Source organism: Phyllobates terribilis, unplaced genomic scaffold, assembly GCF_046119375.1.
Source record: "Phyllobates terribilis strain yellow unplaced genomic scaffold, ASM4611937v1 Scaffold_61__1_contigs__length_8056638, whole genome shotgun sequence".
Classification (NCBI taxonomy): Eukaryota; Metazoa; Chordata; class Amphibia; order Anura; family Dendrobatidae; genus Phyllobates; species Phyllobates terribilis.
In genome coordinates this window covers 3,567,042-3,711,220 of record NW_027362821.1, presented here as the reverse complement: position 1 = coordinate 3,711,220, position 144,179 = coordinate 3,567,042, and the positions used below count along the sequence as shown (strand labels likewise).

At 46.6% G+C, this 144,179-nt stretch overlaps 3 protein-coding genes, 1 long non-coding RNA gene and 1 pseudogene across 5 annotated transcripts; 1 reads left to right on the top strand and 4 right to left on the bottom strand.

Moving 5' to 3' along the window:
• Positions 1–5,729: 5,729 nt before the first annotated feature.
• Positions 5,730–14,543, bottom strand: LOC141192413 (vacuolar protein sorting-associated protein 37A-like; annotated as a pseudogene).
• Positions 14,544–45,368: 30,825 nt separating this feature from the next.
• Positions 45,369–47,797, bottom strand: LOC141192412 (uncharacterized). Its single transcript, XM_073661926.1, has 3 exons — positions 47,683–47,797; positions 47,394–47,484; positions 45,369–47,026 (listed from the first exon to the last, which is right to left on the bottom strand). The coding sequence occupies exons 1-3, from the start codon at positions 47,758–47,760 to the stop codon at positions 45,369–45,371; spliced, it is 1,827 nt and encodes a 608-aa protein (XP_073518027.1). The 5' UTR covers positions 47,761–47,797.
• Positions 47,798–47,845: 48 nt separating this feature from the next.
• LOC141192411 (oocyte zinc finger protein XlCOF7.2-like) lies at positions 47,846–48,239 on the bottom strand. The gene is made up of 2 exons (XM_073661925.1): positions 48,070–48,239; positions 47,846–47,986 (listed from the first exon to the last, which is right to left on the bottom strand). The coding sequence occupies exons 1-2, from the start codon at positions 48,199–48,201 to the stop codon at positions 47,846–47,848; spliced, it is 273 nt and encodes a 90-aa protein (XP_073518026.1). The 5' UTR covers positions 48,202–48,239.
• Positions 48,240–48,405: 166 nt separating this feature from the next.
• LOC141192464 (uncharacterized) lies at positions 48,406–73,764 on the bottom strand. The gene is made up of 3 exons (XR_012265880.1): positions 73,692–73,764; positions 71,567–71,702; positions 48,406–48,528 (listed from the first exon to the last, which is right to left on the bottom strand). It is a non-coding gene; the product is annotated as an uncharacterized lncRNA (long non-coding RNA).
• Positions 73,747–141,125, top strand: LOC141192463 (uncharacterized). 2 transcript variants are annotated; one of them, XM_073662000.1, is made up of 8 exons: positions 73,765–73,825; positions 114,937–115,045; positions 126,691–126,836; positions 126,966–127,145; positions 127,228–127,351; positions 127,435–127,532; positions 127,731–127,821; positions 138,896–141,125. In XM_073662000.1, the coding sequence occupies exons 3-8, from the start codon at positions 126,759–126,761 to the stop codon at positions 140,065–140,067; spliced, it is 1,743 nt and encodes a 580-aa protein (XP_073518101.1). In that variant the 5' UTR covers positions 73,765–73,825; positions 114,937–115,045; positions 126,691–126,758; the 3' UTR covers positions 140,068–141,125. The 2 variants fall into 2 exon arrangements, with proteins under 2 accessions (XP_073518100.1, XP_073518101.1); XM_073661999.1 differs by lacking the exon at positions 114,937–115,045 and having other exon boundaries at positions 73,747–73,825.
• Positions 141,126–144,179: the final 3,054 nt, after the last annotated feature.

Sequence of the window (144,179 nt, the reverse complement as noted above, 5' to 3'; positions counted from 1 at the left end):
GGTTTGAGTGCTGAACACTTGACGGTCCCACGGTTGGCAAGTTGGAACTGTGAGATTCACTACGTGCACCACTGGTGTTTTGTGGAAAAGCACATGTAAGATTCTGCAACAGTCTCTGCTGATACTCCTGCATGCGTGCATCCCTTTCTATGGCAGGAATAATTTCTGCAAATTTACTTTTGTACCGGGGATCTAACAGTGTGGCAACCCAGTAGTCAGGATTATTTCTAATTCTCACAATTCGAGGGTCATGTTGCAGGTAGTGCAGCAAGAAGGCACTCATGTGTGTTGCGCATCCAGGAGCACCAAGTCCCTGTTGTGTTGGTGGCGAGGTAACAATCATGCTTCCTTCCTCTGTCCTCTCCCCCCAACCTCGCACAACAGAAATGTGATCAAGGTCTCCCTCATCTGATGAGTCTTCCATCAGTTCGTCCTCCACTTCTTCCTGGGCTCCTGCACCTTCCTCACTAGTTTGGCTGCTACCATGCGCCCTGGTAAAACCATCTCCCCCACCCTCACATGCCTGCCGCCTTGGTGCTGCCGACCGTCTGGACCTTGCAGATGTTAGCCCTTCCACATACAACTCCTCCTCCTCTACTTCCTCCACCTCCTCTTGTGCCACCACCTGACTCTGAATTCTGTTTAACATGTGCTCCAGCATGTAAATCACCGGAATAGTCATGCTGATAATGGCATCGTCAGCACTAAACATCTTCGTCGCCATTTCAAAACTGTGCAGAAGGGTGCATAGGTCCCTGATCTGAGACCACTCCTCCAGCGTGATTTGCCCCACCTCTGGATCTTGTTGGCCCAGGCTATACGTCAGAACGTATTGCACCAGGGCTTGTCGGTGCTGCCACAGTCGCTGCAACATGTGCAGAGTTGAATTCCACCGGGTAGGCACATCGCATTTTAGCCAGTGAAGTGGCAGGCCCAACGACTTCTGTAGAGATGTAAGTCGCTGAGCTGCGGGATGCGAACGGCGGAAGTGAGCACACAGCGACCGTGCCCTCTGCAGAAGGCCATCTAGTCTGGGATAGTGGGCTAAAAATTGCTGGACAACCAGGTTCAACACGTGAGCCATACAAGGCACGTGTGTGACATTGCCCCGGCGAAGGGCCGCACCGAGGTTTGCAGCATTGTCGCACACGGCCTTCCCTGGTTTCAGGTCCAGTGGAGACAACCATTCATGAAATTGGTTCTCCAGAGCTGACCACAACTCCTCAGCTGTGTGACTCACATTTCCCAGACATTTCAAAGTATAAACCGCCTGATGACGTTGAGCCCTACTGCCAGCATAGTAAGGAGGTGTGCAGGATCCCTTCTGCGCAGTTAGAAAGCTTGTGGCATGACCAGACAGGCTTTGGGTGCAGGTGGAAGACCGAGAGGAGGTTGAGGAGGCAGAAGCAGTGGAGGAACTTTGACATAAAGAGGATTGACGCACAACTCGTGGGGACGGCAAGACTTGGACAACAGCCCCTTGTCCTGCTGTCACCATAGTTACCCAGTGCCCAGTCAGCGACATGTAACGCCCCTGTCCATGCCTACTCGTCCAAGTGTCTGTGGTGAAATGCACCCTGTCACACACAGAGTTTCTCAAAGAAGCGGTGATGTTGTGTGCGACATGCTGGTGGAGCGCAGGCACACCTTTCTTTGAGAAGTAGTGCCGACTGGGCATCTGGTACTGGGGCACTGCGACGGACATAAGGTCTCGAAAATCCTCTGTGTCCACCAGGCGGAAAGGCAGCATTTCTGTAGCCAAGAGCTTGCAGATGGTGAAATTCAACCTCTTAGTTTTCTCATGGCAAGGAGGAAATGGTCTTTTACTTGTCCACATCTGAGGGACCGAGGGCTGGCTATTGTGCTTAGACGGGGTTGATAAGGGTGTCCCCGGCAAACTGCCGGTCTGTGAGGAAGATGCAGGCGGACATGTTAGGTTGCCTTGATCCAAAGGTGGTGCTATCGATGTTGGACAGCGCTCAACACCAGCTGGTGTTACCACCTCCAAAGAAAATGATGACCTGCCAATCACGCTGGCTGTTGCAGGTAAAGAGGTGGCAGGTCTGCGCCCCAAAACAGGTGTGACTGCTGTCCCCCCAGTCACAGAGGATGAAGAGGCCGCGGATGCACAAGATATGGCAGACGGTGGTTAGCCCGGCCGGCTAGGCCGCATTGTAGCACACTGAGCTTCCCACTGCAACTTATGCTTCATGTCCATGTGCCGGTTCATGCATGAAGTACTCAAACTAAGTATTTTTTGGCCTCTACTTAGCTTTTGCTGACAAATGTTACAGATAACACGAGTTGGGTCATCTTTATCGATCTGAAAAAATGCCCAGGCTATGCAAGGCTTAGCACCCATGCGACCTGAAGAGCCACCACGACTTGTGGTGAGAGACAGAGTTGTGTTTGAGGATGCAGTTGTTGACGTGCTTCCAGTACTACGTCTCTGTCCAGGAAGGCGCAACCTGACCTCGTCGTCACTAGCATCTTCCTCCACCTCCTCTGCTGACCTCATCTCTTGGCTGACTGTGGGTTGACAGTAAGTGGGATCTCCAATCTCATCATCATCACCCTGTGCGTTATCACACCCGTCGTCCTCAGAGCCAACCTGTTCCTGCCCTGACAAAAAACTAAAGTTGTCGCTCCAATCAGGTATTTGAGTCTCATCATCGTCTTCCTCATTGTCTCCACCAACAGGAGTTACAGTTTGGGAATGAGGGTCTACATTATGGTCAGAACCTTCTGCGTCTGGTCCTGGATCCGACTCATAAAGATTCTGGGCATCAGTGCAGATCATTTCCTCGTCTGGATTCACAGAAGCGCTGGAGTCGACCTCTGATTCCCAGGCTATAGTATGAGTAAACAGCTCTGCAGACTCAACCATCTGTTCTACCTCATACTCAGACGGGCAGCTGGAGATTTGGGAGCTGTGAGGAAGCAAGTGCGATTGGGGTGACACCTCTGAGGACTGGAGTATTTGTGATGTTGAAGTTGATGTGGAGGAGAGCCCACTTAAAGGAGCACTTGATATCCGTTGAAGCACCTGCTGTTTTTGTGCCTCATCTGGAATTTGTAGCGATTGGCGTGGCCGTAAGAAAGGGATCTTATCACATTGTCCGCTAAAAGAAGTAGACATTTTAGTTTGGCTGGAAGATGGTCTTTCTTCTGCAGATGTTACTGTTTCTTTAACACCTACCCCACGGACACAACCTTTTTTCCCCTTCCCAACACGCCTATTCCCCTTTCCACCAGCAGCAGGCCTTTTTCCACTCATTTTGGTTGTTAACTAATTCACAACTCTGGAGTTGTTTGCACAAAAAAACAATGGATGGTAACCGAGCAGAGCTGAGTGGCCAAACTGTGGTATTAGGCCAAAACTATTGGCTGGGTTAGATGCAGAAAAAAATTATATTCAATTTGCAACCTGATGGAGGTCAGTATAGATGGACTAATAGAACAAGTCCCACACACAGCTAGAAGCCCAAATATTTTTTCAGAGGCAGATGCAGAAAAAAATTGTATTCAGTTTGCAACCTGATGGAGGTCAGTATAGATGGACTAATAGAACAAGTCCTACACACAGCTAGAAGCCCAATATTTTTTCAGAGGTAGATGCAGAAAAAAAATATATTCAGTTTGCAACCTGATGGAGGTCAGTATAGATGGACTAATAGAGAAAGTCCCACACACTGCTAGAAGGCCAAATATTTTTTCAGAGCTAGATGCAGATATAAATTATTTTTAATTTGCAACCTGATGGAGGTCAGTATAGATGGACTAATAGAGAAAGTCCCACACACTGCTAGAAGGCCAAATATTTTTTCAGAGGTAGATGCAGAAAAAAATTATATTCAGTTTGCAACCTGATGGAGGTCAGTATAGATGGACTAATAGAGAAAGTCCCACACACTGCTAGAAGGCCAAATATTTTTTCAGAGCTAGATGCAGATAAAAATTATTTTGAATTTGCAACCTGATGGAGGTCAGTATAGATGGACTAATAGATCAAGTCCTGCACACTGCTAGAAGGCCAAATATTTTTTCAGAGCTAGATGCAGAAAAAAATGATATTCAGTTTGCAACCTGATGGAGGTCAGTATAGATGGACTAATAGAATGATGCTATGCCCAAAAGATTTTACTTCACTAGGTGCAGTAAAAAAATGGTATTCTATACACAGGTGGTATATCTTGCAACACAGATAGGCTACTCCACTGACTAACACACTCTGCAATAGGCCAAAAAGGATTAGCTTTGCTAGATTCAGACAAATGCTGTGAAAAAAACTTGCACAGCACTGGCACAGACCTGCCTGGCAAAAACTGATAGGAACTGATGTAACCTAGTCCTGAAAAGGACTCCAATTACAATTAGTCTTTACTCCCACAACCTATCTATTTAAGAGCACAGACCTGCCTGATAAAAGTCGTAGGAAATGCTGTAACCTAGTCCTTAAAAGGACTGCAATCACAACTATTCCCTACTCCCAAGCTATCTGTAGATTTGTGCGAAAATTGGCTTGAAATTAACAAGGTATAGCGCACACAGCAACAGCGGTGCCGTCTAACACGCAGCTGCAGCAGTGAGAAAATGGTGGCGACGGGGAAAATGGCTGGGTCTTATAGGGCAAGGACATGTGACATACACTGCCAATGACACATGCCCTTGCTTGTGTGAAAAAAAGCACTTCGCTCCGTGTGTGCGCTGCTGATAGGCTGACAGATTGCACCTCCCCACTGCAAATGCGGGAAAGAGAAAAAAAAATGGAGATCTTCATTATTCCTGCAGAGATCCATCCCCCGCCCCTCCCCCCACCCCGCTGTACACTCAAACTGCGTATTAACATTAATTTTCATCATTACTGAGAAAAAATCCAGTTATGATTTTGGTGCACGAACAGTTATCGAACATAACCTCGAACAGCCGAATTTTTCTCAAATTGTTCGTGTTCGCCGAACGGCTCGAACACCGCCCAAAACAGCTCGAATTTGAGATTGGCGAACAGTTCGAGTAGAACAACGCTCATCTCTAAAAACAACCATTTATTGAAAAGTTTTTAAAACTGACGCACTTCAGACTCTGCGCTCTTAATCCTAGTATGGCGTAGTTCTCCAGCGCTAGGTCGTGGTTAAATAATGAAGGTATAGGATATGATGTAGACAGATCATTAGTTCTCTGAACTGAATATATAGACATTTGTTTCTCAAATCAATTATTTATTTCGTTAATATCCATTAAATCAGTTCCAGCATGCATGCCATCTGGTTCTCTGATCTTTAATGTGAGGAGCCATGAAGCCTCTATGTTTTCTACTACGTGATCCATCGCCTCCTCTCTTGGGTGGAGGAACTTTCTCAGCCGCATTAACCCCGAGGCTTCTGACATCACCATTGTGCTGATGTGGAGAGGCACCGGATACCCTATACCTTCATTATTTCCCCCCACCTAGCGCTGGAGAGCTAGAACATACTAGGAGAACACATGGTGTGAAGCGCGGCAGTCGTGCATGCCTCGGAGAAATGCTTTTTTTATTAGATGAATTCTTTGTAACATTTTTTTCAATAAATGGTTTTTACAATGATTTTCTTCGGGCCTGGTGCTGGGTGCACCCCTCTTGCAGCCATTTTGCCCTGCTGGGGGGAGTATGCACAATCAGCAGGGGAGCTGGATTAACCTCTTCTTTCCTCTCTAGGAGGACATACAATGTGGAGGCCATGGCTTCCCGCTCATCGGTACAAGCCGTGTCCGCTGCTCCACCAGATCCAGACCGCAGATAACATTCGCTCTATGGATCCAAGGCTGACCAGCCCAGATACTGAACCATTAATGGCAGCAATTCCCTGTATACAGACATATCTTAGGGAACTGCTATTCATGCAATTCCCCAGTATAAGGTGCACCACTATTAAACCAATACCACAGCACTTACTCTTCTCTTTTCCATGAACAGAGTTAAAAAATCATCTATTTCTGTTTTTCCCTCAAGGAAATTTTGGGCAAAATTGTCAGAGTCCTCTTCAGCTTGGTGGGCAGCGACCTTTAACCTGGCCTGTAGTGCGCTGAGACTGCAGCTCTGCGAGGGGGGAAGGAGCAGGACGTTACACCTCATCCCATATGGCACAGGGAGTCACCTATTTTACTAGCGGCAGTAGGTTTCCCCAGCAAATGGGGCTCATTTACAGATCGTCCATTGCAGCCAATCATAATGCAGCTTTCATTCCTCAAACTGTTCCTAAAAAATGAAAGCCAAGCTCTGGTTGGCTGCTGTGAAAGCATCTGGTCATGTACCATTCACATGCTATAACCTCACAGTACTAATCATCAGGATTAAATACAAGTCTGGACAATTGGACCTATCGTCTGTCTAGTAGAAAAGATCAGCTGATATAAAAATGTGTATTATATGGAAAACTGGGCGAGATGATGCTGAAAACATTGTATAGGACTATAGTGGCAATCTGGGAACATGTAGCGACTAGTGATGAGCGAGCGTGCTCGTTTAACCCTTTAAACGAGCACACTCGGGTACTCGCTGAGTAGTTTCGTCGTGTTCAGCATTTCTGTTGCAGCCGGGGCGGCTGCATGTATCGCGGCTGTTACACAGCTGTGACACATGCAGGGATTGCCTGTTTGTTAGCCAGTCTCTGCATGTGTCACAGCTGTGTAACAGCCGCGACACATGCAGCTGCTGCGGCTGCAACCGATATGCACAGCACGCCGAAACTACTTGGCGAGTACCCGAGCGTGCTCGTTTAAAGGGTTAAACCAGCACGCTCGCTCATCACTAGTAGCGACATCATACATATACTAATATTCCAATATTCAGCCAATTCTTGCATGGCCCCCTTACAGTGCACGCCGTTCATATCCCCCCGCACTGTAAACCTTTCAGAACGTTCCCTTTGTTCTACTGAACAATAATGTCATTTGTGGCTTCAGCGGCTTTCTGCAGATTAGAAGTCCAGTTTCCACAGGACACATAAAGGGCTTTTATTACCCTTTAACTTATCAAAGAGATCTACTGACAGCACAGTTCTGCAATTAAAGGGAATGTGTCATCAGAAAATGACCAGGACTTTATGTTAAAGGTAACCTGTCAGCTCCCCCGAGATCACAAACCGTCACCATGTATTTATTTCTCACTTTATACCCGTCCTAACAAACCCCTTTTAGTGGCTTTCTGATTTCTGCATTTGGCGAAAATCTATTTTATAATTGTGGTGGCAATTTGCTAATTAGAGGGTGACTAGTGGTGGGGCGCGTTGCAATGCCCCCACAAATATTCACCTACTTATTATCACGGCCGCAGTTATAAAAATGTTAGAAATCAGTAAGCCACTATTAATGGGCTCTTTACACAGGGTACAAAAAGATGAATAAATCCATGGTGGCGCTTCGGGAGGCATGAGAAAGCTGACAGCTTCTCTTTACATGTTATTTTTAACTACTGAGTTTTTTTTCGATTTTCCATAACACAATCTAGATAAAAAAAAAATGCAAACTGGCCATTAATCCTAATACTAGACTCAAACTTCTTATTGTGTTCACAAGGCTTTGCATCAGTCTCATGATCATCACAGACAGGATAATAATGAAAGGTAACAATCAATATAGAATAGAATCCACCATTCACAAGAGGTGATATCACTGTCCCGCAGGCGCCATCTTCTCCAGCCCCGTATCCGCCACATTACCTCGCTCAGCTCATGCTGTCTTTGCTGGTTTTCATTTGAGTCAGAAGCTCATACTGGAAGAGAAGAAAAGCACAAGGAAATGAGGATGAATTCACGCCTGCCGCATTTGCTGCAGCTTTTACGGCCAGATCAGAGCAGGTTTATAAGGTAAGTGGATGAGACTTTACAAATCTCATCCGCAAACTGTAAAGATTGCCCATATAGAAAAATGAGAACGCCAAAGATGTTCCAAATCCCGGCATGTCATTGTGGGGTGAAAATACAGCAGATTATCAATGTGAATTTCACCAACTTCAATATAGCAAGGGTGAGATCGTCAGAATTCCTCAGCACAATCCACAAATGAACCAAACCTGCCGTAAAGACTGCGCCTGCCATGTCAGCCCCATCCACAGTGGCTTACCTTATCTAATAATGCTTGTCGCTTTGACTCCAGAATTGGCTCAATTTGAAGATTCTTTTCTGGATTAAAAAAAATAAAAAAAATTTCTATATTAATATACACATACAGAGGATGAAATAAGTATTGAACATGTCACCAATTGTCTAAGTAAATATATTACTAAAGGTGCTATTGACATGAAATTCTCACCAGATGTCGGTAACAACCCATCCAGTCCACACAGGCAAAGAAATCAAATCATAGATGTCCATGAATTATGTGTAATAATGAGAAATGACACAGGAAAAAGGTACTGAACACATGAAGAGAGAGAGAGGCAAAAAGCCATGGAAAGTCATGACACCAGCTGAAATCTATCAGTAATTAGAAACCCATCCTGCCACTTAGTGAAAAATAATATTAAGTGGTTCAACTGATGGCCTATAAAAAGGTGTCTCGCTAGCAAGATGCCACACAAGAAACATCTCATGATGGGTAAAACCAGTGAGCGGTCTCAAGACCTCCGCAACCTAATTGTTGCAAAACATACTGATGGTTTTGGTTACAGAAGAATTTCTAAATTACTGAAGGCTCCAGTGAGCACTGCTGGGGCCATAATCCAGAAATGTAAAGAACATAATTTCATAATAAACCGGCCACGACCAGGTGCTCCCCGTAAGATTTCAAACAGAGGAGTGAAATTAATTATCAAAAGAGTTGTCCATGACCAAGGACCACCTGTGGAGAGTTACAGAAAGACCAGGAATCAGCAATTGTTTCAAAGAAAACGATAAGTGATGCACTCAACCTCCATGGTCTGTATGCACGCTTAGCACGCAAGACTCCATTGCTGAACAAAAAGCATGTTGACGCGTGTTTAACGTTTGCTCAACAATATTTAGACAAGCCTGTGAAATACTGGGAGAATATAGTCTGGTCAGATGAGACCAAAATTGAACTCTTTGGATGTCATAATACACACCATGTTTGGAGGCCAAAAGACACTGCATATCACCCCCAAAACACCATACTAACAGTGAAGTTTGGAGGTGGGAACATCATGGTGTTGGGCTGTTTTTCAGCATAGGGCAATCTTCATATTAATGAAGGAAGGAGGAATGGATAAATGTACGAGACATTCTTGATAAAAATCGGCTGCAATCTACCAGGATGATGATGAAACAAGGGTGGACATTTCAGCAAGACAATGATCCCAAACACACAGCCAAGGAAACGCTCAATTGTTTTCAGAGAGAGATAATTAAAGCTGCTAAAATGGCCCACCCAATCACCTGACCTGAATCCAACAGAATATTTATAGAAGGAACTGAAGCTCAGAGTTCATAGAAGGAGCCCAAGGGATCTTCAGGATTTGTAGCGTGTTTGTGTGGAAGAATGGGACAAAATCACACCTGAGCAATGCATGCGACTAGTTTCTCCATACAGGATGAATCTTGAAGCTGTCATCACCAACAAAGGCTTGTGTACAAAGTATTAAATACATTTCAGTAAGCATAGTCAATACTTTTTCCCCGTGTAATTTCTCATTATTACACATAACTTAATTTATGGACATCTATTGTTTGATTTCTTTGCCTATGTGGATTGGATGGTCTGTTACTGATATCTGGGGAGAATTTCATGCCTATAGCACCTTTAGTAACATAGTTACTTAGAAAATTGGTGAAGTGTGAGTATTTCACCCGCTGTGTATATCCAGTGGGGAAAATAAGTATTTGATACACTGCCGATTTTGCAAGTTTTCCCACCTACAAAGAATGGAGAGGTCTGTATTTTTTTTTTTTATCGTAGGTATACTTCAACTGTGAGAGACAGAAGAAGAATCCAGAAAATCACATTGTATGATTTTTACATAATTAACTAGCATTTTATTGATTGAAATAAGTATGTGATACAATAGAAAAACAGAACGTAATATTTGGTACAGAAACCTTTGTTTGCAATTACAGAGGTCAGAAGTTTCCTGTAGTTCTTGACCAAGTTTGCACACACAGCAGCAGGGACTTTGGCCCACTCCTCCATACAGATCTTCTCCAGATTTTCAGGTTTCGGGGCTGTCGCTGGGCAACATTGGAGTTTCAGCTCCCTCTAAAGATTTTCTACTGGGTTTAGGTCTGGAGACTGATTAGGCTACTCCAGGACCTTGAAATGCTTCTAACAGAGACATTCTTTAGTTTCCTTGGCTATGTGTTTCGGGTCATTGTCATGGTGGAAGACCCAGGCACGTCCCATCTTCAATGCTCTTACTGAGGGATAGAAGTTGTTGGACAAAATCTCGCGATACATGACCCCATCCATCCTCCCTTCAATATGGTGCAGTCATCCTGTCCCCTTTGCAGAAAAGCACCCCCAAAGTATGACATTTTCCCCACCATGCTTAACGGTTGGGACAGTGTTCTTGGGGTTGTACTCATCCTCCTTCTTTCTCACGGCGAGTGGAGTTGATACCAAAAAGTTCTATTTTGGTCTCATCTGACCACAAGACCTTCTCCCATGCCAGATGGTCATTGGCAAACTTGAAATGGGGCTGGACATGTGCTGTTGTTTGAGACTGTGGTCCCAGCTCTCTTCAGGTTATTGACCAGGTCTTCCTGTGTAGTGATGGGCTGAATCATGCTTACCCCACAAGGCGAGATCTTGCATGGAGCCTTACACCGAGGAGAATTGACAGTCATCTTGTGTTTCTTCCATTTTCTAATAATTGTGCCAACAGTTGTTGACTTCTCACCAAGCTCCTTGTCTACTGCCTTGTAGCCCATGCCAGCCTTGTGCAGGTCTACAATTTTGTCCCTGGTGTCCTTAGACAGCTCTTTGATCTTGGCCATGGTGGAGAGTTTGGAGTGTGATTGATTGAGCATGTGGACAGGTGTCTTTTATACAGGTTTATATGGTGCAATTAATAAAAAGTAATGAGTGCAGAGTAGGAGGGCTTCTTAAAGAAACACTAACAGGTCTGTAAGAGCCAGAATTCTTGCTGGTTGGTAGGAAATCAAATACTAATTCCATGCAATAAAATGCAATTTAATGATTTGAAAATCAAACAATGTGGTTTTCTGGTTTTTATTTTTAGATTCTGTATCTCACAGTTGAAGTGGATATACGATAAAAATTACAGACCACTCCATTCTATGTAGGTGGGAAAACTTGCAAAATCGGCAGTGTATCAAATACTATTTTTACCACCATGTATATGTATGTGTGTGTATATACACTACCCACAAAAAGTTAGGAATATTTGGCTTTTGGGTGAAATTTCAGGATGAACCTAAAATGCCCTCTAACCTTTTCAGGTGAACTTAATGTGACCTTCTCTAAACTTTTGAATGCACATGTCCAACTGTTCAGTGTTTCAGTACTTTTTGCACAACTTGCTGTTCTCTAACAAGGAGCTTAATGGCAAAATTCACATCAGGTGTTTGATCCATGTATCGCCCAATAAAATTTGGGGTTCAATTAGAATTGGTATTAAACAGCCCCTACTACTTGAATAACAACATTAATCCTGTCATTGTCCCTCTGCATTCACAACACAGGCCTAATTTCATCTTCATGGCTCACAAGGCTCCAGCTCATTGAGGTTGCATCATTAGGGAATGGCTGCTGGAGACAGGGTAACCTCAAATGGAGTGGCCTGCATTTTCTCCAGACCTGAATCCCATAGAAAACCTATGGGATGAGCTGAGTCGCTGTGTAGAGGCTCGTAACTCTGTACCCCAGAACCTCAATGACCTGAGAACTGCCCTTTCCAGGGCTGTGGTGTCAGTAAGCCAAACTTCCGACTCCCGACTCTGACTCCACAGCCCTGGTCACTACTGAGCGTGTACATAAAGTGCAGCACAGATTCATCTGAACTAAAAGCCGAGATCCTTAGATCAGGAACAGAACAGACATTTATAGGACATTTCAGAACTTTCACAAATTCTTATGGAAACATTTACAGCACATCCTGTATTGTACTGCTGTACCCAATTTATTATATATTTTAGGAGTCGGAGTGGGTCCATTTTATACCGACTCCACCAAAATAGACACCGACTCAGACTCCACAGCCCTGCACCCTCCAAGAAGAGTGGGATGCCATGCCTCAGAAGACAATAACTCCACTTGTGAACAGCAGGAGAATTCATTGTCGAGCTGTAATTGATGCTGCTCAAGGCCACATGACAAGTTATTGAGACATTGACATTTTTTGTTGGGGTATACCCACCACTGTTGTTGGCATTTGTTTCAATAAATGGTTTGAGATGAGGAAATCACCGTTACATGCTTCTACTTAAACGCCCTACTTGTATTACAATATATTACTGTAGAGAGAACTTTTTACATTTTCCATACATTTCACCAGAAAGCCACATATCCCTAACTTTTTGTTGTCAGTGTAGATATACAGGTGCTTCTCACAAAATTAGAATATCATCAAAAAGTTACCGTAATTTATTTCAGTTCTTCAATACAAAAAGTGAAACTCATATATTACATAGAGTCATTACAAACACAGTGATCTATTTCAAGTGTTTATTTCTGATAATGTTGATGATTATGGCTACAGCCAATGAAAACACAAAAGTCATTATCTCAGTAAATTAGAATATTTTATAACAGCTTAAAAAATTATTTTAAAATCCGAAATGTTGTCCTACTGAAATGTATGTTCAGTAAATGCACTCAATACTTGCTCGGGCTCCTTTTGCATCAATTACTGCATCAATGCGGCGTGGCATGGAGGCGATCAGCCTGTGGCACTGCTGAGGTATTATGGAAGCCCAGGTTGCTTTGATAGCAGCCTTCAGCTCCTCTGCATTGTTGGGTCTGGTGTCTCTCATCTTCCTCTTGACAATACCCTATAGATTCTCTATGGGGTTGAGGTCAGGCGAGTTTACTGGCCAATCAAGCACAGTGATACTATTGTTTTTAAACCAGGTATTGGTACTTTTGGCAGTGTGGACAGGTGCCAAGTCCTGCTGGAGAATGAAATTTCCATCTCCAAAAAGCTTGTTAGCAGAGGGAAGCATGAAGTGCTCTAAAATGTCCTGGTAGACGGCTGCGCTGACTTTGGTCTTGATAAAACACAGTGGACCTACACCAGCAGATGACATGGCTCTCCAAGCCATCACTGATTGTGGAAACTTCACACTAGACCTCAAGCAGCTTGGATTATGTGCCTCTGCACTCTTCCTCCAGACTCTGGGACCTTGATTCCCAAATTAAAATTGGAACTTTGGGACCTTGTGGAGTGTGTCAATGACTGCCTTCTGGACATCTGTCAAGTCAGCAGTCTTCCCCATGACTGTGGAGCCTACTGAAACAGATTAAGGGGCCTTTTTAAACACGTAGGAAGCCTTTGCAGGTGTTTTTTTCTTAATTATTCTAATTTACTGAGACAATGACTGTTGTGTTTTCATTGGCTGTAAGTCACAATCATCAACATTAGCAGAAACAACCACATGAAATAGATCACTCTGTTTGTAATGACTCTGTATAATATATGAGTTTCACTTTTTGTATTGAAGAACTCAAATTAATTAACTTTTGGATGATATTCTAATTTTATGAGACGCACATATATATATATATATATATATATATATATATATACAGTACAGACCAAAAGTTTGGACACACCTTCTCATTTAAAGATTTTTCTGTATTTTCATGACTTTGAAAATTGTACATTCACACTGAAGGCATCAAAACTATGAATTAACACTATGAAAACCGTATTCAACTACCATCCACCAAATCTTACTTGCCAGCTCCTCGATATTTTTCACTAGCTCCTCTTTATCAGATATAATCTGTTTTAGTTGTGGAAGATTTACAAACTGCTCCAGAAGAACATCCTCTTGCTCCATCATATCGGTGAGCTGTGACACGCTGAAGTAGAAAAAAAGAGAAACATGCGTCCAAGACTTTCATGGAAAAGTTACAACAGGGTACAGAGAAGCTAGTGTGCAGAATAAGCCCCCACAGACTTATCTATAGGGGTGGCCCTGGGGAATACTAGGATGGATGTCATTTTATCATTAGAACTAATATAGAATTCAGAAATTTTTTTTTGACAAATAAAAATTAAACTTTTTTTTTTTTTTATTTTAGTTGTAAAAATACAAACCTCAAATCTGACAGCTCAGGAAACGTTTCAGGGAGATCAGGCATCTTATATGTAAAGCCGTTCACACCCACCTAAGAAATATATACAGGTACTGGTGAGAGACTACAGAAACAGAAATGTTCGGTGCCTAGGTTACCGGCCACTGCTGCTGTCTATCAGTGGTGGCCAGTCTCCTAGGCAAGGAAAGCAGTTTGCTATACAGCTTGCAAGTGCAGCTCTGAAGTTGGCCGGATCCCTGGATTCAGTACCTCTGTGCTCCTCCGACGCTGCAAAGTCAAAGCGGTCTCTGCCGACAGCAGAGGAAAGTGCATAGTTCAGACCAGCGGCGCGACCATGCCGCTGGTTGAAACTGTCCATCTTCAGGAGAGCACTGCCCCCAGCAAGGAGGTAGCCAGCAAGACAGAGGAGCAGTGTGCTCCTGATGAAACAAGATTAGACAAGCTCTTAAAGGGGTTTTCTGATCCGACATGACACTGACTGCAGACTTGTGAAGAGATGCAGATGTGTTATGTGCAGCATGAGACGGGGCATTATCATGCATGAAATGATCTCGATGGTCCAGATGGATGGAGTGGAGGATGGCTGGTTGATGGACACCCCATGCAAACACGGCTACGGCGCTAACAAGGAGGAGGTGGAGTAATGTTTTGGGCTGGAATCATGGGGAGAGGGATTGTCGGCCCTTTTAGGATCCCTGAAGGGGTAAAGATGAACTCCATAATGTATGTTGAGTTTCTCAAACAGCACTTCCTTCCATGGTTCAAGAAGAAGAACCGTGCATTCCGCAGCAAGATCATTTTCATGCATGATAATGCCCCGTCTCATGCTGCACATAACACATCTGCATCTCTGGCTGCTATGGGCATAAAAGGGGACAAACTTATGGTGTGGCCCCCATGCTCCCCTGACCTCAACCCCATTGAGAACCTCTGGAGCTTCATCAAAAGGAGTGTCTATGATGGCGGGAGGCAGCTCACATCTAAGCAACAGCTCTGGGAGGGTATTCTGTCCTCATGCAAAACAATTGAAGCAGAAACCATCCAAAACCTGACAAATTCAATGGACGAGAGAGTTCAGAAGCTCCTTTCGAACAAGCGGTCCTATGTTCAAATGTAACATCACCTAGAATAAAGTTTTGAGCTGAAAACTATTTGATTTCAGTTTGTAATAACCAGCTAATGCTTATAATTTCAAAAATGACCATTTTTTTGTTCTTTATTAAAATGAAAAGGTTGAAAACTCTGCTGTGCATAATAATTTGGAACATGCAATTTGAGTGCAGTTTGAGTTTTTTATTTTTTTTTAAATATACTGTTATCATAGGCAGTTTGTACAAAAACCTTTCAATTGTACTCTAATAGTTATTTGACTGGAAAATTACAATGACTGCAATTCATATAGGTAATTTGGGAAAATCTGAGAATATATTATTTGCATAATAATTTGGAACACAGTGTATACAGACCACAAAGTATGGCAGTATCAGCGATCAAGCAGACAAGGGCTGGAGAGAGCAGGAGAGACGCTAGAAAGACGCTCAAGAGAGAGAGAGCAGGAGAGACGCTCGAGAGAGAGAGAGAGCAGGAGAGACGCTCGAGAGAGAGAGCAGGAGAGACGCTCGAGAGAGAGAGAGAGCAGGAGAGACGCTCGAGAGAGAGAGCAAGAGAGACGCGAGAGAGAGAGCAGGAGAGACGCGAGAGAGAGAGAGCAGGAGAGACGCTCGAGAGAGAGCAGGAGAGACGCTCGAGAGAGAGAGCAGGAGAGACGCTCGAGAGAGAGAGAGCAGGAGAGACGCTCGAGAGAGAGAGAGAGCAGGAGAGACGCTCGAGAGAGAGAGAGCAGGAGAGACTCTTGAGAGAGAGAGAGCAGGAGAGACGCTCGAGAGAGAGAGCAGGAGAGACGCTCGAGAGAGAGAGAGCAGGAGAGACGCTCGAGAGAGAGAGAGCAGGAGAGAGGCTCGAGAGAGAGAGCAGGAGAGAGGCTCGAGAGAGAGCAGGAGAGACGCTCGAGAGAGAGAGAGAGCAGGAGAGACGCTCGAGAGAGAGAGAGCAAGAGAGACGCTCGAGAGAGAGAGCAGGAGAGACGCTCGAGAGAGAGAGCAGGAGAGACGCTCGAGAGAGAGCAGGAGAGACGCTTGAGAGAGAGAGCAGGAGAGATGCTCGAGAGAGAGAGCAGGAGAGACGCTCGAGAGAGAGAGCAGGAGAGACGCTCGAGAGAGAGAGCGGGAGAGACGCTCGAGAGAGAGCAGGAGAGACGCTAGAGAGAGAGAGAGCAGGAGAGATGCTCGAGAGAGAGAGAGAGCAGGAGAGACGCTCGAGAGAGAGAGAGCAGGAGAGATGCTTGAGAGAGAGAGCAGGAGAGACGCTCGAGAGAGAGAGCAGGAGAGACGCTCGAGAGAGAGAGAGCAGGAGAGACGCTCGAGAGAGAGAGCAGGAGACATGCTCGAGAGAGAGAGAGCAGGAGAGACGCTCGAGAGAGAGAGAGCAGGAGAGACGCTCGAGAGAGAGAGCAGGAGAGACGCTCGAGAGAGAGAGAGCAGGAGAGACGCTCGAGAGAGAGAGAGCAGGAGAGACGCTCGAGAGAGAGCAGGTGAGACGCTCGAGAGAGACAGCGGGAGAGACGCTCGATTGAGAGAGAGCAGGAGAGACGCTAGAGAGAGAGAGAGCAGGAGAGATGCTCGAGAGAGAGAGAGCAGGAGAGACGCTCGAGAGAGAGAGCAGGAGAGACGCTCGAGAGAGAGAGAGCAGGAGAGAGGCTCGAGAGAGAGAGAGCAGGAGAGACGCTCGAGAGAGAGCAGGAGAGACGCTCGAGAGAGAGAGAGCAGGAGAGACGCTCGAGAGAGAGAGCAGGAGAGACGCTCGAGAGAGAGAGCAGGAGAGACACTAGAGAGAGAGAGAAGCTCGAGATAGAGAGCAGGAGAGAAGCTCGAGAGAGAGAGCAGGAGAGAAGCTCGAGAGAGAGAGCAGGAGAGACGCTCGAGAGAGAGAGCAGGAGAGACGCTCGAGAGAGAGAGCAGGAGAGACGCTCGAGAGAGAGAGACGCTAGAGAGAGAGAGACGCTCGAGAGAGAGAGCAGGAGAGATGCTCGAAAGAGAGCAGGAGAGACGCTAGAGAGAGAGAGCAGGAGAGACGCTCGAGAGAGAGCAGGAGAGACGCTCGAGAGAGAGAGCAGGAGAGACGCTCGAGAGAGAGAGCAGGAGAGACGCTCGAGAGAGAGCAGGAGAGACGCTCGAGAGAGAGAGAACAGGAGAGACACTCGAGAGAGAGAGCAGGAGAGACTCTCGAGAGAGAGAGAGCAGGAGAGACGCTCGAGGGAAAGAGCAGGAGAGAAGCTAGAGAGAGAGAGCAGGAGAGACGCTCGAGAGAGAGAGCAGGAGAGACGCTCGAGAGAGAGAGCAGGAGAGATACTCGAGAGAGAGAGCAGGAGAGACGCTCGAGAGAGAGAGCAGGAGAGACGCTCGATAGAAAGCTGGAGCAACTGTCAATCACTTCATCACTATATGACTCAGTAATGATGCCTATAGCATATTACTCAGGGTGACAACATGGCAGGTCACAGAGTTTCCTGTTTCATGATCTAGATTTGCTAAATTGGAGACATATCATGATACAGAGCCCATGTCCATGACTTATGTCAGCTCCAAAATGAAATATGTATTGAAAAAAATTTAAAAAAATAATATATATACACACACATATACATACACTGCTCAAAAAAATAAAGGGAACACTCAAATAACACATCCTAGATCTGAATGAATGAAATATTCTCATTGAATACTTTGTTCTGTACAAAGCTGAATGTGCTGACAACAAAATCACATAAAAATCATCAATGGAAATCAAATTTATTAACTAATGGAGGCCTGGATTTGGAGCCACCCCCAAAATTAAAGTGGTAAAACACACTACAGGCTGATCCAACTTTGATGTAATGTCCTTAAAACAAGTCAAAATGAGGCTCAGTATTGTGTGTGTGGCCACCACGTCCCTGTGTGACCTCCCTACAACGCCTGGGCATGCTCCTGATGAGGTTCCGGATGGTCTCCTGTGCGATCTCCTCCCAGACCTGGACTAAAGCATCCGCCAACTTCTGGACAGTCTGTGGTGCAACGTGACGTTGGTGGATGGAGCGAGACATGATGTCCCAGATGTGCTCAATCGGATTCAGGTCTGGGGAACGGGCGGGACAGTCCATAGCTTCAATGCCTTCATCTTGCAGGAACTGCTGACACACTCCAGCCACATGAAGTCTGGCATTGTCCTACATTAGGAGGAACCCAGGGCCAACCGCACCAGCATATGGTCTCACAAGGGGTCTGAGGATCTTATCTCGGTATCTAATGGCAGTCAGGCTACTTCTGGCGAGCACATGGAGGGCTGTGCGGCCCTCCAAAGAAATGCCACTCCACACCATTACTGACCCACTGCCAAACCGGTCATGCTGAAGGATGTTGCAGGCAGCAGATCGCTCTCCGCGGCGTCTCCAGACTCTGTCATGTCTGTCACATGTGCTCAGTGTGAACCTGCTTTCATCTGTGAAGAGCACAGGGCGCCAGTGGCGACTTTGCCAATCCTGGTGTTCTGTGGCAAATGCCAAGCGTCCTGCACAATGTTGGGATGTGATCACAACCCCCATCTGTGGACGTCGGGCCTTCATACCACCCTCATGGAGTCGGTTTCTAACCGTTTGTGCAGACACATGAACATTTGTGGCCTGCTGGAGGACATTTTGCAGGGCTCTGTCAGTGCGCCTCCTGTTCCTCCTTGCACAAAGGCGGAGGTAGCGGTACTGCTGCTGGGTTGTTGCCCTCCTACGGCCCCCTCCTTGTCTCCTGGTGTACTGGCCTATCTCCTGGTAGCACCTCCAGCCTCTGGACACTACGCTGACAGACACAGCAAACCTTCTTGCCACTGCTCGCACTGATGTGCCATCCTGGATGAGCTGCACTACCTGAGCAACTTCTGTGGGTTGTAGAGTCCGTCTCATGCTACCACGAGTGTGAAAGCATAACCAACATTCAAAAGTGACCAAAACATCTGCCAGAAAGCATTGGTACTGAGATGTGGTCTGTGGTCCCCACCTGCAGAATCACTCCTTTGAGGGTGTCTTGATAATTGCCAATAATTTCCATCTATTGTCTATTCCATTTGCACAACAGCATGTGAAACTGATTGTCAATCAGTGTCGTTTCCTAAGTGGACAGTTTGACCCACTTGGAGTTATATTCTGTTGTTTAAGTGTTCCCTTTATTTTTTTGAGCAGTGTATATATACAGTACAGACCAAAAGGTGGACACACCTTCTCATTTAAAGATTTATCTGTATTTTCATGACTAAGAAAATTGTACATTCACACTGAAGGCATCAAAACTATGAATTAACACATGTGGAATTATATACTTAACAAAAAAGTGTGAAACAACTGAAAATATGTCTTATATTCTAGGTTCTTCAAAGTAGCCACCTTTTGCTTTGATGACTGCTTTGCACACTCTTGGCACTCTCTTGATGCGCTTCAAGTGGTAGTCACCGGAAATGGTCTTCCAACAATCTTGAAGGAGTTCCCGGAGATGCTTAGCACTTGTTGGCCCTTTTACCTTCACTCGGCGGTGTTATATAATACATAATACCTCAGGGGTAACTATCTACATTCTCAGAAATTGTACTATTTTATTCAATGTACCTAGCAGGGGGTTTACCTCTCGTGCTGCGTACTGATCTGCGTAATGCAGTGGTCTGTGGGGTATCAATGTCTGTATCATCAGTTACCCTGTCTGCCCTTCGTGTGGGTAAGTTGTAAAATTGCCTTAACCTCTCTATGAGACTGGCAAGTGTACCATTGGCTGGGCCTTCTTGCTCTGCTCCAGCCGGAGATCCTTCTTGAGCTGGCTCTTCAGCAGCACTTACAGGTCCAACTTGCTGTAGAGAGTTTTCTGGTTGCTGGAAGAAGTGGAGTACTGGGACGATCACCGCTCCTCCTATTTGAGGCCAATCTGCTGGGAAGTCACCTAAGTCAGTATGGATTACTGCTTCTTCAGGTTCCTCCTGGATGATGAGGGGCACTTCTTCTTGGGGTTTTAGCAGATCCGGACACAACTTTAGATGGTCCCGAGATACTGTTGCAGTGGTTCTCCCCCCATCTTTGCTGATTAAACACGTCTTCCTGTTGTCAAACCTTGAATTCAACACAGTGTAGGGTTCTCTCTCCCACTGGTCATCAAGCTTGTGGTTCCTCCGCTTCCTTTTCAATACCACTTCTCCTGGTGTGAAGGGTTCTGCTGGTGCACTTCTGTTGTATTGCGCCTCTTGTTTATCCCTCACCCGAGTGAGACTGTCTTCGACACAGGCTTGTACTCTTCTGTACTGCTCCTGTCTGGCTGTGTCCCAGTCCTCAGTGGTCGCATCAGCTTCAGGTTCTACCACACCAAGCTCCAGGTCCATGGGCAACTTCCCAGGTCTTGCCCGCATTAGATATGCCGGAGTGCAATTGGTGGAGCTTACTGGTATGTGATTATACAGATCCACTAAGTCAGGTAGTAGGTCTGACCACTGGTTTTTCTCTTCTAGTGGTATGGTCTTCAGTAGATCGATGATGATGTTGTTCATCTTTTCACAGAGACCGTTAGTTTGGGGGTGGTACGGTGTAGTCCTGATCTTTTTACACCCGTACAGATGGCAGAACTCTTTGAATAATTCAGCCTCAAAGGCCGGGCCTTGGTCAGTCAGTACCTGCTCAGGGTATCCATGGGGTCTGCAGAAGTAAGCTTGAAACGTCTTGGCTGCTGTCTCTGCTGTCAGGTCTTTGACAGGGGCGACGACCAGGAACCTGGAGTAGTAATCCACAATGGTCAGGGCATAGGAGTATCCTGACCGACTAGGTGACAACTTGACAAGGTCCAGGGCCACGATCTCCAAAGGGCGAGTCGTCTTGATGGGTTGCAGAGGAGCCTTCTGGTTGCTGTAGTCTCTTCTTCTAAGGCCACAGGGTCCACAGTCTCTGCACCACCTCTCAATGGAGCTGCGCATCCCCACCCAGTAGAATCGGCACTTCAACAGGGTCTCTAGCTTTTTCCAGCCAAAGTGCCCCGCTTGATCGTGGTAGGCCTCCAACACCATCTGGATGTCCGTCTTGGGGACCACTATCTGCCACACCATCTTGTGGGTTTTGGGATTGACGTACCTCCGGCACAACTTCTCACAGTAGATAAACAGCCGGCTTCTCTCATTCCACAACTGCTTTGCTTGGAGAGACGCATCCTTCTCCAGGGAGGAACCTTCTTGGGTTATCAGTTCCTTGATATGGCTGACAACCGGGTCGCTGTCCTGGGTCTCTTTCCAGCTGTGGTGAGGCAAGGGGTTTAACGTCTTACCGCGTTGCCTCCTGGAGGCTCGTAGCTCATGGGTCATCCCATTCCGGTGGAAGGCAGGTAGTTCAACCTCTTCCAGGTCATCCACTTCTTCTTCTGTGTCTGACTGGTGAGGTATCCTGGACAGGGCATCGGCGTTGGCGTTCTTGCGGCCCGCCCGGTACTTTATGGTGAATTGGTAGTTTGACAGCCGAGCCATCCATCGTTGTTCCATGGCTCCCAGCTTGGCTGTTTCAAGATGAGCTAAGGGGTTATTGTCAGTGTAGGCAGTGAACTTGCTGGAGGCTAGGTAGTGCTTGAACCTTTCTGTAATGGCCCAGACTAAGGCCAGGAACTTCAACTTGAAGCTGCTATAGTTCTCTGGGTTCCTCTCAGTCGGGCGGAGCTTCCTGCTTGCATACGCGATGACTTTCTCCTGGCCATTCTGCTTCTGACTTAGGACAGCTCCCAATCCTTCATTGCTGGCATCAGTATACAGCAGGAACGGTTGGCTGTAGTCAGGGTAGGCTAGGATCTCATCACCTGTCAGGATCTCCTTCATTTCTTGAAATGATTCAGCCTGTTCTTTACCCCAGTGGAACGGGGGATTTCTGCCCTTGGGGGACTGTCCTACCAGGAGGTCTTGCAGAGGTGCTGCTCTCTTGGTGTAATCTTTTACAAACCTCCGGTAGTATCCTATCAGTCCCAGGAACTGACGCACCTCCTTGAGGTTCTTCGGCTCCGGCCATTTCTGGATGGCAGTGACCTTCTCCGGGTCTGGTGCTACCCCTTCTGGACTGACAATGTGTCCCAGGTACTGTACCTTCTTCTTGAGCAGGTGGCACTTGGAGGGCTTCAACTTCATCCCATACTGGGACAGTGACTCAAATACCTCCGCCAGGTGCTTCAAGTGGTCCTCATACGTCTTGGAGTACACAATCACGTCATTCAGGTATAATAACACAGTCTCGAAGTTGCGGTGTCCCAGGCAGCACTCCATCAATCTCTGGAACGTTCCGGGGGCATTGCAGAGTCCAAACGGCATACTGTTGAACTCGCACACTCCCATCGGGGTGGTGAAGGCCGTCTTCTCCCGATCCTCCTCAGCCACAGCTACTTGCCAGTACCCACTAGTGAGGTCAAGGGTGGAAAAGTAATTTGCAGACTTCAAGGCAGCCAGGGATTTCTCAATACGTGGTAAAGGGTATGCATCTTTATGTGTAATGCGATTTACTTGACGGTAATCTACGCACATTCTCATGCTTCCATCCTTCTTCCTGACTAGAACTAGGAGAGCTGCCCAGGGACTACAACTATCCCTTACTACCCCTGCCTTCTTCATGTCATGCAACATCTCCTTGGCTTTCTGATAGTGTGCTGGAGGTATAGGCCTGTACCGTCCCTTGATGGGGGGATGGTTGCCTGTGGGGATGTGATGTTGTACCCCCTTAATCCTCCCAAAGTCAAGCGGGTGTTTGCTGAATACCTGCTCGTATTCCTGAACCACCCGGTGTACTCCCTGTTTCTGGTGGGCAGGAGTGGTGTCTGTCCCAACGTGGAGCTGCTGACACCAATCCACCTCCTGTGTTGTAGGGTCATTATCCTCCACTTGGTCTGGGGAGGTTAAGGACTCCGTCGTGTGAATAGAGTTATTATTTACAGTGTAGAGTTTGGCAATAGTGGCATAACGTGGTAATTTAACCTCGTCTTCCCCATAGTTAAGAAGACGGACGGGCACCCTCCCATTGCGTACATCTACTACCCCCCTGGCGGTTAAGAGTGTAGGTCTGTGCTCTGAGCTAAGGGGTTCTACTACCGCCTGGTAGCTCTGTCCTTTAAGACCTATTGCTGCTCTACACCAGATAAGCATTTCACTAATTGGGGGAATTACAATGGGTATCGGGTCAGTTACCCGCACGTTACCAATCTCACCGCCGGTCAGCTGCGCTTGCTGCTGGTACGTCAGGGCTCGGATCTCCTTCTGGATCACTCTCCTCTGCCCTGGTCTGGCAACGTCAGCGAGGTGTTGGAGTAAAAACACAACCTCCTCCAAACAGTTACCAACAATGTTAGTGCCTAGTACCATATTCAGTCCATTTTCCTCATTGACAGTCTTCACTACAATGAGTCCCTGGTCCTTTAACTCCACTCTCCCCACATTTACTGCTACATTCTTAACCCCGAGTAGGTCAAGAGGGAGGCCATTAGAGGCATATACTGAAAAGTCTGGGTTTGGGGGTTGGAGACTGTCCATGGACCAGTATTTGCTATAGAGGATATCAGGTATGATTGTTACCTGGGATCCGGTGTCCAGCAGGGCAGGTATCGCAATGCCGTCAAGTATGATGGATAGGAAAGGTCTTCCTCCCACGAACCTGCGGTGCCAGTCTGAGGGGCCTGCTGAGTCTATTCCTGGGTGCTGGCCCTCGGACCCAGGGTTTGCTCGTTTAAAGGACACTGGTGCACTGTGTGACCTGCCTTCTGGCAGCGGTGGCAGACGAACTCTTGGTGAGGATGGCACTGGTTGTTGGTCCTTCCTGGGGGTGGCGTTGTCCTCCTCCGGGGTGGCGACGTCCTCATTCTCCTCCGGTTTATCCAGGGGACATCCTCAGGGCAGTCGGCTAGCAGGATCTTTCCTTCCGTCTCTGGCTCAGTCCGTAGTTGCAGGGCACTCATCACAGTGGCCAGGTTTTTGGTCAGCTGGCGCACTTCTGAGCACAGACAGTCCAGCTCAGTAGGGGGCGCTGCCTGCACTTTGGCTTCAGCAGCCAGCGGGGAAAAGGTGGGTGCTGCTGGAGTTGGAGTGGCCCCACCCTGGTAACGCTGGATAGACATATCTGCTGTCTCCAGGGGTTGCAGTCCCTTGATAGCCATGTCCTTAAGGGTGTCGAAGGTAGCATCTGGATGGTCCAAGGACCACCAACGCACAGTCCTGCTCTCCGCTTGGGACCTCAGCCTCCGGACAAATTGTTCTTTTAGCATTTTACTCTCATTGGTTATGCTAATTGGACTAACCTGTTTTAGAGCTCGCAGGGCCACCTGTAAACGGCAGGCATAGTCCCGAACGCTGTCCTCCGGCTTCTGAGAGCATTGGTAGAACCTCATCCGGAGGTCTGCTTCAGTACGGTCCTCAAAGGCAGTCTGTAACTTTTTGAAAATTGTGGACACTGATTCCTGGTCTGCGGCCGACCAAGTCTCTACTTCTCTCTCCGCAGCACCAGTCAATTGTCCCACAACTACTGCAGCTCTTTGTTTGCCGGTCATAGAATACATGTCCAGGATGCTGCATATTTTGCGCTTCAATCCGGACAGGGTGTCCGGCTTGCCGTTGTACTGGGGGAGCCACTTTGCTCCAGGCATGTACGGTAAAGTCAATGGTGCAATAGGGGCTACAGGCCCTGGTAATGGGGCGGCTGCTCCGTCTTGCGCGGCGGCGGCTGCGGGCGCATCATCGGGGCTGTCAGCCTGGTCAGCGACGTCGGGCTGTTGCTGCAACATCTTGGCGCCCCCCTAGTGAACCGTGGCCTACCTTGCTTCTGTAGGCCGCAGCTCCGCAGGCGGAGGTCTTCTGATAGGACCTTGCGTCGCTTACAATCCACGTCAGAGCGTTCGCTTGGGCTTCCTGCCAGGACCTGACGTTGCGTCAGTGCGTGGGGCGTGTCCTCGACTTCGCGCGCTTTCAGTGGTTACGCCCTCTAGTTTTCCCGCGGTTACGCCCTTCTTCTCGCATGGCGACCGGAAAGATGGCGGCCAATGGCGGGAAACTCCAGAACATGGCGGGAAAAGCTTCACCACTGTGAGTTTTTTACAGTTTCTTAAGGCGCACAGTACCCGGTGGCAACGGGCACAACTCCTTCTGTTGCCGCGGGCACGCAATCCTGTTCGTGACGCCAGTTAGAGAGATGTGGCACCCAGGGGATGGGGACTACTCGGCGCCCGGGCCTTAATACCTGGCCTTGGGGGATGTCGCGGTGGTCGGCTCCCGGGCCCGTACCCTGGGGTCTCTCTTAAAAAAAAAAAGGGGTTAAATGGAAAATGAAAGTTTCTGACGCCACCTGTGGTGTCTGGTGAGGACCACCAGCGCTGCGGCAGTCCACTGAGGCCGGTGTTACGGCAGCTATGATGCGGTAGCTCCCCACAGGTGGAGCTAGGCCTCAGGGCAGCGGTGTTCGGTAAGGTGCACTATATGGCAGTGATCCAGTCGGGTCCAAGGAAAAAATGGGAGACACACTCACGTTAGGCTTCCGTACCTTTTTACTGGTGGAGTTGCGGTACCGCCCGGAGCACTGTAGGGTGAGGGGTGCACTGCAGGTCTCTCCCCAGTGAGCAGGTATAGGGCCTCCTGTATCCTTGCCGCTTGTGTAGTTTATGGCCTGTCTGAAACTAGGCCTAACTTAGTCCTTGTGTTGCGCCGGCTGACCTGGTGTTAGGGCCTTTTGCTGAAGAGCACGCTCCTGGTATGGCGGAGCCTCCGTGCCTCCTGGTCCTGTTACGTGTCAGCTCCTGGGCTATCCTGAGACCTGAAGTCTTACAGGAAAGATCCGGTTGTTTTCCACAGAGGGTATACTGCTCTGCAGGCTCGGAGCCGGTGTCTGGTATATTTCTGGGGTGAGCTTATGAAGATCATCGGTCCCCAATGCTACTGTTCCACTAGCCTTCGGCCTACTCTGGGCCCTCACTAGGCTATACACACTGGCAGTAAGCTGGCTGCCTCTTCTGCCGCTCTTTAGAGCATCGGCAACGCTCCTAGCTGTCTCTGAGCTGCTTGCAGCAGACTCCAAACAACTCCTCTCAGCAGAAACCTGCTGAGTCACTAACCTGTGTCTCAGCAGAGACTCCTGACTGGACTCACTCCTTAGACAACTGACTGAACTTCCCCTCTTCCTGCCTCCACCCTCCTTTATATATTCACTAAAGGGCTCCCTCTGGTGGTTCTGAGGTAGGGTGGAGGTGTGTGAATGCTCTGAGGGCCTCTTGTGGAGAAAACCTGAAATGCACCCTCCTTTGGTCTGTGACTCCATGCACAGCAGGGCGTCACATTGGCACAATTATTAGAAAACGGAAGAAACACAAGATGACTGTCAATCTTCCTCGGTCTGGGGCTCCATGCAAGATCTTGACCCGTGGGATAAGGATGATTCTGAGAAAGGTCAGGAATCAGCCCAGAACTACACAGGAGGACCTGGTCAATGACCTGAAGAGAGCCGAGACTACAGTCTTAAACATTACCATTAGTAACACACTATGCCGTCATGGATTAAACTTCTGCAGGGCACGCAAGGTCCCCTGCTCACGCCAGCACATGTCCAGGCCCGTTTGAAGTTCGCCAATGACCATCTGGGTGATCCAGAGGAGGCATGGGAGAGGGTCATGTGGTCAGATGAGACCAAAATAGGACTTTTTGGTATCAACTCCACTTGCCGTGTTTGGAGAAAGAAGAAGGATGAGTACAACCCCAAGAACACCGTCCCAACTGAGAAGCATGCTGGGGGAAACCTTATACTTTGGGGGTGCTTTTCTGCAAAGGGGACAGGACAACTGCACCCAGCAACAGTCCCGAAACTTGAAAGATCTGGAGAAGATCTGTATGGAGGAGTGGTCCAAAATTCCTACTGCAGTGTCTGCAAACTTGGTCAAGAACTACAGGAAACGTCTGACCTCTGTAATTGCAAACAAAGGTTTCCGTACCAAATATTAAGATCTGTTTTTCTATTGTATCAAATAATTAATTTGCATAATTGCATGAAATAAGTATGTAAAAATTATAAAATGTTATTTTCTGTTTTTTATTTTTAGATTCTGTCTCTCACAGGTGAAGTGTACCTACGATAAAAATTACAGCCCTCTCCATTCTTTGTAGGTGGGAAAACTTGCAAAATTGTCAGTGTATCCAATACTTATTTTCCCCACTGTATATACTTTGTTACTAAAAAAGAAAAAACCCACCGGTCTTCTATGTGAACATAACAAAGACTATAACTAAAAATCTTATATATTATAAAAAAAAACTAAAACAAGGTTGACCACATTTTCTTATGGTATTTTTATCTGAAACTTCCTTGGAAAATTCACTGGAAATATCAGAAATGTCTGAAATGGGGACCTCAATGTAAGACCCCCACCCATTAGATGTAAGGTGGCTCCCAAACCTCCCGTGTCGATGCAGCACAGCCATCTGCAGCCACATTTTACGTAGAGCACACGCAGAACTGGGTCATTAACACATACATTAATCCTTTCATTTCGTTCTCCTTTGCTGAAGATGTGTTTGACAAAGACCTCATCTACCAAAATAAAGAGGTGTATTCCCTATGAAGTAACAATACCGTGGCGTCTCTTCTTCCCAGGTCCTCTGCGTTGTGCCAATCTTCTGGAAATGTGTGGATACATTGACAACTGGCCACTGCCAGGCCCCTGGTCGTAGTGATTATGCCTACTGTCCAAACTGATTAGACATGGACAAGGAGTAAGGTAACACCCCATTGTCAATTAGATGTAAGGCTATGTTCACACTAGGCGTTTTTTCACTACACATTACTTTCAATGGGTGAAATACACTGAAAGAAGTGACGTGCTCTATTCAGCAAAAAACAATGCAAATCACAAAATACTGATCATACAAAAACCAGGGTGTGAGCATGAGATTTCTGAAATCTCATAGACTTTGCTTGTACTGTAAAACACAGCTGAAAATTTGCATTAAAAAAACGCTGAAAAAAACGCAATGTGTGAACATAGCCTTCAAAGGCACTGCACAGTGGTCTGAAACACAAATTCTGCAGATTTGTGATTTTATAGGGTTTATAAGATTACTAAAACAGATGTGTCAGGAGACCACACAGATCCACTTTATAAAAAACAAAAACACCTCAGTCATTGAAAGGTTAAATTACAACATTCCTAAGTCCAGCGCTCAAAATCTCCCAAGTCTCCTTACATTATGTAGTAAAGGACAGGTGACATTGGGGCCTTGCTTGTCCACCAGGTGATGTCTTATCGGTGGAAAGACTGTGATGAGAGGTTTGTCTTGAGGAAATTGTGGCGGAAGTAAACTGCAATAAAAGCAAAGTATTAGAGCAAGACGCGGGATACATGACTGCAGCCTACAGAAACGTGACAGGTCCGGGGAAAATACCCAACAGCCTCATCTCATCTCAATGGAAAATCCATTTAGGTGGCACGTAGCGTAAGGCATAAAGGGACGTCAGCACCTTGACATATGATCGTAATGGTGTTATAAGAGATCTGATGAGTCCATCATGACAAATCTAGTGTGGAAAACATCTGCAAATCCGTCTGGAAGTGCACTGGGGCGTATCACTGCACTTAGACAGCTCCTTTCAAGTGCACGGACACGCCCCTCTGCACTCCCACACCAATCTGCAGACACTCCATTTCCTTTTGACTGGCACATCGGAGCTCTGCAAAAAAAAAAAAAGGATCATTTTTCTGGGGAGGGACAATCGACGATACTGTTCTACCACTACTTCCATATGTAAAAGGAAGCTGAGAGGACCCTCTAAGCCTCCATATTGATTTAAAGTGATTTCTTATTAGTAGCAATTAAACAACTTGCATTAATACACATCATCTATAGTGACGTCATGAGCCGCCAAGCAGCATCATTTAATGGCTCCAGTGCTACAAGACATGACTATGGATGACAAGTCATTGTAGGGTACCGATTACACGCGGTGGGGTCTATCAACAGCATGGGACAACGATATTCTAGAAGTACCTAATATGGTCTGCTTTCTTTAAGGGGTTGCCCACTACCTTGATATTGATCACTTACCCATTGGATAGGTCATTAATATGGAATCAGTGGGGGCCATCTTCACAAGTGAATAGGAGCATGCGGCTCCCTCTCTGGGGGGCTGTCAGAACCCCATCGATTTGATATTGATACCCAATGCTGATGTTATCAATATCAAAGTACAGGACAATCCCTTTAATTCCCATTAGGTTCACATTTAATAACCCCAACAAATGCAACGTAATCTCTCAACTAAGACAATAGCACCCCGTGTCACTTACATATTGATGCTGATGGTGAAGTTCTTAAAGGTGATTGGCAGTCTGTACTCCACATCCTTCTGAATTTCAGTAATACTGGAAAGATAAAAAAAAGAAAACATTAATGATGACAATTCTACAAACTGCTGTGTCCCAAAAGAAAACACAACAGGTGGATATGTGTAAACCTAACCGATGCTCCAGTATTGTGGGTGCTGGAGCGTGCAGTCTCACAAGACACGATTTGTCTACCGTCTTGAATTGGAGGTGCCCCAGCCCCCAATAATGATCTAGGTCTGATTCGGCAGAACAGCATGAGGTCCGGCAAATCTGACCGCTTTATGGATACAACATGCTCCATATTACGACCACAAGAAAAAAGCCAAATAAAGAAGTGTGAGAACAGGACGGCGATGGGTGTACGGAGGATGGCAGAGAGCTGACTGCAGAACGCAGCATAAAGCACTCAGACATTAATCATCCCTGACAAAACATAATACAAGTCCTGCTTCATGCTGGGTACGCTTCTCAGGTAACCCTGTACTGAAGGACTTGTACTGTTCATAGACCTAACATACAACACATTACATACAAGTTATCCCGCATCAAGAGACACATGACATAAAATAATAACCATCCTAGACATCAAGTTCCCCTTTGAGAGGTCACAAGGTAATATCCGATGGCTCTAAAATGGAATCTGCCACCAGGTTTTGCTATCCCATCTGCATGATGTAAGGGCAGAAAACTGATTCCAGAAATGTGTCCCTTATTTCGCTGCAGTTTTGATAAATTTTAGTTTTATCTACTGCAGATCTAGCAGTGCTCTGAATGCTGAGCTCCGTATAACCAGCTGCACCACTGATTGGCAGCTTTCTGTGTACACTGTGCATAGGCAGAAGGCTGCTATACAGACCTTGTGAAAAATGAGAAAAGAGAAAGGGAGAAAAAGCGCGCCATGTACCACCTGAGGAAGATAGTTCACTATCGAAACGCTTTGTGGAAAGGGCTCATTAAATTTATTTTTTAGTCCTAAAATTTTTTTCACTTCTAGTGTTCATTCTTTTAGCGCCCTATAGACCGGTTTTTTATTTCATTTGGACCACTCCTGAAAAATGAGGGATACCTGGTTGCAGGTTTACTAGTCTTCTAGTCACAACCTCCTACTGATAAAACAAAGATTTTATCAAAACACCAGCAAGCAGCCCAGAAAGTCACACATCGCTGGAATCAGGGTCTCTGTCTCTACATCATGCTGCTCTCGGAATATATGGCAAAAACCTAGTGACAGATTCCCTTTAAGCTCTCATCTCTAGTGATCAGGACCCTAGAATTTTCTTCTGAGGTGGGTTTCCCTTTAGCTCTGCACCTACCTAGCGTCACTGCATGGCTGCGGAAATAAAAAAATAAAAAAATAAAAAAAAAAATCTTTCTGAATTCTGAAGAGAAGGAGCAGTTGTGGAGTGTCTATATAATAGATGTAGAGAAGTGGGATGACGGCGGCCTGTGCTGAGCATTGCCCGGCTGATCGGGTGATGACTGATGGGTCACATGAATGAGTTATTACAGCAGAAACCGCACCCGTCCTGATAACTATTCCTGCAAGGAACCGGCCGTCCCTAACCCTGCAGCTACATAATAGAGATGCAAAGAAGCAAGGAGAAAGAAAGGAGGCAATGACCGGGATCACCAAGGAATAGCAAAAATATAGAATTTTATTAAAGACTAAACATACAAGACATGTTAAAAAAACAACTAAAAAGCAACAATTTCGCCAATGAATAACAAAACCATTGCAAGGTACTGATATGGTTAATCCTCACATATATATGCCCAACTAGTCACAGAAAATCTCAATATATGACTACAGACTGCCCACCACAATATAATAAAGAGCAAGGTAGCAGCAAAGTATCTATTCACAAAGGCATTAATATCCAAATAAGCCTATAAAAATAGTGCCCATTATATAACCCACAATGAAACCTGCTGCTGACACAATCGCCCCAAATGTGAAACTATACAATTGGATTGCTAAAAGAGCAAGCTAACGCTGTTAGGTCGGGCAGTAGAAAAAAATGATGTAAATACACCTGAACCATCAGGCAACCTGCAGAAATGTGCATGGAGGATGTTGTTTTTACATAAGAGTTATGTATACAGAAAAGCTATATGTCCTATACAGGAAAAGTGTGGGATGAGGAGCTTACAAGACCACTAAAGTAAGACATTCACAAGCTCCTTCTGTATACTCCCTGGTGCCGGGGGTCCGACCCCACTGATCTTACACTGAGAATGTATGGAACTCCTGTAATGTCACCCTTCTTTACTACAATGTAATCAAGGCATATTTATATGTCTGAACAAGACTTGTATCGACCCATAAAAGAAAAGAGCCGCAGCTCCACCATACTGAATCCCTGCACAGCGACGCTATCAGCCGTGCAGGGACACAACGCAGCTGCCGTCACTTATATAATGGCCGAATGTGCAGGGGAAAGCCACAACGGACCTCATTGTTCTGAAGGCTGCAGCGTATCCGAGCTATATGTGATACTACTCTGACATAGGGAAAGGGACAAAAACCCTTCAAATAGCAGCGAGTGACGTCTGATTAATATTTAGATTTGTATTGAACATAAACCCACAATCTTAGGACCATTACATACATTACCAGACTACTTTATAGATGATCAATTGCCAGCACAAGTTATATTACGCCCAAAATATCTCTGCAGCACCACCAAATTGCTGTATGAAAAATATGAGGAGTTATAGAAGTGTGCGCCCACATATTATCTGTACAGGTCCATATATCAGCCACTATTATGTGAAATATGTCATAAAATACACTATTATACATTATTAATGTTCTGTCCCTTTAAAATTCTGTCACCATGGTAACGACAGTCATACTCAGCCAATAGGATTGCTCGGTTTGAATTTGAAAAAAAAAAAAAACCTCCTATGTGGTCAGTTTGTTCCATCTGATCTGAGTGTGAAGACAGAGACCTGCGATCAGCGAGAGATTATAGGTATAAGACGTGATATAATATAATGGACGGAGCCACATCCCATCACACGCACTCAGCGACCACAACTGACAGGAATCAGCCCATTTACCAGAGGAGAAGTCATTATTCCCCAACACATGATACGCTGAGACACCAGTGGGGGGCGCCACACTCATCACATCTCCCATCTGGAAGGATCCAGCCATCACTTCTAATGGGGGTCACTGCCCTTTTTTGGTGATTGCTGGAGTTTCCCGCGGTCGGACCCCACTGATCTATCAGTCGTCACCGAGCCCAGGGATAAGGGGATGACTTGTTCCATCTGATAATTCCCCTTTAATGAAGCTCAGATACAGAACAGTAAATATCCTACACATTTCCCAATTTGCCCTTTCCCCAGCAGAGCCCCCAAATTATTTATAGCCAATGTTTCTAAGAGCAAAGAAATATCAGCCAATCCCCAAACCCTCTGCTGACGCCTCCTGAGGTTTTATAGATTGTGGATACATTTCTACAAGAGAAGATATCAGCGGACACCATGGGGATGGAGTATTCTGCCAGCGTTGGAGCAGGTAGTATCCATCACTCACTCACCGTTCTCTATACTCTTCTTACATGGCTTTCTGGGGCTTTCATTAAACAGACTCATCTGTGGGGACATTTTCTTTCCTTTAATGCATATACTTGGTGGTAAATATTTTTCTGAGTTTTATTGAAAATTGTGCACAGTTTGCCTCCTGTACCCTCTGTGCTGTACTGTCTATTGCTGGCTGCAGAACTAGTTAACTGAGAATCCATCAGTGAGCTCCTTCTGACAGTCTTAACATACATACGTCCTCTTTGTACGGTGAGGATTGCTCCTAATATCTGGTTGTGTTTTCTGCAGATTACATCAGTCCTGAGGAACAGCTGAGGAGACTGGCATATTGTGTGAAGTTTCTCCCTTCTCCCCTCTACAAGAAGGAGGTCAGTGAGACGACTCAGGGCAACGCTACGGCCTCTTCTATAAGGTAGCTGTGTATTCGGATCTTCCTTGTAGCCTCCTAACTTCATCTCTTCTCTTCCAGCGCCTTATGCCGACCAACCCCATTGCCCAAAGAAGATGCATCGAAGAGTATAAAGCCAGGGAGAAAAGGAAGAGGGAAGAAAGGCGCAAGGAACTAAAAGAACAGCGCAAGTACCTGGATGAAGAAGAAGACGAGGAAGAAGAGAAGGAAGAAGAGGAGAAAGCAGCAAAGAAGATAAAGCTGGACATCATGGATTTAAGACAGAAGACACTAAAAGAACTGTGCGCCTACCTGGATGAAGAGGAAGAAGAGGAAGAAGAGAAAGAAGAGAAAGCAAAGAAGATGAAACTCCACATCAAGATCCCTAGGGGGGAAGTGACGGCCAAAGGCCAGAAAAGAAAACAACCGATCCCAACAACAAGAAGGAAGAAGGAGAACCAGACCAACTTCCGCCAGTACATCAACCGGTATTTGAGAGGAAAGAGGAACATCATGTGGACCATCCTGCTGGAACCTCTCTGCCGATAACATCACATACGGCAATACCGGCTGGTAAGTATAAGACCACCAAATAACAGCAGGATAGTGTAATATAGTGGTAGTGTATCAGTATTAGTGTAATAAGAGTAATAATACTAGTGCTAATAGTAAGAAATAAATAAAATAGTAATAAAATAACAGTAGTAATAGTAGTAGGTAGAATAGCAGTGTGATCCAGGGTCCTAGGACTGATCGCCTTTTCTCGGGGTCAAGAAGGAATTTTTCCCCTGTGACACAAATTGGCTGAAGGTGTCCAGGGGTTTTTGCCTTCTTCTGGATCAATACTGTAGTTATAGGGTAGTATTAGTAGTGATAGGAAAGAATAATAATAATGTAAAAATATAGCAGGTTATTAATAATAAGAAGAATATTAAATAGCTATATTTATAAAAATAAAAGCATAAATTAAAATAACTCCAGTAGTACAATAAGTAATATATTAATTATACAACTAATAATAACATTATTAGGTTTGATCCAGGGTCCTAGGACTGATCGCCTTTTCTCGGGGTCAAGAAGGAATTTTTCCCCAGTGACACAAATTGGCTGAAGGTGTCCTGGGGTTTTTGCCTTCTTCTGGATCAACACTCTAGGTATAGGGTAGTATTAGTAGTGATAGGAAAGTAGAATAATACTGTAATAAGATAGCAGGATGTTAATAATAGTAAGAATATAAAAATAATTATAGTGTTGTTTTGATTATTTGGCTGAAGGTGTCCTGGGGTTTTTGCCTTCTTCTGGATCAACACTAAGTACAGGGATTTTAGCAATACCAATTGATTGCATTAGTACAGTAATAATAAACATTAAAAATGGTGGTCCCAGTTAGTAAGTTAGTGTAGTGTTAGTGTAGGGACCCATCTGAAGAGGTCGCCTTGACGTTGGCAGATGGGCTCGCACAATTTGCTCAAAGTGTGCGCTAAGAACCTCATATTTCTATGTACAGGAGATCTAGCAGTAATACCATTCAGGAGATAGGTATTTGTGTACACACATTTTGTTATATACTTTTGTGCCGCACACAGGGCAGGTATACAGGTACAGGACGCTCATATGTAGTGAGAGTGTTGCAGTAATATTATAACTGGGCCTTAAGAGTAAAATGTTGATAACTACAGGTCCTGGAAACACATCAGAAACTAGAACCTATAAGTAACTGGTTCCCAGCTAGTGATTAATATGTAAAGGGCAGTCTGGTACCAGGACCCGCGTTATAGGACACATTATCATCAGGCAGGTGCAGTCAGGGCTCTTACAAGATCTGCGGCAGTCGTGTGGCGGTATAACACAGTCCCGCTCCTGCCTCAGGCGCCAGCAGTGGAGCCAACCCTGATCCTGGCAGCTTAACCCCTTATATGACACAGTCAGTGGCTTTCACAGCATTTAGTCACTTAAGACCGGAGAGGGAGGCGCGATCATGGTGCCGATGAGTTTCTATGGCAGCCGAGATCTAACAATGGACCCCATGATGGCCATCTTACTGCTCTTATTAGACCCCGGCTGAGGAGAGGTCTATGAGGACACCGGTCAGAGTTATGTCGCCTGCTCTGCAGTTATTAGAAATATCTAGGGCTGATTAGTTTGCTATCTGTAAATCGGATCTAGCCCTGCCCCCCCCCAGCAGCACTGGGCTACCACTGGTGTGATCAGGGCTATTGGGCTCCTAGATTGGGCAGAGGAGCTCAGTCTTCAGCAGGAGCTGGCTGAGGAGAGCGGAGCGACTTGCATGGGGCTGCTGCACAAGAAGCAGCTCACAAGGTGGAGATTTATCCGGAGACGCGGTACCCGGGCTGTGATCTGCTTTGCAGGCTGCATAGTCGCTGCCTCCTAGGACCCGAACTTCATCCCTAACAGGCACAGCAGAGCTCGGACAGCTGCAAGTGCCGGAGAGTGGCTGATTAGTGACTGCTGTGTCTCCTGCACTCAGATAAGAGCGGTACAGAGCGGGGGCTCAGTAATGGTGAATACGGGAAGTGTCCACCCCTCACATGCCCTATATGTGGCCCCCAGAGGTAAAGTCTTCCCTGTACCCAGCGCCTCCTCCCGCCTTCACTGCTGGCGTTCGCCATTGCTTAGAGGGGATGTCTGAAGATAACAAGTTACATACATAGTAACATAGTTTTTAAGGTTGAAGGAAGACTAAGTCCATCTAGTTCAACCCATAGCCTAACATGTTGATCCAGAGGAAGGCAAAAAAAAACCTGTGGCAAACACTAAGCTCCACATTGGGGAAAAAAATTCCTTCCCGACTCCATACGACAATCAGACTAGTTCCCTGGATCAATGCCCTATCATGGAATCTAGTATATATAACCTGTAATATTATACTTTTCAAGAAAGGCATCCATGCCCTTCTTAAATTTTAACAGTGAATCACTCATTACAACATCATGCGGCAGAGAGCTCCATAGTCTCACTGCTCTTACAGTAAAGAATCCCCATCTGTGATTATGATTAAACCTTCTTTCCTCCAGACGTAGAAGATGCCCCCTTGTCCCCATCTCAGGCCTCAGAGTAGAAAGATCAGTAGAAAGGTCTTTGTACTGTCCCCTCATATACTTGTACATAGTAATAAGATCACCCCTAAGCCTTCTTTTTTCCACAGTAAATAACCCCAAGTGTAATAACCTGTCTTGGTATTGCAGACCCCCCAGTCCTCTAATAACCTTGGTTGCTCTTCTCTGCACCTGCTCTAGTTCAGCTATGTCTTTCTTATACACCGGAGACCAGAACTGTACACAGTATTCTAAGTGTGGTCGCACTAATGACTTGTATAGAGGTAAAATTATCTTCTCCTCATGAGCATCTATGCCTCTTTTAACGCATCCCATTATTTTATTTGCCTTTGCAGCAGCTGCCTGACACTGGCCACTAAACATGAGCTTGTCGTCCACCAATACACCCAGGTCTTTTTCAGTGACAGATTTATCCAGTGTTTTACAATTAAGCATATAATTATACATTTTATTTCCTCTGCCCAAGTGCATTACCTTACATTTATCCCCATTAAAGCTCATTTGCCATTTATCAGCCCAAGCTTCTAGTTTACATAGATCCTCCTGTAATATAAAATTGTCCTCCTCTGTATTGATTACCCTGCAGAGTTTAGTGTCATCTGCAAATATTGAAATATTACTCTGTATGCCCCCTACGAGGTCATTAATAAATATGTTAAAAAGAAGGGGGCCCAATACTGACCCCTGTGGTACCTCACTGTTAAATGAGACCCAGTCTGAGTGTTTTCCATTAATAACCACCCTTTGTTTCCTATCACTGAGCCAATTCTTAACCCACATACATATATTTTCCCCTATCCCCATTGTTCTCATTTTATGTATCAACATTTTGTGTGGAACCGTATCAAAAGCTTTTGAAAAGTCCATATACACAACATCCACTGCATTTCCTTGGTGCAGTCCAGAACTTGCCTCCTCATAAAAACTGATCAGATTACTCTGACAGGAACGGTCCCTCGTAAACCCATGTTGATATTGGGTCATGAGGTTATTCTTCTTCAGATACTCTATTATAGCATCTCTTAGGAAACCCTCCAGGATTTTACCCACAGTAGAGCTTAAGCTTACCGGCCTATAATTTCCAAGTTCGGTTTTTGTCCCCTTTTTGAATATTTGCACCACATTTGCTATACGCCAGTCCTGTGGTACATCTAATAATCCACGATATTCAGGGGGGAAAACAAAACGGTGATGTTCTTACACAGTCGCCTCCTCCTGAGCTGATGAAGATGTCGGTGGCAGCACATTGTGGTTTGTGTTCTCTGCCTGAATATCGCGGATTATGTGATGTCCCGCAGCTTCTCATCATCCATGTTGGGCTGTTGGACGACGTGTGGACGCTCGGCTTGTTGGATTCTTGTGTTACTACCAGCACTGACTTTATATTGTGACTCCTGTGCCGATTCCCATTTCTAATTGCAGCGTGTTATACCAGCATGTGACGGCTGCCACAATCACGTGACGGCTGCCACAATCATATGACGGCTGCCACAATCACGTGACGGCTGCTACAATCACGTGACGACTGTAGCGTCGGCGTCCCTGCCTCCTGCTAGGCAGGGACGCCGTTCCCCTCACCTCTCCGCTCCGTGCCCGGCGTCTTCCTCCCGCTCTGCTGGCAGCGCACGCTGCTTCCTGGTCAATGTGCTTAGGGCGCGCGCGCGCTCCCTCTCTCTTAAAGGGGCCGCGCGCGCAGTCCTAAGGAGCCCCCGGCCGGAGGACCTCAGCATATATAAGGCACCTCCTCCAAAATGGAGGTGCCCGAGCTCTGTTGTTGCAAAGCCTTTCAACTCTGCTTCAGCCCTCAGGTCCCGTTGCCTGATACCTTCCTGATACCTGCCTGATATCTGCCTGATTTCTGTCTACCTGCTTGCAATCCTGTGGTCTGACAGTCTGCCTACCAGCACCTGCCAGTCTGTCTATGGATCAGTCCGCCTGCGGACCAGAAACTACCTGCCAAATACCTGCCTGCCTGTCCAGAGACTCTTACCCGCTCACCTGGGAGTGCTTACCTGGGAGCGCTCACCTGCTACCCGCCTGCTAGCCTACCTGGAGGCTTAGCCGTCACTTGCTGTGACCACCTGCCTGTCCAGAGACTCTCACCCGCTCACCTGGGAGCGCTCTCCTGCTACCTGCCTGCTTGCCTACCTGGAGGCTTAGCAGTCACTTGCTGTGACCACCTGCCTGTCCAGGGACTCTTACTCGCTCACCTGGGAGCGCTCACCTGCTACCTGCCTGCTAGCCTACCTGGAGGCTTATCCGTCACTTGCTGTGACCACCTGCCTGTCCAGAGACTCTTACTCGCTCACCTGGGAGCGCTCACCTGCTACCTGCCTGCTAGCCTACCTGGAGGCTCTGCCGTCACTTGCCGTGACCCCCTGCCTGCCTAGAGACTCTTACCCTGTTGTCACTTGCCGTGACCTTCCGCCTGTCAAGAGACTGTCCCCGTCACTTGCCGTGACCACCCGCCTGTCAAGAGACTGTCCCCGTCACTTGCTGTGACCGCCCTGCCCTTCTACCCTGAGACTGTCCTTGTCACTTGCAGTGTCTACCTACCCGCCTTCCCTGGGAGCCACCCGCTTCCTTACAAGGACTGCCCTTTGTATAGTAGCTCAGAGGTTCCACCTCCCAGACCCGTTACAGTTTGCTCGGGCCATGGAACCCGGTGGCACCCAAGCTCCCTCGCTCTCGGACCTATGTCATGAACTTTCCCGTCAGAGGTCCCAACAGGAGTCCATCCTGAGTCACCTGCGTAGTGTTAACTCTCGCCTGGACACACTGACTGTCTCATCGGGAGCTGCTTCCACTCGCACACTTACTACCCCGGCACCGCCGCTGCCCATCAATACCATAGCATCCTTTCCCAGTCCCCGTCTCTCCGCCCCGCCTCGTTTTGGCGGAGATCCCGGTCAGGCACGGGGCTTCACTAACCAGTGCACTCTGCACTTCGAACTTTTGGCACACCAGTTTTCCACCGACCGAGCCAAAGTAGCCTTCATCATGTCCCATCTCACGGGGGAGGCGCTGGCTTGGCTAAATCCTCTATGGGAGAGAGGAGATTCCCTGGTGTCCAACCTGCCAGCCTTTCTCACGGCTTTCCGGAAAGTCTTCGACGAACCAGGACGGAAGCAGACATCCAGGCCCCCTCCTAGCCGGACCTGTTTTTGGGTCATTTCACCTGTTCTAATTAAGACCCTGAACTGTTTAAGAGGCCTCCGTTTCCTGGCTATCGCGGTTGGAATCATCCCCTCCATCATCCATTATATACTGCCCTGGGGCCATACTCCCCCCGTGGGGAGTTGTACTATTCAGTGCCGCACATTTATATCAGCCCCAGTGGTCTGCACTGCAGCGGCGGTTAGCCCTGACCGCAATCCACGGGTGGCGTAGTCGGACATTACAAAACATATAGAAGACTGCCATTGGTCTGACCACCCTGAGCCACGGGACCGGGTCGCCACTACTACTCCCAGCATTGCCCTGAAGCCCGGTTCCGAGTGCCCCACGGCTCAGGGGGCGAGTCACAAGCACGCCACAAACAGAGTCGGCTGAGGTATGCAAAAGCACATTTGGAGAAGCCAATTTCTTTTTGGAAGAAGGTCCTGTGGACTGATGAAACCAAGATTGAGTTGTTTGGTCATACAAAAAGGCGTTATGCATGGCGGCAAAAAAACACAGCATTCCAAGAAAAACACTTGCTACCCACAGTAAAATTTGGTGGAGGTTCCATCATGCTTTGGGGCTGTGTGGCCAATGCCGGCACCGGGAATCTTGTTAAAGTTGAGGGACGCATGGATTCCACTCAGTATCAGCAGATTCTTGACAATAATGTTCAAGAATCAGTGATAAAGTTGAAGTTACGCAGGGGATGGATCTTTCAGCAAGACAATGATCCAAAACACCGCTCCAAATCTACTCAGGCATTCATGCAGAGGAACAATTACAATGTTCTGGAATGGCCATCCCAGTCCCCATCATTGAACATCTGTGGGATCATTTGAAGAGGGCTGTCCATGCTCGGCGACCATCAAACTTAACATAACTGGAATTGTTTTGTAAAGAGGAATGGTCAAAAATACCTTCATCCAGGATCCAGGAACTCATTAAAAGCTACGGGAAGCGACTAGAGGCTGTTATTTTTGCAAAAGGAGGATCTACCAAATATTAATGTCACTTTTCTGGTGAGGTGCCCATACTTATGCACCTGTCAAATTTTGTTTCAATGCAGATTGCACATTTTCTGTTAGTACAATAAACCTCATTTCAAGGCAGAAACATTACTGTGTCCAACAGTTATTACATATATCAAACTGAAATAGCTGTTGCAAAAAACACCAATTTTTATAAAACATTAAGCTTAAGATTAATAGGGGTGCCCAAACTTTTTCATATAACTGTATATAATATATATATATCAAGGTTTTCATAATATATATTAAAGTGAGGGTATATTTGACTAAATGATATCCAATATAACAGATATATGCAAAACAAGATTCATAACATATAACAAAATATAAGTATAGATATTTAGTATACATCAGAGTTTCATATAATGTTTTTTAGTAGATTTTAGAATCTTATCTTTAACAATGGCGGACCGTGAGTGGTGGTTTGGGAGTCAGCTGATCCGGTGACCTGGCACCGCCTGATTGGTCGTGGGGGACGTCACCAATGGTTTGACGGTGGGCAGGGCTTAATCTTTAAAAATCCCACCCACAAACATGGCGGCGCGCTCTGATCATTGAGCAGTGATGGTGTTGTGTGGACGCTTGGTCGTTTGAGCTCCACAGGTGCTTTAGTGGAAATAGGCAGGTGAGTGGAAATAGGCAGGTAGCTTCGTCTGACAGTCTGGCTCCGACTAAGGGGTCGCCATACACCCCGAGCAGTCTGCAGACGCCGTATTCTCGGTACCGCCTGTAAGCCACATGCAGTGATTCTCCTCGGTCCGGTAGCACGCCGGCTGAGAGCACTTACACGCCGGCGTGAGTCACACACGCATCCTAGCGCCAACTGTGTAGTCCCTGTGCTGCAACAGGACTACAGATACTTTATTTATTACACATCTCTCGTGCAGTTAACGGAGATAGTGCGAATTCCTATTCCCGCTCCGGTGTGCTGATTGGGATTGTTATTTAAGTTGGTTGTTTTACCTTCTCACCCGGAAGGTGTTCGGCCGCAGTCCACCAGGCGGCATTGCGGACCCCGGGGTCGGTTGCGTTCCATTATAATAAAGTTGTTTGCAACCGTCCCCTTAACAGAATTATCCCCTTGATATCCTCCATTAAGGAAGGTTGTTCACCTTTTTTCAGTGCATTACTTGCATACGGGCATTCTATGGGAGAATGTGTTTTTTTTGCACAAATTGCACATTTGCAGCTCATTGTTTTAGATCTGCTCCTTGGTGCAGGAGCCTTGTCCCCCTAAAAGAGAGGGGAGAAGGAAAATACTGCTATCATACACAACAACTTGCTCCAAGGAGAAGGGCCCCTCAATGCCAGACAACCTACTGAGATTGGAACAGCGCTAGGCTCTGCAGACGCGGAGCGGGAAGAACTTAAATCCTACATGTAAATCACAACAGGATTGGTCCTACCTTAGGGTGTCTTCAGTCCGAGCTCTTATATAGGCAACTGGACCCAGCACCTATCTCTTCATTAGGCCACGGCCCCAGTATCAGTATTTCATCAGTATTTTTTCTCTGGAGTGGGAGCCAAAACCAGGAGAGGGTGATAAATGCAGAATTGGTGCACTTGTTTCTATTATACCTTTTCTCTGATTGTTCCTCAACTGGTTTTGGCTCCCACTCCTGAGAAAAAATACTGACCAAATACTGATAGTGGGGCCGTAGCCTTATAGAGACTCCCCCACCCAATGTCCAGCTGTGAGAGCAAGGGGTGGATGGCCCATGCAATCAGCGATGGTCATCTCCACCATAATTTTCACTATCTGGTGTAGCAGCGTTGCTGAGTTCCAGTGTGGAATGTAAAACCGGAAGTGACATTATAAAGACGTCACTTCTGACAACCGGACCCATGTCACATGTACTCCAGTGCCGGACAAGCCGGAAGTATGCAGAGGAGCTCAGTGTCCCACGCTGTCCCAGGTCTGACGATGATCATGAGGAGGGGGGGGGGATAGGCTGGAGAGCTCAGTGAGGCCTCCAGCCTCCCAGAATTTAACCAAAGGTGCGGACTGGAAGGGGAGTCCTGGGTCCACTAGGAGACCGGAGCAGCGTAGGAGAGGAAAAGTAGGGCCAGTCGATCTCCGCTACCTGGCTATAGATAATCTTAATCCAATGTCTATCGACGGCACAGAACACCACGAGATGACGTCTTCATTCCAATAGGGACACGAAAAAACACTGGAGAGAAGATGTGGGAGGGGCCATTTGACCTCTTTGTGATTATTGTCCCTATTAGAGTGGGGTGACATCCTCCTGTGGTGCTGTCGTGGGGAGTTATTGGAGAAATCGGCCCTGCTACCAGTCCTCGATGACCCGGTCCACATGTCAGTATTACATTGAAGTCATCCAGGACAAGGCATTTTAGTGTCCTAGGCAGATAAGGCCAATGGCACCTCACCCCAAGCAAAGGAATGGGTCAGACAGTAAGGTAGTATGACCAATAACACATCCCCCTGCCCAGATTGGTCAGTTATCAAGATCTGATGACCAATTCCATTAACATTGTTACCTTTTCACCAAAAAATCCCAGCAAAACTAAAATATGTGGTGTACTTTATGGGTGAGGCTTAATAGTGATTTCAGAGATAGATATAGACTCATTCATTGTTTGAAGACCACTTACACAATGCCAGGGACAAATGGCAATATTAATTCCTGACATTATATATTGTAAATGTCAGACCCAAGGATAGTTGTGGAAACTAATATAGCTTAAGTATAATGGTGGCCATTTGATTTTAATTATACAAAAAATACAGCTTGCAATGAAACTGATGTTTTTAGTGCCATATTCCTGTACTGATCGTGTTTCTGTTGACATATGCTTGTTCTGATGGTGGTGGTGGTGGTGTTGGTGACATATTTATGTAGCGTTGAGTGTTCTGCTACTATACTCATGTACTAATGGTGTTCTAGTGATGCATTCATCGACAGAACCATCATCATTAGTACATAAATAGAACTCCAGACTAGTGTTGATCGAGCATGTATTGTTAATAGTGATGATCGAGCATGCTCGTTGCTCGAGATTTACGAGCATGCTCGGGCAAGCACCTATTATCTTCAGCGTGTTCGGGCTTTATGTTTTCGTCGCTCCGTGAACATGATTTGCGACTGTTTGACAGCTTTAATACATGTGAGGAATGCCTGTTTTTCCAATCATCACTAATTGTTCACCCTTTCGGCGTGCACGCTCGGATGCTCGCCGAGTATTTGCTGCGTGCTCGGCCTCTGTGTTAGTGTCACTGTGGCTGCATGTGTCACAGGTGATAGGCAATCCCGGCATATGTCACAGCTGTTTATCAGCCGTGACACATGCAGCCGCGGCGACACTAACATAGATGCCGAACTAGCCGCATAAACTCGGCGAGCACCCGAGCGTGCACGCCTAAAGGGTTAAGAATACATGCTCGACCAACACTTCTCCAGACCCATCAATAATATATGAATATGGTACAAGAACCAAACTAAGTAAATAAATAGGTCACTAGAATCATCATCAATTCATGAATATATCACCAGAACCACTATTAGTATATGAATTCAGCACCAATACCTTCAACAGTAAATAAATACAAAACCAGTACCATCATCAGTACATGAATAAATCACCAGAACTACCATCAGATAAGAATACAGCATCAGAACCACCATAAGTATTTGAATAAATGAATCAAGCTTAATATAACAATTATTTTTAATGTCAGGTCAGAGCCATATGCATTTGTAGCACATGAAGCAACAACTCCCAGTATGTCATTATCAATGGTAAAAAGATAATGGGAGTTGATGTTTCCAGCCATCATCAGATTGCGGCCCTTACTAAATCACAGTACGGATGAGATGCAGTCAGTATCACAAATAAAAATTTACATCCAAGAACCTTATAAAGGGACATTTTCTCTGATTGAGTCGTTCTCTTTCTCTTCATCTCAATCTTGTTCAAACTTCATGATGACTTTTCATTTACAGATCGACTGTCAATCTAAGGTGCCCAACAGTATGGTCACCACAGACGCCAATATAATGTCACTCACAGCTCTCTATGCAGTTTGGTCACCTCAGACTCCTATACAGTATGATGTACCCACAGCCCCCCATACAGTATGATGTCCCCACAGTACCCAGTATAATTTCCCCTTTAGCCCCAAAACAAGTGTGATGTCCCCACAGCCTCCAGTATAATGTCACCCACAGACCCTTATACAGTATGATGTACCCTACAACTACCAGTATAATGTCCCTCACAGCTCCCTCTACAGTATGATGTAACCACAGCCCAGATATGACAGTAAATTAAACTGATTATGCGCATGGCTAGTGTGATGTAACAACCTTATGTGAGCCCCAGGAACGCGAGTCGAGACACCGCTGGAACGGCGCTGCAACGGGAGGAGAGTATGAGTGTTTTTATTTTAATGAGTCCAAACATGAGGAATGACAAGGGAATGTCCTAGTAGTAGTCAACTCCTTTAAGAAGATATAATCTTCGGTTAGAAAATTTCCAACATTCTGAACATGAAAGGTTTCTACAAGGTGTGACTTCTCTGATGTTTAGTAAGAGATGATTTCCAAGTAAAACATTTCCCACATTCTGAACAGGAAAAAGGCTTCTCCCCTGTGTGGGTTCTCTGGTGGCTATCAAGATGGGCTTTCCGGTTAAAACTTTTCCCACATTCTGAACATGAAAAAAGCTTCTCCCCTGTGTGAATTCTCTGATGATTAACAAGAGTTGATTTATCTAGAAAATAGTTCCCACATTCTGAACATGAAAATGGCTTCTCCCCTGTGTGACTTCTCTGGTGTCTAACAAGAAGTGATTTTCGTAAAAAACATTTCCTACATTCTGAACATGAAAAAGGCTTCTCCCCAGTATGGATTCTCTGGTGGCTATCAAGATTTGCTTTCGAGCCAAAACATTTCCCACATTCTGAACAGGAAAATAGCTTCTCCCCTGAGTGAGTTCTCTGGTGACTAACAAATTCTGATTTACGGCTAAAATATTTTTCACATTCTGAACAAGAAAAAGGCTTCTTCCCTGTGTGATTTCTCTGGTGACTAACAAAATCTGATTTATGGCTAAAACATTTTCCACATTCTGAACATGAAAAAGGCTTCTCCCCTGTGTGTAATCTTTGGTGGCTATCAAGATGCTCTTTCTGGATAAAACATTTCCCACATTCTGAACATGAAAAAGGCTTCTCCCCTGTGTGACTTCTATGGTGTGTAACAAGTAGTGATTTCCTTGTAAAACATTTCCCACATTCTAAACATGAAAAAGGCTTCTCCCCTGTGTGTATTTTTTGGTGGCTATCAAGATGCGCTTTCCTTGTAAAACATTTCCCACATTCTGAACATGAAAAAGGCTTCTCCCCTGTGTGACTTCTCTGGTGTGTAACAAGAAGTGATTTCCTTGTAAAACATTTCTCACATTCTGAACATGAAAATGGTTTTTCCCCTGTGTGACTTCTCTGGTGTCTAACAAGAAGTAATTTCCTTGTAAAACATTTCCCACATTCTGAACATAAAAATGGCTTTTCCCCTGTGTGACTTCTCTGGTGTCTAACAAGAAGTGATTTCCTTGTAAAACATTTCCCACATTCTGAACATGAAAATGGCATCTCCCCTGTGTGACTTCTCTGGTGTCTAACAAGAAGTGATTTCCATGTAAAACATTTCCCACATTCTGAACATGAAAATGGCTTTTCCCCTGTGTGACTTATCTGGTGTCTAACAAGAAGTGATTTCCATAAATAACATTTCCCACATTCTGAACAGGAAAATGGCTTCTCCCTTGTGTGTGTTCTCTGGTGACTAACAAGATCTGATTTCTGGTTAAAACATCTCCCACACTTGAAGCAGGAAATTCTATTCTCTGCTGTGTACATTTTTTGAAGAAAAGACTTTTCGAGGGGAAAACTTTTTCCATATTCTGAAAGTGAAAATGGCTTCTTTGCTTTAGGAGCAGTTCGTTTTTTAATGCCTCTTTTGTGACTCAGATTTTCCGTGGTAGTCAGTAATGAATCAGAAGACAGGAGCTGTTTTAAAGAATTAAATGACAAATCTTTGTTGTGATGGGAAGATGGTATATCTGCATCCACTTCAATTGTATCCTGTGGGATCTCTAGATCATCTGTTTTAAAAATTGAAGATGTCAGCGTTCCCTCTGATCTCCTGGTAAAATTATCTGCCAAAAATAAAACCAATTATTATTTTTTAATAAAATATCCTTGAATTTTATATTTTTGAACATTTCTATCTAAGCTGTCCATAAAAATGGCAAAAATATTAAATTATTCACCAAAGCAATGACAGATCACAGTAATCTTCTAATTTCAGTTGGTAGATGGATCCTCTAGGTTGTAAGTTCTAGAGAAGGGCTTCAATACCTAAAGTCGTTTGAACAGTTTTGGGTGGAGAAGAATGTTCTGGTCTAGAGGCAAAATGGTGATCACACGATTGTGATATGGCCGGACTACACCACTGATAAAGCAGCCACAGATGGTGACTGAGAAGAATCTGTGACTTCTCTGCATTTAGTGGTTACTACTCACCTGGGTAGACATATGTAGGAATTTCCTCTTTAAACCGCTCATCACCCCTCACATATGTCTCTGTAGTATTAAAATGGGTCAGATCTTCACCCTAAAACAAATATTATAAAAGTCACAAACAGATGGAGAAGTCCCATCTATGATCAGCTCTAATCCTGATATCTCCACTGTTCTTATTACACAAATATAAAACATATAATACTGGTGGATAAAACAAGACTGAGCACAAGACCTTCACAGCCGTCTACACATCATAGGGGAGATCTCATGACACCTTCTCTCCATCTACCTGATGATCCTGAGGAATATTGGCATCTTCTTGTTTACAGTCCAGTGGAATAAGAGGATGGGGACATCTCTCTGGCATTGTCCTCTTACTGGATAGATCTGGAGGAAACACATACAGGGACTGAATTCATTCTTTACATACAGATAATATAGGCCGTGTGTATTTAGTCCTGTCTACTACCTGGTGATGTGAGGGGCTGGGGAACCTCCATCATGACGTCCTTGTACAGATCTTTGTGTCCTTCTAAATACTCCCACTCCTCCAAAGAGAAATAGACAGCGACATCCTGACACCTTATAGGAACCTGACACATACAATGATACAGTCATCCCCCCGATCCCTTCATAGCGTTACTGTATAATGTCCCAGCATTCCCAGCAGTGTCACCTCTCCAGTCAGCAGCTCAATCATCTTGTAGGCGAGTTCTAGGATCTTCTGGTCATTGATGTCCTCATGTATCAGGGGGTGAGGTGGAGGCCCTGTGATTGGGCTCAGGGGTCTTCCCCATCCCTCAGACATAGGGTCCTGACAGCGCTCACTAGAGGTCTTCTTCACTACTGTATAATCCTAGTTATGAAGAGACACATTAATAAATCGCACTACAGACATTTCCAGAGTCCTCACCTCTCCAGTTCTGTCCATCTGTTATTCCCATAGATAAGAATGATGTAATGTGACGTCATCAGAATCTCTCACCTCTCCAGTAAGCCGGAAGAGGATCTCTAGGGTGAGGTGTAATATCCTCTCCGCCATCTCGTCTCTGTCCATCTCGATCTTTGATGGGTAAATCAGGAAAATTCTCTTACATAGAAGATCTTCACTGAGAGGATCAGATATTATAGAGACCTAAATGAGAAGAAAATCAGCGGATGTAACATCATAAAAATCACGTATAATAATACAATTACTGGAGGTAAGTAATAAGATGTACACCGCAGGGATGGCACAGGTGCGGCTACAACAAAAACCCTGGCAGTTTACCCACTTGCGGCTTTCAAAAGCAAACATGGCATCTAAGGAAGTTTGACAGAGTTTGGCTGAATGCCCAAGTACTCGATAGTATGTGGCTGCCTAGTTACTACAATATTTAAATGCCTAATAATGGTGTCTGGGCCTGCAATGTATGAAGGTCTATTAGGTCGGGCAAGAGGTAGCGTTCAATAAGTTACCTTTTAACGCCTTCATACACAGACTAAAGTTGCATGAAAGTAGTGATTTGGGGGTTTTTGGTCGACTATATAACGTATTTGGGGGCCTCCTGACAGATGTCAGGGCAGAGAAGGATCTGGCATCCTGAATTTCAGAGGATAATCTGTTTCTTTTTCCTGTAGATAATCCTCCACTACAGGAGTCTGGGGGTGACTCTCTCATACAGACTTCAGAAAAGCTGGAATATTTGTGTGTATGGGGGAGTAAGGAGAGATAGCCGTCAGCCAAATGACTGTTCAGCCACCACTTATCTCATTGTGTATGGGGCCGTTCATATTACACTGACAGGCAGGGATAATACACGGCACTACAGTAGTACAGTGCATCACCGGAGCAATCAGAGCCTGTATGTAGTATGATCGCACTAATGAGAGTGGTTTAAATCTTTAAAGTGAAAAACAAAATCTCAATTTTAGCAACAAGAAATATCCATTACTACAAGGAAAACAGACAGTGAGTCTGTTTTCCCTGTATGTTATGTATGTAACCACAATGTTAGTTAAGTCACGTCCATAACAACTTTATTATACTCTATTATCCTATACACAGTGGCGTAGATAGAAATCACAAATCCCACAGCAATAGCTGAAATTGAGCCCCACAACCTCAAAAGGACAACAATTTATAAAATTATATATACAGTTATATGAAAAAGTTTGGGCACCCCTATTAATCTTAAGCTTAATGTTTTATAAAAATTGGTGTTTTTGCAACAGCTATTTCAGTTTGATATATGTAATAACTGTTGGACACAGTAATGTTTCTGCCTTGAAATGAGGTTTATTGTACTAACAGAAAATGTGCAATCTGCATTCAAACAAAATTTGACAGGTGCATAAGTATGGGCACCTCACCAGAAAAGTGACATTAATATTTAGTAGATCCTCCTTTTGCAAAAATAACAGTCTCTAGTCGCTCCCTGTAGCTTTTAATGAGTTCCTGGATGAAGGTATTTTTGACCATTCCTCTTTACAAAACAATTCCAGTTCAGTTAAGTTTGATGGTCGCCGAGCATGGACAGCCCTCTTCAAATGATCCCACAGATGTTCAATGATATTCAGGTCTGGGGACTGGGATGGCCATTCCAGAACATTGTAATTGTTCCTCTGCATGAATGCCTGAGTAGATTTGGAGCGGTGTTTTGGATCATTGTCTTGCTGAAAGATCCATTCCCTGCGTAACTTCAACTTTATCACTGATTCTTGAACATTATTGTCAAGAATCTGCTGATACTGAGTGGAATCCATGCGTCCCTCAATTTTAACAAGATTCCCGGTGCCGGCATTGGCAACACAGCCCCAAAGCATGATGGAACCTCCACCAAATTTTACTGTGGGTAGCAAGTGTTTTTCTTGGAATGCTGTGTTTTTTTGCCGCCATGCATAACGCCTTTTTGTATGACCAAACAACTCAATCTTGGTTTCATCAGTCCACAGGACCTTCTTCCAAAAAGAAATTGGCTTCTCCAAATGTGCTTTTGCATACCTTAGCCGACTCGGTTTGTGGCGTGCTTGCAGAAACGGCTTCTTTCGCATCACTCTCCCATACAGCTTCTCCTTGTGCAATGTGCGTTGTATAGTTGACCGATGCACAGTGACACCATATGCAGCAAGTTGATGCTGCAGCTCTCTGGAGGTGGTCTGAGGATTGTCCTTGACTGATCTCACCATTCTTCTTCTCTGCCTTTCTGATGTTTTTCTTGGCCTGCCACTTCTGGCCTTAACAAGAACTGTCCCTGTGTTCTTCCATTTCCTTACTATGTTCCTCACAGTGGAAACTGACAGGTTAAATCTCTGAGACAGCTTTTTGTATCCTTCCCCTGAACAACTATGTTGAATAATCTTTGTTTTCAGATCATTTGACAGTTGTTTTGAGGAGCCCATGATGCCACTCTTCAGAGGAGATTCAAACAGGAGAACAACTTGCAAGTGGCCACTTTAAGTAGCTTTTCTCATGATTGCATACACCTGGCTATGAAGTTCAAAGCTCAATGAGGTTACAAAACCAAAAAAAAGTGCTTTAGTAAGTCAGTAAAAAGTAGGTAGGAGTATTTAAAACAAGAAAATGATAAGGGTGCCCATACTTATGCACCTGTCAAATTTTGTTTGAATGCAGATTGCACATTTTCTGTTAGTACAATAAACCTCATTTCAAGGCAGAAACATTACTGTGTCCAACAGTTATTACATATATCAAACTGAAATAGCTGTTGCAAAAACACCAAGTTTTATAAAACATTAAGCTTAAGATTAATAGGGGTGCCCAAACTTAGTCATATAACTGTATTTTGCGGAGTCATATCCCCCAACTCTGCAATTCGCATGCTCCCGTTGTACTGGGCAGGCCCGGACCAGATGGTATGGAGATGAATGAGGGAGACCAAAGTCTGAAAGTAAACTTCTCTTTTCTTAACAAGAACGTGAAGTAATAAATCATATAGCAGGCACAACGTTTTATGAATGCTTCTTCAGCATTATGCACAATCAGGAACTTTCCAGTTACATGTAGAAGTATATATCTTTTGTTACAAGCTACAACAGTCCAACAAATTATTATGGGAAGGCCCAACATGCCCTGTGGGGACCATAAGGGTCAAGATGTGTCACTACGGCCCCTCAGAGCTACTCTCAGCTCCCAATTGATTTGTGAGGACCTCACTGGCTGAGGTGCATCGGTACGACTCCTCACTAGTACACTCAAAGTCCATTTGATGAGGACCACACACTCCTTGCTGTATCACTGCATTTTCAGCTCTCCATAGGAGAACTAGTGTTCCAGTTTGGTGACACTGTAGCTTCCTCTCTAGTATAGACAATTGTTTGCTTAAATCCTTTTTGTCTAAAATAAGGAATCCTTTATTAAGCCCTTTACAACCCAAGGTGGTTTGCACATTAATGACCAGGCCAATTTTTACAATTCTGATCACTGTCATTTTATGAGGTAATTATTCTGGAACGCTTCAACGGATTCCCCTGATTCTGAGAATGTTTTTTCGTGACATATTGTACTTCATGATTGTGGTAAAATTTATTCGATATCACTTGTGTTTATTTGTGTAAAAAATGGAAATTTGGCGAAAAATTTGAAAATTTTGCAATTTTCAAAATTTTAATTTTTATGCCCTTAAATCAGAAAGATACAGTACAGACCAAAAGTTTGGACACACCTTCTCATTTAAAGATTTTTCTGTATTTTCATGACTTTGAAAATTGTACATTCACACTGAAGGCATCAAAACTATGAATTAACACATGTGGAATTATATACTTAACAAAAAAGTGTGAAACAACTGAAAATATGTCTTATATTCTAGGTTCTTCAAAGTAGCCACCTTTTGCTTTGATGACTGCTTTGCACACTCTTGCCATTCTCTTGATGAGCTTCAAGAGGTAGTCACCGGAAATGGTTTTCACTTCACAGGTGTGCCCTGTCAAGTTGCCTTATAAATGGGGTTGGGACCATCAGTTGTGTTGTGCAGAAGTCAGGTGGATACACAGCTGATAGTCCTACTGAATAGACTGTTAGAATTTGTATAATGGCAAGAAAAAAGCAGCTAAGTAAGGAAAAACGAGTGGCCATCATTAATTTAAGAAATGAAGGTCAGTCAATCCGAAAAATTGGAAAAACTTTGAATGTGTCCCCAAGTGCAGTTGCAAAAACCATCAAGCGGTACAAAGAAACTGGCTCACATGAGGACCGCCCCAGGAAAAGAAGACCAAGAGTCACCTCTACTTCTGAGGATAAGTTTATCCGAGTCACCAGCCTCAGAAATCGCAGGTTAACAGCAGCTCAGATTAGAGACCAGGTCAATGCCACACAGAGTTCTAGCAGCAGACACATCTCTACAACAACTGTTAAGAGAAGACTTTGTGCAGCAGGCCTTCAAATAGCGGCTAAGAAACCACTGCTAAGGACAGGCAACAAGCAGAAGAGACTTGTTTGGGCTAAAGAACACAAGGAATGGACATTAGACCAGTGGAAATCTGTACTTTGGTCTGAAGAGTCCAAATTTGAGATCTTTGGTTCCAACTACCGTGTTTTTGTGCGACGCAGAAAAGGTGAATGGATGGACTCTACATGCCTGGTTCCCACCGTGAAGCATGGAGGAGGAGGTGTGATGGTATGGGGGTGCTTTGCTGGTGACACTGTTGGGGATTTATTCAAAATTGAAGGCATACTGAACCAGCATGGCTAGCACAGCATCTTGCAGCGGCATGCTATTCCATCCGGTTTGCGTTTAGTTGGACCATCATTTATTTTTAAACAGGACAATGACCCCAAACACACCTCCAGGCTGTGTAAGGGCTATTTGACCAAGCAGGAGAGTGATGGGGTGCTACGCCAGATGACCTGGCCTCCACAGTCACCAGATCTCAACCCAAACAAGATGATTTGGGGTGAGATGGACCGCAGAGTGAAGGCAAAAGGGCCAACAAGTGCTAAGCATCTCTGGGAACTCCTTCAAGATTGTTGGGAGACCATTTCCGGTGACTACCTCTTGAAGCTTATCAAGAGAATGCCAAGAGTGTGCAAAGCAGTCATCAAAGCAAAAGGTGGCTACTTTGTATATAAGACATATTTTCAGTTGTTTCACACTTTTTTGTTAAGTATATAATTCCACATGTGTTAATTCATAGTTTTGATGCCTTCAGTGTGAATGTACAATTTTTATAGTCATGAAAATACAGAAAAATCTTTAAATGAGAAGGTGTGTCCAAACTTTTGGTCTGTACTGTATGTCACACAAAATAATTAATAAATAACATGTCTCACATGTCTACTTTACATCAGCACAATTTTGGAACCAAATAAGGGTTAAAAGTTGACCAGCGATTTCTCATTTTTCCAACAAAATTTACAAAACCATTTTTTTTAGGGACCTCATCATATTTAAAGTCCCTTTGAGAGGTCTTTATGACATAAAATACCCAAAAGTGACAACATTCTAAAAACTTCACCCCTCCAGGTGCTCAAAACCACATTCAAGAACTTTATTAACCCTTCAGGTGCTTCACAGGAATTTTTGGAATGTGGAAGAAAAAAATTAATATTTAACTTTTTTCACAAAAATGTTACTTTAGACCCAATTGTTTTTATTTTCGCAGGGGTAACAGGAAAAAATGGACCCAAAAATTTGTTGTGCAATTTCCCCTGGGCACGCAGATACCCCATATGTGGGGAAAAAACACTGTTTGGGCGCACGGCAGGGTTCGGAAGGGAAGGAGCGCCATTTGACTTTTTGAATGTAAAATTTGCTTGAATAATTAGCGGATGTGCCCCTGATGTGCCTAAACAGTGGAAACCCCCCAAAAGTGACACCATTTTGGAAACTAGACCCCTCAGGGAACTTATCTAGATGTGTGGTAAGCACCTTGAACCCCCAAGTCCTTTACAGAAGTTTATAACATGGAGCCGTAAAAATAAAGAAATCAAACTTTTTCCACAAAAATGATGTTTTAGCCCCAATTTTTTTATTTTCACAAGCGTAAGAGGAGAAAATGGACCCCAAAAACTTTTGTGCTATTTCTCCTGAGTACGCCAATACCCCATATGTGGGGAAAATACAGTGTTTGGGTGCACGGCAGAGTTCAGAAGGGAAGGAGCACTGTGTGACTTTTTGAACGCAAAATCGGCTGGAATCGAGAGTGGACGCCATGTCGCGTTTGGAGAGCCCTTGATGTGCCTAAATAGTGGAATAGTGACCCCATTTTGGAAACTACACCCCTCAAGGATTTTATCAAGGGGTATAGTTAACATTTCGAATCCAGAGGTACGACAAAGAATTTGATAACATTAGGTCATCATATTGAATAAGTTGTCATTAGTCTTGAGCGCAAGTGCTCACTACTTGAGTTTGCATCGGGTACTCAGGTATGCACCATGTATCACGGGTGCTCAAGTGAAATGCTCGAGTCCCCGCCCGCATGTTTCATGTTTATTAGACACCCAAAAAAAAAATGCGGGGATCGCTTGTGTATGGCAGGCAATCCCCACGAGGCTTTTTTGGCCGCGAAGCATATGGGGCGGAGACTCGAGCACCGCGATACTCAATGCATACCCGAGCACCCGATGCAAACTCAAGAAGCGAGCACTTGCATTCAACACTAGTTGCCATATCGTCATCTTTTTTTTTTTTACTTTTGAAAAAAAAAACCAACCCTAACCCCAACCCTAACATTAGCACAACCCTAACCCCAACCCCAGCCCTAGCGTTTATTTTTTACGCTGTTCCTAGTGCGGTATAAGTGATTAGATGACCTTATTCTTCGGGTCGGTGCGACTACAGAGATACCAGAATGACATCGGGTTTTTATGATTGACAGCTGTCACACACTAAAAGACACATATTTTGTAAAATCTAGTTTTCGTATCGCCATATTTTGAGAGCTATAATTTTTCCATATTTTGGCCGACAGAGTCATGTGATGGCTTGTTTTTTGTGGGATGAGTTGACGTTTTTATTGGTGCCATTTTCAGGCACGTGACATTTTTTGATCGCTTTCTATTCCAGCTTTTGGGAGGCAGAATAAACAAAAACCAACAATTCAGGAATAGTTTTTTTAAAAATTTTTTTATTCTACTCCGCGTGTGGTAAAATTGATAAGGTAGCTTTATTCTTCGGGTCAGTACGTTTACAGCGGTACCACATTTATATTGTTTTTCTATGTTTTGGCGTTTTTAAACAATAAAAGCTATTTTATAGAAAACATTTTTTTTTTGCATTTCTTTATTCTGAGAGCTATAACTTTTTGATGATGGAGCTGTATGGCGGCTTGTTTTTTGCGGGACAAGATGACGTTTTCAGCGGTACCATTTTTGTTTATATTCGTCATTTTGATCGCGTGTTATTACATTTTTTGTTTGGCGGTATGATGATAAAGCATTGTTTTTTGCTTCGTTTTTTATTTTTATTTTTACCGTGTTCACTGAAGGGGTTAACTAGTGGGACAATTTTATAGGTCAGGTCGTTCCGGACGCGGCGATAGCAAATATGTGTACTTTTATTGTTTGTTTTTTTTTTTTCAGAATAATATTTATTTTTGGGTACATTATATTTTTATTTTTGGTGGATTTTTTTTTTATTTTTTAAAAATATTTTTACAATTTTTTTTTTTCACTTTGAGAGTTTTTTTTACTTTGTCCCACTATGGGACTTTCACTTTTTTTTGTTCTGATCGCCAGCATAGCATACGGATGGAGCACCATCCCTGTGCTATGCAGGCAGTCAGCGCTGCACAGTGAGAAGATTGTTGGAGCATGCACTGCGCATGACCAAAAAATCTTCCTGCTGTCTGGTGACCCGGATGTTGTCATGACGACATTGGGTCGTCATGGCAATACCCGGGAAGCCGCGGCAGACAGCGCTGGAGGCGGGAAGAGGAGATGAGTATTGCAATCACCACCCCTTAGCCACCGCAATGCTGCGATCGACTTCGATCGCAGCATTGCGGGGGTTAATATGCCGGGAGCGGTTCGGGACCGCTCCCTGCACATAGTACCGGGTGTCAGCTGTGACAATCAGCTGACACCCGGCGGCGATCGCGCGCGCGTGATCGCCATGACGTACTAATACGGGTCAGGCTCTTAAGTCCCAGGGCACAGACGCATATTAGTACGTCATGGGCTTTAAAGGGGTTAACTTAATCCCCTTAATCTCTATTGGAAATCAAGAATCTTTCCCTTATTGATATCAGAGAGAATAAATTATCTCCATACACAGAACAATCCACTACACCAAAACCAATAATACCACATAAAAGGGAGAAATACCGCCACGCCATGACCAGGCCACATGCTACCACCATCTAGTGTCCGAATAATACCACAGTCAATGGACAAATACCACCACACTATGACCATATCACATATTACCACCACATAGTGACCTAATAATACCAATTACAGGGGATAAATACAGCCACACCATGACCAAACCACATATTACCACCACATAGTAACCTAATAATACCACATACAAGGGTCAAAAACTGCCACAGACACCACAACCAGACCACATAGTGATCGAATAATATCACATACAAGAGAGAAATACTGCCACACCATGACCAGACCACATATTACCATAACATAGTGACCGAATACTACAATACTGATAACACTAATATTACCACTGGTGACATTATACACAGGAGCTCTGTATATAGTGTCAGTGTACAGGTAATACAGTGACCGGTGACATTACACTATGTACAGAGCTCCTGTATATACACTGTGTGCAGAATTATTAGGCAACTTGTATTTTAGAGGATTATTTTTATTATTGATCAACAACTATGTTCTCAATCAACACAAAAGACTCATAAATATCCAAGCTTAATATTTTTGGAAGTTGGAGTGTTTTTTTTTTAGATTTGGCTATCTTAGGAGGATATCTGTTTGTGCAGGTAACTATTACTGTGCCGAATTATTAGGCAACTTAATAAAAACCAAATATAATCCCACCTCACTTGTTTATTTTCACCAGGTAAACCAATATCAGTGCACAAAATTTAGAAACAAACATTTCTGACATGCAAAAACAAAAACCCCAAAAATTAGTGATCAATATAGCCACCTTTCTTTATGATGACACTCAACAGCCTTCCATCCATAGATTCTGTCAATTGGTTGATCTGTTTTCGATCAACATTGCGTGCAGCAGCCACCACAGCCTCCGAGACACTGTTCCGAGAGGTGTACTGTTTTCCCTCCCTGTAGATCTCACATTTTATGATGGACCACAGGTTCTCTATGGGGTTCGGATCAGGTGAACAAGAGGGCCACGTCATTATTTTTTCTTCTTTTAGACCTTTACTGGCCAGCCACGCTGTGGAGTAGTTGCATGCATGTGATGGAGCATTGTCCTGCATGAAAATCATGTTTTTCTTGAACGATACTGACTTCTTCCTGTACCACTGCTTGAAGAAGTTGTCTTCCAGAAACTGGCAGTAGGTCTGGGAGTTGAGCTTCACTCCATTCTCAACCCGAAAAGGTCCCACAAGTTCATCTTTAATGATACCAGCCCATACCAGTACCCCACCTCCACCTTGCTGGCGTCTGAGTCGGAGTGGAGCTCTCTGCCCTTTACTGATCCAGCCTCTGGCCCATCAAGAGTCACTCTCATTTCATCAGTCCATAAAACCTTTGAAAAATCAGTCTTAAGATATTTCTTGGCTGTAACGGGTCTGGGAGGCGGAACCTCTGAGCTACTATACAAGGGGGCGGTCCTTGTAAGGGAGCGGGTGGCAATCAGGGATGACGGGCAGGCAGTCACAGCAGGTGACCGGGACAGTCTCTGAGTGGACGGGCTGGAGGTCACGGCAAGTGACCGGGGCAGTCTCTGGAAGAACGGGCAGGAGGTCACGGCAAGTGACCGGGGCAGTCTCTGGATGAACGGGCAGGGAGTTACGGCAAGTGACCGGGGCAGTCTCTGGATGAACGGGCAGGGAGTTACGGCAAGTGACCGGGGCAGTCTCTGGGTAAAGGGTAGGTACGACCTGTGATGGCAGAGCCTCCGGGTAGGCTAGCAGGCAGATGGTGGATGTGTGCTCCCAGGTGAGCAAACGAGAGTCTCTGGAATGGTAGGTGGTCACAGCACGTGACGGCGAAGCCTCCAGGTAGGCTAGCAGGCAGGTAACAGGTGGGCGCTCCCAGGTGAGCGGGCAGGAGTCTCTGGAAAGGCAGATGGTCACAGCACGTGACGGCGGAGCCTCCAGGTAGGCTAGCAGGCAGGTAACAGGTGTGCGCTCCCAGGTGAGCGGGCAAGCTGGTCCATACACAGACTGACAGGAGTTGGAAGGCAGACCGTCGGACCTCAGGCTAGCAGGCAGGTGACTGGATATCAGGCAGGACAAAGGCAGCAAGCTGGCAGGAATCTGGCAGGTAACTGGCAACGGGACCTGAGGGCTGAAGCACAGGTGAGACACAGGTGCAAACAACATTGCTCGGGCACCTCCATTTTGGAGGAGGTGCCCTTTATATGGGAGGTCCTCCGGCAATTGGCCGGGGACTCCTTAGGACGGCGCGCGCGGTCCCTTTAAGAGAGGGGGAGCGCGCGCGCGCGCCCTAAGCACACTGCCGGGGAAGGAGCGCGCGCCGGAAGCAGCGGGGAGAGCAGCGCTGGAGGACGCCGCGCCAGGAGCGGGGAGGTGAGAGGGACGGCGTCTCTGCCTAGAACGGGGCAGAGACGCCGATGCTACAGTACCCCCCCCTTTAGGCCCCCTCTTTTTTAGGCCAGAAAGAAATTTTTCAAGGAGAAGCGGGGCGTTGATGTTCTCCCTGGGTTCCCAAGTTCTCTCCTCAGGACCAAACCCCTTCCAATCTACCAGAAAAAAGGTTTTTCCTCTTACCCTCTTGGAGGCCAGAATACTCTCTACCTCAAAGATGTCATCAGCGGAAACCGGAGCAGGAGGGGCACCTGGATTTTTGGAAAAAGAGTTAAAGACAACGGGTTTGAGGAGAGATACGTGGAAGGAGTTGGGGATCCGTAGGGTGGCCGGGAGTTTTAATTTGTAGGCCACAGGGTTAATTTGCCTGAGGACTTCGAAGGGGCCGATGAATCGAGGACCCAACTTGTAGGAGGGTATTTTGAGCCGCACATGTTTGGATGAGAGCCAAACCTTGTCTCCCGGACGGAATTGGGGCGGATCCAGACGTCTCTTATCAGCATATCTCTTCATCCGCTCAGAGGAGAGAAGAAGAGCGGACCTGGTGCTCTCCCAAATAGTAGAAAATTCGCTGACAAGAGACTCCGCAGCAGGGTTGTCCACAGAAACGGAGACAGGAAGTGGAATCCGGGGATGTTGGCCACCAACTATAAAGAACGGGGATTTGGAAGAGGACTCGCTCTCATGGTTGTTATAAGAGAACTCGGCCCACGGTAGAAGATCCACCCAGTCCGAGTGGTGAGCATCCACGAAGTGCCGGAGGTAGCTGGACAAGATCTGATTGATCCGCTCCACTTGACCATTGGACTGAGGGTGGTAAGCGGAGGAGAAATCCAGGGTAATGTCCAGCAGCTTACAAGTGGCTCTCCAGAAACGAGAGGTGAACTGAACCCCACGATCCGACACGATGTGGAGGGGCAGACCATGGAGACGGAAGATGTGGCGGATAAAGTCTTTAGCCAACTCGGGTGCAGACGGAAGACCAGGCAGGGGAATGAAGTGGGCCATCTTAGAAAAACGGTCAGCGACAACCCAAATGACGGTACAACCGGCAGAAACTGGAAGGTCGGTGATAAAGTCCATAGCGATGTGTTGCCAAGGAGCAGCAGGTACGGGAAGGGGCAGGAGATGGCCGGCAGGTAGATGTCGGGGAACTTTGTTACGAGCACAGGATGAACAGGCCGCGACGAAGTCTACCACGTCCTTACGTAGGGTAGGCCACCAGTAATGCCGGGCAATAAGTTGAAAGTTCTTTTTTTGGCCAGCATGGCCAGCTAGTTTAGAAGAATGTCCCCAGCGAAGAACCCTCTCCCGATCTGGCACAGCTATGAACGTCTTACCGGGTGGAAGACGAGTTAGATCCAAGGGAGCCACATTCATCACGTTGGAGGAGTCGATGATGTGCGTAGGTTTCTCCTCTTGATCGGAGGACAGGAAAGACCGAGACAAGGCATCAGCTTTGACGTTCTTGTCCGCCGGACGGAAATGAAGAGTGAAGTCGAAGCGGGCAAAAAACAACGACCACCGGGCCTGGCGAAGATTGAGCCTCTGGGCATTTTGGAGATATGCCAGGTTTTTGTGATCCGTGTAGATAATTACCGGGTAGAGAGCCCCTTCAAGCAGATAGCGCCACTCTCCTAGTGCCAATTTGATGGCTAGCAATTCCCGGTCTCCAATGGAGTAGTTGCGCTCCGACGAGGAGAAGATTTTGGAGAAGAAGCCGCACGTTACCATTCTCCCGGTAGAAGACTTCTGGGTGAGCACCGCTCCGGCTCCGGAGGAGGAAGCATCAACCTCCAGGTAGAATTGTTTATTACAGTCCGGACGGTGCAGGATGGGAGCAGAGGCGAAGGCTTTCTTTAGGGAAAGGAAGGCCTCCTCGGCTTCAGGCGACCATATCCTGGGGTTAGCCCCCTTACGGGTAAGTGCAGATATGGGAGCAGTCCGAGACGAGAAGTGTGGGATGAAAAGACGATAATAATTAGCGAAGCCCAGGAATCGCTGTATCGCCTTCAAACCTTCAGGACGAGGCCATTTTAGAACGGAAGAGAGCTTCTCGGGATCGCTTTGCAGACCTGTTTGGGAGATGACATAGCCCAAGAACGGAAGGGAGGTCTGATCGAAGAGGCACTTCTCGTATTTGGCGTAAAGGTGGTTCTGCCGAAGCCTAAGCAGGACCTGACGAACATCCCTCCGGTGTGTGGGGAGATCCGGAGAGAAGACCAAGATATCGTCCAGGTATACCACTACGCAGGAGTACAGGAGGTCACGGAAGATGTCATTGACTAGTTCCTGAAAGACCGCGGGAGCATTACAGAGACCGAAGGGCATCACAAGGTACTCGTAGTGACCGTCCCGGGTATTGAATGCCGTCTTCCACTCGTCTCCTTGACGGATACGGACCAGATTATACGCTCCTCGAAGATCCAGCTTGGAGAAGATCCTGGCGCCTTTGAGCCGGTCAAACAATTCGGAGATGAGTGGCAGGGGATATTTGTTTTTTACCGTAATGAGATTGAGTCCTCTGTAGTCAATACAGGGACGTAGCGAGCCGTCTTTCTTTTTGACAAAGAAGAATCCGGCTCCAGCCGGGGAGGTAGATTTTCGGATAAATCCCCTAGCCAGATTCTCTTCAATGTACTCAGACATGGCTCGGGTCTCGGCTGCAGATAACGGGTAGATACGCCCACGGGGAGGAGTGGTGCCAGGTACCAGGTCGATCGGGCAATCGTATGGCCTATGGGGCGGCAACGTCTCAGCTTCCTTCTTACCGAAGACGTCCGCATAGGGCCAGTAGGGAGCCAGGAGACCAGGTAAGTTAGCTGGAGTAGGATGAGGGCGAAGTGGACGGACCGGAACCAGGCAGGTCCTATGGCAGTCAGGACCCCATCGGAATACTTCACCGGACCGCCAGTTCAATACGGGTTCATGTGTCTGGAGCCAAGGTAGACCTAGCAACAAGGAGTGAGAAAGTCCGGACAGCACATGGAATGAGATCTCCTCAGAGTGCAGCATTCCCACCTGTAGGGTTATAGGTTCGGTGACGAGCAGGACGGTCTCCGAGAGAAGTCTTCCATCCACGGAAGCAACTGACAATGGCTCCGCCAGGGACTTGGTGGGAATATGGTATCTCTCTACCAGAGACTGGGCGATGAGGTTTCCAGCAGCTCCAGAATCCAGATGGGCGAGTTCGAAGAGACGGTTTTCTCCCCAAGCAATAGAGACCGGTAAGGTCAGAGACGGAGAGGACTTACTTTTGTCTAGGACGACCTCTCCGAGTGGTCCTAGACACTGGCGTTTCCCGGCTTTTCCGGGCAGGAACGGATGAAGTGCTTCTTACTGCCACAATAGAAACAGCTTCCCTCGGCTCGGCGAGATTCTTGGCGAGAACCGACCATCTTGGTCTGGTCGACCTGCATAGGCTCAGGAGAGACGGAGGGAGTGACGGGTTGCTGAAAAGTAGGAGCTAGGCGTGGAAACCTCCTCTCACGGGTGACCTCTTTGGCACGCTCCTGGAACCGCAGGTCAATCCGGGTGGCAAGAGCTATCAGGTCATCGAGGGTGGTAGGAATGTCCCGACCGGCAAGTTCATCTTTAATACGGCCGGACAGACCCTCCCAGAAGACTGAAACCAGAGCGTCATTATCCCAGGCCAGCTCCGAGGCAAGGGTACGGAACCGTATGGCATATTGGCCCACGGTGAGGCTTCCCTGACGGAGGCGTAGCAGTGACGATGCGGATGAGGTCTTCCGTCCGGGTTCGTCGAAGACTTTCCGGAAGGCCGTGAGAAAGGCAGGCAAGTTGGACACCAGGGGGTCTCCTCTCTCCCATAGAGGATTTAGCCAGGCCAGAGCCTCTCCGGTGAGATGGGACATGATGAAGGCAATTTTGGCCCGGTCGGAGTTAAACTGGTGGGACAGGAGTTCAAAGTGCAGGGTGCACTGATTTATGAAGCCCCGAGCCTGAGCGGAGTCGCCTCCGAAGCGAGGAGGTGCAGAAAGCCGGGGTCCGGGGTAGGATACCATAGTGTTGGTGGACAGCGGAGCTGTCGGATTGCGAATCATGGCGCTGGCAGAGGTTGCTGGCGGAGCAGTCAGAGTGTCCAGGCGAGAATTGACATTCCGCAGGTGACCCAGGATGGACTCCTGTTGGGACCTCTGGCGGGACAGTTCATGACACAGGTCCGAGAGCGAGGGAGCTTGGGTGCCACCGGGTTCCATGGCCCGAGCAAACTGTAACGGGTCTGGGAGGCGGAACCTCTGAGCTACTATACAAGGGGGCGGTCCTTGTAAGGGAGCGGGTGGCAATCAGGGATGACGGGCAGGCAGTCACAGCAGGTGACCGGGACAGTCTCTGAGTGGACGGGCTGGAGGTCACGGCAAGTGACCGGGGCAGTCTCTGGAAGAACGGGCAGGAGGTCACGGCAAGTGACCGGGGCAGTCTCTGGATGAACGGGCAGGGAGTTACGGCAAGTGACCGGGGCAGTCTCTGGATGAACGGGCAGGGAGTTACGGCAAGTGACTGGGGCAGTCTCTGGGTAAAGGGTAGGTACGACCTGTGATGGCAGAGCCTCCGGGTAGGCTAGCAGGCAGATGGTGGATGTGTGCTCCCAGGTGAGCAAACGAGAGTCTCTGGAATGGTAGGTGGTCACAGCACGTGACGGCGAAGCCTCCAGGTAGACTAGCAGGCAGGTAACAGGTGGGCGCTCCCAGGTGAGCGGGCAGGAGTCTCTGGAAAGGCAGATGGTCACAGCACGTGACGGCGGAGCCTCCAGGTAGGCTAGCAGGCAGGTAACAGGTGTGCGCTCCCAGGTGAGCGGGCAAGCTGGTCCATAGACAGACTGACAGGAGTTGGAAGGCAGACCGTCGGACCTCAGGCTAGCAGGCAGGTGACTGGATATCAGGCAGGACAAAGGCAGCAAGCAGGCAGGAATCTGGCAGGTAACTGGCAACGGGACCTGAGGGCTGAAGCACAGGTGAGACACAGGTGCAAACAACATTGCTCGGGCACCTCCATTTTGGAGGAGGTGCCCTTTATATGGGAGGTCCTCCGGCAATTGGCCGGGGACTCCTTAGGACGGCGCGCGCGGTCCCTTTAAGAGAGGGGGAGCGCGCGCGCGCCCTAAGCACACTGCCGGGGAAGGAGCGGGGAGAGCAGCGCTGGAGGACGCCGCGCCAGGAGCGGGGAGGTGAGAGGGACGGCGTCTCTGCCTAGAACGGGGCAGAGACGCCGATGCTACATTGGCCCATTCTTGACATTTTATCTTATGTTTCTTGTTCAAAGGTGGTAGTTTTTTCAGCCTTCCTTACCTTGGCCATGTCCCTGAGTATCGCACATCTTGAGCTTTTTGATACTCCAGTAACATTGCAGCTCTGAAATATGGCAAAACTGGTGGTGAATGGCATCTTGGCAGCTTCACGCTTGATTTTCCTCAATTCATGGGCAGTTATTTGAGCCTTTTTCGGCCAACACGCTTCTTGCGACCCTGTTGGCTATTTGCCATGAAACGCTTGTTTGTTCGGCGATCACGCTTCAAAAGTTTGGAAATTTCAAGACTGCTGCATCCCTCTGCAAGACATCTCACAATTTTGAACTTTTCAGAGCCCGTCAAATCTCTCTTCTGACCCATTTTGCCAAAGGAAAGGAAGTAGCCTAATAATTAAGCACACCTTATATAGGGTGTTGATGTCATTAGTCAACACCCCTCCTCATTACAGAGATGCACATCACCAGATTTACTTAATTGGTAGTTGGCTCTCAAGCCTATGCAGCTTGGAGTAGGACAACATGTATAAAAAGTATCATGTGATCAAAATACTCATTTGCCTAATAATTCTGCACACAGTGTAATGTCACTAGTGATCACTGCATTACCTGTACACTGACACTATATACAGAGCTCCTGTGTATATAGTATACATGCATGCACGGGAGCCGCTTGTCACTGTGCATGCGAGGGAGCCGATCGTCGCGGCGACACGTGGCTTTACAATACACATTGCACAAGCGTGGATGACAGCATACAGTGTGCAAGCGTGGGACCACAACAAGCCAAATCATGTGACGTTGCCGCAAACCGGGGACAATTCAAATTGAGTGGGCGGCGACAAGTCGGACTGAATAAAGAAAGGAACACCCATATGACTAAACGAGCAAGTAAGATATAAGCATATAAAGTGATTTTTTTTTTTACTAAAGATTATAGCACCAATATTAATTCAAAAAGCGTGTTAGTGATGCATATTGCAGTGGGCGGTTTACATGCTCCAACTGACATGACAGGTTCCCTTTAATAGTGCCCCCACACTGAGCCCCTTTATTTAATAATGTCCCAGATCCTGGGCCCCTACACATAGTAGTGTCCCCATCCTGGGCCCCTCCAACTAGTAGGGTCCCCATCCTGGGTTGCTTTGTTGCCCTCATCTTGAGCCCCTCTGTCAGAACCCACATCCTCTACCCTGTCCAATCAGAGGGTGGGGGGGATAAAAAAAATACTTCTTACCTTCCTACGCTCCCCCGGTGTCCTCTTGCTGCTTCATATTTGCTGCGGTCATTAAACTGGCCGCCGCCTGCAGCTGTGACAGGGTGCTCTGCTTTGACAGCCCGCGTTCTTACATCACATAGGAGGAACACTGAAAGGCCGCCGGCCTATCTGAGACCGCAAGCTGACAAGTGCGGCCTCTGATGGGCCGGCGGCCATGTAATGTCGCTGCTATGTGACGTCGGCGTGCGGCCTGTCAGAGCAGAGCGCCCTCTCACCGCCACATCCCGCGTTCATCTTGATGTGCGTCACCACGGCGGGTCAGGTAAGAACCCTGCGTGCACGCGCCCTGCCTTCGGCTTTAAAGGGCCGGTGTCCTGACAAACTGTTTTTTTTCCATTTTATTTTCTTTCCTCCCACTTCTCTGGGGCCCACCGGGCATTTCACCAATACCCCGCCAGGCCAGTCCAACCCTGTTAGTGATGCTTAACATTATTTGTTCCTTATGCTATATACTGAGACAAAACTGTGCATCATAAAGAATATTTATTACACATAAGTCTACAGTCTATTACATACATATATAATTATACCCAAGCTGGCGACTATATATAAATATATACTGTATACACTGTGTGCAGAATTATTAGGCAAGTTGTATTTTAGAGGATTATTTTTATTATTGATCAACAACTATGTTCTCAATCAACCCAAAAGACTCATAAATATCCAAGCTTAATATTTTTGGAAGTTGGAGTGGGTTTTTTTAGATTTGGCTATCTTAGGAGGATATCTGTTTGTGCAGGTAACTATTACTGTGCCGAATTATTACCCAACTTAATAAAAACAAAATATAATCCCATCTCACTTGCTTATTTTCACCAGGTAAACCAATATCAGTGCACACAATGTAGAAATAAACATTTCTGACATGCAAAAACAAAAACCCCAAAAATTAGTGATCAGTATAGCCACCTTTCTTTATGATGACACTCAGCAGTCTTCCATCCATAGATTCTGTCAGTTGCTTGATCTGTTTTCCATCAACATTGCGTGCAGCAGTCACCACAGCCTCCCAGACACTGTTCCGAGAGGTGTACTGTTTTACATCCCTGTAGATCTGACATTTTATGATGGACCACAGGTTCTCTATGGGGTTCAGATCAGGTGAACAAGGGGGCCATGTCATTATTTTTTCTTCTTTTAGACCTTTACTGGCCAGCCACGCTGTGGAGTAGTTGGGTGCATGCAATGGAGCATTGTCCTGCATGAAAATCATGTTTTTCTTGAACGATACTGACTTCTTCCTGTACCACTGCTTGAAGAAGTTGTCTTCCAGAAACTATCAGTAGGTCTGGGAGTTGAGCTTCACTCCATCCTCAACCCGAAAAGGTCCCACAAGTTCATCTTTGATACCAGCCCATACCAGTACCCCACCTCCAGCTTGCTGGCGTCTGAGTCGGAGTGGAGCTCTCTGCCCTTTACTGATCCAGCCTCTGGCCCATCAAGAGTCACTCTCATTTCATCAGTCCATAAAACCTTTGAAAAATCAGTCTTAAGATATTTCGTGGCCCATTCTTGACGTTTTATCTTATCTTTCTTGTTCAAAGGTGGTGGTTTTTCAGCCTTCCTTACCTTGGCCATGTCCCTGAGTATCGCACACCTTGAGCTTTTTGATACTCCAGTAACGTTGCAGCTCTGATATATGGCAAAACTGGTGGCAAATGGCATCTTGGCAGCTTCACGCTTGATTTTCCTCAATTCATGGGCAGTTATTTGAGCCTTTTTTGGCCAACACGCTTCCTGCGACCCTGTTGGCTATTTGCCATGAAACGCTTGATTGTTCGGTGATCACGTTTCAAAAGTTTGGAAATTTCAAGACTGCTGCATCCCTCTGCAAGACATCTCACAATTTTGGACTTTTCAGAGCCCATCAAATCTCTCTTCTGACCCATTTTGCCAAAGGAAAGGAAGTTGCCTAATAATTAAGCACACCTTATATAGGGTGTTGATGTCATTAGTCAACACCCCTCCTCATTACAGAGATGCACATCACCAGATTTACTTAATTGGTAGTTGGCTCTCAAGCCTATGCAGCTTGGAGAAGGACAACATGTATAAAAAATATCGAAGTGATCAAAATACTCATTTGCCTAATAATTCGGCACACAGTGTATATCTATACTATAACCAGGATGTGTTCATCTGTCCGAAGCCTCTATAGACTGAGCATGCTCAGTGTGGAGCAATAATGACATTATGTCCAGGATGAGACAGAGACAGTGAGAGAGTGAGTACACCCCCCTGAATTCTCAGCACGTTATATATACAGCGCTCAGCGTGAATACACCCACAGTATTCTCAGCACGTTATACATACAGCGCTCAACGTAAGTGAGTACACCCCCTGTATTCTCAGTACGTTATATATACAGCGCTCAGCGTGAGTACACCCCCCTGCATTCTCAGTATGCTGGATGCGTCCTTCTGTCCAAAGCCGAGATGGGTGATGCCTGCGCAATGAGGCGCCGGAGTCAGCACATGTGCATATCGCACTACGGTGCCATTTTATTGAAGACACTGTATATGCGAATTTGCAATCAGTGTCTTTAAAAAAAATGGCGCAGAATAGCGCGGTGCTGACTCCAGCGCCATTAATAAAATTAATAATCAATAAAAATGCTCGCCACTCAGCCGTAGAACGGGCTCAATAGCTAGTAATTATACACTGCTCAAAAAAAATAAAGGGAACACTCAAATAACACATCCTAGATCTGAATGAATGAAATATTCTCATTGAATACTTTGTTCTGTACAAAGTTGAATTTGCTGAAAGTCACACAAAAATCATCAATGGAAATCAAATTTATTAACCAATGGAGGCCTGGATTTGGAATCACCCCCAAAATTAAAGTGGAAAAACACACTACAGGCTGATCCAACTTTGATGTAATGTCCTTAAAACAAGTCAAAATGAGGCTCAGTATTGTGTGTGGCCTCCACGTGCCTGTATGACCTCCCTACAACGCCTGAGCATACTACTGATGAGATTGCGGATGGTCTCCTGTGGGATCTCCTCCCAGACCTGGACTAAAGCATCCGCCAACTGATGTTGGTGGATGGAGAAAGACATGATGTCCCAGATGTGTTCAAACAAATTCAGGTCTGGGGAAAGGGCGGGCCAGTCCATAGCTTCAATGCCTTCATCTTTGCAGGAACTGCTGACACATTCCAGCCACATGAGGTCTGGCATTGTCCAGCATTAGGAGGAAACCAGGGCCAACCGCACCAGCATATGGTCTCACAAGGGGTCTGAGGATCTCATCTCGGTACCTAATGGCAGTCAGGCTACCTCTGGTGAGCACATGGAGGGCCGTGCGGCCCTCCAAAGAAATGCCACCCCACACCATTACTGACCCACTGCCAAACTGGTCATGCTGAAGGATGTTGCAGGCAGCAGATCGCTCTCCACGGCGTCTCCAGACTATGTCACGTCTGTCACATGTGCTCAGTGTGAACCTCCTTTCATCTGTGAAGAGCACAGGACGCCAGTGGCGACTTTGCCAATCCTGGTGTTCTGTGGCAAACGCTAAGCGTCCCGCACGGTGTTGGGCTGTGAGCACAACCCCCATCTGTGGACGTCAGGCCCTCATACCACCCTCATGGAGTCGGTTTCTAACCATTTGTGCAGACACATGCACATTTGTGGCCTTCTGGAGGTCATTTTGCAGGGCTCTGGCAGTGCTCCTCCTGTTCCTCCTTGCACAAAGGCGGAGGTAGCAGTCCTGCTGCTGGGTTGTTGCCCTCCTACGGCCCCCTCCACGTCTCCTGGTGTACTGGCCAGTCTCCTGGTAGCGCTTCCAGCCTCTGGACACTACACTGACAGACACAGCAAACCTTCTTGCCACAGCTCGCATTGATGTGCCATCCTGGATGAGCTGCACTACCTGAGAAACTTCTGTGGGTTGTAGAGTCTGTCTCATGCTACCACGAGTGTGAAAGCACACCCAACATTCAAAAGTGACCAAAACATCAGCCAGAAAGCACTGGTATTGAGATGTGGTCTGTGGTCCCCAGCTGCAGAACCACTCCTTTATTGAGTGTGTCTTGATAATTGCCAATAATTTCCATCTATTGTCTATTCCATTTGCACAACAGCATGTGAAACTGATTGTCAAACAGTGTTGCTTCATAAGTGGACAGTTTGATTTCACAGAAGTTTGAGTTACTTGTATTCTGTTGTTTAAGTGTTCCCTTTATTTTTTGAGAAGTGTAGAATGGAGTCTGTCTACAATAATGTACTGCGTCTGCACTACTTATCATGCGCAATAGGTCCAATAATATTCATCCCCTAGTGTGCATGGCCGAAAGTGACGTGCTTTGAACTTAAACGCCAGATAAACTAATTAAAGCTGCACCACTCGTACCCGTGACTGTACATGACCGTAGATATGCGTTCCATGTCACAGCGCATCTAGGATCATTGTCTGAGACTGTGCATGTCCGGAAGCATACGTTCCACGCCGGAGCGCATACTGAATCTGGATTACATTCCACCAATATAGAAAAGTCCTGTCTCTGAGATCAGAGTCATGCGAGACTAAAGCAAGTATTGCACATCCTCCCATCATCCAATAGGCTTTTAGATCTACTTTATCACTACATAAAATATGGGATGATGGCCCACAGTATATTCCTAAATGGTCAAATGTGACCCCTATTGCATAGAGATACACAAAGATCACCACAATTGTTAATTATGAAGTAGTAGATGTGGGATATAACTGATAAGAACTAATTCTGATATAGAAGCTCAGATCTCTCGATGAAGTACAACAATATGTGAACCCCATTCACAGGGAACTGAGTAGCAATGGGTAGAGTATAAAATCCAAAAATGTAATCCAGAATGGGGCTGTATTCATACAAAACAGGCATAGGAAATTTGCTCATTGAGTCCCTTAGGGGCTCGTGAATCCAGTCTAAAAATTTACTCACTTTCCTTTTTGAGGATACATCTATTGAGATCACATCTTCTCACATTGGGATTAACCACGTCAATAATACAAAAGGAGATGTCTCCGGTATCACCTCGATGTACACTGTTCATGTGTCTCAATAATGAGGTGTCCCGACCATGGTGTCTATTGCCTCCCACCCTCCTCCTAGACTGCCTCTTGGTCTTGCATACATAATCTAGGAGGCAGGTGCATGTGGCCATATATAAAAGTCCTGAGGTTTTACAGTTGGAATAACCCCTCTGGAAAAAGATTTTCCCAGTAGAGGAACTCGAGAAAGATTTACATGGTCTCATCCAATTACATGTACAGGATTCTCCACATCTAAAGAAACCACAGATTCTTCTATCTAGCCAAGTCCCCTTTGGTGCAGGTTTTATTAGAAACTATGCACTAAAAGGTCCCTAACTGACCAACCCTTTCTGAAACTTATTGTGGGAGTAGATCCCACAGCACCCTCAGGTCCAGGTCGGTCAGGGTTTTCTGAGGATATTAAAGATATGGTCACTCTGATTGTTGTAAGTTTCTATTACTTGTGTTATCCCATCTTTTTCTTGGTCTCTTGGTTTGATATGGAGGAATGTCTTTCTCTCCTGTGTTTCTGCAAACAATCATGCGGAATCCAAAATGTACTGTGGGTACCTTTTTCCTTGAATCTGGTGTTCATGTCTATTGCCTGTATATTAATATCTGTGACATTAGAGCAGTTTCTTCTCAACAGTAAAAATTGGCCCTTGGATATTGCTTTTTTTTTTTATTATTTTAAAGATGGGGTGGTGACTATCCCACTTCAATAGTTTATTAGTGGTTGTAGGTCTATGGTAGTTGAGTGTCCGTAGGGTCCAATCCTATTCTTTCTTGATTAGTACATCCAAGAAAGGCAACTGGTAATAATTAAACTCTGATATAAATCTAAGGCCCACTCTATGGATATTGAGTTCCAAATTCAAGAAATTGTTCACTCGTCCTTGACCAGTTGATAAAAATGTCATTAATATGTTTATACCATACCCCAATATATGGATTCCACCACTTATGATCATCCCAGAATATTGTGGTTTCCTCCCACCAGCACAGGAATAGGTTAGCAGACGAGGGGGCACAGGGGCTCCCCATCGCAGTACCCCTGAGCTCGGGGAAGTACTTCCTGTCAAAAATAAAGAAATTTTGAGTAAGCATGAATTTTAGAATATCCTCCATGAAGTCATTATGTCTGCTACACTATTGATCTCGATTTCAAGAAACGTCTTACTCCTCTGATACCATCCTCATGCGGTATATTACTGTACAAAGCCTCAATATCTAGTAAGGCCTGATCCCCTACATGCATGTATACATGCTCGAGGGTCTACATGTAGGGGAGCAGGGAGAGGGAAAACCATTTCCAGAAGAATTATCCCAACTGCAGGACCTCAGGAGGTACTATGGGAACATTATACTGTGGGGGGCATCATACATCCGGCATAAGGGACATAATGGGAGTATTACACTGTGTGGGGGCATCATACATACTGCATAAAGGGCATAATGGGAACATTATACTGTGTGGAGGCATCATACATCCTGGATAAGGGACACAATGGGGGAATTATACTGTGTGGGGGCATCATACATACTGCATAAGGGGCATAATGGGGGCATCATACATTCTTCATAAGGGGCATAATGGGGGCATTACACTGTGTGGGGGCATCATACATGCTGTATAAGGGGCATAATGGGGGCATTACACTGTGTGTGGGCATCATACATCCTGCATAAGGGGCATAATGGGGGCATTACACTGTGTGGGGGATCATACATACCGCATAAGGGGCATAATGGGGGCATTACACTGTGTGGGGGCATCATACATGCTGTATAAGGGGCATAATGGGGGCATTACACTGTGTGGGGGCATCATACATGCTGTATAAGGGGCATAATGGGGGCATTACACTGTGTGGGGGCATCATACATGCTGTATAAGGGGCATAATGGGGGCATTACACTGTGTGGGGGCATCATACATCCTGTATAAGGGGCATAATGGGGGCATTACACTGTGTGTGGGCATCATACATACTGCATAAGGGGCATAATGGGGGCATCATACATCCTTCATAAGGGGCATAATGGGGGCATTACACTGTGTGGGGGCATCATACATGCTGTATAAGGGGCATAATGGGGGCATTAAACTGTGTGGGGGCATCATACATCCTGCATAAGGGGCATAATGGGGGCATTACACTGTGTGGGGGATCATACATACCGCATAAGGGGCATAATTGGGGTATTACACTGTGTGGGGGCATCATACATCCTGCATAAGGGGCATAATGGGGGCATCATACATCCTGCATAAGGGGCATAATGGGGGCATTACACTGTGTGAGGGCATCATACATACTGCATAAGGCATATAATGGGGCCATTACACTGCGTGGGGGCATCATACATTCTGCATAAGGGGCATAATGGGGGCATTACACTGTGTGGGGGGCATCATACATACTGCATAAGGGGTATAATGGGGGCATTACACTGTGTGGGGGCATCATACATCCTGCATAAGGGGTATAATGGGGGCATTACACTGTGTGGGGGGCATCATACATACTGCATAAGGGGCATAATGGGGGCATTACACTGTGTGGGGGCATCATACATCCTGCATAAGGGGCATAATGGGGGCATTACACTGTGGGGGCATCATACATCCTGCATAAGGGGCATAATGGGGGCATTACACTGTGTGGGGGCATCATACATCCTGCATAAGGGGCATAATGGGGGCATTACACTGTGTGGGGGCATCATACATACTGCATAAGGGGCATAATGGGGGCATTACACTGTGGGGGGCATCATACATCCTGCATAAGGGGCATAATGGGGGCATTACACTGTGGGGGGCATCATACATCCTGCATAAGGGGCATAATGGGGGCATTACACTGTGGGGCCAGTAAAGGGGTCCTGTACTATGAGAACAATAAGTTTCCTCCCTTCCTGTCTCCATAGTTGGGTCGTATGTATCTATTACAGGAAACAGAACAAAAACCTTATAAAGGGGCAATACAAGACCCCAAAAGAGTCTCCGTGCTGAAGGGGTTAATGCATCCTGCGCCCAGTAATGGGGGTCTCCACACACCTTCACCTGCAGGGTAAACGGTAGAATACATGGGCTCATTACAGGTATGACGTCATTTCCGGGGGCGTGTCCCGACGGTGCATTATGGGCATGTTCTAGTTTAGCACAAGACGCTATGGTCTCTGCAGGTGGAGGTATGTGGAGACCCCATTACTGGGCGCAGGGGGCATTAACCCCTTCAGCACGGAGACTCTTTTGGGGTCTTGTGTTGCCCCTTTATAAGAATCATAAGGTTTTTGTTCTGTTTCCTGTAATAGATACATACGACCCAACTATGGAGACAGGAAGGGAGGAAACGTATTGTTCTCATAGTACAGGACCCCTTTACTGGCCCCACAGTGTAATGCCCCCATTATGCCCCTTATGCAGGATGTATGATGCCCCCCACAGTGTAATGCCCCCATTATGCCCCTTATGCAATATGTATGATGCCCCCACAGTGTAATGCCCCCATTATGCCCCTTATGCAGGATGTATGATGCCCCCCACACAGTGTAATGCCCCCATTATGCCCCTTATACAGTATGTATGATGCCCCCCACAGTGTAATGCCCCCATTATTATACCCCTTATGCAGTATGTATGATGCCCCCACACAGTGTAATGCCCCCATTATTATACCCCTTATGCAGTATGTATGATGCCTCCACACAGTGTAATGCCCCCATTATTATACCCCTTATGCAGGATGTATGATGCCCCCACACAGTGTAATGCCCCCATTATGCCCCTTATGCAGTATGTCTGATGCCCCCACACAGTGTAATGCCCCCATTATGTCCCTTATGCAGGATGTATGATGTCCCCACACAGTGTAATGCCCCCATTATACCCCTTATGCAGGATGTATGATGCCCCCCACACAGTGTAATGCCCCCATTATGCCCCTTATGCAGGATGTATGATGCCCCCACACAGTGTAATGCTCCCATTATGCCCCTTATGCAGGATGTATGATGCCCCACACAGTGTAATGCCGCCATTATGTCCCTTATACAGGATGTATGATGCCCCCACACAGTGTAATGCCCCCATTATGCCCCTTATGCAGGATGTATGATGCCCCCCACACAGTGTAATGCCCCCATTATGCCCCTTATACAGTATGTATGATGCCCCCCACAGTGTAATGCCCCCATTATTATACCCCTTATACAGTATGTATGATGCCCCCACACAGTGTAATGCCCCCATTATGCCCCTTATGCAGGATGTATGATGCCCCCCACACAGTGTAATGCCCCCATTATGCTCCTTATGCAGGATGTATGATGCCTCCACACAGTGTAATGCCCCCATTATGTCCCTTATGCAGGATGTATGATGCCCCACACAGTGTAATGCCCCCATTATGTCCCTTATACAGGATGTGTGATGCCCCCACACAGTGTAATGCCCCCATTATGCCCCTTATGCAGGATGTATGATGCCCCCCACACAGTGTAATGCCCCCATTATGCCCCTTATACAGTATGTATGATGCCCCCCACAGTGTAATGCCCCCATTATTATACCCCTTATGCAGTATGTATGATGCCCCCACACAGTGTAATGCCCCCATTATTATACCCCTTATGCAGTATGTATGATGCCCCCACACAGTGTAATGCCCCCATTATGCCCCTTATGCAGGATGTATGATGCCCCCACACAGTGTAATGCCCCCATTATACCCCTTATGCAGTATGTATGATCCCCCCCACACAGTGTAATGCCCCCATTATGTCCCTTATGCAGGATGTATGATGCCCCACACAGTGTAATGCCCCCATTATGTCCCTTATACAGGATGTATGATGCCCCCACACAGTGTAATGCCCCCATTATGCCCCTTATGCAGGATGTATGATGCCCCCCACACAGTGTAATGCCCCCATTATACCCCTTATACAGTATGTATGATGCCCCCCACAGTGTAATGCCCCCATTATTATACCCCTTATGCAGTATGTATGATGCCCCCACACAGTGTAATGCCCCCATTATTATACCCCTTATGCAGTATGTATGATTCCCCCACACAGTGTAATGCCCCCATTATGCCCCTTATGCAGGATGTATGATGCCCCCACACAGTGTAATGCCCCCATTATACCCCTTATGCAGTATGTATGATCCCCCCCACACAGTGTAATGCCCCCATTATGCCCCTTATGCAGTATGTATGATCTCCCCACACAGTGTAATGCCCCCATTATGTCCCTTATGCAGGATGTATGATGCCCCCCACACAGTGTAATGCCCCTTATGCAGTATGTATGATCCCCCACACAGTGTAATGCCTCCATTATGCCCCTTATGCAGGATGTATGATGCCCCTACACAGTGTAATGCCCCCATTATTCCCCTTATGCAGGATGTATGATGCCCCACACAGTGTATTGCCCCCATTATGCCTCTTATGCAGGATGTATGATACCCCCACACAGTGTAATGCCCCCATTATGCTCCTTATGCAGGATGTATGATGCCCCCACACAGTGTAATGCCCCCATTATGCCCCTTATGCAGGATGTATGATGCCCCCCACACAGTGTAATGCCCCATTATACCCCTTATGCAGGATGTATGATGCCCCCACACAGTGTAATGCCCCCATTATACCCCTTATGCAGGATGTATGATGCCCCCACACAGTGTAATGCCCCCATTATACCCCTTATGCAGGATGTATGCTGCCCCCACACAGTGTAATTCCCCATTATGCCCCTTATGCAGTATGTCTGATGCCCCCACACAGTGTAATGCCCCCATTATGCCCCTTATGCAGGATGTATGATGCCCCCACACAGTGTAATGCCCCCATTATACCCCTTATGCACTATGTATGATGCCCCCACACAGTGTAATGCCCCCATTATACCCCTTATGCAGTATGCATGATGCTCCCACACAGTGTAATGCCCCCATTATGCCCCTTACGCAGGATGTGTGATGCCCCCATTATGCCCCTTATACAGTATGTATGATGCCCCCACACAGTGTAATGCCCCCATTATGCCCCTTATGCAGGATGTATGATGCCCCCACAGTGTAATGCCCCCAGTATGCCCCTTATGCTAGATGTATGATGCCCCCACACAGTGTAATGCCCCCATTATGCCCCTTATGCAGGATGTATGATGCCCCCCACAGTGTAATGCCCCCAGTATGCCCCTTATGCAGGATGTATGATGCCCCCACAGTGTAATGCCCCCATTATGCCCCTTATGCAGGATGTATGATGCCCCCACAGTGTAATGCCCCCAGTATGCCCCTTATGCAGGATGTATGATGCCCCCACACAGTGTAATGCCCCCATTATGCCCCTTATGCAGGATGTATGATGCCCCCCACACAGTGTAATGCCCCCATCATGCCCCTTATGCAGGATGTATGATGCCCCCACACAGTATGATGCCCCCATTATGCCCCTTATGCAGGATGTCTGATGCCCCAACACAGTGTAATGCCCCCATTATGCCCCTTATACAGTATGTATGATTCCCCCACACAGTGTAATGCCCCCATTATACCCCTTATGCAGTATGTATGATGCCCCCCACAGTGTAATGCCCCCATTATGCCCCTTATGCAGTATGTATGATGCCCCACACAGTGTAATGCCCCCATTATGCCGCTTATGCAGGATGTATGATGCCCCCACACAGTGTAATGCCCCCATTATGCCCCTTATGCAGGATGTATGATGACCCCCACACAGTGTAATGCCCCCCATTATTCCCCTTATGCAGGATGTATGATGCCCCACACAGTGTAATGCCCCCATTATGCCCCTTATGCAGGATCTATGATGCCCCCACACAGTGTAATGCCCCCATTATACCCCTTATGCAGTATGCATGATGCCCCCCACAGTGTAATGCCCCCATTATGCCCCTTATGCAGTATGTATGATGCCCCACACAGTGTAATGCCCCCATTATGCCCCTTATGCAGGATGTATGATGCCCCCACATAGTGTAATGCCCCCATTATACCCCTTATACAGTATGTATGATGCCCCCACACAGTGTAATGCCCCCATTATGCCCCTTATGCAGGATCTATGATGCCCCCACACAGTGTAATGCCCCCATTATACCCCTTATACAGTATGTATGATGCCCCCACACAGTGCAATGCCCCCATTATACCCCTTATACAGTATGTATGATGCCCCCACACAGTGTAATGCCCCCATTATACCCCTTATACAGTATGTATGATGCCCCCCACACAGTGCAATGCCCCCATTATATCCCTTATGCAGTATGTATGATGCCCCCACACAGTGTAATGCCCCCATTATGCCCCTTATGCAGGATCTATGATGCCCCCACACAGTGTAATGCCCCCATTATACCCCTTATACAGTATGTATGATGCCCCCACACAGTGCAATGCCCCCATTATACCCCTTATACAGTATGTATGATGCCCCCACACAATGTAATGCCCCCATTATACCCCTTATACAGTATGTATGATGCCCCCACACAGTGTAATGCCCCCATTATGCCCCTTATGCAGGATCTATGATGCCCCCCACAGTGTAATGCCCCCATTATGCCCCTTATGCAGGATGTATGATGCCCCCATTATGCCCCTTATGCAGGATGTATGATGCCCCCATTATGCCCCTTATACAGCATGTATGATGCCCCCACACAGTGTAATGCCCCCATTATGCCCCTTATGCAGTATGTATGATTCCCCCATTATGCCCCTTATGCAGGATGTATGATGCCCCAATTATGCCCCTTATGAAGGATGTATGATGCCCCCACACAGTGTAATGCCCCCATTATGCCCCTTATGAATGATGTATGATTCCCCCACACAGTGTAATGCCCCCATTATGCCCCTTATACAGGATGTATGATGCCCCCACACAGTGTAATGCCCCCATTATGCCCCTTATACAGCATGTATGATGCCCCCACACAGTGTAATGCCCCCATTATTACCCTTATGCAGTATGTATGATGTCCCCACACAGTGTAATGCCCCCATTATGCCCCTTATGCAGTATGTATGATGTCGCCAAACATTGTAATGCCCCCATTATGCCCCTTATGCAGCATGTATGATGCCCCACACAGTGTAATGCCCCCATTATACCCCTTATGCCGAATGTATGATGCCCACACACAGTGTAATGCCACCATTATGCCCCTTATGCAGTATGTATGATGCCCCCACAGTGTAATGCCCCCATTATGCCCCTCATGCAGGATGTGTAATGCCTCCACACAGTGTAATGCCTCCATTATGCCCCTTATGCAGTATGTATGATGCCCCACACAGTGTAATGCCACCATTATGCCCCTTATGCAGTATGTATGATGCCCCCACACAGTGTAATGCCACCATTATGCCCCTTATGCAGTATGTATGATGCCCCCACACAGTGTAATGCCTACATTATGCCCCTTATGCAGTATGTATGATGCCCCCACACTGTGTAATGCCCCCATTATGCAGGATGTATGATGCCCCCACACAGTGTAATGCCCCCATATGCCCCTTATGTAGTATGTATGATTTCCCCACACAGTGTAATGCCCCCATTATGCCCCTTATGCAGTATGTAGGATGCCCCCACACATTGTAATGGCCCCATTATGCCCCTTATGCAGGATGTATGATACCATAACACAGTGTAATGCCCCCATTATGCCCCTTATGCAGGATGTATGATGCCCCCACACAGTGTAATGGCCCCATTATGCCCCTTATGCAGTATATAGGACAGGGCTCGACAAACCCAGGCGCCTGGTCGCCAGTGGCGCCTAGAAAATGTTGTCTGGCGCCTAGAAAATGTTGCCTGGTGCTTGAGGAGTTGAGAAGAAAAAAAAATACTCTCAATCCAATCCCACCTCCTGCACGGAGTCATCCAATCGGAGGAAGCAGGGACAGTATCGCTCAGGCCGCCTTCTCCACTTTGCTCCGCCCCCCTTATGCTCCGGGACTGGACAAGGAGAGTTGGGTTACGGGGGAAGCAGGGCCGGCGTCAGCACCCGGCGTACCCGGGCAAGTGCCGGGGCCCTGAAAAATCAGAGGGGCCCAGCCGCCCACTCACTGTCGGGGCCCGGGCCCACACAGCCACCCGCCCACTCACTGTCGGGGCCGGGCCCACACACCCACCCGCCCACTCACTGTCGGGGCCGGGCCCACACACCCACCCGCCCACTCACTGTCGGGGCCGGGCCCACACACCCACCCGCCCACTCACTGTCGGGGCCCTGGCCGCTTCCTCGGCACCTGTTCAGGGACGCAGGCGCTGCTTGATTGCCGGCACTTCCCCCAGACATGGCCGCGCGCTGTCCGGCTGTGACTGCTAGTAATGACACGGCAGGGTCGACGGCACTGCACCTTTAATTGTGCTTGTGTGTCGCTCCTGCCGCGTCATTACTAGCAGACACAGCCGCACAGCGCGCGCCCATGTCTGGGGGAGTGCCGGCAATCAAACACCGTCGGAGCGGAGGTCCTGCACAGATGGGCGGGAGGGGCCCGGACCCGACCGCAAGTGGGACCCTCTGATGTTCCAGGGCCATGAAGTCTGTGACACGCCGGGGGCCCTGCACTGCCCCATACCCGAGGAGCTGCTGGACAGGACACTGGACCGGGGACAGGTGAGTGAGGCTTCCCCAATCCCCATATTAAAAATATTAGTAATGGGTCTGTGTGAGTGCATGTATGTGAATGTCAGTGTATATGACTGTGTATATATATTTGTCTGTTTTATCTATGTGTATGTCTGTATGTGTACATATGTCTGCGTACCGTGTGTGCGCGCACGCATATGTCTGCGTACCGTGTGTGCGCGCACGCATATGTCTGCGTACCGTGTGTGCGCGCACGCATATGTCTGCGTACCGTGTGTGCGCGCACGCATATGTCTGCGTACCGTGTGTGCGCGCACGCATATGTCTGCGTACCGTGTGTGCGCGCACGCATATGTCTGCGTACCGTGTGTGCGCGCACGCATATGTCTGCGTACCGTGTGTGCGCGCACGCATATGTCTGCGTACCGTGTGTGCGCGCACGCATATGTCTGCGTACCGTGTGTGTGTGCATATGTCTGCGTACCGTGTGCGCGCGCGCATATGTCTGCGTACCGTGTGTGTGTGCGCACGCATATGTCTGCGTACCGTGTGTGTGTGCGCACGCATATGTCTGCGTACCGTGTGTGTGTGCGCACGCATATGTCTGCGTACCGTGTGTGTGTGCGCACGCATATGTCTGCGTACCGTGTGTGTGCGTGTGCATATGTCTGCGTACCGTGTGTGCGTGTGCATATGTCTGCGTACCGTGTGTGCGCGCGCATATGTCTGCGTATGTGAAGGATGAGGGGGCAGGCTGGGCCATGTGTAATAAATAATTAAATATATATATATATATATATATATTTATTTCTCCGCCGTATCTGTGCATCATGAATCGTGTATGTGTTAAAAGGGTCCACTGAGACTCTTTCGCCCGGGGCCCAGAAAAACCTGGAGCCGGCCCTGGGGGGAAGGATCGCTGTGTGTCCGGGGGCCCATTCTCATCTCCCGCTACCTGTGTAAGTACATACAAAGGCCGTGCTCCCCGGGGAGACGCCGTGTGTGAGGGGGTCTATATGTACAGTTTGTCAACAAAAAAAATTCTGGCTCCTAAATTTTTTGGCTGGCTCCTAGATTCTGAACAACTTTGTCGACCCCTGATGTAGGATGCCCCCACACAGTGTAATGCCCCCATTATACCCCTTATGCACTATGTATGATGCCCCCACACAGTGTAATGCCCCCATTATGGCTCTTATGCAGGATGTATCATGCCCTCACACAGTATAATGCCCCCATTATACCCCTTATGCAGTATGCATGATGCCCCCACACAGTGTAATGCCCCCATTATGCCCCTTATGCAGTATGTATGATGCCGCCACACAGTGTAATGCCCCCATTATGCTCCTTATGCAGTATGTATGATGCCGCCACACAGTGTAATGCCCCCATTATGCTCCTTATGCAGGATGTATGATGTCCCCAAACAGTGTAATGCCCCCATTATGCCCCTTATGCAGTATGTATGATGTCCCCAAACAGTGTAATGCCCCTTATGCAACATGTATGATGCCCCCACACAGTGTAATGCCCCCATTATACCCCTTATGCAGTATGTGTAATGCCTCCACACAGTGTAATGCCACCATTATGCCCCTTATACAGTATGTATGATGCCCCCATTATGCCCCTTATGCAGGATGTATGATGCCCCCATTATGCCCCTTATGCAGGATGTATGATGCCCCCATTATGCCCCTTATACAGCATGTATGATGCCCCCACACAGTGTAATGCCCCCATTATGCCCCTTATGCAGTATGTATGATTCCCCCATTATGCCCCTTATGCAGGATGTATGATGCCCCAATTATGCCCCTTATGAAGGATGTATGATGCCCCCACACAGTGTAATGCCCCCATTATGCCCCTTATGAATGATGTATGATTCCCCCACACAGTGTAATGCCCCCATTATGCCCCTTATACAGGATGTATGATGCCCCCACACAGTGTAATGCCCCCATTATGCCCCTTATACAGCATGTATGATGCCCCCACACAGTGTAATGCCCCCATTATGTCCCTTATGAAGGATGTATGATGCCCCCACACAGTGTAATGCCCCCATTATGTCCCTTATGAAGGATGTATGATGCCCCCACACAGTGTAATGCCCCCATTATTCCCCTTATGCAGTATGTATGATGTCCCCACACAGTGTAATGCCCCCATTATGCCCCTTATGCAGTATGTATGATGTCGCCAAACATTGTAATGCCCCCATTATGCCCCTTATGCAGCATGTATGATGCCCCACACAGTGCAATGCCCCCATTGTGCCCCTTATGCAGTATGTATGATGTCGCCAAACATTGTAATGCCCCCATTATGCCCCTTATACAGTATGTATGATGCCCCCACACAGTGCAATGCCCCCATTATACCCCTTATACAGTATGTATGATGCCCCCACACAGTGTAATGCCCCCATTATACCCCTTATACAGTATGTATGATGCCCCCACACAGTGTAATGCCCCCATTATGCCCCTTATGCAGGATCTATGATGCCCCCCACAGTGTAATGCCCCCATTATGCCCCTTATGCAGGATGTATGATGCCCCCATTATGCCCCTTATGCAGGATGTATGATGCCCCCATTATGCCCCTTATACAGCATGTATGATGCCCCCACACAGTGTAATGCCCCCATTATGCCCCTTATGCAGTATGTATGATTCCCCCATTATGCCCCTTATGCAGGATGTATGATGCCCCAATTATGCCCCTTATGAAGGATGTATGATGCCCCCACACAGTGTAATGCCCCCATTATGCCCCTTATGAATGATGTGTAATGCCCCCATTATGCCCCTTATACAGGATGTATGATGCCCCCACACAGTGTAATGCCCCCATTATGCCCCTTATACAGCATGTATGATGCCCCCACACAGTGTAATGCCCCCATTATGCCCCTTATACAGCATGTATGATGCCCCCACACAGTGTAATGCCCCCATTATGTCCCTTATGAAGGATGTATGATGCCCCCACACAGTGTAATGCCCCCATTATTCCCCTTATGCAGTATGTATGATGTCCCCACACAGTGTAATGCCCCCATTATGCCCCTTATGCAGTATGTATGATGTCGCCAAACATTGTAATGCCCCCATTATGCCCCTTATGCAGCATGTATGATGCCCCACACAGTGTAATGCCCCCATTATACCCCTTATGCCGAATGTATGATGCCCACACACAGTGTAATGCCACCATTATGCCCCTTATGCAGTATGTATGATGCCCCCACAGTGTAATGCCCCCATTATGCCCCTCATGCAGGATGTGTAATGCCTCCACACAGTGTAATGCCCCCATTATGCCCCTTATGCAGTATGTATGATGCCCCACACAGTGTAATGCCACCATTATGCCCCTTATGCAGTATGTATGATGCCCCCACACAGTGTAATACCACCATTATGCCCCTTATGCAGTATGTATGATTCCCCCATTATGCCCCTTATGCAGGATGTATGATGCCCCAATTATGCCCCTTATGAAGGATGTATGATGCCCCCACACAGTGTAATGCCCCCATTATGCCCCTTATGAATGATGTATGATTCCCCCACACAGTGTAATGCCCCTTATACAGGATGTATGATGCCCCCACACAGTGTAATGCCCCCATTATGCCCCTTATACAGCATGTATGATGCCCCCACACAGTGTAATGCCCCCATTATGTCCCTTATGAAGGATGTATGATGCCCCCACACAGTGTAATGCCCCCATTATTCCCCTTATGCAGTATGTATGATGTCCCCACACAGTGTAATGCCCCCATTATGCCCCTTATGCAGTATGTATGATGTCGCCAAACATTGTAATGCCCCCATTATGCCCCTTATGCAGCATGTATGATGCCCCACACAGTGCAATGCCCCCATTATGCCCCTTATGCAGTATGTATGATGTCGCCAAACATTGTAATGCCCCCATTATGCCCCTTATACAGTATGTATGATGCCCCCACACAGTGCAATGCCCCCATTATACCCCTTATACAGTATGTATGATGCCCCCACACAGTGTAATGCCCCCATTATACCCCTTATACAGTATGTATGATGCCCCCACACAGTGTAATGCCCCCATTATGCCCCTTATGCAGGATCTATGATGCCCCCCACAGTGTAATGCCCCCATTATGCCCCTTATGCAGGATGTATGATGCCCCCATTATGCCCCTTATGCAGGATGTATGATGCCCCCATTATGCCCCTTATGCAGGATGTATGATGCCCCCATTATGCCCCTTATACAGCATGTATGATGCCCCCACACAGTGTAATGCCCCCATTATGCCCCTTATGCAGTATGTATGATTCCCCCATTATGCCCCTTATGCAGGATGTATGATGCCCCAATTATGCCCCTTATGAAGGATGTATGATGCCCCCACACAGTGTAATGCCCCCATTATGCCCCTTATGAATGATGTATGATTCCCCCACACAGTGTAATGCCCCCATTATGCCCCTTATACAGGATGTATGATGCCCCCACACAGTGTAATGCCCCCATTATGCCCCTTATACAGCATGTATGATGCCCCCACACAGTGTAATGCCCCCATTATGTCCCTTATGAAGGATGTATGATGCCCCCACACAGTGTAATGCCCCCATTATTCCCCTTATGCAGTATGTATGATGTCCCCACACAGTGTAATGCCCCCATTATGCCCCTTATGCAGTATGTATGATGTCGCCAAACATTGTAATGCCCCCATTATGCCCCTTATGCAGCATGTATGATGCCCCACACAGTGTAATGCCCCCATTATACCCCTTATGCCGAATGTATGATGCCCACACACAGTGTAATGCCACCATTATGCCCCTTATGCAGTATGTATGATGCCCCCACAGTGTAATGCCCCCATTATGCCCCTCATGCAGGATGTGTAATGCCTCCACACAGTGTAATGCCCCCATTATGCCCCTTATGCAGTATGTATGATGCCCCACACAGTGTAATGCCACCATTATGCCCCTTATGCAGTATGTATGATGCCCCCACACAGTGTAATGCCACCATTATGCCCCTTATGCAGTATGTATGATGCCCCCACACAGTGTAATGCCTACATTATGCCCCTTATGCAGTATGTATGATGCCCCCACACTGTGTAATGCCCCCATTATGCCCCTTATGCAGGATGTATGATGCCCCCACACAGTGTAATGCCCCCATATGCCCCTTATGTAGTATGTATGATTTCCCCACACAGTGTAATGCCCCCATTATGCCCCTTATGCAGTATGTAGGATGCCCCCACACATTGTAATGCCCCCATTATGCCCCTTATGCAGGATGTATGATGCCCCCACACAGTGTAATGGCCCCATTATGCCCCTTATGCAGTATATAGGACAGGGCTCGACAAACCCAGGCGCCTGGTCGCCAGTGGCGCCTAGAAAATGTTGTCTGGCGCCTAGAAAATGTTGCCTGGTGCTTGAGGAGTTGAGAAGAAAAAAAAATACTCTCAATCCAATCCCACCTCCTGCACGGAGTCATCCAATCGGAGGAAGCAGGGACAGTATCGCTCAGGCCGCCTTCTCCACTTTGCTCCGCCCCCCTTATGCTCCGGGACTGGACAAGGAGAGTTGGGTTACGGGGGAAGCAGGGCCGGCGTCAGCACCCGGCGTACCCGGGCAAGTGCCGGGGCCCTGAAAAATCAGAGGGGCCCAGCCGCCCACTCACTGTCGGGGCCCGGGCCCACACACCCACCCGCCCACTCACTGTCGGGGCCGGGCCCACACACCCACCCGCCCACTCACTGTCGGGGCCGGGCCCACACACCCACCCGCCCACTCACTGTCGGGGCCCTGGCCGCTTCCTCGGCACCTGTTCAGGGACGCAGGCGCTGCTTGATTGCCGGCACTTCCCCCAGACATGGCCGCGCGCTGTCCGGCTGTGTCTGCTAGTAATGACACGGCAGGGTCGACGGCACTGCACCTTTAATTGTGCTTGTGTGTCGCTCCTGCCGCGTCATTACTAGCAGACACAGCCGCACAGCGCGCGGCCATGTCTGGGGGAGTGCCGGCAATCAAACACCGTCGGAGCGGAGGTCCTGCACAGATGGGCGGGAGGGGCCCGGACCCGACCGCAAGTGGGACCCTCTGATGTTCCAGGGCCATGAAGTCTGTGACACGCCGGGGGCCCTGCACTGCCCCATACCCGAGGAGCTGCTGGACAGGACACTGGACCGGGGACAGGTGAGTGAGGCTTCCCCAATCCCCATATTAAAAATATTAGTAATGGGTCTGTGTGAGTGCATGTATGTGAATGTCAGTGTATATGACTGTGTATATATATGTGTCTGTTTTATCTATGTGTATGTCTGTATGTGTACATATGTCTGCGTACCGTGTGTGCGCGCACGCATATGTCTGCGTACCGTGTGTGCGCGCACGCATATGTCTGCGTACCGTGTGTGCGCGCACGCATATGTCTGCGTACCGTGTGTGCGCGCACGCATATGTCTGCGTACCGTGTGTGCGCGCACGCATATGTCTGCGTACCGTGTGTGCGCGCACGCATATGTCTGCGTACCGTGTGTGCGCGCACGCATATGTCTGCGTACCGTGTGTGCGCGCACGCATATGTCTGCGTACCGTGTGTGCGCGCACGCATATGTCTGCGTACCGTGTGTGCGCGCACGCATATGTCTGCGTACCGTGTGTGCGCGCACGCATATGTCTGCGTACCGTGTGTGCGCGCACGCATATGTCTGCGTACCGTGTGTGCGCGCACGCATATGTCTGCGTACCGTGTGTGCGCGCGCATATGTCTGCGTACCGTGTGTGCGCGTGCATATGTCTGCGTACCGTGTGTGCGCGCGCATATGTCTGCGTACCGTGTGTGTGCGCACGCATATGTCTGCGTACCGTGTGTGTGTGCGCACGCATATGTCTGCGTACCGTGTGTGTGTGCGCACGCATATGTCTGCGTACCGTGTGTGTGCGCACGCATATGTCTGCGTACCGTGTGTGTGTGCGCACGCATATGTCTGCGTACCGTGTGTGTGCGCACGCATATGTCTGCGTACCGTGTGTGTGCGCACGCATATGTCTGCGTACCGTGTGTGTGCGCACGCATATGTCTGCGTACCGTGTGTGTGCGCACGCATATGTCTGCGTACCGTGTGTGTGCGCACGCATATGTCTGCGTACCGTGTGTGCGCGCGCATATGTCTGCGTATGTGAAGGATGAGGGGGCAGGCTGGGCCATGTGTAATAAATAATTAAATATATATATATATATATATTTATTTCTCCGCCGTATCTCTGCATCATGAATCGTGTATGTGTTAAAAGGGTCCACTGAGACTCTTTCGCCCGGGGCCCAGAAAAACCTGGAGCCGGCCCTGGGGGGAAGGATCGCTGTGTGTCCGGGGGCCCATTCTCATCTCCCGCTACCTGTGTAAGTACATACAAAGGCCGTGCTCCCCGGGGAGACGCCGTGTGTGAGGGGGTCTATATGTACAGTTTGTCAACAAAAAAAATTCTGGCTCCTAAATTTTTTGGCTGGCTCCTAGATTCTGAACAACTTTGTCGACCCCTGATGTAGGATGCCCCCACACAGTGTAATGCCCCCATTATACCCCTTATGCACTATGTATGATGCCCCCACACAGTGTAATGCCCCCATTATGGCTCTTATGCAGGATGTATCATGCCCTCACACAGTATAATGCCCCCATTATACCCCTTATGCAGTATGCATGATGCCCCCACACAGTGTAATGCCCCCATTATGCCCCTTATGCAGTATGTATGCTGCGCCCACACAGTGTAATGCCCCCATTATGCTCCTTATGCAGTATGTATGATGCCGCCACACAGTGTAATGCCCCCATTATGCTCCTTATGCAGTATGTATGATGCCCCCAAACAGTGTAATGCCCCTTATGCAGCATGTATGATGCCCCCACACAGTGTAATGCCCCCATTATACCCCTTATGCAGTATGTGTAATGCCTCCACACAGTGTAATGCCACCATTATGCCCCTTATGCAGTATGTATGATGCCCCCACACAGTGTTATGGCCCCATTATGCCCCTTATGCAGTATGTATGATGTCCCCAAACAGTGTAATGCCCCTTATGCAGCATGTATGATGCCCCCACACAGTGTAATGCCCCCATTATACCCCTTATGCAGTATGTGTAATGCCTCCACACAGTGTAATGCCACCATTATGCCCCTTATGCAGTATGTATGATGCCCCCACACAGTGTTATGGCCCCATTATGCCCCTTATGCAGGATGTATGATGCCCCCACACAGTGTAATGCCCCCATTATGCCCCTTATGCACTATGTATGATGCCCCCACACAGTGTAATGCCCCCATTATGCCTCTTATGGACGATGTATGATGCCCTCACACAGTATAATGCCCCTTATGCAGTATGTATGATGCCCCCACACAGTGTAATGGCCCCATTATGCCCCTTATGCAGTATGTAGGATGCCCCCACACAGTGTAATGCCCCCATTATACCTCTTATGCACTATGTATGATGCCCCCACACAGTGTAATGCCCCCATTATACCCCTTATGCAGTATGTGTAATGCCCCCACGCAGTGTAATGCCCCCATTATGCCCCTTATGCAGGATGTATGATGCCCCCACACAGTGTAATGCCCCCATTATGCCCCTTATGCAGGATGTATCATGCCCTCACACAGTATAATGCCCCCATTATACCCCTTATGCAGTATGCATGATGCTCCCACACAGTGTAATGCCCCCATTATGCCCCTTACGCAGGATGTGTGATGCCCCCATTATGCCCCTTATACAGTATGTATGATGCCCCCACACAGTGTAATGCCCCCATTATGCCCCTTATGCAGGATGTATGATGCCCCCACAGTGTAATGCCCCCAGTATGCCCCTTATGCTAGATGTATGATGCCCCCACACAGTGTAATGCCCCCATTATGCCCCTTATGCAGGATGTATGATGCCCCCCACAGTGTAATGCCCCCAGTATGCCCCTTATGCAGGATGTATGATGCCCCCACAGTGTAATGCCCCCATTATGCCCCTTATGCAGGATGTATGATGCCCCCACAGTGTAATGCCCCCAGTATGCCCCTTATGCAGGATGTATGATGCCCCCACACAGTGTAATGCCCCCATTATGCCCCTTATGCAGGATGTATGATGCCCCCCACACAGTGTAATGCCCCCATCATGCCCCTTATGCAGGATGTATGATGCCCCCACACAGTATGATGCCCCCATTATGCCCCTTATGCAGGATGTCTGATGCCCCAACACAGTGTAATGCCCCCATTATGCCCCTTATACAGTATGTATGATGCCCCCCACAGTGTAATGCCCCCATTATGCCCCTTATGCAGTATGTATGATGCCCCACACAGTGTAATGCCCCCATTATGCCGCTTATGCAGGATGTATGATGCCCCCACACAGTGTAATGCCCCCATTATGCCCCTTATGCAGGATGTATGATGACCCCCACACAGTGTAATGCCCCCCATTATTCCCCTTATGCAGGATGTATGATGCCCCACACAGTGTAATGCCCCCATTATGCCCCTTATGCAGGATCTATGATGCCCCCACACAGTGTAATGCCCCCATTATACCCCTTATGCAGTATGCATGATGCCCCCCACAGTGTAATGCCCCCATTATGCCCCTTATGCAGTATGTATGATGCCCCACACAGTGTAATGCCCCCATTATGCCCCTTATGCAGGATGTATGATGCCCCCACATAGTGTAATGCCCCCATTATACCCCTTATACAGTATGTATGATGCCCCCACACAGTGTAATGCCCCCATTATGCCCCTTATGCAGGATCTATGATGCCCCCACACAGTGTAATGCCCCCATTATACCCCTTATACAGTATGTATGATGCCCCCACACAGTGCAATGCCCCCATTATACCCCTTATACAGTATGTATGATGCCCCCACACAGTGTAATGCCCCCATTATACCCCTTATACAGTATGTATGATGCCCCCCACACAGTGCAATGCCCCCATTATATCCCTTATGCAGTATGTATGATGCCCCCACACAGTGTAATGCCCCCCTTATGCAGGATCTATGATGCCCCCACACAGTGTAATGCCCCCATTATACCCCTTATACAGTATGTATGATGCCCCCACACAGTGCAATGCCCCCATTATACCCCTTATACAGTATGTATGATGCCCCCACACAGTGTAATGCCCCCATTATACCCCTTATACAGTATGTATGATGCCCCCACACAGTGTAATGCCCCCATTATGCCCCTTATGCAGGATCTATGATGCCCCCCACAGTGTAATGCCCCCATTATGCCCCTTATGCAGTATGTATGATGCCCCCATTATGCCCCTTATGCAGGATGTATGATGCCCCCATTATGCCCCTTATACAGCATGTATGATGCCCCCACACAGTGTAATGCCCCCATTATGCCCCTTATACAGTATGTATGATTCCCCCATTATGCCCCTTATGCAGGATGTATGATGCCCCAATTATGCCCCTTATGAAGGATGTATGATGCCCCCACACAGTGTAATGCCCCCATTATGCCCCTTATGAATGATGTATGATTCCCCCACACAGTGTAATGCCCCCATTATGCCCCTTATACAGGATGTATGATGCCCCCACACAGTGTAATGCCCCCATTATGCCCCTTATACAGCATGTATGATGCCCCCACACAGTGTAATGCCCCCATTATGTCCCTTATGAAGGATGTATGATGCCTCCACACAGTGTAATGCCCCCATTATTCCCCTTATGCAGTATGTATGATGTCCCCACACAGTGTAATGCCCCCATTATGCCCCTTATGCAGTATGTATGATGTCGCCAAACATTGTAATGCCCCCACTATGCCCCTTATGCAGCATGTATGATGCCCCACACAGTGTAATGCCCCCATTATACCCCTTATGCCGAATGTATGATGCCCACACACAGTGTAATGCCACCATTATGCCCCTTATGCAGTATGTATGATGCCCCCACAGTGTAATGCCCCCATTATGCCCCTCATGCAGGATGTGTAATGCCTCCACACAGTGTAATGCCCCCATTATGCCCCTTATGCAGTATGTATGATGCCCCACACAGTGTAATGCCACCATTATGCCCCTTATGCAGTATGTATGATGCCCCCACACAGTGTAATGCCACCATTATGCCCCTTATGCAGTATGTATGATGCCCCCACACAGTGTAATGCCTACATTATGCCCCTTATGCAGTATGTATGATGCCCCCACACTGTGTAATGCCCCCATTATGCCCCTTATGCAGGATGTATGATGCCCCCACACAGTGTAATGCCCCCATATGCCCCTTATGTAGTATGTATGATTTCCCCACACAGTGTAATGCCCCCATTATGCCCCTTATGCAGTATGTAGGATGCCCCCACACATTGTAATGGCCCCATTATGCCCCTTATGCAGGATGTATGATACCATAACACAGTGTAATGTCCCCATTATGCCCCTTATGCAGGATGTATGATGCCCCCACACAGTGTAATGCCCCCATATGCCCCTTATGTAGTATGTATGATTTCCCCACACAGTGTAATGCCCCCATTATGCCCCTTATGCAGTATGTAGGATGCCCCCACACATTGTAATGGCCCCATTATGCCCCTTATGCAGGATGTATGATACCATAACACAGTGTAATGCCCCCATTATGCCCCTTATGCAGGATGTATGATGCCCCCACACAGTGTAATGGCCCCATTATGCCCCTTATGCAGTATATAGGACAGGGCTCGACAAACCCAGGTGCCTGGTCGCCAGTGGCGCCTAGAAAATGTTGTCTGGCGCCTAGAAAATGTTGCCTGGTGCTTGAGGAGTTGAGAAGAAAAAAAAATACTCTCAATCCAATCCCACCTCCTGCACGGAGTCATCCAATCGGAGGAAGCAGGGACAGTATCGCTCAGGCCGCCTTCTCCACTTTGCTCCGCCCCCCTTATGCTCCGGGACTGGACAAGGAGAGTTGGGTTACGGGGGAAGCAGGGCCGGCGTCAGCACCCGGCGTACCCGGGCAAGTGCCGGGGCCCTGAAAAATCAGAGGGGCCCAGCCGCCCACTCACTGTCGGGGCCCGGGCCCACACAGCCACCCGCCCACTCACTGTCGGGGCCGGGCCCACACACCCACCCGCCCACTCACTGTCGGGGCCGGGCCCACACACCCACCCGCCCACTCACTGTCGGGGCCCTGGCCGCTTCCTCGGCACCTGTTCAGGGACGCAGGCGCTGCTTGATTGCCGGCACTTCCCCCAGACATGGCCGCGCGCTGTCCGGCTGTGTCTGCTAGTAATGACACGGCAGGGTCGACGGCACTGCACCTTTAATTGTGCTTGTGTGTCGCTCCTGCCGCGTCATTACTAGCAGACACAGCCGCACAGCGCGCGGCCATGTCTGGGGGAGTGCCGGCAATCAAACACCGTCGGAGCGGAGGTCCTGCACAGATGGGCGGGAGGGGCCCGGACCCGACCGCAAGTGGGACCCTCTGATGTTCCAGGGCCATGAAGTCTGTGACACGCCGGGGGCCCTGCACTGCCCCATACCCGAGGAGCTGCTGGACAGGACACTGGACCGGGGACAGGTGAGTGAGGCTTCCCCAATCCCCATATTAAAAATATTAGTAATGGGTCTGTGTGAGTGCATGTATGTGAATGTCAGTGTATATGACTGTGTATATATATTTGTCTGTTTTATCTATGTGTATGTCTGTATGTGTACATATGTCTGCGTACCGTGTGTGCGCGCGCGCATATGTCTGCGTACCGTGTGTGCGCGCGCGCATATGTCTGCGTACCGTGTGTGCGCGCACGCATATGTCTGCGTACCGTGTGTGCGCGCACGCATATGTCTGCGTACCGTGTGTGCGCGCACGCATATGTCTGCGTACCGTGTGTGTGCATATGTCTGCATACCGTGTGCGCGCGCGCATATGTCTGCGTACCGTGTGTGTGCGCACGCATATGTCTGCGTACCGTGTGTGTGTGCGCACGCATATGTCTGCGTACCGTGTGTGTGTGCGCACGCATATGTCTGCGTACCGTGTGTGTGTGCGCACGCATATGTCTGCGTACCGTGTGTGTGTGCGCACGCATATGTCTGCGTACCGTGTGTGTGCGCGTGCATATGTCTGCGTACCGTGTGTGCGTGTGCATATGTCTGCGTACCGTGTGTGCGCGCGCATATGTCTGCGTATGTGAAGGATGAGGGGGCAGGCTGGGCCATGTGTAATAAATAATTAAATATATATATATATATATATATATATATATATATATATATATATATATATATTTATTTCTCCGCCGTATCTGTGCATCATGAATCGTGTATGTGTTAAAAGGGTCCACTGAGACTCTTTCGCCCGGGGCCCAGAAAAACCTGGAGCCGGCCCTGGGGGGAAGGATCGCTGTGTGTCCGGGGGCCCATTCTCATCTCCCGCTACCTGTGTAAGTACATACAAAGGCCGTGCTCCCCGGGGAGACGCCGTGTGTGAGGGGGTCTATATGTACAGTTTGTCAACAAAAAAAATTCTGGCTCCTAGATTCTGAACAACTTTGTCGACCCCTGATGTAGGATGCCCCCACACAGTGTAATGCCCCCATTATACCCCTTATGCACTATGTATGATGCCCCCACACAGTGTAATGCCCCCATTATGGCTCTTATGCAGGATGTATCATGCCCTCACACAGTATAATGCCCCCATTATACCCCTTATGCAGTATGCATGATGCCCCCACACAGTGTAATGCCCCCATTATGCCCCTTATGCAGTATGTATGCTGCGCCCACACAGTGTAATGCCCCCATTATGCTCCTTATGCAGTATGTATGATGCGGCCACACAGTGTAATGCCCCCATTATGCTCCTTATGCAGGATGTATGATGTCCCCAAACAGTGTAATGCCCCCATTATGCCCCTTATGCAGTATGTATGATGTCCCCAAACAGTGTAATGCCCCTTATGCAGCATGTATGATGCCCCCACACAGTGTAATGCCCCCATTATACCCCTTATGCAGTATGTGTAATGCCACCACACAGTGTAATGCCACCATTATGCCCCTTATGCAGTATGTATGATGCCCCCACACAGTGTAATGCCCCCATTATGCCCCTTATGCACTATGTATGATGCCCCCACACAGTCTAATGCCCCCATTATGCCTCTTATGGACGATGTATGATGCCCTCACACAGTATAATGCCCCTTATGCAGTATGTATGATGCCCCCACACAGTGTAATGGCCCCATTATGCCCCTTATGCAGTATGTAGGATGCCCCCACACAGTGTAATGCCCCCCTTATGCACTATGTATGATGCCCTCACACAGTGTAATGCCCCCATTATGCCTCTTATGCAGGATGTATGATGCCCTCACACAGTATAATGCCCCCATTATACCCCTTATGCACTATGTATGATGCCCTCACACAGTGTAATGCCCCCATTATGCCTCTTATGCAAGATGTATGATGCCCCCACACAGTGTAATGCCCCTTATGCGGTATGTATGATTTCCCCACACAGTGTAATGCCCCCATTATGCCCCTTATGTAGTATGTATGATGCCCCCACACAGTGTAATGCCCCCATTATGCCCCTTATACAGGATGTATGACGCCCCCACACAGTGTAATGCCCCCATTATGCCCCTTATGCAGGATGTATGATGCCCCCACACAGTGTAATGCCCCCATTATGCTCCTTATGCAGTATGTATGATGCCCCCACAGTGTAAACCCCCCATTATGCCCCTTATGCAGTATGTATGATGCCCCCCACAGTGTAATGCCCCCATTATGCCCCTTATGCAGGATGTATGATTCCCCCACACAGTGTTATGCCCCCATTATGCCCCTTATGCAATATGTATGATGCCCCCACAGTGTAATGCCCCCATTATGCTCCTTATGCAGTATGTATGGTGCCCCCACAGTGTAATCCCCCTTTATGCCCCTCATACAGTATGTATGATGCCCCCCACAGTATAATGCCCCCATTATGCCCCTTATGCAGGATGTATGATGCCCCCACTCAGTGTAATCCCCCATTATGCCCCTTATGCAATATGTATGATGCCCCCACAGTGTAATGCCCCCATTATGCCCCTTATGCAGGATGTATGATGCCCCCACACAGTATAATGCCCCCATTATGCCCCTTATGCAGTATGGATGATGCCCCCACACAGTGTAATGCCCCCATTATGCCCCTTATGCAGGATGTATGATGCCCCACACAGTGTAATGCCCCCATTATGCAGTATGTATAATGTCCCCACACAGTGTAATGCCCCCATTATGCCCCTTATACAGTATGTATAATGCCCCCACACAGTGTAATGCCCCCATTATGCCCCTTATGCAGTATGTATGATGCCCCACACAGTGTAATGCACCCATTATGCCCCTTATGCAGTATGTATGATGCCCCACACAGTGTAATGCCCCCATATGCCCCTTATGCAGGATGTATCCTGCCCCCACACTGTGTAATGCCCCCATTATACCCCTTATGCAGTATGTATGATGCCCCCATTATGCCCCTTATGTAGTATGTATGATGTCCCCTCACAGTGTAGTGCTCCCATTATGCCCCTTATGCAGTATGTATGATGCCCCCACACAGTGTAATGCCCCCATTATGCCCCTTATGCAGGATGTATGATGCCCCCACACAGTGTAATGCCCCCATTATGCCCCTTATGCAGGATGTATGATGCCCCCACACAGTGTAATGCCCCCATTATGCCCCTTATACAGTATGTATGATGCCCCTACACAGTGAAATGCCCCATTATACCCCTTATGAAGTATGTATGATGCCCCCATTATGCCCCTTATGCAGTATGTATGATGCCCCCACACAGTGTAATGCCCCCATTATGCCCCTTATGCAATATGTATAATGCCCCCATTATGCCCCTTGTGCAGGATGTATGATGCCCCCATTATGCCCCTTATGTAGTTTGTATGATGCCCACACACAGTGTAATGCCCCCATTATGCCCCTTATGCAGTATGTATGATGCCCACACACAGTGTAATGCCCTCATTATGCCCCTTATGCAGGATGTATGATGCCCCCACACAGTGTAATGCCCCCATTGTGCCCCTTATACAGGATGTATGATGCCCCCACACAGTGTAATGCCCCCATTATACCCCTTATACAGGATGTATGATGCCCCCACACAGTATAATGCCCCCATTGTGCCCCTTATACAGGATGTATAATGCCCCCACACAGTGTAATGCCCCCATTATGCCCCTTATGCAGGATGTATGATGCCCCCACACAGTGTAGTTCCCCATTATGCCCCTTATGCAGTATGTATGATGCCCCCACACAGTGTAATGCCCCCATTATGCCCCTTATGCAGTATGTATGCTGCGCCCACACAGTGTAATGCCCCCATTATGCTCCTTATACAGTATGTATGATGCCCCCACAGAGTGTAATGCCCCCTTTATGCCCCTTATGCAGGATGTATGATGTCCCCAAACAGTGTAATGCCCCCATTATGCCCCTTATGCAGTATGTATGATGTCCCCAAACAGTGTAATGCCCCCATTATGCGCCTTATGCAGCATGTATGATGCCCCACACAGTGTAATGCCCCCATTATGCCCCTTATGCAGTATGTATGATGCCCCATACAGTGTAATGCCCCCATTATGCCCCTTATGCAGGATGTATGATGCCCCCACACAGTGTAATTCCCCATTATGCCCCTTATGCAGTATGTATGATGCCCCCACACAGTGTTATGCCCCCATTATGCTCCTTATGCAGTATGTATGATGCCCCCACAGTGTAATGCCCCCTTTATGCCCCTTATGCAGGATGTATGATGTCCCCAAACAGTGTAATGCCCCCATTATGCCCCTTATGCAGGATGTATGATGTCCCCAAACAGTGTAATGCCCCCATTATGCCCCTTATGCAGCATGTATGATGCCCCACACAGTGTAATGCCCCCATTATGCCCCTTATGCAGTATGTATGATGCCCCATACAGTGTAATGCCCCATTATGCCCCTTATGCAGTATGTATGATGCCCCACACAGTGTAATGCCACCATTATGCCCCTTATGCAGTATGTACGATGCCCCCACACAGAGTAATGGCCCCATTATGCCCCTTATGCAGTATGTATGATCCCCCCACACCGTGTAATGCCCCCATTATGCCCCTTATGCAGGATGTATGATGCCCCTACACAGTGTAATGCCCCCATTATTCCCCTTATGCAGGATGTATGATGCCCCACACAGTGTATTGCCCCCATTATGCCTCTTATGCAGGATGTATGATGCCCCCACACAGTGTAATGCCCCCATTATGCTCCTTATGCAGTATGTATGATGCCCCCACACAGTGTAATGCCCCCATTATGCCCCTTATGCAGGATGTATGATGCCCCCCACACAGTGTAATGCCCCATTATACCCCTTATGCAGGATGTATGATGCCCCCACACAGTGTAATGCCCCATTATACCCCTTATGCAGGATGTATGATGCCCCCACACAGTGTAATGCCCCCATTATACCCCTTATGCAGGATGTATGATGCCCCCACACAGTGTAATGCCCCCATTATACCCCTTATGCAGGATGTATGATGCCCCCACACAGTGTAATTCCCCATTATGCCCCTTATGCAGTATGTCTGATGCCCCCACACAGTGTAATGCCCCCCTTATGCCCCTTATGCAGGATGTATGATGCCCCCACACAGTGTAATGGCCCCATTATGCCCCTTATGCAGTATGTAGGATGCCCCCACACAGTGTAATGCCCCCATTATACCCCTTATGCACTATGTAGGATGCCCCCACACAGTGTAATGCCCCCATTATACCCCTTATGCACTATGTATGATGCCCCCACACAGTGTAATGCCCCCATTATGCCCCTTATGCAGGATGTGTGATGCCCCCATTATGCCCCTTATACAGGATGTATGATGCCCCCACACAGTGTAATGCCCCCATTATGCCCCTTATGCAGGATGTATGATGCCCCCACAGTGTAATGCCCCCAGTATGCCCCTTATGCTAGATGTATGATGCCCCCACACAGTGTAATGCCCCCATTATGCCCCTTATGCAGGATGTATGATGCCCCCCCACAGTGTAATGCCCCCAGTATGCCCCTTATGCAGGATGTATGATGCCCCCACAGTGTAATGCCCCCATTATGCCCCTTATGCAGGATGTATGATGCCCCCACAGTGTAATGCCCCCAGTATGCCCCTTATGCAGGATGTATGATGCCCCCACACAGTGTAATGCCCCCATTATGCCCCTTATGCAGGATGTATGATGCCCCCCACACAGTGTAATGCCCCCATCATGCCCCTTATGCAGGATGTATGATGCCCCCACACAGTGTAATGCCCCCATTATGCCCCTTATGCAGGATGTCTGATGCCCCCACACAGTGTAATGCCCCCATTATGCCCCTTATACAGTATGTATGATTCCCCCACACAGTGTAATGCCCCCATTATACCCCTTATGTAGTATGTATGATGCCCCCCACAGTGTAATGCCCCCATTATGCCCCTTATGCAGTATGTATGATGCCCCACACAGTGTAATGCCCCCATTATGCCGCTTATGCAGGATGTATGATGCCCCCACACAGTGTAATGCCCCCATTTTGCCCCTTATGCAGAATGTATGATGACCCCCACACAGTGTAATGCCCCCCATTATGCCCCTTATGCAGGATCTATGATGCCCCCACACAGTGTAATGCCCCCATTATACCCCTTATGCAGTATGTATGATGCCCCCCACAGTGTAATGCCCCCATTATGCCCCTTATGCAGTATGTATGATGCCCCACACAGTGTAATGCCCCCATTATGCCCCTTATGCAGGATGTATGATGCCCCACACAGTGTAATGCCCCTTATGCAGGATGTATGATGCCCCCACACAGTGTAATGCCCCCATTATACCCCTTATACAGTATGTATGATGCCCCCACACAGTGTAATGCCCCCATTATGCCCCTTATGCAGGATCTATGATGCCGCCACACAGTGTAATGCCCCCATTATACCCCTTATACAGTATGTATGATGCCCCCACACAGTGCAATGCCCCCATTATGTCCCTTATGAAGATTGTGTGATGCCCCCACACAGTGTAATGCCCCCATTATTCCCCTTATGCAGTATGTATGATGTCGCCAAACAGTGTAATGCCCCCATTATGCCCCTTATGCAGCATGTATGATGCCCCCACACAGTGTAATGCCTCCATGATGCCCCCACACTGTGTAATGCCCCCATTATGCCCCTTATGCAGTATGTATGATGCCCCACACAGTGTAATGCACCCATTATGCCCCTTATGCAGTATGTATGATGCCCCACACAGTGTAATGCCCCCATATGCCCCTTATGCAGGATGTATCCTGCCCCCACACTATGTAATGCCCCCATTATACCCCTTATGCAGTATGTATGATGCCCCCATTATGCCCCTTATGTAGTATGTATGATGTCCCCTCACAGTGTAGTGCTCCCATTATGCCCCTTATGCAGTATGTATGATGCCCCCACACAGTGTAATGCCCCCATTATGCCCCTTATGCAGGATGTATGATGCCCCCTCACAGTGTAATGCCCCCATTATGCCCCTTATGCAGGATGTATGATGCCCCCACACAGTGTAATGCCCCCATTATGCCCCTTATACAGTATGTATGATGCCCCCACACAGTGAAATGCCCCATTATACCCCTTATGAAGTATGTATGATGCCCCCATTATGCCGCTTATGCAGTATGTATGATGCCCCCACACAGTGTAATGCCCCCATTATGCCCCTTATGCAATATGTATAATGCCCCCATTATGCCCCTTGTGCAGGATGTATGATGCCCCCATTATGCCCCTTATGTAGTTTGTATGATGCCCACACACAGTGTAATGCCCCCATTATGCCCCTTATGCAGTATGTATGATGCCCACACACAGTGTAATGCCCTCATTATGCCCCTTATGCAGGATGTATGATGCCCCCACACAGTGTAATGCCCCCATTGTGCCCCTTATACAGGATGTATGATGCCCCCACACAGTGTAATGCCCCCATTATACCCCTTATACAGGATGTATGATGCCCCCACACAGTATAATGCCCCCATTGTGCCCCTTATACAGGATGTATAATGCCCCCACACAGTGTAATGCCCCCATTATGCCCCTTATGCAGGATGTATGATGCCCCCACACAGTGTAGTTCCCCATTATGCCCCTTATGCAGTATGTATGATGCCCCCACACAGTGTAATGCCCCCATTATGCCCCTTATGCAGTATGTATGCTGCGCCCACACAGTGTAATGCCCCCATTATGCTCCTTATGCAGTATGTATGATGCCCCCACAGAGTGTAATGCCCCCTTTATGCCCCTTATGCAGGATGTATGATGTCCCCAAACAGTGTAATGCCCCCATTATGCCCCTTATGCAGTATGTATGATGTCCCCAAACAGTGTAATGCCCCCATTATGCGCCTTATGCAGCATGTATGATGCCCCACACAGTGTAATGCCCCCATTATGCCCCTTATGCAGTATGTATGATGCCCCATACAGTGTAATGCCCCCATTATGCCCCTTATGCAGGATGTATGATGCCCCCACACAGTGTAATTCCCCATTATGCCCCTTATGCAGTATGTATGATGCCCCCACACAGTGTTATGCCCCCATTATGCCCCTTATGCAGTATGTATGCTGCGCCCACACAGTGTAATGCCCCCATTATGCTCCTTATGCAGTATGTATGATGCCCCCACAGAGTGTAATGCCCCCTTTATGCCCCTTATGCAGGATGTATGATGTCCCCAAACAGTGTAATTCCCCCATTATGCCCCTTATGCAGGATGTATGATGTCCCCAAACAGTGTAATGCCCCCATTATGCCCCTTATGCAGCATGTATGATGCCCCACACAGTGTAATGCCCCCATTATGCCCCTTATGCAGTATGTATGATGCCCCATACAGTGTAATGCCCCATTATGCCCCTTATGCAGTATGTATGATGCCCCACACAGTGTAATGCCACCATTATGCCCCTTATGCAGTATGTACGATGCCCCCACACAGAGTAATGGCCCCATTATGCCCCTTATGCAGTATGTATGATCCCCCCACACCGTGTAATGCCCCCATTATGCCCCTTATGCAGGATGTATGATGCCCCTACACAGTGTAATGCCCCCATTATTCCCCTTATGCAGGATGTATGATGCCCCACACAGTGTATTGCCCCCATTATGCCTCTTATGCAGGATGTATGATACCCCCACACAGTTTAATGCCCCCATTATGCTCCTTATGCAGTATGTATGATGCCCCCACACAGTGTAATGCCCCCATTATGCCCCTTATGCAGGATGTATGATGCCCCCCACACAGTGTAATGCCCCATTATACCCCTTATGCAGGATGTATGATGCCCCCACACAGTGTAATGCCCCATTATACCCCTTATGCAGGATGTATGATGCCCCCACACAGTGTAATGCCCCCATTATACCCCTTATGCAGGATGTATGATGCCCCCACACAGTGTAATGCCCCCATTATACCCCTTATGCAGGATGTATGATGCCCCCACACAGTGTAATTCCCCATTATGCCCCTTATGCAGTATGTCTGATGCCCCCACACAGTGTAATGCCCCCCTTATGCCCCTTATGCAGGATGTATGATGCCCCCACACAGTGTAATGGCCCCATTATGCCCCTTATGCAGTATGTAGGATGCCCCCACGCAGTGTAATGCCCCCATTATACCCCTTATGCACTATGTAGGATGCCCCCACACAGTGTAATGCCCCCATTATACCCCTTATGCACTATGTATGATGCCCCCACACAGTGTAATGCCCCCATTATGCCCCTTATGCAGGATGTGTGATGCCCCCATTATGCCCCTTATACAGGATGTATGATGCCCCCACACAGTGTAATGCCCCCATTATGCCCCTTATGCAGGATGTATGATGCCCCCACAGTGTAATGCCCCCAGTATGCCCCTTATGCTAGATGTATGATGCCCCCACACAGTGTAATGCCCCCATTATGCCCCTTATGCAGGATGTATGATGCCCCCCCACAGTGTAATGCCCCCAGTATGCCCCTTATGCAGGATGTATGATGCCCCCACAGTGTAATGCCCCCATTATGCCCCTTATGCAGGATGTATGATGCCCCCACAGTGTAATGCCCCCAGTATGCCCCTTATGCAGGATGTATGATGCCCCCACACAGTGTAATGCCCCCATTATGCCCCTTATGCAGGATGTATGATGCCCCCCACACAGTGTAATGCCCCCATCATGCCCCTTATGCAGGATGTATGATGCCCCCACACAGTGTAATGCCCCCATTATGCCCCTTATGCAGGATGTCTGATGCCCCCACACAGTGTAATGCCCCCATTATGCCCCTTATACAGTATGTATGATTCCCCCACACAGTGTAATGCCCCCATTATACCCCTTATGTAGTATGTATGATGCCCCCCACAGTGTAATGCCCCCATTATGCCCCTTATGCAGTATGTATGATGCCCCACACAGTGTTATGCCCCCATTATGCCGCTTATGCAGGATGTATGATGCCCCCACACAGTGTAATGCCCCCATTTTGCCCCTTATGCAGAATGTATGATGACCCCCACACAGTGTAATGCCCCCCATTATGCCCCTTATGCAGGATCTATGATGCCCCCACACAGTGTAATGCCCCCATTATACCCCTTATGCAGTATGTATGATGCCCCCCACAGTGTAATGCCCCCATTATGCCCCTTATGCAGTATGTATGATGCCCCACACAGTGTAATGCCCCCATTATGCCCCTTATGCAGGATGTATGATGCCCCACACAGTGTAATGCCCCTTATGCAGGATGTATGATGCCCCCACACAGTGTAATGCCCCCATTATACCCCTTATACAGTATATATGATGCCCCCACACAGTGTAATGCCCCCATTATGCCCCTTATGCAGGATCTATGATGCCGCCACACAGTGTAATGCCCCCATTATACCCCTTATACAGTATGTATGATGCCCCCACACAGTGCAATGCCCCCATTATGTCCCTTATGAAGATTGTGTGATGCCCCCACACAGTGTAATGCCCCCATTATTCCCCTTATGCAGTATGTATGATGTCGCCAAACAGTGTAATGCCCCCATTATGCCCCTTATGCAGCATGTATGATGCCCCCACACAGTGTAATGCCTCCATGATGCCCCCACACTGTGTAATGCCCCCATTATGCCCCTTATGCAGGATGTATGATGCCCCCACACAGTGTAATGCCCCAATATGCCCCTTATGCAGTATGTATGATTTCCCCACACAGTGTAATGCCCCCATTATGCCCCTTATGCAGTATGTAGGATGCCCCCACACATTGTAATGGCCCCATTATGCCCCTTATGCACGATGTATGATACCATAACACAGTGTAATGCCCCCATTATGCCCCTTATGCAGGATGTCTGATGCCCCCACACAGTGTAATGCCCCCATTATGCCCCTTATGCAGGATCTATGATGCCCCCACACAGTGTAATGTCCCCATTATACCCCTTATGCACTATGTATGATGCCCCCACACAGTGTAATGCCCCCATTATGCCCCTTATGCAGGATGTATGATACCATAACACAGTGTAATGCCCCCATTATGCCCCTTATGCAGGATGTATGATGCCCCCACACAGTGTAATGGCCCCATTATGCCCCTTATGCAGTATGTAGGATGCCCTCACACAGTATAATGCCCCCATTATACCCCTTATGCAGTATGCATGATGCCCCCACACAGTGTAATGCCCCCATTATGCCCCTTATGCAGTATGTATGCTGCGCCCACACAGTGTAATGCCCCCATTATGCTCCTTATGCAGTATGTATGATGCCGCCACACAGTGTAATGCCCCCATTATGCTCCTTATGCAGGATGTATGATGTCCCCAAACAGTGTAATGCCCCCATTATGCCCCTTATGCAGTATGTATGATGTCCCCAAACAGTGTAATGCCCCTTATGCAGCATGTATGATGCCCCCACACAGTGTAATGCCCCCATTATGCCCCTTATGCAGTATGTGTAATGCCTCCACACAGTATAATGCCACCATTATGCCCCTTATGCAGTATGTATGATGCCCCCACACAGTGTAATGCCCCCATTATGCCCCTTATGTAGGATGTATGATGCCCCCACACAGTGTAATGCCCCCATTATGCCCCTTATGCAGTATGTACGATGCCCCCACACAGTGTAATGGCCCCATTATGCCCCTTATGCAGGATGTATGATGCCCCCACACAGTGTAATGCCCCCATTATGCCCCTTATGCACTATGTATGATGCCCCCACACAGTGTAATGCCCCTTATGCAGTATGTATGATGCCCCCACACAGTGTAATGGCCCCATTATGCCCCTTATGCAGTATGTAGGATGCCCCCACATAGTGTAATGCCCCCATTATACCCCTTATGCACTATGTATGATGCCCTCACACAGTGTAATGCCCCCATTATGCCTCTTATGCAGGATGTATGATGCCCTCACACAGTATAATGCCCCCATTATACCCCTTATGCAGTATGCATGATGCCCCCACACAGTGTAATGCCCCCATTATGCCCCTTAAGCAGTATGTATGATTTCCCCACACAGTGCAATGCCCCCATTATGCCCCTTATGTAGTATGTATGATGCCCCCACACAGTGTAATACCCCCATTATGCCCCTTATGCAGGATGTATGATGCCCCCATTATGCCCCTTATGCAGGATGTATGATGCCCCCACACAGTGTAATGCCCCCATTATGCTCCTTATGCAGTATGTATGATGCCCCCACAGTGTAAACCCCCCATTATGCCCCTTATGCAGTATGTATGATGCCCCCCACAGTGTAATTCCCCCATTATGCCCCTTATGCAGGATGTATGATGCCCCCACACAGTGTAATGCCCCCATTATGCCCATAATGCAATATGTATGATGCCCCCACAGTGTAATGCCCCCATTATGCTCCTTATGCAGTATGTATGATGCCCCCACAGTGTAATCCCCCTTTATGCCCCTCATACAGTATGTATGATGCCCCCCACAGTGTAATGCCCCCATCATGCCCCTTATGCAGGATGTTTGATGCCCCCACACAGTGTAATGCCCCCATTATGCCCCTTATGCAATATGTATGATGCCCCCACAGTGTAATCCCCGATTATGCCCCTTATACAGTATGTATGATGCCCCCCACAGTGTAATGCCCCCATTATGCCCCTTATGCAGGATGTATGATGCCCCCACACAGTATAATGCCCCCATTATGCCCCTTATGTAGTATGTACGATGCCCCCACACAGTGTAATGGCCCCATTATGCCCCTTATGCAGGATGTATGATGCCCCCACACAGTGTAATGCCCCCATTATGCCCCTTATGCACTATGTATGATGCCCCCACACAGTGTAATGCCCCCATTATGCCTCTTATGGACGATGTATGATGCCCTCACACAGTATAATGCCCCTTATGCAGTGTGTATGATGCCCCCACACAGTGTAATGGCCCCATTATGCCCCTTATGCAGTATGTAGGATGCCCCCACACAGTGTAATGCCCCCATTATACCCCTTATGCACTATGTATGATGCCCTCACACAGTGTAATGCCCCCATTATGCCTCTTATGCAGGATGTATGATGCCCTCACACAGTATAATGCCCCCATTATACCCCTTATGCAGTATGCATGATGCCCCCACACAGTGTAATGCCCCTTACGCAGTATGTATGATTTCCCCACACAGTGTAATGCCCCCATTATGCCCCTTATGTAGTATGTATGATGCCCCCACACAGTGTAATGCCCCCATTATGCCCCTTATGCAGGATGTATGATGCCCCCACACAGTGTAATGCCCCCATTATGCCCCTTATGCAGGATGTATGATGCCCCCACACAGTGTAATGCCCCCATTATGCTCCTTATGCAGTATGTATGATGCCCCCACAGTGTAAACCCCCCATTATGCCCCTTATGCAGTATGTATGATGCCCCCCACAGTGTAATGCCCCCATTATGCCCCTTATGCAGGATGTATTTTTCCCCCACACAGTGTAATGCCCCCATTATGCCCCTTATACAGTATGTATAATGCCCCCACACTGCAGTGTAATGCCCCCATTATGCCCCTTATGCAGTATGTATGATGCCCCACACAGTGTAATGCACCCATTATGCCTCTTATGCAGTATGTATGATGCCCCCATTATGCCCCTTATGTAGTATGTATGATGTCCCCACACAGTGTAGTGCTCCCATTATGCCCCTTATGCAGTATGTATGATGCCCCCACACAGTGTAATGCCCCCATTATGCCCCTTATGCAGGATGTATGATTCCCCCACACTGTGTAATGCCCCCATTATGCCCCATATGCAGGATGTATGATGCCCCCACACAGTGTAATGCCCCCATTATGCCCCTTATACAGTATGTATGATGCCCCCACACAGTGAAATGCCCCATTATACCCCTTATGAAGTATGTATGATGCCCCCATTATGCCCCTTATGCAGTATGTATGATGCCCCCACACAGTGAAATGCCCCATTATACCCCTTATGAAGTATGTATGATGCCCCCATTATGCCCCTTATGCAGTATGTATGATGCCCCCACACAGTGTAATGCCCCTTATGCAATATGTATAATGCCCCCATTATGCCCCTTGTGCAGGATGTATGATGCCCCCATTATGCCCCTTATGTAGTATGTATGATGCCCACACACAGTGTAATGCCCCCATTATGCCCCTTATGTAGTATGTATGATGCCCACACACAGTGTAATGCCCCCATTATGCCCCTTATGCAGTATGTATGATGCCCACACACAGTGTAATGCCCTCATTATGCCCCTTATGCAGGATGTATGATGCCCCCACACAGTGTAATGCCCCCATTGTTCCCCTTATACAGGATGTATGATGCCCCCACACAGTGTAATGCCCCCATTATACCCCTTATACAGGATGTATGATGCCCCCACACAGTGTAATGCCCCCATTATGCCCCTTATGCAGGATGTATGATGCCCCCACACAGTGTAATTCCCCATTATGCCCCTTATGCAGTATGTATGATGCCCCCACACAGTGTAATGCCCCCATTATGCCCCTTATGCAGTATGTATGCTGCGCCCACACAGTGTAATGCCCCCATTATGCTCCTTATGCAGTATGTATGATGCCCCCACAGAGTGTAATGCCCCCTTTATGCCCCTTATGCAGGATGTATGATGTCCCCAAACAGTGTAATGCCCCCATTATGCCCCTTATGCAGTATGTATGATGTCCCCAAACAGTGTAATGCCCCCATTATGCCCCTTATGCAGCATGTATGATGCCCCACACAGTGTAATGCCCCCATTATGCCCCTTATGCAGTATGTATGATGCCCCATACAGTGTAATGCCCCCATTATGCCCCTTATGCAGTATGTATGATGCCCCACACAGTGTAATGCCACCATTATGCCCCTTATGCAGTATGTATGATGCCCCCACACAGTGTAATGCCCCCATTATGCCCCTTATGTAGGATGTATAATGCCCCCATTATGCCCCTTATGCAGTATGTATGATGCCCCACACAGTGTAATGGCCCCATTATGCCCCTTATGCAGGATGTATGATGCCCCCACACAGTGTAATGCCCCCTTTATGCCCCTTATGCACTATGTTTGATGCCCCCACACAGTGTAATGCCCCCATTATGCCTCTTATGCAGGATGTATGATGCCCTCACACAGTATAATGCCCCCATTATGCCCCTTATGCAGTATGTATGATGCCCCCACACAGTATAATGGCCCCATTATGCCCCTTATGCAGGATGTATGATGCCCTCACACAGTATAATGCCCCCATTATACCCCCCACACAGTGTAATGCCCCCATTATGCCCCTTACGCAGTATGTATGATTTCTCCACACAGTGTAATGCCCCCATTATGCCCCTTATGTAGTATGTATGATGCCCCCACACAGTGTAATGCCCCCATTATGCCCCTTATGCAGAATGTATGATGCCCCCACACAGTGTAATGCCCCCATTATGCCCCTTATGCAGAATGTTTGATGCCCCCACACAGTGTAATGCCCCCATTATGCCCCTTATGCAGGATGTATGATGCCCCCACACAGTGTAATGCCCCCATTATGCTCCTTATGCAGTATGTATGATGCCCCCACAGTGTAAACCCCCCATTATGCCCCTTATGCAGTATGTATGATGCCCCCCACAGTGTAATGCCCCCATTATGCCCCTTATGCAGGATGTATGATGCCCCCACACAGTGTAATGCCCCCATTATGCCCATAATGCAATATGTATGATGCCCCCACAGTGTAATGCCCCCATTATGCTCCTTTTGCAGTATGTATGATGCCCCCACAGTGTAGTCCCCCTTTATGCCCCTCATACAGTATGTATGATGCCCCCCACAGTGTAATGCCCCCATCATGCCCCTTATGCAGGATGTATGATGCCCCCACACAGTGTAATGCCCCCATTATGCCCCTTATGCAATATGTATGATGCCCCCACAGTGTAATCTCTCATTATGCCCCTTATACAGTATGTATGATGCCCCCCACAGTGTAATGCCCCCATTATGCCCCTTATGCAGGATGTATGATGCCCCCACACAGTATAATGCCCCCATTATGCCCCTTATGCAGTATGTATGATGCCCCCACACAGTGTAATGCCCCCATTATGCCCCTTATGCAGGATGTATGATGCCCCCCACACAGTGTAATGCTCCCATTATGCCCCTTATGCAGTATGTATGATGCCCCCACACAGTGTAATGCCCCCATTATGCCCCTTATGCAGGATGTATGATGCCCCCACACAGTGTAATGTCCCCATTATGCCCCTTATGCAGTATGTATGATGCCCCCACACAGTGTAATGCCCCCATTATGCCCCTTATGCAGGATGTATGATGCCCCCACACAGTGTAATGTCCCCATTATGCCCCTTATGCAGGATGTATGATGCCCCCACACAGTGTAATTCCCCATTATGCCCCTTATGCAGTATGTATGATGCCCCCCACAGTATAATGCCCCCATTATGCCCCTTATGCAGGATGTATGATGCCCCCACACAGTGTAATGCCCCCATTATGCCCCTTATACAGTATGTATAATGCCCCCACAGTGCAGTGTAATGCCCCCATTATGCCCCTTATGCAGGATGTATGATGCCCCCACACAGTGAAATGCCCCCATTATGCCCCTTATACAGTATGTATAATGCCCCCACAGTGCAGTGTAATGCCCCCATTATGCCCCTTATGCAGTATGTATGATGCCCCACACAGTGTAATGCACCCATTATGCCCCTTATGCAGTATGTATGATGCCCCCATTATGCCCCTTATGTAGTATGTATGATGTCCCCACACAGTGTAGTGCTCCCATTATGCCCCTTATGCAGTATGTATGATGCCCCCACACAGTGTAATGCCCCCATTATGCCCCTTATGCAGGATGTATGATGCCTCCACACAGTGTAATGCCCCCATTATGCCCCTTATGCAGGATGTATGATGCCCCCACACACTGTAATGCCCCCATTATGCCCCTTATACAGTATGTATGATGCCCCCACACAGTGAAATGCCCCATTATACCCCTTATGAAGTACGTATGATGCCCCCATTATGCCCCTTATGCAGTATGTATGATGCCCCCACACAGTGTAATGCCCCCATTATGCCCCTTGTGCAGGATGTATGATGCCCCCATTATGCCCCTTATGTAGTATGTATGATGCCCACACACAGTGTAATGCCCCCATTATGCCCCTTATGCAGTATGTATGATGCCCACACACAGTGTAATGCCCTCATTATGCCCCTTATGCAGGATGTATGATGCCCCCACACAGTGTAATGCCCCCATTCTGCCCTTTATACAGGATGTATGATGTCCCCACACAGTGTAATGCCCCCATGATGCCCCCACACAGTGTAATGCCCCCATTGTGCCCCTTATACAGGATGTATAATGCCCCCACACAGTGTAATGCCCCCATTATGCCCCTTATGCAGGATGTATGATGCCCCCACACAGTGTAATTCCCCATTATGCCCCTTATGCAGTATGTATGATGCCCCCACACAGTGTAATGCCCCCATTATGCCCCTTATGCAGTATGTATGCTGCGCCCACACAGTGTAATGCCCCCATTATGCTCCTTATGCAGTATGTATGATGCCCCCACAGAGTGTAATGCCCCCTTTATGCCCCTTATGCAGGATGTATGATGTCCCCAAACAGTGTAATGCCCCCATTATGCCCCTTATGCAGTATGTATGATGTCCCCAAACAGTGTAATGCCCCCATTATGCCCCTTATGCAGCATGTATGATGCCCCACACAGTGTAATGCCACCATTATGCCCCTTATGCAGTATGTATGATGCCCCACACAGTGTAATGCCACCATTATGCCCCTTATGCAGTATGTATGATGCCACACACAGTGTAATGGCCCCATTATGCCCCTTATGCAGGATGTATGATGCCCCCACACAGTGTAATACCCCCTTTATGCCCCTTATGCACTATGTATGATGCCGCCACACAGTGTAATGCCCCCATTATGCCTCTTATGCAGGATGTATGATGCCCTCACACAGTATAATGCCCCCATTATGCCCCTTATGCAGTATGTATGATGCCCCCACACAGTATAATGGCCCCATTATGCCCCTTATGCAGGATGTATGATGCCCTCACACAGTATAATGCCCCCATTATACCCCTTATGCAGTATGCATGATGCCCCCACACAGTGTAATGCCCCCATTATGCCCCTTACGCAGTATGTATGATTTCCCCACACAGTGTAATGCCCCCATTATGCCCCTTATGTAGTATGTATGATGCCCCCACACAGTGTAATACCCCCATTATGCCCCTTATGCAGGATGTATGATGCCCCCACACAGTGTAATGCCCCCATTATGCCCCTTATGCAGGATGTATGATGCCCCCACACAGTGTAATGCCCCCATTATGCTCCTTATGCAGTATGTATGATGCCCCCACAGTGTAAACCCCCCATTATGCCCCTTATGCAGTATGTATGATGCCCCCCACAGTGTAATGCCCCCATTATGCCCCTTATGCAGGATGTATGATGCCCCCACACAGTGTAATGCCCCCATTATGCCCATAATGCTATATGTATGATGCCCCCTCAGTGTAATGCCCCCATTATGCTCCTTATGCAGTATGTATGATGCCCCCACAGTGTAATCCCCCTTTATGCCCCTCATACAGTATGTATGATGGCCCCCACAGTGTAATCCCCCATCATGCCCCTTATACATTATGTATGATGCCCCCCACAGTGTAATGCCCCCATTATGCCCCTTATGCAGGATGTATGATGCCCCCACACAGTATAATGCCCCCATTATGCCCCTTATGCAGTATGTATGATGCCCCCATTATGCCCCTTATGCAGGATGTATGATGCCCCCACACAGTGTAATGCCCCCATTATGCCCCTTATGCAGGATGTATGATGCCCCCACACAGTGTAATGCGCCCATTATGCCCCTTATGCAGGATGTATGATGCCCCCACACAGTGTAATGCCCCCATTATGCCCCTTATACAGTATGTATGATGCCCCCACACAGTGTAATGCCCTCATTATGCTCCCTATGCAGTATGTATGATGCCCCCACAGTGTAAACCCCCCATTATGCCCCTTATGCAGTATGTATGATGCCCCCCACAGTGTAATGCCCCCATTATGCCCCTTATGCAGGATGTATGATGCCCCCACACAGTGTAATGCCCCCATTATGCCCCTTATGCAGGATGTATGATGCCCCCCCACAATGTAATGCCCCCATTATGCCCCTTATACAGTATGTATGATGCCCCCACACAGTGTAATGCCCCCATTATGCCACTTATGCAGGATGTATGATGCCCCCACACATTGTAATGCTCCCTTTATGCAGTATGATGTCCCCACACAGTGTAATGCCCCCTTTATGCCCCTTATGTAGTATGTATGATGCCCCCACACAGTGTAATGCCCACATTATGCCCCTTATGCAGGATGTATTATGCCCCCACACATTGTAATGCCCCTTATGCAGAATGTATGATCCCCCCACACATTGTAATGCCCCTTATGCAGGATGTATGATGCCCCCACACATTGTAATGCCCCCTTTATGCCCCTTATGCAGGATGTATGATGCCCCCACACAGTGTAATGCCCCTTATGCAGGATGTATGATGCCACCACAGTGTGTAATGCCCCTTATGTAGTATGTATGATGCCCCCACACAGTGTAATGCCCCTATTATGCCCCTAATACAGTATGTATGATGCCCCCACACAGTGTAATGCCTCCATTATGCCCCTTATGCAGTATGTATGATGCCCCCACACAGTGTAATGCCTCCATTATGCAGTATTTATGATGCCACCACACAGTGTAATGCCCCCATTATGCCCCTTATGCAGTATGTATGATGTGCCCACACAGTGTAATGCCGCCATTATGCCTCTTATGCAGGATGTATGATGCCCCCACACAGTGTAATGCCTCCATTATGCAGTATTTATGATGCCACCACACAGTGTAATGCCCCATTATGCCCCTTATGCAGGATGTATGATGCCCCCACACAGTGTAATGCCTCCATTATGCCCCTTATGCAGGATGTATGATGCTCCCCACAGTGTAATGCCTCCTTTATGCCCCTTATGCAGGATGTATGATAACCCCACACAGTGTAATGCCCGCATTATGCCCCTTATACAGTATGTGTAATGCCCCCATTATACCCCTTATGCAGTAGGTATGATGCCCCCACACAGTATAATGCCCCCATTATGCCCCTTTTGCAGTATGTATGATGCCCCCACACAGTGTAATGCCCCCATTATGCCCCTTATGTAGGATGTATGATACCCCCACACAGTGTAATGCCTCCATTATGCCCCTTATGCAGTATGTATGATGCCCCCACACAGTGTAATGCCCCCATTATGCCTCTTATGCAGGATGTATGATGCCCCCACACAGTGTAATGCCTCCATTTTGCCCCTTATGCAGGATGTATGATGCCCCCACACAGTGTAATGCCCCCATTATGCCCCTTATGCAGGATGTATGATGCCACCACACAGTGTAATGCCCCATTATGCCCCTTATGCAGGATGTATGATGCCCCCACACAGTGTAATGCCTCCATTTTGCCCCTTATGCAGGATGTATGATGCCCCCACACAGTGTAATGCCCCCATTATGCCCCTTATGCAGGATGTATGATACCCCCACACAGTTTAATGCCTCCATTATGCCCCTTATGCAGTATGTATGATGCCCCCACACAGTGTAATGCCCCCATTATGCCCCTTATGCAGTATGTATGATGCCCCCACACAGTGTAATGCCCCCATTATGCCCCTTATGCAGTATGTATGATGCCCCCACACAGTTTAATGCCTCCATTATGCCCCTTATGCAGGATGTATGATGCCCCCCACAGTGTAATGCCCCCATTATTCCCCTAATGCAGGATGTATGATGCCCCCACAGTGTAATGCCCCCATTATTCCCCTAATGCAGGATGTATGATGCCCCCACAGTGTAATGCCCCCATTATGCCCCTTATGCAGGATGTATGATGCCCCACACAGTGTAATGCCCCCATTATGCCCCTTATGCAGGATGTACGATACCCCCACACAGTTTAATGCCCCCATTATGCCCCTTATGCAGGATGTATGATGCCCCCATTATGCCCCTTATGCAGTATGTATGATGCTCCCACACAGTGTAATGCACCTTATGCAGAATGTATGATGCCCCCATTATGCCCCTTATGCAGGATGTATGATGCCCCCCACACAATGTAATGCCCCCATTATCCCCCTTATGCAGGATGTATGATGCCCCCACACAGTGTAATGCCCCCATTATGCCCCTTATGCCAGATGTATGATGCGCCCACACAATGTAATGCCCCCATTATCCCCCTTATGCAGGATGTATGATGCCCCCACACAGTGTAATGCCCCCATTATGCCCCTTATGCCAGATGTATGATGCCCCCACACATTGTAATGCCCCCATTATGCCCCTTATGCAGTATGAAAGATGCCCCAGCTCCCCACACAGTGTAATGCCCCTTATTATTATTATTATTTATTATTATAGCACCATTTATTCCATGGCGCTTTTACATGTGATAGGGATATACAGTACAGACCAAAACTTTGGACACACCTTCTGATTTAAAGATTTTTCTGTATTTTCATGACTATGAAAATTGTACATTCACATTGAAGGCATCAAAACTATGAATTAACACATGTGGAATTATATACTTAACAAAAAAGTGTGAAACAACTGAAAATATGTCTTATATTCTAGGTTCTTCAAAGTAGCCACCTTTTGCTTTGATGACTGCTTTGCACACTCTTGGTTTGCACATTAATGACCAGGCCAATTTTTACAATTCTGACCACTGTCACTTTATGAGGTAATTACTCTGGAACGCTTCAACGGACCCCCCTGATTCTGAGATTGTTTTTTTTGTGACATATTGTACTTCATGATTGTGGTAAAATGTCTTCGATGACACTTGCGTTTATTTGTGAAAAAAACGGAAATTTGGCGAAAATTTAGCAATTTTCAAAATTTTTATTTTTATGCCCTTAAATCAGAGAAATATGTCACACGAAATAGTTAATAAATAACATTTCCCACATGTCTACTTTACATCAGCACAGTTTTGGAACCCAATTTTTTTTTTATTAGGGAGCTATAAGGGTTAAATGATGACCAGTGATTTCTCATTTTTCCAACAAAATTTATAAAACCATTTTTTTAGGGACCACATCACATTTGAAGTCACTTTGAGGCGTCTTTATGACAGAAAATACCCAAAAGTGACGCCATTCTAAAAACTACACCCCTCAATGTGCTCAAAACCACATTCAAGAACTTTATTAACCCTTCAGGTTCTTCACAGGAATTTTTGGAATGTGGAAGAAAAAAATGAACATTTAACTTTATTTCACAAAAATGTTACTTTAGACCCAACAGGTAACAGGAAAAAATGGACCCCAAAATTTGTTGTGCAATTTGCCCTGAGCATGCAGATACCCCATATGTGGGGAAAAAACACTGTTTGGGCCCACGGCAGGGTTCGGAAGGGAAGGAGCGCCATTTGACTTTTTGAATGTAAAATTTGCTTGAATAATTAGCGGGCGCCATGTTGCGTTTGGAGAGCTCCTGATGTGCCTAAACAGTGGAAACCCGCCACAAGTGACACCATTTTGGAAACTAGACCTCTCAGGGAACTTATGTAGATGTGTGGTGAGCACCTTGAACCCCCAGGTGCTTCACAGAAGTTTAGAACATTGAGCCGTAAAAATAAAATTTTCACATTTTTCCCACAAAAATGTTTTTCAGCCTCCAATTTTGCATTTCCATGAGGGTAACAGGAGAAATTGCACCATGCAATTTGTTGTACAATTCCTCCTGAGCATGCAGATACCCCATATGTGGGGGAAAACCACTGTTTGGGCGCACGGCAGGGTTTGGAAGGGAAGGAGCGCCATCTGACTTTTTGAATGTAAAATTTGCTTGAATACTTAGTGGATGTGCCTAAACAGTGGAAAAATCCCACAAGTGACACCATTTTGGAAACTAGACCCCTCAGGGAACTTATCTAGATGTGTGGCGAGCACCCTGAACCCCCAAGTGCTTTGGAGAGGTTTATAACATGGAGCTGTGAAAATAAAAAAAATCTAACTTTTTCCACAAAAATAATGTTTTAGCCCCGATTTTTTTATTTTCACAAGGGTAAGAGTAGAAAATGTATCCCAAAAACTGTTGTGCAATTTCTCCTGAGTACGCCAATACCCTATATGTGGCGAAAATACAGTGTTTGGGCGCACGCCAGAGTTCAGAAGGGAAGGAGCATTGTGTGACTTTTTGAACGCAAAATTGGCTGGAATTGAGAGCGGACGCCATGTCGCGTTTGGAGAGCCCCTGATGTGCCTAAACAGTGGAAACCCCCCACAAGTGACCCCATTTTGGAAACTACACACTTCAAGGATTTTATAAAGGGGTATAGTGAACATTTTGAACCCAGAGGTACGACACAGAATTTGATAACAGTAGGTCATCATATTGAATAAGTTGTAATCAGTCTTGAGTGCAAGTGCTCGCCACTTGAGTCTACATCAGGTACACGCTTATGCACCATGTATCGTGCGTGCTCGAGTGACATGCTCGAGTCCCCGCTCGCATGTTTCATGGTTATTAGACACCACAAAAAAAACATGCAGGGATCGCTCGTGCATGGCAGGCAATCCCCGCAAGGTTTTTTGGCCACGAAGCTTATGGGGCAGATACTTGAGCATGTCACTTGAGCACCCGCGATACTCAGTGCATACCCGAGCACCCGATGCAAACTCAAGTAGTGAGCACTTGCACTCAACACTAGTCGCCATATCGTCATCTTTTTTTTTAACTTTTGAAAAAAATCCCAACACAATCCTAACCCTAACATAACCCTAACCCTAGAGTTTATTTTTTACGCCGTTCCTCGTGCGGTATAAGTAATTAGACGACTTTATTCTTCTGGTCGGTGCGATTACAGCGATACCAGAATCATATTGGGTTTTTATGATTGACAGCTGTCACACACTAAAAGACGCATTTTTTTGCAAAATCTAGTTTTTGCATCTCCATATTTTGAGAGCTATAATTTTTCCATATTTTGGCCGACAGTCATATGACGTTTTTTTTTTTGCGGGATGAGTTGACGTTTTTATTGGTAACATTTTCAGGCACGTGACATTTTTTGATCGCTTTCTATTCTGATTTTTGGGAGGCAGAATAAACAAAAAACAGCAATTCCAGAATTTTTTTATGTTTTTTTTTTTTATTCTACTCCGCGTGTGGTAAAATTGATAAGGTAGCTTTATTCTTCGGGTCAGTACGTTTACAGCGGTATCGCATTTATATCGTTTTTCTATGTTTTGGCGCTTTTACACAATAAAAGCTATTTTATAGATAAAAAAAATTTTTGCATTGCTTTATTCTGAGAGCTATAACTTTTTTATTTTTTGGCTGATGGAGCTGTGTGGCGGCTTGTTTTTTGCGGGACAAGATGACGTTTTCAGCGGTACCATTTTTATTTATATTCGTCTTTTTGATCGCGTGTTATTTCATTTTTTGTTTGGCGGTATGATGATAAAGCATAGTTTTTTGCGTCGTTTTTTTTTTTTTTTTACCTTGTTCACTAAAGGGGTTAAGTAGTGGGACAGTTTTATACATCAGGTCGTTCCGGACGCGGCGATACCAAATATGTGTACTTTAATTGCTTTTTGTTTTTTTTTCATAATAATATTTATTGATGGGTACATTATATTTTTATTTTTGGTGGATTATTTTTTTTATAATATTTTTACAATTTTTTTTTTTTTTTTTAACACTTTGTGTACTTTTATTCTGTGTCCCACTCTGGGACTTTCACTTTTTTTATTCTGATCGCCTGTATAGCACAGGAATGCAGCACCATTCCTGTGCTATACAGGCTGTCAGTGCTGCACAGGGAGAAGATTCTTTTGTCATGCACTGCGCATGACCAAAGAATCTTCTTGCTGTCTGGTGACCCGGATGTTGTCATGATGACATCGGAAGCCGCGGCAGACAGCGCTGGAGGCCGGAAGAGGAGGTGAGTATCCCGATCACCTCCCCTTGCCACCGCAATGCTGCGATCGACTTCGATTGCAGCATTGAGGGGGTTACATATAGTTACATAGTTTATAAGGCCGAAAAAAGACAAGCGTCCATCCAGTTCAGCCTATTTCTTGTGCACTGCAGCTATTCCGCAGCGTTGATCCAGGGGAAGGCAGAAAAAAAACATGCGGTGTAGGCCAATTTACATCATTGAGGAAAAATTCACTTCTCGACACCAATCTGGCAGTCAGATTAAATCCCTGGATTAATTAACTATCACTAAGTATAAAATGTAATTTTATTGTTCTCAAGAAAGGCGTCCAGGCCTCTCTTGAACTCATTAAGTGAGTTGGACATCACCACTTCCTCTCCCAGAGAGTTCCAGAGTCTCACGGCTCTGACCGTAAAGAATCCCCTTCTATGCTGGTGCAGGAACCTCCTTTCCTCCAGACGCATAGTGTGCCCCCTCGTCTTTGTCACCGTTAATGTGCCGGGAGCGGTGCGGGACCACTCCCTGCACATAGTACCGGGTGTCAGCTGTGACAATCAGCTGACACCTGGCGGCGATCGCCCCGCACCGCTTATGTGCGGGCGCGATTGCCGTATGACCTAATAGTACGTCATTGGTCTAATAGGCCCTGGTCACCAAGACATACTATTAGGTCATATGTCAGAAAGGGGTTAAATATTACCAGTTGCCTTTCCTGGTTGTACTAATCAAGAATGAAGGGGATGGGACCCTAGGGACACTCATCTACCATAAACCTACAAGCACTAATAAACTATTGAAGTGGGATAGTCACCACCCCATCCTCCTTAAAAAAAGCAATATCCAAGGGCCAATTTTTACGGTTGAGAAGAAACTGCTCTAATGTCACAGATTTTAATATACAGGCAATAGACATGACTCAATGAGCAAATTTCCTATGCCTGTTTTGTGTGAATACAGCCCCATTCTGGATTACATTTTTGGATTTTATACTCTACCCATTTCTACTCAGTTCCCTGTGAATCTTGTTCACATATTGTTTTACTTCATCAAGAGATCTGAGCTTCTATATCAGAATTAGCTCTTATTAGTTATATCATACACATATACTGTTTAGTAATTAACAAGTGTGGTGATCATTGTATATCTCCAATTATGTAATAAAGGTCAAATTTGGCCATTTAGGAATATTCTGTGGGCTCTGATCCCATATTTTATGTAGTGATAAAGTGGATCTACATGCCTATTGCCTGATGGGAGGATGTGTAATACTTGTTTTTAGTCTCCCATGACGCTGATCTCAGAGACAGGACTTTTCTATATGGGAGGAATGCAATCCAGATTCAGTATGCGCTCCGGCATGGAACACACGTCTGGACATGCATAATCGCAGACAATGACCCTAGATGCTCTCCGGCGTGGAATGCATAACTACGGTCATGCGCAGTGAAGGGTATGAGTAGCGTGGCAGCAATCAGTTTATCTGCCGTTAAACTTTATAGCACGTCACTTCCGGACGTGCACACTAGGGAATGGACATTATCGGACCTCTCGCGCATGAGAAGAAGCTCAAGCGCAGTACATTATTGTAGACAGGCTCCATTCTATATATCCTATGACCACTCACCTCTAGGAATGGGAATGGGTCTCCTAGTCTAGGAGGGGTTTTTGGATGAAGTGGGATATTTAAACATGGACACCTGGCTATTAGGCACACTATGCTGAACATCATGAATTAACATCCCTGAATCAAGTCTCCTGATGAACCTGTTGGGGAAACGCGTTGAGGTGGACTATTGAAACATTCTCTGAAAAGTACCATACCCTTTCCTTTACATATACCTTAAGACATACGTGGTCCTATTTAATGTATCAGTGTATTTTTTGATATATATATCAGGGTTATCTAGGGCTTCTGAGGGACAGCCACCGTTGAGTGGGGATGCCATTGTTGTCTCTTAGGGTGCCAAACTCCACACTTAGGCTGTAACAGCTTTGTTTAGGTACAGGATAGGGTAAGCCATTCAGCTTGTAGTTTTAAGTATATATATGTTGCTAGTCCAGTTTTTAGGGCATATATTTTAATTTGGGGGGCGGAGGGTTTCCCACAATACTACCCATTAGACCCACAATTTTGTACTACCCATCTCACCGACTACCCCACAGCAATTAATAAAAACTCAGCACCATTCTTGGTGCAGATACAAATGAACCCAGAACCTATGAGATATTTACCACACAATAGTTGGATAGGCAGGGGCATATCATCCATAGTGGCATCCCATGTGGCCACTATAATGCCTGTGAATTGAGAGGGCTCTGTGCGGGTCAGCAACGGGCACCTTCTCCTTCCCAATCATCAAAATTTCAGCTATATCCACATTCCTGTGACAGTAATACCATTGAATAGGATAATGAATCAGGAAGTCGAAAGCTCACTGATCCATCATTCAGCCTTCGCCTGTGAATCTGAGTCTCTGTGCACTGCAGACACAATGATGTCACTACATTACACCTGTAGTATGGAGCCTCAGTACTCACACTGCACAGACCGGAGCAGTGCACCCGGGAACGGGGTTGGTTGAGTAGTGTGTGTTTGTTTTTTTTTCTTAAGGAATTATGGTGGCATCATATTAAGTGAAGGGCTGTTGGGGCTCTCATACAGAGTGGGCGGCTGGTGGGGGCCATTAAACTGTGTTGGGTGCTTTGATGGACTTTAATGGCCTCCATATTGAGTGCATGTCCTCATTTTGTTTAGCAGGCTATTGTGGCCATAATACTCTATGAGGGGCTGTGGGGGCCATCATACTGTGTGGGGGCCATTATACTGTGTAGGAGCCTCATTCTGAGCTACATGGGCATACAGGAGAACAATTTCCTGGTGATGAGTCAGATAGGGAAAATTAAGTGAGAAATACAAATTTTTGGTCTACCTGGTGACTTGAATTGATATGGTGTTGTGCGCCCAAAGGTAGACATCAGATGGTACGTTCTGAAGGAAAACAAAGATATAGTAGCCGTGGGAATCCGGATTCCAAGGCGAGAGCATAGCAGAGACAAAGAGCATAGAGTGGAGTAGAGAAGGAGATCTTGTGAGGATCGAAGGTTGTGTGTAGGTAAGTACCGGGAGACTAGGTCAAAGATGTATGGAGGAGACAGGTTGTGGATGGCTTTGTATGTCATGGGTCGGGCTTTGTACTGGAGTCTCTGGGTAATGGGGAACCAGTAAAGGGATTGACAGAGGGGAGAGGCTGGCGAATAGCGAGGGAACAGGTGGATTAGTCAGGCAGCAGAGTTTAGTATAAATTGGAGAGGTGCGAGAGTGTTAGAACAGAGGCCACACAGAGCAGGAGGTTTCAGTAGTCGAGGCGGGAGATGATGAGGGCATGGACTATGGTTTTTGCAGATTATTAAGTAAGGAATGTACTGATCCGGGAAATATTTTTGAGTTGGAGTCGGCAGGAAGTGGAAAGGGCTTGGATATGTGGTTTGAAGGAGAGATCAGAGTCCAAGGTTACCCCGGGGCAGCAAGCTTGCGGGACTAGGGAGAATGAGCAGTCATTGTGGTGAGATGTGATCTTGAGAGTAGAGCGGAAAGTTGATCTTCCGTGATGGCGGAGAAGCTGGTTTTGGAGGAGGAGGGCTGAGTAGATATGAGCAGGGGCTGTGGGGGTTGTCGGCTAAAGCTTTCTCTGATGTTATCAATCTTCTGCTTGAAGAATGAGGCAAAGTCTTTAGCTCAGATGATTCGAGAGGGAGGATGTGCTTGGGGGATGGAGGAGAGAATTGAAAGTGTTGAATAGCTGTTTAGGGTTATGAGACAGGGAAGCTATGAGAGATGAGAAGTATGTTTGCTTTGCTGCAGTGAGTGTGGACTTGAATGTAGTGCAATGAAGTGCTCTTTGAAGTGGGATCTTTTCCATCTCCGCTCAGCAACTCTGGAAGCCCGCCTCCGTTCTTTAGTCAGGCTGGTGTGCCAGGGTTGCCTGTTAATTTTGTGAGCTTTGGTATGTCTGAGAGTTGGTATGTCTGAGAGGGGAAGCCGATTTGGGAGATGCAGATATAGTGGTGTTATATAAAGCGGCAGCATCTGCATTGTGTAAGGAACTTATGTTTGCAAGAGGGAGAAGAGACTCGGAAAGTGAATGTAGATCAAGGTGTTTAAGATTTCTGCGAGGGTGTGCAGGTTTGTGAAGTGGGGATTGAGCACCTTGAGAGGAGAGAGAAGAGAATGTAAGTAGGTTGTGGTCAGAAAGAAGGAGAGGTGAGTTAAAGAGGTTAGATAGGGAACAGAGGAGGGTGAAGATGAGGTCCAGAGTGTGGACATCTTTGTGCGTGTCTGTGGAGGACCATTGAGCGAGACCGAAAGAGAAAGTGAGAGATAGAAGCTTAGAGGCAGATGAGAGGGAAGTGTCAATGGGGATGTTGAAGTCACCCATGATGATAGTGGGGATGTCAGCAGAAGGGAAATAAGGACGATTCCTTATCTTAGACTAACAGGATTTAAGCAAACAATTGTCTAGAGAGCAAGCTACAGTGTTGCCAAACTGGGACATGAGTTCTCCTACGAAGAACTGAAGATGAAATGCCACAGCAATATTCATTCTCTTTAATAGCGAGCACACATGACTGCCGAGCCGCAGCAGTAGCCGTGCTGCGGCAACATTGTGAGAGCTATTAAGGAGAATGAATATTCACTGCTCCCCACATCCATGGGCGTGGGAAGCAGCGAATATTAATTTTCTTTAGCAGCGAGCACAGTGTAGTCTACAGTAGGTGGCTACTGCCTCCTGTGCCCCGCTATGCTGCCGATCCCCCCACCAGCCACAGTGTATGTGTGTGTGTGTGTATATATATATATATTGCATCTTATAAACTGCTCTCGCAAATCCACTGGGAGCTGAGGTTACCCGTATGGTCCTCACAGGGGATGTTTAGCTTACTTATAATGATTTGCTGGACTGTTGTAGCTTGTAACAAAAGTTAAGTACCGACACATGTAACCGGAAAGTTCTTGACTCTGCATAATACAAAAGAAGCATCCATGAAGTGTTGTGCCTGCTATCTGATGTATATCAAGTTCTTGTAAAGTAAAGTTCATTTTTGGACTTTGGTCTCCCCCATTCATCTCCATATCATCTGGTCTGGGTTATGTACAGTACAGACCAACAGTTTGGACACCTTCTGATTTAAAGATTTTTCTGTATTTTCATGACTATGAAAATTGTACATTCACACTGAAGGCATCAAAACTATGAATTAACACATGTGGAATTATATACTTAACAAAAAAGTGTGAAACAACTGAAAATATGTCTTATATTCTAGGTTCTTCAAAGTAGCCACCTTTTCCTTTGATGACTGCTTTGCACACTCTTGGCATTCTCTTGATGAGCTTCGAGAGGTAGTCACCGAAAATCGTTTTCACTTCACAGGTGTGCCCTGTCAGGTTTAATAAGTGGGATTTCTTGCCTTATAAATGGGGTTGGGACCATCAGTTGTATTGTGCAGAAGTCAGGTGGATACAGAGCTGATAGTCCTACTAAATAAACTGTTAGAATTTGTATTATGGCAAGAAAAAAGCAGCTAAGTAAAGAAAAATGAGTGGCCATCATTACTTTAAGAAATGAAGGTCAGTCAGTGCGAAAAATTGGGAAAACTTTGAAAGTGTCCCCAAGTGCATTTGCAAAAACCATCAAGCGCTACAAAGAAACTGGCTCACATGAGGATCGCCCCAGGAAAGGAAGACCAAGAGTCACCTCTGCTTCTGAGGATAAGTTTATCCGAGTCACCAGCCTCAGAAATCGTAGGTTAACAGCAGCTCAGATTAGAGACCAGGTTAATGCCACACAGAGTTCTAGCAGCAGACACATCTTTACAACAACTGTTAAGAGGAGACTTTGTGTAGCAGGCCTTCATGGTAAAATAGCTACTAGGAAACCACTGCTAAGGACAGGCAACAAGCAGAAGAGACTTGTTTGGGCTAAAGAACACAAGGAATGAACATTAGACCAGTGGAAATCTGTGCTTTGGTCTAATGAGTCCAAATTTGAGATCTTTGGTTCCAACCACCGTGTCTTTGTGTGACGCAGAAAAGGTGAACGGATGGACTCTACATGCCTGGTTCCCACCGTGAATCATGGAGGAGGAGGTGTGATGGTGTGGGGTGCTTTGCTGGTGACACTGTTGGGGATTTATTCAAAACTGAAGGCATACTGAACCAACATGGCTACCACAGCATCTTGCTGCGGCATGCTATTCCATCCAGTTTGCGTTTAGTTGGACCATCATTTATTTTTCAACAGGACAATGACCCCAAACACACCTCCAGGCTGTGTAAGGGCTATTTGACCAAGTAGGAGAGTGATGGGGTGCTACGCCAGATGACCTGGCCTCCACAGTCACCAGACCTGAACCCAATCGAGATGGTTTGGGGTGAGCTGGACTGCAGAGTGAAGGCAAAAGGGCCAACAAGTCTTAAGCATCTGTGGGAACTCCTTCAAGATTGTTGGAAGACCATTTCCAGTGACTACCTCTTGAAGCTCATCAAGAGAATGCCAAGAGTGTGCAAAGCAGTCATCAAAGCAAAAGGTGGCTACTTTGAAGAACCTAGAATATAAGACATATTTTCAGTTGTTTCACACTTTTTTGTTAAGTATATAATTCCACATGTGTTAGCTCATAGTTTTGCTGCCTTCAGTGTGAATGTACAATTTTCATAGTCATGAAAATACAGGAAAATCTTAAAATGAGAAGGTGTGTTCAAACTTTTGGTCTGTACTGTATATATGGTTATATTTATGTTTTATATTGGGATCTGTGATTTCAGTCTACTCCTCTGTGTATAGGATGTCTATAGGATAGTAGAGTATAGTAAAGTTGTTATGGACGTGACTTAACCAATATTGTGCAGTGAGTCTGTATAGTGACGGATGTTTCTTGTTGCTAAAACTGATCTATTTTTTTTCATGTTAAACTTTTTTTTAAATCTTTTTTTAAACAACTCTCATCAGTGCGATCATACAACATACAAGCCTCTGATTGCTCCGGTGATGACTGTACTACTGTAGTGCCGTGTATTATCACTGCCTGTCAGTGTAATACTAACGGCCCCATACACATGAGATAAGTGTTGGCTGAACAGTCATTTGGCAGACGGTTATCTCTCCTGACTCCCCCATACACACAAATATTCCAGATTTTCTGTGGTCTGTATGAGAGAGTCACCTCCAGACTCCTCTAGTGGAGGATTATCTACAGGAAGAACAAACGGATTAGCCTCTGGAATTCAGGATGCCAGATCCTTCTCTGCCCTGACATCATCTGACAGAAGGTCCCCAAATACATTATATAGTCGACCAAACGCCCCGAAATCAGTGCTTTCATCAACTTTAGTCTGATGTGTATGGGGGCCTTAAAAGTTTATTGGACGCTGCCTCTGGCCCGGCCTAATAGACTTTTGTACATTGCAGGCCCAGACACCATTATTAGTCATTTGTGTATCGTTGTAACTAGACAGCCCCATATTATCAAGACCTTGGGGGAGGAGGGGCATTCAGCAAAACTCTACCAAACTTTCTTAGATGCCATGTTTGTTTTTGTCAGCAGCAAGTGGTTAAACTGCCAGGGTTTTTGTTGCAGCCGCACCTATGATATCCCTGCGGTGTACATCTATGTTATGATGCCCAAAAGAGGTTTTTTGTTTTTCTTAAATGTTTAACGTAATAAAAAATAAGAAAATGTCTTTTTGCATGTTTTTTTCTTTTTACAAGAATTGTTGGTACCAATTTTCTTTTGAAACATTTTAATATCTGCTTTTTTTCTGGTGTTTTTCTTGTAATATAGGAAAGTCTAAGGCTAGAAACAAACCCCATAAAACACTGTGCATGTAGACTTTGGTATCTAATAATTTCTGTCTGAGGTGTTTGAGAAAATAAAAAAGGTTTTCTAAATGCCTCTAACTTCTATGTGTGAATGAGACATAAGATCTAACGTGATAGAAGATTACAGACCAGAAAGATGGTAAATATTCATATAGACGGCCGGTGGAGATGTAGTCCGTGAAGAACTCTGGCCAAATACGTTTCTAGAGCCGTAGTAGAAGATGAATATGTCGTCCTCATCATGAAGTAGTTATTTCTCATGTCACATATAATATCTCCTGCAGTTTTGCTAATACCGATTCCAGTGTTGGCAAATGAGATGAGAATTAGCAATAAGGAAGATGAGTCTATGAGAAAGGAATTCACTTGCAGACTCGAAGGAAGGAACTGCTTGTTGTCTGTGGTCTAAAATATATAGATTTTATTACTAGATGTAAAGAAGAAAACTAAATACTGTAAAATAATAAATCTCATATGTTTCCCTTTATTATCTCCAGTAATTGTATTATTACACAGGATTTTTATGATGTTCCATCGGCTCATTTTCTTCTTGTTCAGGTCAATATCAGATCCTCTCAGCGAAGATCTTTTATAGAAGAGAATTTTCCTGATTTTACCCATCAAAGATGGATATAGACAGAGACAAGATGGCGGAGAGGATATTCCACCTCACCCTAGAGATCCTCTTCCGGCTTACTGGAGAGGTGAGAGATTCTGATGACGTCACATTACATCATTCTTATCTATGGGAATAACAGATGGACAGAACTGGAGAGGTGAGGACTCTGGAAATGTCTGTAGTGAGATTTATTAATGTGTCTCTCCATAACCAGGATTACACAGTAGTGAAGAAGACCTCTAGTGGGCGCTGTCAGGACCCTGTGTCTGAGGGATGGGGAAGATCCCTGAGCCCAATCACATGGCCTCCACCTCACCCTCTGATACATGAGGACATCAATGACCAGAAGATCCTAGAACTCGCCTACAAGATGATTGAGCTGCTGACTGGAGAGGTGACACTGCTGGGAATGCTGGGACATTATACAGTAATGCTATGAAGGGATCGGGGGATGACGGTATCATTGTATGTGTCAGGTTCCTATTAGGTGTCAGGATGTCGCCATCTATTTCTCCATGGAGGAGTGGGCATATTTAGAAGGACACAAAGATCTGTACAAGGACCTAATGAGGGATGTTCCCCAGCCCCTCACATCACCAGGTAATAGACTGGATTAAATACATACAGCCTATAATTATCTGTATGTAAAGAATGAATTCAGTCCCTGTATGTGTTTCCTCCAGATCTATCCAGTAAGAGGACAACACCAGAGAGATGTCCCCGTCCTCTTCTTCCACAGGACTGTAAACAAGAAGATCCCAATGTTCCTCAGGATCATCAGGTAGATGGAGAGAAGGTGTCATGAGATCTCCCCTATGATGTGTAGACGGCTGTGAAGGTCTTGTGTTCTGTCTTGTTTTATCCACCAGTATTATATGTTTTATACTTGTGTATTGAGAACGGTGGAGATGGCAGGATTAGAGCTGATCATAGATGTGACTTCTCCATCTGTCTGTGACTTTTACAATATTTGTTTCAGGGTGAAGATCTGACCCATATTACTACTACAGAGACATATGTGAGGGGTGATGAGCAGTGTAAAGAGGAGATTCCTACATATGACTACCCAGGTGAGTAGTAACCACTAAATGCAGAGAAGTCAAAGATTCTTCTCAGTCACCGGCTGTGGATGCTTTATCGTTGGTGTAGTCCGGTGTGATCAGCATTTTGCCGCTGGAGCATAACATTCTCCTCCATATGAAAAATGTTCAAATGACTTTGTGAATTGGGAAAACCCTTTTCTATAGAACTTACAACCTGGAGGATCCACCTACCCCCTGGGATTAGTAGACGCTGACCGTTACCTGCCCAGATCTGTAAACTACAAAGCCAAATGGACAGCATAGCCAGAACAATAGACAGAACTTTTAGAAAATAGCAAAAAAGGCAATGGTACTCACCAGCCAAGGTTTCAAGAAAAAATGCACACCAGGACACGGCCGGCCCCCTTTTGTTAGAAGGAGGTAACACAGGTGCAGAATGCTAATGAACAATCGCCCTCACTCACTCTCACTGGAGGGGCGACTACCCAGCATTAAAACTGCACACAGATGAAACTTGCAGTAGGGTGCAATTCACACACTCGCGGCACTGTGCCTAGCCAGCATCCTATTACACGCCCCTACTATTCGACCAGGCGGGATGCCCGGCACCCTATCCGTGCATCGCAGAGTTGTGAAGCCCCCACTCACAAGGTCACCATTACTGGGCCTGGCCGTGCCCTGGCAGATAAAAAAAGTGCAAAAAATATCATATGAGGTATTAGTTGATATTTTGGCCAAAATACGTAAGCTCGCAACCCATCGTCAAGGGTCCTCACGGTTTTGCGAGTCCCTACTCTAATATTAAAAACAGACAGCATAGCCAGAACAATAGACAGAATTTTTAGAAAATAGCAAAAAAGGCAATGGTACTCACCAGCCAAGGTTTCAAGAAAAAATGCACACCAGGACACGGCCGGCCCCCTTTTGTTAGAAGGAGGTAACACAGGTGCAGAATGCTAATGAACAATCGCCCTCACTCACTCTCACTCTCTAAAAATTCTGTCTATTGTTCTGGCTATGCTGTCTGTTTTTAATATTAGAGTAGGGACTCGCAAAACCGTGAGGACCCTTGACGATGGGTTGCGAGCTTACGTATTTTGGCCAAAATATCAACTAATACCTCATATGATATTTTTTGCACTTTTTTTATCTGCCAGGGCACGGCCAGGCCCAGTAATGGTGACCTTGTGAGTGGGGGCTTCACAACTCTGCGATGCACGGATAGGGTGCCGGGCATCCCGCCTGGTCGAATAGTAGGGGCGTGTAATAGGATGCTGGCTAAAGGACCTGTGGCAAAAGCCACTGGAAAACCCGGGTTGGAGGGAGGAGGCCGCCCCACTGCCTCCTGTGACCTCCAAAAAATGAAGGCTCTGCCGGGTTTTACTTAATCTGCCTTAGCCAGGTAGTCTGACCAGGTGATTGCTCACCTTCATTCCTGCATTGCAGCCGCAGCTGTGTCTGTGACTGCAATGCAATCCAATGGATTTAATAGGTCTCTGTACACATTCTGGGGGATATATAACGTCCCTCGTATACAATCCCGGTCACTGCCTCACATATCCCCCCTCTGTTCAAACTTGTGGAGTTGAACATTTGCCACCATACAGGGTGCCCGGGACAGGGCATCTGCATTTGCTTGCAACTTCCCAGGGCGATGTTCTACAGAGAAACTGAAATTTTGCAGTGACAGGAACCACCTGGTGACTCGCGCTTCCTCATCCATACCAAGGGGGAGTGGTCCGTCACCAAGCGGAACTGACGCCCGAGTAAATAATAACTTAGTGATTACAAGACCCACTTAATAGCCAAACACTCCTTCTCTACCACGCTATAGTTTCTCTCTGCCGGGACAAGTTTTCTACTCAAGTAGGTGACCGGGTGCTCTTCACCATTCACTTTTTGTGACATTACCGCCCCTAGGCCTACCTCCGAGGCATCTGTCTGTACAATGAAGGTTTCCTTGAAGTTGAGGCTGATGAGGACCGGCTGTCCACAAAGATCCAACTTCATGGACTGAAAAGCTTCTTCTGCCTGAGGGTTCTACCGAACCACTACCGATTGTTTTCCTTTCAAGAGATCGGTCAGGGCCGTCGTTCGCCCAGCAAAATTAGGTTTAAACCGGCGGTAATACCCAAGGATGCCAAGGAACGCCCTCACCTGTTTTGTACTTGATGGTTTAGGCCAGTTTTTTATGGCCTCAACTTAATTGATTTGGGGCTTGATAGCTCCTTGGCCTATCACATACCCCAAATATCGGGCTTCCTCTAGCCCTATTGCACATTTTATTGGGTTTGCCATTAACCCCGCGGCTCTGAGAGAATCCAGCACCGCTTGTACCTGTGATAGGTGCGTATGCCAGTCGGTGCTAAAGATAATATCATCTAAATACACAGACGCGTACTCCTGGTGAGGCTTGAGCACTATGTCCATCAACCTCTGGAATGTAGCCGGGGCCCCATGTAACCCAAAGGGTAAGACCACATAGTGGTATAGACCCTCCAGAGTTACTAAGGCGGTCTTTTCCTTCACCTAATCTGTGAGAGGTACCTGCCAGTAACCCTTGGTGAGATCAAGCGTGGTAAAGTACTGGGCCGGCCCCAGGCTCTCAATCAGCTCGTCCACCCTGGGCATTGGATAGAGGTCAAACTTTGACACTTCATTCAATTTCCGGAAATCATTACAGAAGCGTAACGATCCGTCTGGTTTTGGAATCAGCACGGTGGGGCTAGCCCACTCACTCTGTGATTCCTCTATGATGCCTAACTGAAGCATTTGTTTTACCTCAGCCGTCATGGCTTGCCTCCGGGCTTCGGGTACCCGGTATTGTCTTATTCGCCCCCTTACCCCAATGTCGTGTTGGATAACCGTAGTCCTACCCGGTAGCTCTGAGAACACGTCGGTATTGTGCTGCACCAACGAGCCTCCCGTCGCTGCTGTTTAGTGAGGGCATCACTTATCCTGACCTCCCCCTCGGACGCTTCCCTGGCTGAAGGTAGAGAACCCTCTGGCGATATGCCCGGGGTGACGTCTGTAACTAAACACTCTCGATCTTTCCAAGGCTTTAGCAGGTTTACATGGTAAAGCTGCTCAGGTTTTCTCCTTCCGGGCTGATACACCCGGTAATTTACCTCCCCCACTTTTTCTCAAACCTCATATGGCCCTTGCCACTTGGCCATGAGCTTACTCTCGGCTGTGGGTACCAGTACTAACACCCGATCTCCCTTGTTAAAAGACCCGACTCTGGCTCTTTTATTATATGTTCGCCTCTGGGCTGCCTGGGCATCGAACAGATGTTCTTTCACGATGGGCATGACCTCCGCGATCCGGTCCTGCATACTAGCCACGTGTTCAATTATACTCCTATGTGGCGTCGGCTCTTGTTCGCATGTCTCTTTGGCTACGTCCAAAAGACCCCTAGGGTGTCTGCCGTACAATAACTCAAAGGGAGAGAACCCTGTCGAAGCCTGGGGTACCTCACGGACGGCGAACATCAAATAGGGTAGCAACATGTCCCAATCCCTTCCGTCCTTAGAAACCACCTTTTTTAACATGGACTTGAGGGTTTTATTGAACCGTTCTACTAGCCCGTCGGTTTGAGGGTGGTACACCGAGGTGCGCAATTGTTTAATTTTTAGCAATTTGTACAGTTCCCTTGTCACTTTGGACATAAAAGGGGTTCCCTGATCCGTCAGGATCTCCTTAGGTAGTCCTTAGGGACAGAACATGGCAAACAGCTCCCGTGCTATCAGTTTTGCTGAGGTGTGGCGTAATGGTATAGCCTCCGTGTACCAGGTGGCATAGTCGACGACCACCAGTATACACTGTGTGCAGAATTATTAGGCAAATGAGTATTTTGATCACATGATACTTTTTATACATGTTGTCCTAAGCCAAGCTGCATGGACTTGAGAGCCAACTACCAATTAAGTAAATCTGGTGATGTGCATCTCTGTAATGAGGAGGGGTGTTGACTAATGACATCAACTCCATATATAAGGTGTGCTTAATTATTAGGCAACTTCCTTTCCTTTGGCAAAATGGGTAAGAAGAGAGATTTGACGGGCTCTGAAAAGTCCAAAATTGTGAGATGTCTTGCAGAGGGATGCAGCAGTCTTGAAATTTCCAAACGTTTGAAGTGTGATCACCGAACAATCAAGCGTTTCATGGCAAATAGCCAACAGGGTCACAAGAAGCGTGTTGGCCAAAATAGGCGCAAAATAACTGCCCATGAATTGAGGAAAATCAAGCGTGAAGCTGCCAAGATGCCATTCGCCACCAGTTTTGCCATGTTTCAGAGCTGCAACGTTACTGGAGTATCAAAAAGCATAAGGTGTGCGATACTCAGGGACATGGCCAAGGTAAGGAAGGCTGAAAAACGACCACCTTTGAACAAGAAACATAAGATAAAACGTCAAGAATGGGCCAAGAAATATCTTAAGACTGATTTTTCAAAAGTTTTATGGACTGATGAAATGAGAGTGACTCTTGATGGGCCAGATGGATGGCCCAGAGACTGGATCTCTAAAGGGCAGAGAGCTCCACTCCGACTCAGACGCCAGCAAGGTGGAGGTGGGGTACTGGTATGGGCTAGTATCATCAAAGATGAACTTGTGGGACCTTTTCGGGTTGAGTATGGAGTGAAGCTCAACTAGCAGACCTACTGCCAGTTTCTGGAAAACAACTTCTTCAAGCAGTGTTACAGGAAGAAGTCGGTATCGTTCAAAAAAAACATGATTTTCATGCAGGACAATGCTCCATCACATGCATCCAACTACTCCACAGCGTGGCTGGCCAGTAAAGGTCTAAAAGAAGAAAAATAATGACATGGCCCCCTTGTTCATCTGATCTGAACCCCATAGAGAATCTGTGGTCCATCATAAAATGTGAGATCTACAGGGAGGGAAAACAGTACACCTCTCAGAACAGTGTCTGGGAGGCTGTGGTGGCTGCTGCACGCAATGTTGATCGAAAACAGATCAAGCAACTGACAGAATCTATGGATGGAAGGCTGTTGAGTGTCATCATAAAGAAAGGTGGCTATATTGATCACTAATTTTTTTGGTTTTTGTTTTTGCATGTCAGAAATGTTTTTTTCTAAATTTTGTGCACTGATATTGGTTTACCTGGTGAAAATAAACAAGTGAGATGGGATTATATTTGGTTTTTATTAAATTGCCTAATAATTCTGCACAGTAATAATTACCTGCACAAACAGATATCCTCCTAAGATAGCCAAATCTAAAAAATCCACTCCAACTTCCAAAAATATTAAGCTTGGATATTTATGAGTCTTTTGGGTTGATTGAGAACATAATTGTTGATCAATAATAAAAATAATCCTCTAAAATACAGCTTGCCTAGTAATTCCGCACACAGTGTATGTTGGTGGCCACAGGCGGATTTTACAATGGGTCCTACCAAGTCCATTGCAATACGTTCAAAAGGTACCTCTATCACTGGCAGGGGTACCAATGGGCTACGGAAACTTGCGGTGGGTGTGGTCAACTGACATTCGGGGCAGGATTCGCAGTACCTTTTGACCTCCGCGTAAACCCCAGGCCAAAAGAATCGCTGCAAGATACGTTCTTGCGTCTTTTTTACCCCTAAGTGTCCACCCAGCAAGTGTGTGTGTGCCAAATCTAGAACCACCCGACGGTACGACTGAGGTACCACCAACTGTTCCACGACCTCGTCCCTGATCTTATCTATCCTATAGAGCAACTCACTGTTGACTACCATGCGGGGAAATTCAGTATCTGCATCGGGCTGTTGGGCTACACCGTTTACCTCTACTGAGCTGAGCCGTCCCAAACGTGTCCCGGGAAACTTCTAGCTCGGGAATCGATGGGGTCTCCTCGACCTCTCCTGCCATCACCTCTAAGGGAAACCTATCAGGGTCACACTCTGTCCCTAGGTTGGACACCCCTACGGCAGGTTCGTCTGGTACAGCGCCTGTAATACATTCTACTGGGGGAGAGTGGATTTTGTTTTTCCACAGAGTCCAGAACAGTGGCAAGTCTCTTCCCAACACAGTCCCATAGGGAAGAGTTTTTACCACCCCCACCACATGTTTTATATCTCCACATGGCGTGGAAAAAACTACCTCCGCAGTTGGGTACTCTCGGAGGTCCCCATGGATACACACAACTCCGACTGGCCGTCGACTGGGGTTGTCTCCTGCCACCAGCGACCCATGTACCAGAGTTACGAGGCTCCCTGAGTCCAGGAGGGCCTCCGTGGGGTACCCATTAACCAGTACCTGGCATAGTTGGAGTTCACTGTCCCGGGGGTCGGACCTCGCCGTGCAGACGGTCTGGGCATACATTGAGACCCGGCGGCTATATCCGCAGTCCATGGGTTCCGTAGTCAGGGGACAATTAGCAACCACATGTCCCGGCCCCTGACATGTTGCGCCCACACTTTTTAGCCTTTTGCACTCCGGGCCGGGCTAGACTTCTTCTGACTAATGGGTAAGGTCATGCACTTATGAGCATCTCAGCATTATTTGGGGCGCATTTTTCATAACTAGATAAAAGATAAATTACTAATATCTATTACACAAATTTTTACTTGTGTCATTTTGCTCCCTACCTTAGTTTTGCTGGTTATCTGATGACCAAACTTCTGGTCATTTAAGCTTGTACCCGGAATGTCTATTGTATCACCATTCTGTCCATCATGTTTATTTCTATTTGGTTTTTAAATCAACTTTTTAAATAAAAACGTGTATTTTTTAAAAAAAAATAAAAAAAAGAGATGCTCCTTTATTTCTCCTGTTTGATATACAATTATCTGTTGGGAGTACATAACTACAGTTATATGAAAAAGTTTGGGCACCCCTATTAATCTTAAGCTTAATGTTTTCTTAAAATTGGTGTTTTTGCAACAGCTATTTCAGTTTGATATATGTAATAACTGTTGGACACAGTAATGTTTCTGCCTTGAAATGAGGTTTATTGTACTAACAGAAAATGTGCAATCTGCATTCAAACAAAATTTGACAGGTGCATAAGTATGGGCACCCTTATCATTTTCTTGTTTTAAATACTCCTACCTACTTTTTACTGACTTACTAAAGCACTATTTTTGATTTTGTAACCTCATTGAGCTTTGAACTTCGTAGCCAGGTGTATGCAATCATGAGAAAAGCTACTTAAAGTGGCCACTTGCAAGTTGTTCTCCTGTTTGAATCTCCTCTGAAGAGTGGCATAATGGGCTCCTCAAAGCAACTGTCAAATGATCTGAAAACAAAGATTATTCAACATAGTTGTTCAGGGGAAGGATACAAAAAGCTGTCTCAGAGATTTAACCTGTCAGTTTCCACTGTGAGGAACATAGTAAGGAAATGGAAGAACACAGGGACAGTTCTTGTTAAGGCCAGAAGTGGCAGGCCAAGAAAAACATCAGAAAGGCAGAGAAGAAGAATGGTGAGATCAGTCAAGGACAATCCTCAGACCACCTCCAGAGAGCTGCAGCATCAACTTGCTGCAGATGGTGTCACTGTCCATCGGTCAACTATACAATGCACTTTGCACAAGGAGAAGCTGTATGGGAGAGTGATGCGAAAGAAGCCGTTTCTGCAAGCACGCCACAAACGGAGTCGGCTGAGGTATGCAAAAGCACATTTGGAGAAGCCAATTTCTTTTTGGAAGAAGGTCCTGTGGACTGATGAAACCAAGATTGAGTTGTTTGGTCATACAAAAAGGCGTTATGCAAGGCGTCAAAAAAATACAGCATTCCAAGAAAAACACTTGCTACCCACAGTAAAATTTGGTGGAGGTTCCATCATGCTTTGGGGCTGTGTGGCCAATGCCGGCACCGGGAATCTTGTTAAAGTTGAGGGACGCATGGATTCCACTCAGTATCAGCAGATTCTTGACAATAATGTTCAAGAATCAGTGATAAAGTTGAAGTTACGCAGGGGATGGATCTTTCAGCAAGACAATGATCCAAAACACGGCTCCAAATCTACTCAGGCATTCATGCAGAGGAACAATTACAATGTTCTGGAATGGCCATCCCAGTCCCCAGACCTGAATATCATTGAACATCTGTGGGATCATTTGAAGAGGGCTGTCCATGCTCGGCGACCATCAAACTTAACATAACTGGAATTGTTTTGTAAAGAGGAATGGTCAAAAATACCTTCATCCAGGATCCAGGAACTCATTAAAAGCTACAGGAAGCGACTAGAGGCTGTTATTTTTGCAAAAGGCGGATCTACTAAATATTAATGTCACTTTTCTGGTGAGATGCCCATACGTATGCACCTGTCAAATTTTGTTTGAATGCAGATTGCACATTTTCTGTTAGTACAATAAACCTCATTTCAAGGCAGAAACATTACTGTGTCCAACAGTTATTACATATATCAAACTGAAATAGCTGTTGAAAAAACACCAATTTTAAGAAAACATTAAGCTTAAGATTAATAGGGGTGCCCAAACTTTTTCATATAACTGTATATACCTTATGCACTAATGATCTACAAGGATCCTACTTAGACTAATTAATTATGCCCATAAGATTTTCTCTAATTATATTTATTCACGTCTGCAGGAGATGTATTGGCATGGCTCGAGCCCTGGTTTCATGGATTCACTCCACGTCATAAATTCCATTATGTTTTTGATCCTAAGGAATTCAGATTACTGCACAATCTCTCCTGAAATGGGGGCACTAATACTTTCTCTAAATTCTAGGTTAGTGTTGGAGGTCTCCCCCCAAACATACGTTGTTGTTGGGGACCTAACAGAGAATAAAAAATGTCTTTTTTTTTTACAGGTTGTGGTGGGTTCGGCCGGCCTCACTTATGTGAGACTCTAACACCCTGATAGTCTTTGAAAAAAGATCTCCATTGCTTTTTCAAAATGTCCGAGATCTAAATTTAAGATACCTCAGCTCTGCACTATTATAAAAAGTTCTCTTTGAACGTCTAATATTTCTTCTTGAAACTCATCTGATAGAAAATATTGTCCCTTATGATAGTTTAGATTGCCAAGAGCCACCGAGCCCCATACTCCAATTACCCCAGAGAGGTTTCTCCATTACTTACTCGTTTTTTACTGAAGAAGATAGCGGAGTTTGATCATTTCAGTAGATGTGTTATTGTCTATAGTCATAGTTTTTAACCCCTTCCCGCAGTCAGTTTTGTGTTGTTAATCAGGTCCCATTTTTCTAATCTAACGTGTCACTTTACATGGTGATAACTTTGAGAATCTTCACAAATGATAATAGGAAACAAATGGACCTTAAAAATTATTTTCCAACTTCTCTTGAATCCGACAATACCCTATATACGGTTGTACACTACTGTCTGGGCACATGGCAGGCTAAGAAGAGAAGGAGCGCCATTTAGCTATCTGAATGCAGATCTTGCTGAAATAGTTGGCAGACACAATGTATTGGGGTCACTGTTCATGGTCACCTGGCAGCTCTAAAGATGGCTACCACGAACAGGCTTGGCGCTATCTACTCCATTTTCTAGATCCCAGGGATTGTCTTGCTCATCACTTATTTAACCCCTCTACATGGATCTGGACTTACACAGAGACCCCTATCTTGGGCCACGGTGTTACCTGCTGTTCTGCGGTGTGAGATGGCAGGAAGAATAGTCAGGTAGCCGGGTCAGAACCAGGAGGGCAGAGAAAATACAAAATCAGAAGACACCAGAGTAGTCAGTAAATGGGCTGGGGTCACAACAGGAAACAAATACTCAAGCCGGGAGCTGAGCACAGAGGGCTGAACCAGAGGAGAACAAGACAAGGCTGTATTTGGCAGCTTCTGGCAATATGCTCCAAGTTTTAGTAGGGTGCGGTGCTTTCCAATTGGCTGAAGTAGGGAGCAGATTACTCCAGCTGGACAGCACATACACCCATACTGCCAGACAGGATGGTACAACAGGTCACAGGCACCCGAATCCTAATGGCTGGACAGAGCCTGTGCCGCGCAGAGCTTCTGGTTCCGACGTCTCCTCCATCACCAGCGCCGCCTACAGAATGAGTAAGGCGGCTCCTGGTGACAGAAGCCGACGTAACAGGAGCAGATCCCAGAGGAGATGGGACCCACCATTTGCAGAAGCCCTAATATCACAAAATGTCAGAAAACCCGGGCAGTAGAAATCCCCATAAAGTGACTCCATTTTGGAAATTATAACCCTCAGTGAATTAATCTATAGGAATTTTGATTATTTTGACTTCACAGGCACTTTCTGAAAATTATCACACAATGGATGTTGGAGAGTAAAAATTGCACATTGGCCATTTTTTTTTTTACCAAACACAGTGCCCAGATTGTGCTCCAGGAGACCCACACCGTAAATTAAGTGAGTTCTTCTCACTATAGTAATGCCAAATACATGGATGCTAAATGTGGTTTGGGTGCAGAAGCAAGGGGGGGATTTGACTTCGTAAGAGCGGATTTTGCTGGATTGGTTTATGGAAGCCATGTTGTTTTTCAAGAGCCTTTGAGCCACTAATAATGTGGAAACCTCTGTTTTTCCACTGTCAGATGATGGACCTGAGTGAGGACTTGTTTTTTGTGAGAGGAGTAGAAGTTTTCATTGGTATCATTTTCGCCTACATAACATTGTTTGGTGGCTTTTTATTCCATATTTGGGAGGCAGAATTAACAAACAGTTGGACACCACGCTCTACTGGTTCATCCTATGAGGTTTTCTATTAGACTGTGAACTGTCATTCTGTCAATAACTTGCCATTTCTACAGACATTTTAAGTACAATTAACACAAGAATCCCATAGAAAAATAAATAAAGATTGCATACCACTTCTAAATCAATCTAAACAAACACATCCCTGGGCTACATGCTAATCCAGGGAAATGAAGAAATATATGCTCAAGTTTAAAAATCAATTTTATTAGACACAAATCTAAAAAATAGAGGAATATTTAAAATCCTCTATTGTTTAGATTTGTGTCTAATAAAATTGATTTTTAAACTTGAGCTTATATCTCTTCATTTCCCTGGATTAGCATGTAGCCCAGGGATGTGTTTGTTTTGACATTTTAAGTAGAAATGTTAAAAAATATAAATTTCAAGGATATTTTATTCAAAATTAATAATTGTTTTTTTTCTTGGCAGATGACTGTACCAGGAGATCAGAGGGACAGGAGATCTTTAAATCTGACGATCTTGAGATCCCACAGGATACAATTGAAGTGAATACCATTACTCCAGATATACCATCATTCCTTCAACGCAAAGATCTATCATCTAATTCTATGAAACAGCTGCTGTCTTCTGATTCATTACCGACTACTAAGGAAAATCAAAATAAAATAAGCATTACAAAACAAACTGCTCCTAAAGCAAAGAAGTCATTTTCACATTCAGAAAATGGAAACAGTTTTACCATCAAAAAGCATATTCTTAAACATCAAAAAATACACACAATGGAGAATAGATTTTTTTATTCCAAATGTGGAAAATGTTTTAACCAGAAATCAGTTTTTGTTAATCACCAGAGAATCCACACAGTGGAGAATTCATTTTCATGTTCAGAATGTGGGAAATGTTGTAACCAGAAATCAGATCTTGTTCGTCACCAGAGAACTCACACAGGGGAGAAGCCTTTTTCCTGTTCAGAATGTGGGAAATGTTTTAACCAGAAAGTACATCTTAATAAACACCAGAGAACTCACACAGGAGAGAAGCCCTATTCATGTTCAGAATGTGGGAAATGTTTTAACCAGAAATCGGATCTTGTTAGTCACCAAAGAACTCACACAGGGGAGAAGCCTTTTTCATGTTCAGAATGTGGGAAATGTTTTAATCGTAAAATGATTCTTGATTGCCACAAGAGAACCCACACAGGGGAGAAGCCTTTTTCGTGTTCAGAATGTGGGAAATGTTTTAACCAAAAATCAGTTTTGATTAGGCATCAGAGAACTCACACAGGGGAGAAGCCTTTTTCATGTCTAGAATGTGGGAAATGTTTTAACCTTAAATCAGCTTTGGTTAAACACCAGAGAAGTCACACAGGGGAGAAGCCTTTTTTATGTTCAGAATGTGGGAAATGTTTTAACGATAAATCAGCTTTGGTTAAGCACCAGAGAACTCACACAGGGGAGAAGCCTTTTTCCTGTTCAGAATGTGGGAAATGTTTTAACCAGAAATCAGATCTTGTTAATCACCAAAGAACTCACACAGGGGAGAAGCCTTTTTCATGTTTAGAATGTGGGAAATGTTTTAATCGTAAAATGATTCTTGATAGTCACAAGAGAACCCACACAGGGGAGAAGCCCTTTTCGTGATCTTTTTTTTTTAATCCACTTTTGAGATTTTTTTCACTAGTTTTTTTATGGACAAAACAAGAAACCAGTTCATGCAATAATAAAATAACATACCATAGGGATGACATATGCATCTCTCCTATATATCCTTTCAGCTTGCCCATTACCGTCTGATAACTTGCAGTTACTATATCTTACAATTAACATTCCACATTCTTGAAATCTCTTATATAACCATAATCTTGTAATAAACATTATAATCCTATACACATATAGGTGTGCTATATTACACATACCACATGTGTATTGGAATTCCAGTACACATTACAATGAAACATTAGACCTCGCCAATACCCCCCTCCCCCATAAGTCATTGTCTCTCCAACAATATCCCCCTTGATGGCATTCCAGGTGTATCCAACCATAAGCCCCATATTTTCTCTAATGTATTCATTGAGTTTTGTTTTTTATATACCCCTTTTTCTAATCTGATAATATTATTTATCCTATTTTTGAGTTCACTCATTTCTGGAGGTGAGGGGTTAATCCATTTGGATGCAATATGTTTCCTAGCTTGAAATAAAATATGTGAAATCCCTATTGAAATTGGGTCAAATTCCATATCATCCTCTAATATACCTAATAGGCATTCTTTGGGGTCTGGTTGAATATCTATTTTATATACCCTCTTTATAATAGACAGAACTCCTTTCCAGCATTTACCTAACTCCCGGCATTCCCATAGCGGATGTAATAGGCCCGCAGCATCCATGTTACATCCACCGAACCCAAAAGCCCTACAGATACTGGCTGGTGATGAGCTCATGCAGCCTTTATCTATCCCTCATCCCCTCAAGATGGCTGGACCATCCTTGTAAATATGCCATTGTACTTTGTGTCACCCCCACCTCATTGTAGATTGTAAGCTCTTACGAGCAGGGTTGTCATTTTTGCTGTAATTATTGCATTATCTTTAGCTATGTTACTTATGACTGTTGTATATGAAACTGTCAATTGTAAAGCGCTGCGGAATATGTTGGCGCTATATAAATAAAGACTATTATTATTATTATCTTGGACATTCAGCAGCAGTCCGGTATCCTATGTTACATAGGAATCTAGGTGTCTTATATTTCCTATGTATTAATATGATCTGGGGAAATCTCTGCGCCTCATGTAAAGATAATTGGGGTACCAGTTCTAATACCGCTCTCCATTGATCCTCAGAAATTGGACCTATATCTCCATACATTTTTGTCTAGCTGGAGAAGGAAATATCTTTAAATAATTATCAAGAAGGATTCAGTAAATATCAGAAATACGACCCTTAGTATTTCCCTTCTCTAATACCAACTTAACAAAAGTATTATTTTCTACCCAAAAGGGCGTCCATCTTGATTGTGCATTAAATTAATGCTGAAACTGTAGATATTTATAGAATTGTTTATTTGTCACTCAAATTCCCCCTTTAATTGATCAAAGCACTTAAGTATCCCTGCAGACAATATGTTTTATATTGTACACTGCTCAAAAAATAAAGGGAACACTCAAATAACACATCCTAGATCTGAATGAATGAAATATTCTCATTGAATACTTTGTTCTGTACAAAGTTGAATGTGCTGACAACAAAATCACATAAAAATCATCAATGGAAATCAAATTTATTAACCAATGGAGGCCTGGATTTGGAGTCACCACCAAAATTAAAGTGGAAAAACACACTACAGGCTGATCCAACTTTGATGTAATGTCCTTAAAACAAGTCAAAATGAGGCTCAGTATTGCGTGTGGCCTCCACGTGCCTGTATGACCTCCCTACAACGCCTGGGCATGCTCCTGATGAGGTTGTGGATGGTCTCCTGTGGGATCTCCTCCCAGACCTGGACTAAAGCATCCACCAACTCCTGGACAGTCTGTGGTGCAACGTGATGTTGGTTGATGGAGCGAGACATGATGTACCAGATGTGCTCAATCGGATTCAGGTCTGGGGAACGGGCGGGCCAGTCCATAGCTTCAATGCCTTCATCTTGCAGGAACTGCTGACACACTCCAGCCACATGAGGTCTGGCATTGTCCTGCATTAGGAGGAACCCAGGGCCAACTGCACCAGCATATGGTCTCACAAGGGGTCTGAGGATCTCATCTCAGTACCTAATGGCAGTTAGGCTACCTCTGGCGAGCACATGGAGGACTGTGCAGCCCTCCAAAGAAATACCACCCCACACCATTACTGACCCACTGCCAAACCGGTCATGCTGAAGGATGTTGCAGGCAGCAGATCACTCTCCACGGCATCTCCAGACTCTGTCACGTCTGTCACATGTGCTCAGTGTGAACCTGCTTTCATCTGTGAAGAGCACAGGGCGCCAGTGGCAACTTTGCCAAGCATCCTGCACGGTGTTGGGCTGTGAGCACAAGGCCCATCTGTGGACGTCGGTCATACCACCCTCATGGAGTTGGTTTATAACCATTTGTGCAGACACATGCACATTTGTGGCCTGCTGGAGGTCATTTTGCAGGGCTCTTGCAGTGCTCCTTCTGTTCCTCCTTGCACAAAGGCGGAGGTAGCAGTCTTGCTGCTGGGTTGTTGCCCTCCTACGGCCCCCTCCACGTCTCCTGGTGTACTGGCCTGTCTCCTGGTAGCGCCTCCAGACTCTGGACACTACGCTGACAGACACAGCAAACCTTCTTGCCACAGCTCGCATTGATGTGCCATCCTGGATGAGCTACACTACCTGAGCAACTTCTGTGGGTTGTAGAGTCCGTCTCATGCTACCACGAGTGTGAAAGCACAACCAACATTCAAAAGTGACCAAAACATCAGCCAGAAAGCATTGGTACTGACATGTGGTCTGTGGTCCCCATCTGCAGAACCACTTCTTTATTGAGGGTGTCTTGATAATTGCCAATAATTTCCATCTATTGTCTATTCCATTTGCACAACAGCATGTGAAATTGATTGTCAATCAGTGTTGCTTCGTAAGTGGACAGTTTGATTTCACAGAAGTTTGATTTACTTGGAGTTATATTCTGTTGTTTAAGTGTTCCCTTTATTGTTTTGAGCAGTGTATATATTCCTTTATCCACCCAACTTCGAAATCCCTCTAATTTATAGACCTCTGCATATTTATTATTAAACCATATAGGTGTAGATTCATTGCAGTCTCCTGTTTCCATTATATCTTTACCCCTATCCCAGACCTTGTAGAGCAAGTGTAGGGTATAGTGATTTCTTGTGTGCGAGGTCTTTCAGTTCCACTATATGAATAGGAATATTCCACCATGTTCCTGAGGTAATTAACCCCTTAATACTATTTGGGTTTGCAGCGCTTTGCCACCCACCCAAATGCTGCAATATAATATATTAGTGCATTAGGAATCGCCAATCCACCAGATTCCTCGTCACTTTGTAGATATTCACATTTTATCCTAGACGATTTCTTTTTTCATATAAGAGAACGAAACTTGCTATGAATTTTCTGAAAATGGGAATTATGGATCCAAATAGGGGCATTATGCATAATGTATAATAGTTGGGGCATCAATATCATTTTTAATAAGTTCCCTCTTCCTACAGCCGATAATGGTAATCTGCACCACGCATCGATTTTCTTTTTATACTTTTCCAGAAGAAGATATAGAATCAGTACAATGTAATCCGGAGATCTTTTTGTTATACTTATACTCGGTATTAGAATTTCTCAACAGTTTGTATTTGTGTATGTTCTAATATGCTGGAATTAGGGATATCATCAAATGGTAGAATAACCGACTTATCCCGATTAATGGACAGGCCTGACCTTTCACCAAACTCTCCAATAATGTTCAGAATAGGATCAATAGACTTCTGGATATCACCTACAGTAGAAACCAGAAGTTTCCATACACTATATAAAAAGACACATCTGCATGTTTTTCTCAATATCTGACATGAAATCAGAATTATCCTTTCCCGTTTTAGGTGAATTAGGATTACCATAATTTATAATATTTGCCAAATGCCAGAATAATGAGAGAGAGAATGTTTTAAGGAATTTTTATAACTTACTGCAAAGTCAAAAGTTTACATACATTTCATTAGTATTTGGTGCCATTACCCTTAAACTGAATGACTTTGGTCAAACATTTGG

Excerpts from the sequence above, each read along its gene's own strand:
- LOC141192412 (XM_073661926.1), bottom strand. The coding sequence starts at position 47,760 with ATGCCAGAGAGATGTCCCCATCCTCTTATTCCACTGGACTGTAAACAA. Across the intron at positions 47,485-47,682 it reads ATATTCCTCAGGATCATCAG|GGTGAAGATCTGACCCATTT; the intron begins GTAGATGGAGAG and ends TATTTGTTTTAG. Across the intron at positions 47,027-47,393 it reads TCCTACATATGTCTACCCAG|ATAATTTTACCAGGAGATCA; the intron begins GTGAGTAGTAAC and ends TATTTTTGGCAG.
- LOC141192411 (XM_073661925.1), bottom strand. The coding sequence starts at position 48,201 with ATGTCTGAGGGATGGGGAAGACCCCTGAGCCCAATCACAGGGCCTCCA. Across the intron at positions 47,987-48,069 it reads TTGAGCTGCTGACTGGAGAG|GTTCCTATAAGGTGTCAGGA; the intron begins GTGACACTGCTG and ends TGTATGTGTCAG.
- LOC141192463 (XM_073661999.1), top strand. The coding sequence starts at position 126,759 with ATGGATATAGACAGAGACAAGATGGCGGAGAGGATATTCCACCTCACC. Across the intron at positions 126,837-126,965 it reads TCTTCCGGCTTACTGGAGAG|GATTACACAGTAGTGAAGAA; the intron begins GTGAGAGATTCT and ends CTCCATAACCAG. Across the intron at positions 127,146-127,227 it reads TTGAGCTGCTGACTGGAGAG|GTTCCTATTAGGTGTCAGGA; the intron begins GTGACACTGCTG and ends TGTATGTGTCAG.